Here is a 144,179-nt window from a genome sequence, read left to right as displayed (position 1 = left end):
AGGACATGAACAGACTCAGAAAGCCCAGCTGCTGGAGAGATCCTCATTGTACATATGTATTTAAATATATTTTCACCAGCCAATTTTTCACATTTAGATAGAGAAGAGAGAAGAGTAAAACCATTGTTTGTGATATTCATGCAAGCCTTGCTACTAGCTGAACCTGCAGGCATGGAGCAACAGCAGCCTCACTTCTCTCATGCCTTGGACTGACACATGATTTATCTTCCTTGAAGATGATGATTCTTCTCGCTTCCTCTCTTCCTCTTTGGTCAAACACAGTTTAAACTACTTGTGATGACATGTGATATTTGCATTAGCAGATATCTCCCATTTTTCATTCTTTATCCACAGTCATCTTGTATCAAAAATGCAAAGAAAATATAGGAACTAGATGTTAAAAATGCACAGCAGTTTTGTCTTTCTTTACATGATTCTCTTTTGTGTGAATGCATTTTTTTCTAGATTTTAGAGGGCCGTTTCCCAGAGAAGAAAAAGATAACCCTGGAAAAATTCCTTGGGAAACCCTGTTTTCAGTGCCATGAGCAAAAGGCTTATTCACATGCTCTCTATGCAAATTGTTACCAGAAGGTTCTTGGTTCTCTTTGTTATCATAGGTTGATTTTTGGTGCAAGAATTTTACTATTCTTAATCATTGTCCCCCATTGGACCCTTCCCTCAGACCCCACCTTAACTGCCCATCCACACCGGGGTGCATGAGTACCCCTGTCAGACCCTAGACCCTGACTTTGGCTTCGTGCCTTTTGCCCCTTGTTACTGCCTTGATCCGATTTGTTCCAATACAGTGGACATGTTATTGTTTGTTATTTTTAGTATTATTAAATTTATTAAATTAATTATTAAATTGTTTTCAGACAACTAGATCAAAGGCTGTCTCTCTCCATTAAGTTGCCATCAAGTTGATTCCTGAGGAAACTCAAAGAGGTCTGATCGTGGGCTCAGACTCCAGGGAGTTTCATAGATTTCTGATTGAGGCAGTGGTCTCATCTGTGTTTGTTTAAATAAAGTGTGTTTTGCTGAGTCTTAATTTACGCTTTTTCTTCTGTGGGTTCAATACAGAAGAAGTGATGCAATCATTTGCTATCCTATCTTCCCCAGGTACGGTTAGCTCTTTGTCTCAGATGAAATTATGACTCTTCTTTGGTAAAGTGTTCTTCACAGAAACAGTGGTGACCTTTTTACAGGAGTTCTGACTAGAGACTTCTTATCTACTCTTCTACAACTTACATGATGCCTGATAAGTAACAATATTGTCACCACTCCTCATTTTGAAGTTAAAAAATCTCCATTCATAAAAAAGTTCCATTCAAAAAGTAACCATTGCTTCAGAACCAACACTATCATTAATCACTTCCTACCCACAGCTTCCATATGATGATGACATACTTCTACATTCAGGCTTTCAAATCATGTGTGTGCTAAAAGGTAAGAAGATTCTGTGAGAATTTTAGTTTTTGTATTGAAACACCTGAGGATGTGACTTGTGCAGTGGCTCTTGTCAGCAGGGTTCTGCTGCTGCTATTCTTGGTGCTTTTCATGTTACAAAGAGAAAGAGGAGAAATGGAGAATAAGTCTTAATTGAAAGACAACATTCAGTGAGGTAAAGTTCATCTTTTTGATTGGGCTAAGTTGTGATTACAGAATCACAGAATTAACTAGATAAGAAAAGACCTTTGAGATCACCAAGTCCAACCTACAACCTAACACCACCTTGTCAACTAAACCATGGCACTGAGTGCCACATCCAGTCTTTTTTAACCTCCTCTGTGGGTGGGGACTCCACCACCTCCCTGGGCAGCCCATTCCAGTGTCCGATCACTCTTACTCTGAAGAATTTTTTCCTAATCTCCAAGCTAAACCTCTCTTGCTGCAGCTTAAGGCTTTGATCTCTGTGTCTGTGTCACTGGTTGCCTGGGAGAAGAGGCCAATCACGACCCAGGCTACAACTTCCTTTCAGATAGTTTTAGAGAATGATAAGGTCTGCCCTGAGCCTCTTCTTCTCCGGGCTAAACAACCCCAGCTCCTTCAGCTGTTTTTCACAGGGCTTGTGCTCCAAGCCCTTCAATCACCTTCTCTCAATATGTTCGAACATCTCAACATTTTTCCCAAATTGGGAAGCCCCGAACTGGACACCAAGTGATATTGATCTATTTGGTGTTTGTTTAATCTGCCTGTCAATAAAGAACTGTAGCATTGCAATATTTGTGCGAGTAATCCATCAGTTTGGTTGTGTGAACATCTTTACAGATCTTTCCAATCCTTTCTAAATTACACTACCTAGTGCTGAAAAATAAGGAACTGATTGTTCCACATGCCCCAAAGTGAAATGTTTAGGACTGAAAATCCAGGCAATTTTGTTTCTTTTGGGACCATGAAAAATTTGAAACAGCTGTCATGAAAAGAGGAAAATATACATTCTAAAAAGACTTACAAAATCTGAGCTTTCAAAATAAACTAGAAGATGATTATGTGTATTCTGAATGGTTGAAAAGAACTATGGACTTTCAGAAAATTTTAATCTTCTGCAGATGGATGGGATACAAGAGAGTTTATTGATCTCTCAAATTAAGTATACATGTTGGATTCTAAAAAAAATTCCCTTGCCTTTGATAACTGGAAAGACTTGTAAATAATGCAGTTCGTTATTTCCAATACAATGTCAGAAAACATGAAACAAATGAACTTGGTACAACTATCTTAAAAATACTCCAAAACTATAAGCTTTTTTGTGTTATCGTTTCAATCTCCTATAATTAGTAGTTTGGTAAACTACTTAGCTACAAATTATTAAGGTATACTACATAAAATATTAAAGAGATCGTGATAGTGATTAGCAATAATAGTGGGGCTCACAAAAAAAAAAAAAAGTCAAACAGCTGGGGTACTACCACTTTCTAGAAATGGATATAAATCTTTGGATCAATTTGTGGAAGGAAGAAGACAGGCCAGTCCCTGTGAATTGGTACTTGTCTAACTGTGCTTTTTAAGTTGAGATTATAGGTAATATAGACTTGCCAGTCATTTTTATTTGGATCAGGAACAGGAAACAGTGATCTTATCTCAGCAAAGACCATAATTAACAAAAAGATCTGTGTGCAGAAGTGGCTGGCAGGCCCTTCTGATCAGCAGAGATCAGAACACAAGGGAACACAAGTATGGCTGCCTTCTGTCGGCTGAATAACAGGGTTTAAGGCCCTTTTTTTTCCTATTGTTTCACTCCATTTTTTAAAATATCCTTCAACACAAGAGAGAAAAATCCCAGTTCAAAAATTGCAGCAATGCACAGTATAGTGTTGTCGCATTCCAGTGTTGGGAACTGTGAGAAGTTATTTTAATAATGGATGGTCAGGAATGAAATTAAGCCAAACGAAGCAAACATATCTGAGAATTGCTTATTGGTAACGAAAAGACAAAATGAAAAGAGTGACTATACTAAAGAGGGTGAGGGAAGGCAGAGCAAGAGGAAGAAAAATAGGAGGGAGAGAGGAGACAGAGGGAAAGAGAGGGCATTACCACCAGAGGTCAGGGAGTACCATCAATGTCCCCAAGGCGGGGCCTGTGCACGCTGCCTGCCTGGGGACAGCCTCCACGGTGACAGGTGGCTGGACATGAGGTGACACGAGGTGAGGGGTGCTCAGGCAGGAGGTCCAGAAGCCTGGACAGGGTCATGTGAGTGCTGGGCAGGCTTGGAGGCATGCTGGGTTGGATGCAGGTGACTCAGACAGGGACAGAGAGATGAAGCAGGTAGGACACTGGTCAGGGACACAGGGAGGCAAGACAGACTTGATGGCCAGCAAGAGCCAGTGAGGGCAGGAGAGCCAAAAGGCAAGACTCCAAAAGCAAGTTTGAAAAGCCCCCAGAGAGTAAAAAAGCAAGGGACAGAACACTCCCCGGAGCTTGGAGTGCAGTTACTTTTTATACCCACAGCTCCTCCCCAAGTCTGCCTGCTGACAGGAGACAGTTGGCCCAGCCCAATGTCCCAGTGCAGTCCATTGCTGGAGACCTTTCACCATCTGACTGGAGTGTCTTTGGGGAACAGTGTCTTCAGTGCTTCCCTGCTGACTTCCTGGCCCATGTCAGACATGAACTGTTGGCCAGGCAAAGTCCCCCCTGAGACAAGGCTTTCCTCCATGTTCTCCTATCTGCCTCCTGGATGAGGCACATGTGCAACTCCTCCCCTGTGTGCCTCTGACAACCATTGCTGAGGCACAACAAAACTGGAATTGTGACTTCACAAGTGTCCTTTGGAGTTGTCAGATTTGTGGTCATGTGACATTTAATTTGCAAGAAGGTGTCTAAGAAATAAACTTTCACAGCTACTTATCTTCTAGTAAATAAATAATAAAAAAAATTACTAAACTATTTTTGAAAAGACCTACTGTGGTCCCTTACAATCATTTCTTTTCTTAGAACAGTAGAAATTCTAAATCTTTTTCCAAATATTCTCAGGCATGTTCTGACCCCAGCAGAGTTGGTTCAATGTTCAGGATTAGTGTTTGATATTTTGTCTGAATTGAGAGATCCAGTCAGCCTCTTATAATGAAAGAATATAATCTTGCCAGAGGCTCAATCATTAATGTCCAGACAGATTTTGGGTGGTTTATATTACTGATTGGCAAACTTTTGATATTACAGTTAAAAAAGTAGGCGGAGAGTATATATCCTTTAGAAATATTTCATCTGTCAGTACAGATACTTTATAATTAATGCTGGATCACTTTCCAGGTGCCCAGCAAGCAACATGGAAAATTCGTATACTAGTATATGAATACCAGAGTAAATGTAATTGCAGAAATCAATGTATTTTGTATTTCTGTGAGTCTTTGTACATGTTTATGAATAAGGACATGAGATAAAAATGTTCCCCAAATATTGAAAAATCTTGCTCTAGATCAGATCAGTTCAGATAAACCATCTAATTTTGATTTCTAATGTAAGCTTTTTTTTAATTCATGTATTATTAGTCATAATCATAAATTCTGCTATGCCATATGAGATACTAAATCTCATATGGAAATCTCAGTTATATTAGTAATAAAAGGGGATAGTTACACTGTAGTCATTGGATTGCTTTGAACTCTGAGTGTCTAGACTACGGAAAATGAGGCAATAATTTTTTCAATTGTAGTGATTTCAAAAAAGTTGTTTAACCATCAAAAATATTTCAAAAAGTATCTTTTCATGAAATCTAGGAAAAATTGGAATAGAAGGAAACATATTGCATGAAGAAAATATATTCATATTGCTGAGAACACATTTGAAACCATGTTAAATTGAAGACATTAAAGTATGGACTAGATCTGGTGACTGTTATTTGGGTTAAATATCACTTAAATTCCACTGTATCCTGTGAAGAGAGAACTTTTACACAAAGCATATTGTCTTATTTTACTCTTTTTGGAACAAGAGGAAACCAGATCACTCCTTTACTGCTTTCAAGGGCAAACAGCCATGTTCCCTTCCTTGCTGAGTATAATTTGGGATTTACAAAATGTGAGGACTACTGCACTAAACCAGATCATCTCTCCATTATTCTACTCCCTACAGAGTATATTAGGGAGAGAAGCACTAGCCTTACTCATCCCCAGAAACTCTCAGAACAAAGTGTGCTTAACAAAAAAAGGTCTCTGAAAGAGATAGTGAAGAATAATCACAGATCCATACACCAGCTGGATAGTGTCTATGTAAAATGAATTGTAGAATACAGTGCTTGTTTAAGTCCAGTCTTATACCACTGCTACTATCATGAGGAATATTCCAACAAAAAAAAAAATAACACTGATGGCATTAACTTGAACAGAAGTAATTAAACGGTGTTAAAAGTTTGCTAACAATTAAAAGGATACATTTAGACATTGCTAGGTTCAACCATTTCAGAAGAAAGGATTTTTTTTCAGAAAAAAAATCAAATTACTTTTCTTTGCAAGATAAAGTTGATTTACACTTGATCTTTATTCTAAGGCATTTCAGGCACCATATTCTGATAACAACTACCGGTGGATAGTATTCAAAATTGTCAACATCCATTTTCAGGGTTCAGCATTGGGCATTTCAGGAAGAATTATATGAAGACAGAATTACATTCTCAGGAAATAATATACTTTCAGTCAAATTACAAGCAAGCCCCTTGACAGGTTCATTATAAGCCTTTTTGTACCTTAGATTTATTAAACTCTTTTAACTCATACTGTGAAAATTATATGAGAAAAAGGAAGAAAAAAAATAAGTCTCAGAGAATTCCATTACTGATCTGTCACAAAAAAGTGACTCAGGTTTTAGAAACAGATCTTGATCTGGGTGTCTTGGCCTCCAGTAAAGGAGTTTCTATCTATTTCTTCACAGCAGTTGAAGCTGATATTTTTTCTTCTGCTAAAGAGATGAAAGACAAAAATGTGTCATGATTTCTGTGTAATGAGAAGTGTCTTTAAAAAAATTGTATTGAAGTAACAGGGTATTGAGAATTCTGGACATGTTACTTGTCGGATCTCCAACATTGCAAAGACTTATGAAAACTGATGCCATTTTTTCTTTCATCTGTTACTTCTAGGTGGCTTATGGCATTCTTATGGTATTCTAGGTTTCTTTTGTAAAAGTCCTGGTTCACTGTTGTGAACAGTCCAAGTTTGACCCAGGGAAATACAAATTAGTATCTCCAGCTAAGGCCAAACTGAATTCAGAATCTGTATAAAACAGATCATCTGGACTATCATACATAGAGCTATTAATACTGTGTTGGAATTATAAGTGAGGATGTCTATAGCTCTAACATCTCCTTTCTTCCTCTTCTCTTTCCTTGTGCAATAGATCACTGGTGACTATTAATGAGGTTGTAGAAACCACTCTTGTCTCCCACTGCCACTGGCAGCATTTATTTCTTAGAGTCCATTTTGACCTAAAAATCCAAATAACAGCTACTGTTACAGAAAAGAGCAAAGCATATAGATCAATTCCTTGTGTAACATGGTGGTATCTTTATCTTCTGTAAGACTGCATAATTCTATCAGGTGTCTGAATGTTTAAAAATGTCATGGCCTAACTGAAGAAAATAACATCATAGTTATTTGAATTTCTTTTTTATGTTTAATATACTATTGGGTTGTTTTGGGGGTGGAGTTACATGCACAATCACATGCATATATATATATATATATATATATATATGCATATGAAGTGAGCAGTGGGTGGCTTCTTACTGGTACACCATAATTTTTACAGGCAGATATTATATGCTTAATCTAAACTATTGGAAGTGAACATTTGTAGTATAGCTGGAGGTAGGATTTACAATGACTTCTTCATAAATTAATCTTACAGAAAACAAAGATGATTACAAATCCACAGATTGATATCTGGGGTGATATTTATTTGTACACAGAGTTTTCAATATTGATTAAGGGGCTAAAAGCATAAATCTACTAGTAAAAATTATGCCTAAGATGCAGATCACAGATATGTGTACTGTAATGAAACTTAAAGCAAAGAAAAGAAATTAAAATCCTGGACTTCTTAGTCCAGGATTCTTTTTTCCTGAGAAAATGGTATTTATTACCTATTTTTTTATGATTAGCACAGAGCTAATATGTTAGCTAATATTATAAACACTAATATGTTTGGCTTTTTTCTCCCTTTTTTATGCAAGTAAGGAACTAAGTCCTTTTGTAGATGAAGGTAATATTTGAAATTTAAACTCTGGAGAATACAACAGCTGTATACCACTGCATCCCTTGTTTATATCATTAATTTTAATAAATTGATTTATGATCATTATCAGATCTGTGGTAATCCTAAAATATGCTTACCAGGATTTTAGGAATGAACTTTCCATTGTGCTAGGAAATGTGAATAAAAAAAATTCTGAGATGGACAACAAATTACTTAAGAGCAATACTCATTGTTAAATGAATACCACAGAATAACATAGAGAGTTTAATGCAGTAAATACATAAGTTAAGTGGGTGGGTTATTAGACAAATGCTTTTTAAATCAATGGAGCTACCATATTACTATCATATTTTGCAGGTGTGACGAGATGAGTTTTAAGGCAGAACTGAAACAAGGCAATGTTGTTGATTTTTAATGTTTATTTTATTCATGAAGATCAGTAGTACCAGTGAGAAACATTTGAAGACACTTGATACATTAGAAGCAAGGGCAAGTGCAATTTCACATACCCTTTTTTTTTTACAAAAAATCCTGCATATTCATTTCAAGAAAATTCCACAGGAAGTTTACATACAAGTAAATGCAAGAGTGCAATAATTGCAGGATTTTAGATTTTAATCCAGGTGTTAGTACAAGTCCAAAAAGAGACAATAATATGTATTCTCATTCAAATGTGACTTAAGTGTTAACTGTATTTACATAATCCATAGAAATAAATTATTAATTTTAGCATATAAGGTTTTTTTTTCTCTTACCCAAAGTCTGGTATATTCATCAAGTAGTCTTCAAGGTAAATATTTTACTTTTCATTACCAAAAAGCTGCATGTGTACTGGCTTAATATGTTATTACTTGTTGATAAGGTACTTGATTTTGTGAAGGTTGCTCGGTGTTTTTGTGAACTTTTGACTCTGTTGACATGATCCAAAAAGAACCAGACAATACTTCCCTCTGCATCCTCTCTTGCTGATTAAAAAGGATATAAAATGTGGTGAATTTCTATGGCAGTACTTTATCATGAGACTGTAATGTTATCACCTTCAGAAAGAAGTATGAATAGAAAGAAAATAGTAACACATCTTTTTTTAAAGCTTTAGTTCACAGGAGAATATCTCCAAAACAAATGCTGCAAGACTTCTAAGAGTTTGACTCTCATATATATGTGGTGCAGCCTAATTTATGTGCATCATCTCTTTACACTGAAGCTTAGAAATTAAAGAGAAATCATATGTATGATTCTTAATGGTTTTTTTACATAAACCTTAGCTCTTCCAAATAGTCTCAGCTTTCCCATAGAATAAATAAAGATTGAAGAAATAATTAGATAAACTGCAAAGAAAGTTTTTCTTTCTCCTTAACAATTTCTGCATTTTTATCGGATATCAGAGTATTTGCAGTATTCATGGGTTTGAATTGTTGTCAGGATATCTTAAATTCACTATTTGAATACCACAGAAAATAATTTATAAGGAATATATTTCTTGTTCCTTCAGGAAAAAAAAATCCAAAAAATCTGATAAGTTATTAGCTGAACTATACTTACTAAAATTCTTACTAGATGATTCATATTAAAAATAAAATGCATGCTTTCTGGCATACATCTTATATGTGATATTGTTCTCTTTTCTTTCTAAAGCAATGATAATCAAATTTTATTAACTATATATGGAACAAAACTCTAAATATCATTTGGCTTATGTGTTGGATTTCTTCATTTGACTGTATTAATTTAACTCTAAGCAGTTCTGTATTATTTATTCAGTATGTATATGGTTTCAAAAAAATAAAGATAAATTATGCTCATCAGTGACCTTCAAATGCAGTGTCCAAATCTATGTCTGACAGGAATACTCTTAGAAAAAGAGAAGAAAAGCTATAGTTAAATCAAATAAATTTATCTTGCCACAACACGGTGCAAGTTCATGAACCTAGAAGACTATGATCTGTAAGCAGTCAATTTCTCTTGACATTGAGAAGAACCACAAGAAGAAAAGTACAAAGAAACAAAAAAAAGCCACCATGCCTATAGCATTGTCTATCTTATTTTCAGGGTGATAGCAAGATCAAGATTTAAATCCCTACTGTGAACCTCTGGGTCACAAATCTTAAGGGAGGGCTCACAGTTGGAGACTGGGTCTCTCTTTTTCCCTTCAGCTGCCTGCAGAAGAAAATACAGAGTTGCAGCTTTGATTGCACACCTCAAAGAGGAAAGGGAAAAGCATGCAAGAGTGGAAAGAAGCTATGCTGACAAAGTAATGAAAAAGGTGCTGAGAAGAAACTCAAGACTCCAGAAAGAAGTCTTTTGTTAGTGATGATACTCAAACATAAATGATGACATATTTTACAAGCAGTAGAGGGGAAGGTGGGTCAGGCAGCTGAAAATATAATTGTTTCCCCTGAGAGGGCTCCCAAGTGCTGTGCTACCCCGGGATGCTCCCTTGTCCTGGCATCATCTCAGAACGACTTCAGAGCTGCCCTTCAGCCACATTTTGGTTATTCTCTGGAAGTGCAGCTGTCTGCACAGGTCAGTATACCCCCTGCCACAGTTACACTGGGGGATTACAAAGAGCTAGAGCAGAGTGTGGGGCTCTACACACGTTTAGTTCATGCACACAGCATATGTTCTCATGCATGAATTGTTTCTTTAACACACCAACTGCTTCAGTCAGTTTCAGTCAACAGGAAAGGAAAGCAACTAAGAAAGCAAGAGAACCATAAAATCTGAATGAGGCCCCAGGAAAGCAAAGCAATCCACAGTTGTAATTGTCAGCTGTTCTCTCATTCTGGAAGGGATCTTAATGTTTTCTTAACCTATTTTGAAAGATCAGGCTTTGCAACTCTAGAAACATGATAATTGCTATCCCAGAGCATCAAATTGAGTTGACTGTCCTCCATTAACTACATTTAAGTGATTTACTGTGGCTGTAGTTGGTTAATAATGTTTTTTATAAAACTGACCTGTTTCCACCCAAATCTGGAAAATCTTCATGTGTAAAACTTTATAAATCCCATTGTCTATGATTTTATTGGCTTTAATGTTGCTATTTTTGAAAGGAAATGCTGTGAGTGAGAGTACAGATAAAGTAAATTTCCAAAGTCAGACATCATAGCGTAGTTGATTCCCTTTCCAGTCCTATCTCCTTAGTGATGAGGTAGAGAGCTCAGAATCATTATTAAATAGAAGCATATATATAAATGAATTGTATGATGAACAGTAAAAACTTATGTTATATAACATAAAAAGATCATGTTTAAAGTTCAGACTGAAATTTATGTGAACATATTTAGACTTGCCTGTGGGCAAAATTTTCATACTATGACTTGAAAAAAGAATTAGGATTCAAGTACCGCATGTCTTCTAAAAACCCATTTATTGCAGAAATAGAATGTTCCTCAGAAGAGTCATACTTCTTACTTCTTATTAAATATACATATTAAGAAAGATGTTTTAATACAGTTATCTGTTAGTTTCAGAAAGCTGTTCTGAGTTAACTGGCAATATTCTTCACATTTAAGTTCTGTGAAGAGCAACATTTGACATAAAACACCATGCAGCATGTTTTTTTTTTCAAACTGAGCTTTCTCAGGCAATTAATTTCTGAAACTAACAGGTTGAACGTTGAGGATTGTTCCAATGATGCTCACTGCTGTCAAGAAGTACAATAATAAATTTCCAAATGTAGCATTGCAATTAGAAGTTACAGCCCAAAATCCCCATGATCCAGTCCAACATGCCTTTCTGCATGATTTTGCTTCATTCTTATTTTTGGGTTTCTCCAGTGAGGAGTTCTGCCATTCAAAACTGGCTAGAAGCAGTAGGTGAAATTCAAAACTCACTTTCAAATGAATAATATATTGCTGTACCTTAGTATTGCAAAAACTTTGCATAAACAGAACTGAAAAGTGGTGTAATATTTGAGAGACAACTTTTTTCCAAATATTTCCTTTTTTCCCCACTCAGGATAACTCTATTTCCGCCCAGATACATTATGGTCTTAAGTTTTTCAAATTTTATCTAAGAAAATTTTAGAATAAAGGTCATTCTGTCGTTCAGAATTCTTTGCAAATAAGCTATTTCTAGTATTAGACATTTCAGGCGATATAATTGATTTTTATACAAATCTTTCTTTTGAAAAAGGGTGATAACTTGACATATTCCATGGTATGCTTTAACAAAGGCTAATATTTAGATGAAAGATAGGCTTTGCCTGCTCCTTTTATGCATCTGCATTTAAAAGTTCTGGTATGATAATAATTATGATTAACAAAAATAATTTCTTTCTTTTTATGTCAGGAATCTCTTCTGCTCTTGTGCAATAGCTCAAAAGCTCCATTTTCATGTTCTGTCCAGTTCCCATAAGAAAATTGTTAAACCTCTAGTACCGAATCAGTGTTAATACCACAGATTTGAATACCAAATTTAACCCATTGGGTCTTTAGAAGGGAGGTAGTGTTGCTATCCTGCTGGCTATGAAACCAGGAATGTAAACAGAGAAAATGTCTGAATCCTGTGCCAAGGTTTAAAAAAAAAAAAACCCTTGAATAATATAGCTATAGCTGCATTTTAAAACAGAATAGACAAACAGATAGAGTTTATATACAATTTTTCTACAGACTTTTTTTTTTGTAGCTTTAACATTTTTCTTTATGTTAGAGATGTTTGAACTAGAAAACCTAGAAGCAAGCATTTTAGGAAAGCTGTCTAGAAGCATTGCAGAGATTACAGTCCAAAATGTACTGCATTTTTTATTTTTCATTTTTTCATGACTTAGATTTTGCTATTTTCACTGTTATCCATGTGTCAACAACAAGTACAGGAAGATCATTAGTTTTACAAAATTACAAAGATGCTGTTTTTATATGATATTGTGTTTGATTAAAGAATAGATTTACAAAATACATAGGAAGCTGACACAAGTCTGAAAGCTAAAATTACTTAAAGAAGCAAAATATTCCTTAACTTTCAAATTATTCACCCAAATACAGGCTTTCATTTCATATGTAAGATAGTTGCGTGCTTCCTTAAGGAGGGTGGGGGAAATGTTGGAGAACCCACCAAGAAATGTGTGAAACGAGTTGTCAGAACATTGCTTTGATATAAGAGAAAATGAAAAGTCCTTCTAATGTTGACTCAACACAGCTGAAAAAAAATAGAAAACAATAAAGTACCTTTTGTATACTTCTTAATTTTCAATGGTTGGTCTGATAAATCTTCTTCATATGTATTCAGGATTTTTTAGTTAAAAATTGTGTCTGACAATTTCATGGTGGCAATAACTAATGTTGGCTGTGGATATATAGCACAGTGCTGCAAAAATATAATCTTTTAAAGAGTACAATAACTACCCTTATGCATAATCCTTGATGCCTCTTTACCAGGAAGAGCCATAGTTAGATAAGAAAGACTATTAATTTTAAACAGTTGCAACAGATATCTTTGCCTTATCTTCAGCATTGTTGTGAAGCTATATCTACAATGAGCTACTGTGTAATTTTAGAGGAGATGTCAGATTAAAATAAAGATGATACTTTTAAGATAAGAATCTCTTTTTTATTAATGAAACATATTTTTGATGTAGCAGTGCACATTCCCTTCAGATTTTTTTAAGATAAAAATAATCATATACAGAGATAGCTCTTGTAATTAGAATTTGGTTCCCAGAGGTATAAAGTGCAGATTGTGTATTTCTTTTGTAACTCAAATTACTGATATTATCAGGACTGGGTGTTGTAGATTTAAAAGTTTTAGAAGAGTAAATACTGGTTTAAGAGTTACAGGAATGATCTTGAAATGGATCAGAGTATAGAAAAAAAAAGTTCTGTTTAAAGCATTAATTTCCATCAAAAAGATTTCTTCTCAGCAGAAAAGTGAATGCTGATATTAAAAAAAGCAAGGTTGCACTATATCCTTTTTTTTCAAAGCAGATATTAACGAATGCATTTGATGGTGTACTTGAGGTCTATAAAAAGCATGCAAATTCTTTAAGATATTGTGTGATTGTTAGGTACTCTTTGTACACAGATAGTGTATAAATGAGAAAAAGAAATTTCTTTTCTGTAGGATGTACTCTCAGGAAAACAAATTTTATATACTTGTATAAATGATGACAATTGCCTTAAAATTTGGAAAAGTAATTTTGCAGATCAATTGTCTGTATCAGTGTCATGTGATGTCGATTTTGGTGTGTCTGAGTATGTTTTAACTAACGAGAAGTAAGAAATCTAAGTTGCTCAAGTGAGTATATTTGAATTCTATAATCCTTATTCACTGTCTTGGTTTAGCTGTTGAATATTATAGACAAAGAGAGGATGCGGCAAACCCAGATAAAATCCTATTAAATGCAAATTACATGAATTTCTGGATAATGAAGTATGCATTAAGCTTGAAACACTAATGACCATAATAGTAAAAAGTAAATGGAATATTTTATGTACCTCTGCTTTGTGTTCAACTTAGGTGACTGCATTGACATAATTATTGAGATTTTATATGCTCCTTGTCACAAAAATAATTGAGAGTTTATACTCCCATTTTCTGATCTGCATACTTGTTTTATTTTTCTGCTTATACAAACAAAATATTTCTGACCAACATAATGATTCTCAGATATCAGCAGCCACTTTTGGAGATTTTTGGAAATCCTAAAAAATATAGTTTTTTGTTACAGACTCAAGTGCAAATAACTCCATTTGCACTATCCACATAGTTTGACTCTGTATTTGACTCACATTTCAAGTGATCACTGCTGTTACTTTTTTTTTTTTAAAGGAAGCCATTAAGACACTATAAAAACATCATTTCCTCTCTGTCAGCTTTTCTGAATTTGGTTTTGATCCCTACTTAATCTGAACTCTCCTACCTCTAACCACTTCCTCAATAATGAGCTTGTTCTTTAGAGACTTTTCCTTTCATTTCAGTCCATTAGTAAAGTGTCAGCCAATGCAAAATTTCTCTTTGTTAAGCTGGCAATTTTTTGAAATGGAAGTATAAAGCTACTCTCAGAAATTTGTATTTAGAAACCCGCAAAATTCTCTTCATACAGCATTTAGGATAAACTTCACATGAATCATACCCAAAAGTGAACCAAGTCATCATAAATTTAATAGATTTAACTGTGAAGTATTTACTAATAACAAAGTTAAAAACTAGCCACTGCCTGTAAGGCACCTTGTGAAATGCAAACTTGAAGGGCCAGTCATAGGGGTCTGTCACAGGCATGTGAGAGTAAAATCAGGGAAAAAACATTCTGATCATACCTGTTGTGGGATCATCTTGAGGCCAAGGAGGATCTGTCAAGCAGAACAAAGGTAGGAGAGCAGCATGAGAATTTAGTTTAACAAATGCCTTTTTAACAAGCAGCTTGGGAGCTAGCATTTGAAGTGCCAATTCTTTTTAATTTTGTTGAATTTCTGTTGACAGAGTCCTGTATATCTCTAAGCAGTCATATAGAAAAAAAAAAAAAAAAACCAAACACAATCAAAAAACTTTGAAGCTTTTAGATTGGTTATGTCAACTGATTTTCATAAGTCACTAAAACTACTTTGTAATATTTTGTGACTACTTTCCTCTTTTTTTGAAAATAATTTATTATTATAACAATTAGAGGAATAAGAACATACTTAACTATACCCTGCTTGGGATGATTTGTGGTGACAACAGATTGCTACCATCAATATATAAAGAATAGTGGAATGGTTTGTGTTAGGAAGGACCCTAAAGATCACCTATTTCCCACTTTCCTGCTGTGGGTACGGGCATCTTCTCCCAGGCCAAGTAGTTCAAAGACCCATCCGGCCTGGCCTTGAACACTTCCAGGGACAGGATAACAACAGAATCTCTGGGCAACCTGTTCCAGGGCCTCAGCACCCTCACAGTAAAGAATTTCTTCCTAATATTTAATCTAAATAGAAAACTGGAACTGGGGACACTAACTTGCTCAGCAGGTAGGAATTGTAGAGGTTTTTTTAGTAAATGGGAGAATTGCTTGGCCAAAACTGCCCTTTGAAATTAGTATCATGTCATTTAGTTAACTTGATGCTCAGAACACTAAGAGAGTAATTGTGAGGTAAAAATTCTAAATTATTAAAGAATTTTGAATATAATTTATGTGGCCAGTAAGCTCAACCTTAAAAATAATATTAAGACAACAAATGTGGATGTAAACACCTGCTAGCCAGTGCTATCTTTGCAGACAACTGAATCCATATCTCAAACAGTATTAATTTTTCTAGTAACCTGCTTCCTAATCTAAGTTATTCTTTGCTGTAGCTTAGAGCACTGTGATGCAGAATTGGTCTCCTTCATCTGCTAAGTTGATCTTTTTTTAACTGAATTAGTGGTTTTCTTTCTGTTAAATACTCTATCTCTTGTTAACTAAAAATTATTTTGCTTCTCTTATAATGAAATGCTTGACCTATTCAGGTTTTAAGTTCACAAGTTCTGTATGAAAGATATTAAGACTTAACAGCAGATCCAAATGATTGCATTTAAAATTCTATTGTTTTATGTAAACAATAGTTAAAGAGTAATAATTAAATAATTCTTGGCAAGTAGCAACTAACTCATTTTAAATTATTTACTTTGTTTTGTGTCAAACAAACAAAAAGAAAGTCAAATCAATGAATCAAATTTATTTTGCAATGTTGGGCAGCAGCCTTTGATTACATCTCCTTTGTTTCCATATACATTTCAGCACAGTTGTTTCACAAAAAAAAAAAAAATACTAACATAAAACTTTAAAAGCCTGGGAGTATAGGTTTTTGTGCTGTTCCAGCATTTTCCCTAAAACGCCATCCATTGATGCAGCATTATGTTTGTGACTTTACATTTGAAAGGCAAGATTCTCAAGGTGAAGCATGGAAATGACAAGGAAAGAATAAAACCTGTAAGAAAACTTGTTAATGGCTGTGCAAACAGAAAGTCAACTCTAGTATTACTATGTTCTATTGCAAAAGTCCAGGGAAGTCTGTAGAGAGGTTAGGTCTTTGGAACAAGATAATCATCCAGCACCTGCTGTGAGCATCTGGCATTTTCTAGATAGGGGGCATGACTGGAGTTCCTCAGAATTTTTTCTCAGCTACTTATAAATAGAAAAAGTTCCCATCCCATAATAGGCTACATTATTATGTGCTGTGAGTATGGTCTGAGCTACTGGGGAGACTGGTGGCGATTTGGAAGTTATTTGGTAGAAACCTGAAAAATAAATTGAGTTTAGGACAAAAATAGTGTTGAGAAATTCAGAGAAAAACTCTGAACTTTGTGTTACTGAGAAAACTGGGGCAGGGACTCTCAGAGAGTCACTTGCTCCATCTGTCAGGTTGCTCCTATCTACAACTTATGTGTCTAATTTAATAGCAACCTCTCATATTTAATTGTGTTGATTTGTTTCTGGAAACAGGAGAATCAGAAACCACTTAGCCGAGGAGTGGTGAGGGCAGATGTTTATGATGGCAACAAGGATAGGAAAATATTAATTAGAAAATACTGATCAAGACTAAATTCAGTAAGAGGTATTTAATCCTCTGACTACTGTTTTCACAGCTTTCTCTATTAATCTTTTCACCAGATGTACTAAAAGCCTAAATGTGAAAGGTGAAATACAGAATTGCAAGGAGAACCATGTGAAAAAGACAAGATTCACTTCATAACCCTTCAGGTCAGAAGTCCCCTGAACCACATAGCAAAAGGTGAACTGTCTGAATGTCTTCAAAATATTCTCAAGGTTTGGAGTGATGAGATTAAAGTTGGTAAAAATATTTCTTTTTTATTTTTCTGCTACTTCTTTTTAATGACTTTCTGTTATTTTTTATTTACAGAGCTGATGAGCTAGTTAAATAGTCTGTGAATCTTTTAATTAAACATTCCCTATGTGTTGCAAAATTCAAACAAAGCTTTCAATATTTTTTTGTCTATTATTAATTTAATTTTAAGTGACCCTTTTTAATTGTATGATCATTTATATAATTTCCATAGTAGCCAGGAAAATATGAAGTATTTCTGTGAATCCTAAACATCACTCTCCTGCTGTTCCTATTATCATATTCATATATTGAAAATATAAAGGGGACCAGAAGGCAGTTAAGGACTTCCTCAGAAGAAGAGCTGGTTGACAATTTCTGGTGGTAGCAAGTCAAGATGTTTTCACTAGAGTCCACATGGATTAAACAGAAAGCACTGGCTGAGCTTGTGGAAGCTGATGATTTTTTTTGCTTGTGTTTCATCTTGTCCTCTGAAATTTTCTCACGGGTATTGAACACTTCCTCCTTATGTTCAATGGAAAAAATCCATTCCAGGATAGATACTATAAAGGAACAGCAGTCTGTTGGGGAAGATGAGATGGATTTTCTTCAATATTAGAAAGAAAATGTGATTTTAATTTTTGAATTAATGGAGATATGTATGAATTCAATACACACACACATATGTATGGATGCCTCCAATTTTTTTCTGTAGAAATGTGGACTTGTAATCCTGTCTACTGCTACTTTTATCCTCTAAGAGTCACTGAAACCAGACATCCTCCTTCTTAACCAATAGAGTTATATAATAATGTTGTAAATGCATATTATATAGTTGGCTTTTCGCAAATATTAACATGAATACTATATGTATAATTGTACGGTATTATGTTTTATTAATAGAGTTTAGAAAGGTAAGGAATGAATATTTTTTGATTGCACCAGAGAGTTCACAGTAAAAACACTGGGGTTTTTTTTCTTCTTTGTAGCATCTAAACTGACCAAGCCAGAAGGTATGGGATAGGGGGGGAGGGAGGTCATCACCTTGTAACCCTGCATAAAGACTGCTAACTTTCTGGGTTTTTTATCCAAATGAAAATAACCAAAAAACCTCAAGAGAAAGATTTATGAGATCCATGTTACCAGACAGAGTGGAGCCACCCACAAGTAATTGTACCAGATAATATGATTGGGGATACCTGAAATAGATAAAAACTCGAAAAGAATGTTTGAATCATTTATTAAGATCAATTGAATATGCAGCACAGCGATCCTTAAAGATAGAAGTCTGAAAGGCTGGAGGGGTGCTGCTGGCAGGCCTTGTGCCTAGCACCCTCGGCCAAGATACTTTTGCATTTTTTGTCTTCCAATTTTCCATTTTTATTTTTTATTAAACTTAAAGTTCTTCTAAGAGAGTGGAACTCTTTTTTCACAATATATCCTTTCATTTCTTCTTACAGGGTTATGGCAATCTTTTGATTCAAATGCTTCAGCCTCTGATTTGTACAGAAGTCATAGGTCTTTAATTGGAACCTTGCAGCAATTGCACAGTTAATATGAACTTCATACTTCCAATGATCTGGTTTTCTTATGTGCGTATAATTTGTTAAGTGAATAAGTTACGTTGTCTGTGCATAAATGTACAGAAAATACAGTTTCTACTGCAAGATATATAAATTTTACCTTCACTGCTTTTGGTGTATTTTTGTCTTTTATAAGTCCAAGTGTATTCAATGGCTTCAGTTTTATGTGATATAACATTACTATCATTTGAATTTTTAAGATTCATAACAGAGAGAATGTTCACAGATATTTGAATCTCACAAGAAGTGTGAAGAAATGCAAAAGCTCCTGTCTAACCCAATGATCATCATTGTGCTTACTGAAAGAAAGTCATGGTATTTTTTCATGACATTAAGACTTTGTTAAATCTAACCCTATGCGTGAACAGTCAAGACTAGAAAATAATTTTGTACTTAATTTCTTCCTGTTCACTTGAATAAGTTGAGGTAAAATGCCTTTTTGAAAGATCTGTGGAGTCTTGATCAAATTATTTTGGTGGGATGAGTGAGTCAAAGCAAAAACTGAGATTGCTGATAAAATTCTCAATTGACAACTAGTGATCTCCATTGTCACTGAGGCGGTTTTTTGCTGTTTGTTTTCTCTTTCTGTTCTGTGAATTACCAGTATTTCCACTGATATGTAAAAAAGAGAGAAAAATGTACTTTGATGTAAAGGTGAGGAGTGCATAGTAATGTGAAATATGATATTTAAAACATCTCATATCTTTGAATATCAAATTCATTTATTCTGTTGTAAGTAAAGATGAACTGAAGCATTGACATTTCAATCTGTGTGATGTTTGGAGTTCTGATTTTAGCTCTGACACATAGCTGAAAGTACAAAAAGGATTTGCATTGAGAAATTTGAATTTAACCTCCACCTAAAGTTCTGAGTATCTAGGTTTACTGCCCTGGATTTGTGCTTTTTCTAGTTCTGAATGAGATAATATAACTATCATGCCAGTAAATCTGATGAGCAGGTGTCATCACATTTTAGTCACTCTGTAATGAAAAAGTTATAAAAAAGTTTATACACATATTATCTTAATCTAATTTGTGTAATTTACCTGGCTTTAGCTCTTGTTATAGTTTTCTTTCTTGTACATAGGGGTTTTATTTTGGAAAAAAAATCATTATAGTAAATAGACCCAGCTTTGATCTCATCTATGTTAATATTTGAAACAAAGCTGTAGCTTTTACTGGACACACGTGCATGGTACATGGTACTAGAACTGGATTTTCTACTTGAAAACAGAAATCAATCCTAATACTTTGTCTAATTTACAACCATATCTATTCCTATATGCAAGTCCCAGATATATAAGAATTTCTGCTAAATAGCAGTATTTCTGGCTGTTTGAAAAGCACAAAGGACTATGAAACTAGAAGCCATCAAAAGGATCTATTTGCATGTATTAGGGTTTTAAACCAGAACTGAAGCTAGAATGTGAAGTGTTTTACCTCAAAGAGAAAGCACTATTTCATCAGAGCATAATAAAACCATACACCTTTTAGTGTGTGAAGCTCTTAGACTAGGAAGTTCATACAGTGGGCAATTTAGTTCAGCATTGTGTGCCTTCGAAAATATTTGTAAAGATGGGCTGAAATCACACTGCATGCTTTGAGAGAGCTGTGAGTTCAAAACAATGCATAAAGTGACTGAAGTGCTTCTGCTAAAGTTGAAAGGATACAAACGTGTCCAAACTTCATTTTATGCATATGTGACCATGAATGAAAATATAAATTGGAGAGATGATTTTGTTTCAGATGGTGCCTTTTTGCCTGATTGTGAGATGTTTGATACTTCTTCTGGCTCCTGTTCATTCCAAACCAAATGAGTTTTGACTGTAAGATAGTGCTTGGAGGGTTCAATTTGCTGGTTTACTTGTTTTTTAGAGATAGTATAGTAAATATTGGTTTATTGGTTTTGTGGTGATTATGGGTTTTCTTTCCACTGTGGAGCAAGTATCCCGTACAATAACTAAAGTTTAGAGGATTTAAAAGGAAGACTGTAGTCAATGGGTTATAGCGTTCTCTTCTTTTTATGTAATAGGATTTTACTCCAAAAATTTTTAGCAAGTAACTTGCTTGAAATCCATGCTGCCTTTCTCCTTGCTTACCAATGTTGCCATTCCACATGATGTAGATGTTCTATGAACATTCTGTCTACCAACTGAATCATTACTGTACTCTCATAGAGTTATTCATACAGTCACTGCCATACATTGATGCAAGGGGTTTTTTTTAAAAAATGAAACAATTAGGAGGTGCTGGCTTACATTCACTCAGTTGTCAGGTATATCGCCATGGTTGTATCAGGTTCTGGTGCTACAATGAAAGTTTCTGTTGGAAACAGCAGGTGTATTTTTGTCTCTATAATATTTAACTTCATAGCTATAGGTACCTTGAACTAACCTAGCAAGAAAATGAGAACATTCACACTAAACAATCTGAACACCATGGATTAACTGATCCATCCCCAGCAGATAAGCAGCAGGATTTGTGATAAGTTTGCCAATGCTGAACAATTTCACAAGGAAGAAACAAATCATTCCACATTGCAAGGCTATTCAAATGCTCTTTTTTTCGGAACCCACGAAGGTTTGCAGTTATTTGTTTTCTCACGGCTAGACAGTACATCAGATTTCTCATTTTAAGTGATTTTTAGAGAAAAAAATCTTTACAAAGGTTTTTATGTAATGACTGCTGCAGCTGTCTCTAAAGAAGTCAGAGAAAAAAGAAAATTTTCCAGAATCCAAAGCTATTTCACTTGTTCACGTGTCACTTATGTACTTGTACAAGGAAAACAGATAATGAGTTTAATGTCCATTTAGTTAGGAAACAAATAGTTCCATGTTATTTAATGCATGTGTAGAAGTAGACAGGGATGGGAAGAGGTGGTCTTTTTAAGGAAGACACTATGATATCAGTTCTGTTCTGCTTTGGCCCTAGATGTTCTACATTATATCTGAGATACGGCTTTCAAAGCATTGTCTACCTGTGTCTGGGGTTTTGTGAGGATAAATGCATTGGTGTCTGAGTCATCAAGATTCTCTGATGGTAAGACACCAAAATAACTGTGAAGATAAAATTTATAGTCTTTTTCTTCATTCTTGTACACAAAGCTGGTCTTTGTTTCCTACTGAATTAATATGGTATTAATCAGTCCTATCTTTGCTTCTGTACATTGATCTGTGGTTTTCTTTTCCTCTGCATAATCTCCTTGAAGGACTCCACAACATCAGCATGTCAGGTAAAATATTCTTGTCTGTATTCTTATTGAATAATTTATACACTGTTGGTAATTCTAATATTGTGTCAGACTCTCCATCATGTAAATAATTACACATGCATAGTGTGCCTGCAACCAGCCAAAATAAGAAGTGAGATTTTTAGTGAGATGTAGGCACAATATAAGGGAAAATCACTGTGAAAGTCAGTGCTTAGGTATTTTAGGCTTTCTTCAATGATAACACTTCTCAAAATTAAGTCTGAGAAAATACCACCAACACCATTGTCTTTTCTCTATTGCAAGTTTTTCTTCTTAATGGTGTGTGAAAATGGTCCTGATTTAAGACTACTGCTTACAGGTGAGTGGGTTACTCTTCTTTATTTATGACAGTTGTAACAGGCTAACAGATCCTGATGACCCTGTTCCAAGGAGAAGTGCAGATCATCATCAAACAGAAGAATTCCAAAAGGAAAAAAGGAAACACCCCCCCCAAAAAAAAAACAAAAACAAAAACAAAAACAAAAACAAAAACAAAAACAAAAATGAAAAAACCCAAACAAACAAAAAAAACACACCTTTACAACAACACTTTTGTTGACCCATGTTTTTGCAACTATTCCATGAAATTGAAAGAAAAACACTTTGGAATATATCAGGGAAATGTCTGAGTTGCCAACAGCATGACTGAGAAAGGAAAAATGGTAGATATGAAAAACTGTAAAGTGTAATTTGAAAGGAGCTTGGACTTAATAGCAAAGATATATTTTTGTCTCTCTGGATTCTAGGATTTTGGATACTTCATTTGTAAAAAATAGGGTTTATGTAAGATAAACCACATAGTTTCATTTTCTCTTTAGGAAAAAAAAAAAACCAAATATGCAGGGCTCTGAATTTCGGGTAACTGCTTGCTTTAGAAGACAGTGATAATTACCTCTGAAGAACACTGATTTACTTCACCAACACTGACTTCAAATATTTAACTTTTTTTTAAGTTAAGGTTTTAACTTTTATCATGCTGCCCCTGTATGTTTCTCTTGGGTGATTAAAATGGTGTTAATTTCCTCAAAAAAATTTCAAAATAATTCCATTTCTAATGATAGGATAACATAATGCCCATTTAAGTGCTTTCCTCTGGCAGCTCTACACTCTGCAACACAACAAGTTCTGTGGATTAAAACGTATTTTCCTAACCCTGGCACCATGGTACCTGAGGGTTTTAAAGGGTCATGTGTTTTAGAAAAATCAGAATGAAATATTAACTACTTAATTCCTGTACAGACAAGTGCTGAGGAATACATATAGCACAGGTAGCTCGGGGTGCAGGTGCAGTGGAGCTGCAGGCTCAGGTCTGAGTGGGAACCCCAGACAAGGGGCCATGAACTGCCATTCCACAGACCTCAAAGGCAGGCAGGAGCCAATAACCCTCAGAATTTCCCAAGCTTAAACTGTAAGAGAATGAAATCCCAGGAAGTCTTTTATTCATGTTCCCTACTCAGAGTCATTCAGTTTGAGCTGTTATTTTGTTATTGGGCCAAGACGAAATTATCTAAAGGATCTGGATGTCTGAGACTCTTCTGCTGTAAACCTGGGGTCTAGCCATGACAGACACCTGGTGTGCCTCTGAGTGTGGGGTGTGTAGCTGCGAAGGGATTGCTCCCAGCTCAGGTGGTGTGAGTGTGTCTGCCAGAGTGGCTCCTGGATGGTCAGACAGGGAAGTTTCCCAAACACTAGAATTAAGAGAAACAACTGCTGTTTTCCTTAGCCAGGAAAATTCTGCCTGCCTTGTTGGTAGTGGTTCAATTCCTTCAGAGTACACACACACTTCTGTGGATCAAGCTTATGCTGACTTGGGGTTTTGAAAAACATGAGAAAAATAAGGTAATATTTTCAGAAATTTGAAGATCCACTCCTTAATGAAAATACAACAGAAAAGTCTATGTCAATGTTGATATCACTCTTAAACATTCTTCCAATTCTATTGCAAATTTACAAAGCATTTCCCATTTCCAAATACGCACACTACATATCCAGTTATGTCTAATGAAATAAATGGAGTATGGCCTTCTCACAGGAATTTTATGTAAGCAGTTACCCTGGGAGCTCTTAGTGTAAAACATAACCTAAATATTAATAAGGACAAATGTTCAGAACTCAGAACAGGTGTTAATGCATGCACCTTGCAGATAAAGCCAGTAGTAACTGCTAAGCTAAATCCTCTTAAACATCTCTGAAATGTTATCTCTTAGCTGTTATGTTTGACTGCTCAAGAAGATGCCAAGAATTTAGTGCCAAGTTTCTGTGATGCTGTTGACTTTCCTTGAAAAGAGCAAGAAAATTATGTTGGGCTACTGCTAAACTGTACCTGAAAAGAATGACAAATTTTATAACATTAACAGTGGAGGAAAAAAACCCAAACCCTTGAAGTTAATATTACCAGCAGTTAATATTTTAGTGTCAGGGTGATGCAAGGGCTGGGTGTTCCTTAGAGGCCGGTTTCCACAAAATGTCCCCTGGGCTGGCACTGCAGGGGCCTTATCAGACAGGGCCTGTATCATTGCCCCTGGTGAGTTCATTCATTCAGCCATAGAACTGATGGTATGAAATTGTTCAGTCTGCATAATTTTGAGATACTATTGTGCTAAACTTTGAACTAAAAAATCAGTCTCTTTGAAAGTTTTTGATATATTCACAATCTAGACCTAAGTACTCTGAGGGGATTTGCTAGTCACATAAACAATTAGATTCTTTGGGGTTGAAATAAAAGCACTGTGTGTATGGTCAAATTGTGTTAAATACTGGTAAAAAAACCCTCTGTTTTTCTTTTTCCCTTGTATACTCACAGGAAAATAGGGAAATCTTTCCTCTTTGGCAGATGTATTTACTCATGAACAGGTGTATTTATGAGATGATTACAACTGGGAGAACCAGCTATTGATGAATCCTGTCTATGTCAACAGGAGGCAAGTTTCCACTGCTCTCACTTTCAGGATCTTTAGAATCTGGAAAAGTACACTGCATAAGGAGTGAAGCAGACAAAGGACAGTAGGGAAGGGAAAGGGAGAAAGGAAGTGGAGGTTCTATTGTGGGGGTTTTTTGTGGTTTTGTTTGTTTGTTTGTTTAGTTTTTGTGGTTTTCTGTTTGTTTGTTTGTATTTTGTTTGTTTTTTAAATTTATTTTTTGTTTTGTTTTTTTTCCAAATTGTTATATAGTGGGGCTTGATGGTATTACACCATACTTTAGTATCAATCAAGTTCTAATTTTTATAAATTTCGTAACTGTAGAAAACTAAATAGAGCACTGACATGGCAATATGATGTTAAACTTGAATGCATTTTATGAATAATATTCTATAATATGAAATTTTAATTGTACATTTTCCTGGAGATGTTAGCAATAAAAGCACTTTTAAACTTGACTTTCTTATAATAAAAACAGACAGGAAAACCTTGCCCTGATGTCCCCAATTCAACCTGAGTTCTCTACTCAGTTCATGTACTCCTTTTCTGTTCTGCATCCCGTATTCCACTTGAAACCATGCACAAAAACACGGTAATATTGTACACTGGAGGAAAAAGATCTTTTGGTATTCTTAAGAATATTCTTAAGAAACTCAGAAATACTCACAGCGTAGACTGGCATTTATTTCTAAAAAACACCCTAAATGTTTGAGTCAATAAATCACCTGGAAGGTACAAGCAAAATTGCCAGTCAGTTTACTGGTGGCTAAGTAGGCTGACATTACAGCAAGGCACAAAACATTGTGTCTTACTAGACTATGAAGCCACTGAGAATTTTTATCGAACTAGCTTTTTGAAAGGTCTTCTAAAGATGCAAAAGTGGATAAAAAAATCCTCCTGTTTAAATAGCTGTTGCTCATATATACTTTCTTCTCTGCTTTGAGGCATTGACCAAAAGAAATCTTTAATAGTTCCTGGATGAACATAGTTTTCATCTCAGTGCACCACAAGTGATGGATCATTATTTAAACTTCATAATCTAGAAGAAAGCTGTGATGACTCAGGGGCTGCTTCATGATCAATTCAGACTTCCTTTTATGAACAGCCATAAGAGGTGAGAGGCAGTGGCCTGGGTGAGGCCAGGAAATACATTTTTCTGATAGCACTGTTGGTGAAGCAGAACTTGCAGTTGTGGATTTAGTACTCAGTCGGTCATTCCTTCACACACAGGTAAACACTACAGTCTGGAGAGTTAGACTTTCACAGACTTCTAGTAAGTTAATCTTTTTGACAGAAAGATGGAAGGGGATAGAGGTCCTTTGTAAACAACAATTATCCACACATTATTAATGGAGTGGAAATTAAGGCATTGTCTTCTTAACTTCACTGTGTGAACTGTCTCTTTTCAGTCAGAATGTTCGGAAGCCGTAGCCGGGTTATGTGCTCACTTTTTTCAGAGAAAAAGAGAAGTGAAAAGAACTTCTATTTCATGAAACAATTTTAGAAGTTTATCATGAAATTCAAATTATAAATCTGAGTGTTTTTCTACCAACATTAGAAGAATACATTTTGCTTTTCTAGCTTTCACCTTGCCAATGTTTCTAGATGTTTCTGACTAGAATTTCAATTGCTATAACAATGCTGTCAAGATTATGTAACTCTTTCAACAAAAATATAAGAAGTCATAGATGATGTATCATGTTGCAAGGTTCAGAAATTTCTTTATTTGAAATAATTCCAATATTGTACTGATGCACAATAATAGATCTTTATCTTAAAATTCTTCCAGATTTGACCTTCAAAATATATTCACTTTCTCCTTCTCTGCTTACCATCTTTCACAGAAGCTTCTTCCTTTCTCTAGTTGAGGTCTATAATAAAATCATCAGTAAGGATACAACATTCTGCCTTTAGTAGTTTCCTTGCAGTTGTGATTGTAGTTCATTGTAGCCAATTGTGTAAAACTAAATAATAATAAAATGTATTAACAATATGGTTAAAACTTTGAGGACTGTAGTTTTACTTACAGTGTTTCTTACTTTGTGCATCCTTTTTTGGTACTCTCTCTATAATACTAGTGGTCTTATTCAGCGAAACTTTCTTCTCTCAAAGCCAAGTTCTCTTCATTATAACCTTAGAATGAAAATTGAATGTGATGATTTGGAAGTCCTGCCTCGATATGATGAAGGAATTTTCAAGTAGATATGCACCCATTTTCCTTCCGTGGGTTGAGCTTTTGTTGAAATCAGACCAAAGCAGCAGCACCTCTTTCCTTCATAGAAGAGTTTGTTACGGCAGTCATGACACAATGTTCTTTTGTCTCTGATAGGATAAATTGCAAAAATAAAGTATCCAAGGAGTGTTTTCAACTGAAAAGACTCGACTTTGCTGTGAAAAAGCTAAAATTTTATCAGAAAGTAGATTTATTGGGAAAATCTTGTTTAGTTGAAAACTAAAGTTTCCAGTAAAAAAAAGCCTGGTATGCTTTTCCAATCTGTTTTATTCTCCATTGCTTTTCACTTTATTACTCCTCTTCTAAAACATATTTATTCTTATTAAGTTGCACTATTTGATGTCTATTTGATAGCATCCTGTCTTCATTTCTCTTTTCATGTTTTCTTGGTTGGTTGGGGGTTTTTTTGTTTGTTTGTTTGGGTTTTTGTTTGGTGTTTGTTTTTTTGGTGTTTTTTGGGTGTTTTGGTTTTTGTCTTTTTTCTGGCTTCTTACAGCAAGTGCTGTATTAAATAGGCATGATAGAGGGGATGAAACAATAGGCAATCTTACTCCCTTTTCCTTTAAAATAGTCTTGAAATCTCCACATAATTGATTGAATATCCAGTTAAGGTATCTGATGATATAATGTTGTTGCAACTTCTCTCAGTTCGGTCTGCTGAACTTTCACAAAGGCTCTCCAAGACCTCTACTGAAATCTTTTCATTAACCAGAGGCATAATACGCACAGTGTTTCTTTCTCACCATCATCTTCTACTTAAAAAGTAGCAATTAAGTATATTCTTCTCAGCTTCCCTTAAGAATATAACAACCTATGAGATATCTTTTCCAGTCTGTGCCTTTTATATCAGTAAAATGTTCATAACTAACATTCCTGTTTCTAAAAAGAAAAAAATAATGACAGGTTGTTTCTTTCTCCGTTTTCATTCCTGCAATTAGACAGTTTTATAAGGATCCCAGCTACTTTGTTCCTGTCTTGAAATATTCAGTTTATAGATACTGTGTATTGTTGCTCTTAATTAAAGTAACTGAAGTAGTATCTTGGTAAACCTGTGTGTTAATATGCATGGCGAACATATAAAGGACCAGTGGTTTGAATGTTTAGTATATAATGTGTTGTCATGGATATTTTGAAATGTGGAGATAATTTATTATAGATACTGTAAGCACCAAAGCAACTGTGATTACTTTCTTTTCACGCTAGCTTGTCTTTAAGGTCAAGAAGCAAAAGTGTGCTTTCAAAAGAAAGACTTCCATGACAACAAAAGGGAATGAGGGAAAGAAGTGATTGTTGTTTTACACATGTCTTTTTAGCCAAGAAAGGTCATGAGATGCTCTTACTCCATTTTTTAAGTGACAAGGAAGCAAACAAACAAAAATCAAGGGTAATTTTTAAACTATTGTGCATGATGGGACCTTGCTCTCCTGGAGATGGCTGAACATCTGGCTGCGCGTGGACAGGGGTGAATTAATTCCCCATTTTACTTTGCTTGCCTGCATGGCTTTTGTTTTCCCTGTGATTTTTTTTTTTTTTTTCATAAATCCATGAGTTTTCTGCCTTTTACCCTTCCAATCCTCTCCCATTGATGGGGAAGTGAGTGAGTGACTGTGTGGTGCTTGGCAACTGGCTGAGATTACACCATGACACCAAATCAGACTCCTGGTCAGATTAAACATGCCATAATTCCATCTGGGCAGTTGCAAAACCTGTTGGAACCTCCTGATCAAATCCTGGGACTGTGCAAAGTGCAGATGTTCCTGCTAGATTTCTGGTGTCTCTCTACTGGGTGGGAATACATGCAGAAATCACAGGATTGTATTGCATGAAGGCAATGAAAAGTAATAAAAGATAAATCATAGCATATAAATCATAACATTTGAACAGATATATCTGTTGAACATTCATCATACTACTAACAGGCACTGTAAGTAGCACTGGGGATTTGTGAAGCTTCTTCATGCTGTAGCTTCAGCCTTTTCTATCCTCACCATGGTAGATAAAATCTGCACCAAAAGCATGGTAACAGTTAGAGACAGCAAGTGTGGGCCTGGGTGGGTGGGACGAAAGAAAAGGGAAACCTCTACTTTCACACTGAAGGAATCCTATTCAGCAGAACAATCACAGTGCAGCTGACTAAGCTGCTACTGCAAACACTATATTTTGCCTAAAGAGCCTCAGGAAATAAGTCTTAACTATGGTATAAGATACCTAAAGATGTATGTATAATATAACCCTGTAAAAGTAAATGCAACAGATGTTTAAATGGATCCACATAATTCTATGATGACTGAAGAAAATCACAAGAAGGCTGGCAAAACTTTATTCAACAAAGAGTGTGCTTACTGCAAAGAGAGGAATATGAATGTAACACACTTGTGTATGTTTTTTCATAACTAGGACACAATATTCTTGAATTATGGTCCCACTGTTTTCTGTCAAGTATTTCAAACATTGAATTCACATGGAGATAGATATATAGATGCACAGACAAACATAGTGTGAAAGGACAAAGTTTCTTACTTCAACTAACAAGACTAGTGGAAACATGTAGAAATTTGGTGGTATCTGGAGACAAATATCAATAACATATTCAAAAAAAAATTGATCTATTTAGATATTCACCCTATGGATACTGGTCTTTAATATATTACATATTATCTCCAAACTTCAGTTACTGTACTTTACATTGCCTTGTGTACACTGTCTCAAAATCCAGACCATCATTTCCTCACCAAATCATTTTAATGCAGCACACTGCTTGTAACTGCAAGAGATAAGCTAAAGGAGGGAAATCTACCAAATCTATTTCAGTTTTCTTCACTCTTTAATATACTTCTGTGTATATGCTGAGTCAAGAACACAAATTTTCATCTCTTATCTCAGTGGAGATAAGCCATACATCAGTTAAGGAAGGAGAAAAAAAAAAAAAAAACAACCCTTGCTGAAGTGCTGAACTTGCTTTTAGCTTAAGTAGAGCTATTTACCTGGTGGCCATAAACATAAAAAATGTTTTTTAAACTAGGGCAGGCTTGTAATACAGCCACTAGTGTTCCTTCTTGCAGGTTTTCATCATCTCTGGCACTGTGATTTCTTGGTCATAAATATGTCTTGCTAACCAAGATGCTGCAGAAAATTTTGGAAAGATTGAAGATGCAGTTGGTTGCAACATGTAAATATATGCATTGAGTAATTATTCTCTACAGGAAAGTGACATTAAGAACAGAGAAAAAAAGTTTTTATAATCGCATGGTTTTCTTCATAGTGGAAAATAATGTAAAACAAAAGCCAACCAAGCTCCCTACTCCAAGAATATTTGGGCAACTTAAAACTAGTTTTTCTAGGAAATTATAATCATATAAATATATCTGATATAAAATTTTCTGATTTCTATAATTTTATAAGGTTCTTACCATATCTAGCAGTGTACAGATATAAAAGCAGAATTGAGAAGTCTCCAATTTGAAGACATGTCATTTAAAGAAGTACTTGCATAGGACCACTGAATCAAAATTCCTGATAAATCAGAATAGCCACAAGGGATGGTTATGTTTACTATGATTTTTTACCAAAATTACTTTTAAAATGTTAAATAAGCATCAGCAAATAGATTAATAAATGCCAGCTGGCATTGCTGCTCTGGGATGTGATTTGCCTAGCTGTAGGCTATTTGTTGAGTATTAATTAAATTAAGTAAAAACTTGCTGTAAGTTTAAGGCCCTAATAAGAACTGAATTAGTTTATTAACTGCCTGCAGGCAGACAATTATTTCCATGTCACCACAGTTTATTTTGTCTTATTCTTTTGTGCATTAAGGAACGCTCTGCTGAATATTAAATATATGAGGATACTTCCATCTATGTTATTTAGGAATTTGTGTCACTCATCTCTGTGGCTGTCAATACATGCCAACATGTCTGAGAAAGAATTCAAATTCTTTATTTTTTTTTCCATATTAAATGCAGTATGTGATTTATACCAGAAACCAGTGTTAAGAAAGGGAAAGGTCCGTCTGCCTGGAGCTACAGCTACAAGGAGAGTGTAGCTTCATTTCCCACTTCCCTGTAGAAGCAGTGCTTTTACTTGTCTCTGCCTCACCACTTGCACTTCTCTTCACCTCTCCAAGGCATGTGACACAGAGGAGCACAGGAGCTAAAATGCTGTTTTGAGGCAGAAAGGAGGAGATTTCAGTGAAAAGGGAGGTTACACTAAAACTCATCAGCCAAGATTTATGCATGTAAAAGAAGAAATAGAAATGCATAACAGATATTTATTTATATCACAGTCTACCACAGAGCAGACAGGAAATGGTTTAAAAAATGGCTTTCAAGACCCAGCTGCCAGCAGCAAGGCCAGGTTTTCCAACAAAGGAGCCTGAATTAAAGATGTAACTGCTATCTCTCTCATTCCTACTTACTGAACATTTATATCTCATCTGAGGTCTGTGATATTTTTTGCTTTAGAAGTGATTATTCATGGAAGTGGTGTGGAAATGCTAGCAGATTATGTGAAAAGGAAAACTGAGAGAACACCTGAAACACTGAGTCACTTTAGTAAGTAGTGCCTGCACCTACAGTTAGGACTGGGAGAAATCAATATTCTAGTTAGCCCTGTGAACCATACTTAGGACACAATAATGAAATAGACTTCAAGAACATGGATTTCTTTCCCATCTGGAAAATATAAACTGGCTGATGAATCACAGGAATGCACCTGGTTTTGTCCCCAGGAATTTTGTCCGCAGGGAATTTTGTCCCCAGACCTAGGCTGGTCTGAGGTAGGTTTGAATCATTTAAAGCATGGGAAATGTCAAGTCCTGAGTGCCAGTTGCTCAGGCAACAGATGTACATATATTCCTCCATATTACTTCATAATGCAGACATTGTTAGTAAACCATAGTAATTATATGGAAACTTGACATCTTACCCTCCTAGAAGGGACCATATCATGAACTAACTTTAACTATATTGAGTTCTTCTTAAGTCATATCTGGTTAAATTACAAAATGCCTCAAATTAATTGTCTGCTCAGCTCTGTTTTTTAAAAAAAAAAAAAAACAACCACTTCTCAGACTGTCCTTAGGTTAGGATTTAGTTCCTCTAATCTTTCAAGTTTTTGAAAATAAAATATGCCTCATCCAACCTAGACAATGTTGCACTATAGAAAAGTATTGGTTTTGTTCAAAGTAAATTATTCTTGCCTTCAGACAAGGGATTTTTCTTCAGGTAGAAGTTACTACATGATTAGATGAATTACGTTCAAACTAACGTTTTATGTTCAGCTATTAGTCTAGGTAGAAAAGCTCAAAATGGGGTTTTGTTTGAGTTCCAGATGACTTCCTGGTTTGATGAAGGTCTCTTCTGTCAAAAGTCCCAAAGAAAGGGAAGCAGTAGAGTGTCTTTGGCCTATGTAAGGAGGCAGTCCTCTCCTCAAAAGCATAACAAAAGCACCCAAAAAACTCACCCTGCCAGTCACTACCAAGTATTAGGTCCCTCCTTCAAGCAGGCTGTGATTTCAGTAGCGTCCATGACTCAGTCAGGCTGTCACTTCTAAAGAGAGGCTGCAGCAGCTGAGGAAGCCTGTTGTCTTCACATAATCCTGATGAGTCACACTGTGACACTCTGTGGACCTGATATGCAAAATCTTGCAGTCCTACATCATAAGACTCCATGCAAATCCTTTGTCAATTTTTATCTACAGGAATTTGTAGACTGAGTTCTGCTTTGACTGGAATATAATAATAGGCTTATAGGCAAAACAATCCCCTTAAAAACCGTGTTCTTTTTGTTCCGTGTTTAAGGCTTGCAAAGTTGAAATTTGCCAGTGGTTTTGATGATAATACATAGATAGGATTGATTCTGGCCTCCTTTAAAAGGTCACTGAGTCATGAACAATTTTGCATTAAACAGGAGTCATAACTGAGATTTTCAACAATCTGTTGGAGCCCTAGAAAAAGGGACTGAGGTTTTGTATTGAGGTTTTGTACTGAAGTTTTGTTAAAACTCATTTGAAGCTCAGAGAACAAACTATTTGATATTTACTGCTTTTTATGCAGATGTTGAAAACAATGTAACTTTAATCTGAGCGGGGATTGAGAGCCAAGTAAAAACATTTGTTTAGTGTCTGTTTTGAAACCAAAGCCTGAAGCTCACAGTATTGCTAGACTCATTAATAAGAACAGGTGGGAAGCAGTGAGAATGTGTTTAATATTTCACTGTAAAGGGAGAAAAAAATCTGAAAAAGAAGTTTCTTGTGACTGGGTGAACTTCTAACCTAGTTTCTAGAAAGCAAATATTTATATTTCTAAGCATGTGTAAAAACAGTGCTATGAAATAGGAGGGAGTTTGTTGGCCTTTAGTGTACTTAGCAATTGAGATCTCTCAGTAGTTGAGATACAGCATAAATCAGCAATGAAATATCTGATATGAAACCATTATGTATATTAAACAACATCTGATGGGCTTGTATTTCTAGACACACTCTTGCACAAAGTAGGATATGAGGTCAGATTTCTTGTGCATACACGAATTAAACCCTGACTTCTGCTCTAGTACCCCCGAAAGCATCTAAAGCTCCTGCAGGACAAGGTGTGAGATATTTCAGGCTGGAAAGCTGAAAAAGGATGTGGGTAGCTGCAACTTTTGAAGGGGATGGCATTTATTGACTACTTGTGAATTGACTACTACTACTACTACTACTATTGACTACTATGTGAATACTTGTGTTTCAGAGCTTAGTCAGGCAGATGATCTTAACCAACTCAAGGGCTCTACAGTGAGGCAATCTACTGGATAAGAGCTTGTGCTGTTTTCATTTGGGAGGTGGCAACAAGGATCGCTGTTTTATGACTAAGTCTGATGTGTGTCACCCCAAGGGGAGGAACATGCCACACTGGAACTTGGTTTTTCAGATCAGTAGCGACCCACAAGGTTAGGCAATGGAAAATGATCAGCCTAAGAACAGACGTGATAAAACCATATATACTTTCAGTCAGATGGCTTTATGAAAGGTCTTTTGGGAAATAATAGAAATGTCTGAAATAATCATAATTTAGATATGAATACAATGAAATCTAAAGGTTGTATAGGTATGTGGGATTTATTGTTAAGTTAACCACATGAAGGAATTTTAAAAACAGTTTTTAGCAGTAGGGGATTCCAAGTAATATGTAAAATCTGTCCAAAGTTCTGCATAAACTCTCAGGAGGCTATGCTATATTCTAATACTACTTTGTCTGACGTGTTAGGAAGACCCAAGATAGCTTTATTAAATTTAGCTGAGACAAATCTTTTTTTCTTGAAGCTGGCACAACCAGAATGTGCTTTATTTTTTTCTATTATATTCATCTTGCTATGTTTGCATGTTGTAAATTATGAGAATTTGGGTTTTCTAAATTTCCTTGGCTTACTGCAAGTAATTTAGTAAAGGCTTCCCCTTCTTTCTTTTAAAAAGTTGTCTTGGTTTGGGAAGACAGGTATCTGCCAGGTAATGAAAAAAAAAACAACTGCAGTTTCCTTTGGGATGGAGAGTGTAAACTTCCCCCCCCCCCTTTTCTTTTCTCTTTTTTCAATTATAAATTACAACCAGAGGCTCTTAGGCAAGATTTGGGAAATAGGAATAGCAGTTCTTTACTAGTATGTATTACAAAGCAAACAAACACACACACAAAAAAAACAACTCCTCACCAAACAACTACAGCATTAAAATAACAAACGAAAACAGTACCAAGAACCTTGAGGGCTTTGTTTCACAAAACCCAGGGCAGTTTGGTTTCGATGTCCCTGCAGGATCCTCAGAGCACTAAGCTGAAACAGTGGAAAAGCCCCGGGCTGGTAGCTGGGATGGCAGGGTGTCTCGGCAGGCAGGGACAGGATGTCCCGACAGCGCAGGGAGTGCAGGGTCACACTGTAACAAGAGGAGCAGCGCCGAAGAAGCCGAAGGCGAGGCAGGGGCCGGCCCAGCTCCCGCGGGTGGCAGAGAAAACTCAGGATTTAGGCTGAACCGGTGATAGTAGATTTTTCAAGACTGGATCTTTTTGGCTACAGTGAAAACTCTTCCAGCCAGCAACAGCTGTTCCCCCCTCCCCGAATGCCGGAAAAAGAAGAGCCCCCTGCTGCCTCAAGCTCTGTCTTTTACCTGCGTTATCTCCGCCTTCCAACTTTGTCCACCTCTTTGTTTTGGTTAAGTACTCTCAAGTATCAAACACTTGGTCTCCTTGGTAACTTTTGGGGAAAAAAATTCTTTAGAGAAAGAAGGAACAAACCTAACCCCCAACAAAGGTACATGTCCAATTGCATTTCTTCACTTGGATCAAAGGAACAGGAATAATTTAAAAAGCAAAGAACAGAGTAATATAGATGATATGACATGTCATGCTCAGGACAGAATTAATCTCCACTATAACATTGAAGTTGAAAGTTTTCTCTTTATCACAGAATTATTGCACTTAAATATATAGTGCTAATCAAAGTAAATATCATGTAAGATCAGGGACTATTTAATCTGTGTAAATTTTAAAGCAAATAATTATTATAGTCTATATTTCCATTGTCTTTTTCAGGCCAGTGATATTTGCCTTTTTTTGGCATATAAATGAACGTGTTTTAACTCCAGAATTTTAAGTTCTACAGTGGTATATTTTTCTCATTTAGATTTTGTAAGAATTGCCAGGACTTTCTGGGGATTTTGGTGACCAAACACACTGGTTTCTGGAATTGACAAAGATCTCACTCTACAGTAATGGCACCTGCTTTGCCTATCAACATTCCTTCTCCTTTTCCTCACTTTCCCTCAAAGAACATAAATAGATATCAAGCAAAGTGTAACCATGATTTGTGTTTAGGCCCACTTTCTTTCTTTGTCTTCTCCTTTGTGTTGTGAAAACACATAAAAAATGGAACTCTAAATAAAGCAGGCCAATGATGTCAGATTTGCTATTCATGGGGTTTTTTTTATAGGCTATAAGTCACTTCTTTGACACAGCAGTGTAGAATTTTTAAGGATGTAAAAAACTTCCAAGATCAAGCCCAGCCTTTGAATGAACACCATCACACCAACTAAATCATAATACTAAGTGACAAGTCCAGTTGTGTCTTGAACACTTCTAGGGATGGTGACTCTATCATCTCCCTGGGCAGGTCATTCCAATCCTTAACAACCCTTTCCTAAAAATAATTCTTCCTGATCTCCAACCTGAAACTCCCCTGATGTAGCCTGAGGATATATACTCTGTCCTGTTGCTAATTGCCTGGGAGATTGACCCCTACCCTGCTACAACCTCCTTTCAGGTAGTTTTAGAGAGTGACAAAGTCACCCTTGAGCCTCTTTTTTTCCAGGTGAAACAATCTCAGCTCCTTCAGCCATTTTTCATGCAACTCATCCTCTAGGTCCTTCACCAGCTTTGTTGCCCTTCTCCATGCATCCTGCAGCACTTTAACATTGTCCTTGAACTGAGAGTCCCAAAACTGAACACAGGATTTGAGATGCCATCTCACCAGTGCCAAATTCAGGGGGGAATCACTTTCCTGGTCCTGCTGGCCACACTGTTCCTGATACAAGCCAGAATGTCATTGTCCTTCTTGGTCACCTGGGCACAGCTGGGTTATGTTCATGAACTTATGTTTCTAACCTCCCTGCTTAACCAAGACTATTAGAAATGATGGAGCTTTCTGACAGCTTCCTCAGTACCCTCAAATGATTCCCATCCAGTCCCACAGACTGGTGAGTATCTAAGTGGCACAGCAGGTCACTAATAACTTCCTCCTGCATTGGTGCAGATGCACTTCAGGTGGGCTATTGATTTCACCACCAAAATGTTTGGATGAACTTCCAGGAAAATTGCAATTACTGTACCTTAAGTTTGTTTTCCAAATTGGTGGAAATCTGGCATCACAATGCTGTTGGCATAGTAGATGGGGTATAAAAGCTAAACAGTTATCTTATTTAAAGGCAGACAGGAAGTAAAATGATTTCTGCAAAAATTCTTGGGGTAGACCCTCACTCCAGCCGTGGAAGAGCTGAGATCTGATGATTGTCAAGGCTGAGCACAACTGTTTGACTACTAAATGTACTGTAAAGGGTGGTTACGGGTGAGAACTGTACATGGAACTTTGAGAGCTGATGACTATTTGTTTTCATTTCTCTTGTAAAAGATGTTAGGTATCTTTTTAGAACTTGTTTTTTTAATAAAGCATATTAATATATTGCTGAAATGTAACAGTTCTTCTTCTGATCATCAATTTTTCACATAACTCTGTATTTTATGATTTACCATTATGGTGGTTTATATTGGTGTTGAACTTACTGCTTGTAACTTTCTATATTTGCAAATGTTTTGAAGTCAGAATAATTTTTACCAGTTATTTTTAGCGTACCGCACAAATAAGCAATGTAATATTTGATTTGTGTCAAGTGGTGTTTTGAGTTGGTTTTATTGCTGATCCAGTTTAACTTGTTTAGTCTTTTATTAAAAAATTGTTTTGGTACACTTTGTTACCATTTAATCGTTTAATGCAATTTAAATATGAATCTTAATAATTTAGTAGACAGGTTGCATTAGTTGTTCATTTCCTTTAATTCTTTTAATTCATGTTTTCTTAGCAAATCAACAGCTGTGTTACCTCTTAATGAGGGTTACTATGTGATTGCAGGACAGAAAATTGCCTCCCTCACACTACTGGAAAAACAAGTGCATTCTCACACTGGCAGAAATCTTCAGCAGCCCCACATCTCTCCATCTCTCTCCAAAAAAACATCGAACAAGAAGAATTTTATTTATTTCATTGGTGTCATGGTTTAGGAATGGTGTTCCCCAAGTAAGTGTCCCCACTGAAACACTCCAAGCACTCCAAGCCATGATCTGTTTGCTCACTCTCCTCTTCTCCTCTTCCCTGTGGACAGACAGAGAGAAGTGGAGGCACAAAAGGAAACGATCACACACTCAGGTAAGAATTATTTACTGCATAAGTAATAATTAAGAGTAATACATAAGAGTAAGAGATAAGAAAATTAACATTACCAGCAACAATGTGAATGACAGAGGGTACAAGAAAGAGGCAAATGATTCACACAGAACCCCCCAGCAATCCCCAACCACTCCCCCCACAACACTCTGTGACCCAGAGGGGACTCCTTGCCCTAATCACCATCAAATGAGGTAAGGAAGTATAGAATACCATCAGGGTCCTGGCCATACTCCCTCCTGGTTACTGCAAAAATTAGCTCTCAACCTAGAACAAGGATAATTGTGCTATATTTATTTACCACAGGTAAGTTAAGGAATTAAAAATTAAAATCAGTATCTTTCTTTGTTTCCAGTCTATGAAAGGTTTCAGAGTACTACAGATAACTGAAATGATGTTTAAGTATTTATTGCAGTGTTGTAAGTTATATTGGTCAGATGTGATTGGCCTACTGAAATCACCACTGATTTGTAAACCATATGGAAAAGGTATTAGATTTTTTTAGTATGTTTAAAATTGAATGTTTACCAAAACTTTAAAATTAAGCTTTCACAAACATTCCAGATGTTTTGAGCTCAAAATTTGACCAAAAACCAGGCAAAATTAAATTGTCTACAGAATTCTTGTAAAATTTTTTAATTAGAAAATAATAATTTAAAGAATTTGTCAATCTCTAGCCAAAATTAGAAAGCCATACTAGTGTTTTAGATGATCTTGGAAGAAACCGGATGATGTTTGTACAGGTCAAGATGAACAAACAAAATATTCTGTAATGTCATTTTTATTTCAGTTTGAGGAAAAAAAATCTGAGCATTCTCCTTTCCCTGCTGAGAGATGTTCAATGGACTTGAGATCTATTCTTAAAGACAGCAATAACTGCTGCAGCTCAAATGTTTTCAGTCATCTTTAATATTCATTAAGCTGTGTTAGGTGTCCTCTAATAAATGTGACCTGCAAAAAGCTTTAATTAATGAAATATCAGGACTCTATCCAAAGGGTTCCTCTAGTGTTAGACTTTTACACAAAACTAAACACAGTAGTGCATTTGAAACCATGAATTCTGTATCAATGATAGAACTAGCACTAGTTTGTTTAAGTTTAAAAAGACAAATTCAGGCCATAGATTTCAATATGAAAGCTTTCTCACACTGGTACATTGTAATAATTTAGTGAGTACAAAACTGTTAATAATTCTCATTCTTTCCATACTTTAGTTAGAATACATGTGAGATGCCTTTGTAGAGAATCCTTTCATACTTATGAGAAAAATCCAGAGTATGCTTTCTTTGTTTAAAATGACAGTAGTTATAAATCCAATTTACTGGAAAAGAGTAGCTTTCTCATGTAAATTCAGCCATTCACTGTTTTACAGTAAACCAACAAACAAATCAGTGAACAAGGGGCTGCTGTGACAAAGTCATAACTGAAAGAAACAAGAAAACCTTTCCTCAAATTAGACTATTTTCCAGTGAAATGATACATTGCATAACAAAATGTCTGAAAGTCTTCTTTTAAATGGTCTGTATGTAACGTTTAAGTTTAAAAGAATGTTTATGCTTGAACCTCATGAAAATAACTGTTCATACGCGCAGGTTGTACGAGATTGAACAGGACCAACTTTCCCAGCCTGTCCTTCTAAAAGAGATGCTGCAGTCCTTTAATTGTCTTTGTCACCTGCTGCTGGACCCACTCTAGGAAATTCACGTCTCTCTTGTGCTGAGGAGCCCAAAGCTGCCCACAATACTCCAAACGAGGCCTCACCAGGGCTGAATAGGGGGACTGGTAAACCTTCTTCAGTCTGCTGGCAGTGCTCTTCCTAATGCACCCCAGGATACTGTTGGCCTCCTTGGCCACAGTTCTGGCTCATGGCACCCAGGTCCTTCTCTGCAGTGCTGCTTTCCCACAGGTCAGTCCTGGTACATGGCAATTTTCTTCACTAGGTGCAGGACCCTGCATTTGCCTTTGTTGGATTCCAGATAATTCTTCTCTGCCCACCTCTCTAAACTCTTGAAGTCCTGAATTTATGGAACTGTTTTCCACTTTGCTTAAATATGTTATCCCAGAGGCACTATCACTGTGACTGAAGGGCTTAGTCTTGAGCAGCAGTGGGTCCATCTTAGAGATGCCTGGCATTGGCTCTGTTGGACATGAAGAAAGCTTGTATCATCTTCTTACAGAAGTCACTCCCACAGCCCCTGGCCCAGATACCAAAACCTTGACACACAAATCCAATTATGAAAATATATGGAAGGAAATATTGCTTGAATTATTGCTTGAGTATTGAAAATGAAGATCAGGTTCAGAGACTGGAGTATTTTTTCTCATAAGCTGTAAAGTCTTTTTTTTCCAACATTAATTTTGTCTCTAGAACTAAAATCAATGCTTTTTTAGACCATGACACAATATGGGCTAGTACAATTTGACTTACTTTTGGGATTTCAAGGGACTGAACCATTTCTTTTGATTTCTGAGGCCTGGGTACTTGCTGAACTGTATATGAGTGACTAAGTGTATGAGTGACTGGGGCAGATGTTTTATTAATCTTTTAGGGCAATATGTCCTGTTCTAAGCAACAATTAAGGTATTAAAACCTTGTTGTGCGCCTGGGCTATGAAAATCTTAGACTGGAATGGATGTGTAGCTTGGCTGATTATTTTTAAACTTTTTAGTTCAAAATGTGCCTGAGCTATCAGAAATAATCCCATAGACAGATGAAGACAGAATACCTTTTTGTTAGCATTAACAAAGTATTTCTATTTGATTGGTTCTGCATAGCACAGCCATTTTTTCATGACATGACAGTGTCATAACCTTTAAAGACAGTTCCCAACAATAGTATAGGTATTTCAGGAGACTTTTTGATGGGTATTCCTGATATTTCTGGGCATATTTGGAAGAATAGTATGAATTGCACAGCAGCAAGCAAGGAAGACTGAAATGCTGCTATGCCAGATAATTGTTTCAGTTTTTCAGTTGTTTCTTTCTTCGATGAGGTTGAAGAGTGTTGCAGGAAGTGAACCTGTACTCGAAAGGTCAACTTCAGGCTTTTAACGTTTGCTCCTTATCTTTCCTGGGAGCATTTGTTTCTGCTGACAACTTAAAATCATAACCTTTATGTCCTGAATGATATTCTAATATGACTGCATAATGAATTTCTCCTCTCCACCAAAAATAGATTGGCCACCGTAGTCTTTGCCTTCTCTCTAAAATAAAAATATTAGTCATTTTCCTCCTCTCATGCTCCTCTATGACTGGAGTATTAGAAGGAGGCCTGTCAATTCTGAATGCAAACCTCCCTCATAACAGAGTTTTTAACCCATGTTACTATTCTTGTATAGTGAAAACTAAGTGAATTTGGTTGGGGTTTTTACAGCATATAGAGACCCTAATTTTTTGCTTTAAAGAACAATGATTTCTATTTCATTCACTGCTATATATTTGATTTGCAATGACTTAGAAGTGGGCATTTTCTTTCTCCTTTAAGGGTTAAAAAACAGATGGATTTTTAGAGGTGCTGCAGGAATGCAGCTCCTACTGAAACTGAAAGCTATTTTCATAATATCATGCTGGCACAGAAGCATATGTTATTAAGATCACAGAATGGATGTTGTTGTTCAGAAATAACTTCTGTTTCCAAAGAGGGAAGAATTTGGAAGACGGAAATGAAACTGTTATTACTTTGTGGATTACTGTGTGGTATCTCTTCCTAGCACAATAACAGTTCATAAAGAGATGAAAAATTGCAGAGAGATAGTTTGCTTTTCCAGCTTCCCTGAGCTTTATAATTGATGTAATTGTATTTTTCTTTTCTAGGTTAAATCATAAAAATTAAGTGAAATGTACTTCATGCAAACATTATTTTCCCATTCTGCCCAACAGGAGGAACCCTACCTCACTCCCAAAAGCTCCCAGTTCAAATGACCCTCAGCAACTTGCATCATCGGAAGTGCAGATATCCTCTGTGAATATTGTTTCAAGAGAACACTTTATGCAAATTTCTCTCTGACTTGAAAAAAAGGGTGTGCCCTTCATCTGTTTTCACTATCAATGCCAAAATCCAGGAATCTTCAAAACAGCATAAGATACCCATGTGGCCAGTAGGAGCTCATAGAAAGGGTGGACCATTACTGTATAACCTCCTGCCAACATCTTGTCTGTACCTGCCCTTCCTTCATCCACCCCACTCTCTTTGCTCTGTGTAGTCAATAACTGGTTAGCCCTCTGAAAATATATTTCCTTCCTGGTTATCCTGACCCTAAATGATGAGAACAACCACTCTCAATGGTAAAATTGCTTCAAATTTGTTATGTTATCACTAGCAGTTTTTTTGCAACATCTGTAAGGTGGTGAGATAGCCCTGTGAAGATATAAGTATGTATAATGCTGCAAGGCTCCCAGATTCTGTGGGAGATGTAACTTTACGAGTGATGTTGAATGAAACACCAAAGAGGTGAAGCTTCAGAACAGCACATACTAGGAACAGAAGCTACAAAAAAGGACACTGTTTCTGTGGTAGTTCTCCAGCCTCCCCTCTTATTTTGATAGACAAGGGGATTTGTCTAATTTTTGATCGTTAGAGACAGTACCATGATTATCCTTTACACAGAGATTGTGTCTTTCTTTTACACTTTTGTTTCTTCCCACCACATAACTTGCTAACTTTTTTTTTTTTTTTTTTTTTTGGTATTCATGTTTCCTTTCTTCTATTATCCCAGCTTCTATTTTTTTCAATCAATTTTGTTTTAGCTTCAGTGGAAATAAACACTGTAGGAAGTAAATTCTCTGAGACAGTCACCATCCTTTCTACTTGTGTAAAAAGCCTAGCACTTATTATGTGTTGTGCAACTTAGCAAGATTGATTTTCAAGATGCACAAGTGAAAGGTAGGGTGAATTATATTAAGGAAGCAATGGCAATCTTACTTCATGCACTATTACTGCATTGCATGACAAAAGTAAAAAAAAGCAGTTCCACAGCTCTTTTTTCTCATTTTCCCCAACTTCCCACATGACTGAAAATGGAACTGACATTTCAAATAGTATTGTGAATTATTATTATACCTACTTTCACCACTACGCATACCTTCAGATATGAAATATTAATGTCCATTTAAAAATACAAGAAATCCTCCATGTTTTTGTAAATACGACTCCCTCTTCTGTTCCAAATGCATTAATGGAATATTAAAAATACTCCATATCTAGACAACAATATTTGGCTAAGAATTGTGGACGAACAGAATCAAAAAGTCTTCTTAATATACCCGCTTGATAATCAATAGTCAAACTTACATCACAAGAAAAAAAACAGAATCTGAGTTCTGAAAATATTAATTCCAAATGTAATTAACAACACTGAAGTAGGCTCAGCTTTAAGAGATCATATAGATTGATGTTTTTCAAGGCTAATCCAAAATAAGCCTTTCTCTCTGAAATAAAATATATTAACACTAATGTTGGTGTCATTCAAAAAAAGTTCAACTTCTGGAGCTTCAAACAAGTATTTTGAAATATTCATACAAATGCTCTCAAAGTCAACAGACATTTTCTACTTGCTTCAATAATGTGAAACCTGGGCCCTAGTTTTCTTATAAGACATTTTCAGAAAAAGCCTGAGAATTTCATGGGCTTATAACTAAATTTATGGGACTAATATAATAAATTGAACAGATGTTTTAGTATAGTAGTGTAGGAGATGAGCTGTACTTGAATCATCCAGACTGAGCAATATGCTGAGACCTCTAGGCCATGCACTGAGGCCTGTAGAGCCATGTGGCGCAGTTAGAAATTAGTGCCAAGTGTGTGTCGCATCAGAAATTTTCACTTAAGGTGTTGCAAGGGTCAAAGGGTTTCATAGTAGTTAACAAGTATAGTAATTGGTGTGGACATAGCAGCTACCTTAAACAGTTTATTAAACAATGAGTGTTTGCATTCTTCCCTGTGCCATGTACCACTGAAATGTAGCTGTAAGTGTAAACTATATAGAGTGTATAAAACCTGCCATCTTACACAGAATAAAGGAGAAACATAGCAGTAATCATATTGATCGGACCTGCGTCTGCTCTGCTGACTTCCTTTCATTATTTCGGGGTTCCCCTGCGACTTCAGAGTAGAGTCTGCATTATCTTAATCTGTATTGCTTTCCTAATACTGAATATAATGTACATCTATATTTAAATGTTCTAAATAGCATTGTATAGTTTTAAGAATAATTTGAAAGTGTGAATTGTTTCTGGATACAAGCCTTCTCAGCAATAACACCCTGTCATTTTACTCTCACACACTGTTCTATTTCTGACTTATTTTTCATAATCATCTTTCACATCTGTAAAAATAGATGTGGGTGATATATTTCTGAGGGCTGCTGTTACATTTGGTTGCAACTAAAGCTGTATAAGCAGGGTTCTGTGTAACTGCCCTAACAGCGAGCAAAGTCTAACTTATATAGAGTTCACCAATATGAATCACACTGCATTATTTGGCCCTCCACTGTAATAGACCAAAAAAGCATCATCTCTTTTATGGTTGCTCTTGTCTTCCAGACAATATAATTTAGGCAGTTAGCAAGAAACTTTAGTGAAAAGAACTGATGCATACATTATCTCCTTAAAATTTCAAACAGTAAATAAAAATGTTTTTGTGAAACCTACCGTTTTCCACACTTTCAGGGAACTTACTAGAGACATGTAGAGGGAAGAGCTGCAATTAGCCACCTTGGCCCCCAGGAGGACAGGAAGAATTACCAGGCTGAATAAATACTTCTCATTACTGCTGTTCTTTGATGTCTTCTCAGTCTTGAGGGACTTTGCAGATGCAATACAACAGTTGTCTCATCCTATTCTATGTAGGTTGTTCATGAGAAAGTGAGGTTGTGTTTCTGTTTCTGGAAAGTTTGTCTGTGAAATATTTCCTTTCTTGAGAAAGGACATTGCCAAGGATCCTTTGGTACATGATTTTAATAAAAAGTTATTTCAGACTTGAATGATAGATATTTTTATTGGGTTTATGCAGAAAACTTTTAGTAGCAAGAGGCTGCAGAGGTGGATTCTGTGGCAGGAGACAGCTTCCCCTGTGTTGTACAGAGCCAGTTCCACCTAGCTCCAAAACAGACCTGCTGGTAGCCAAAGCTGAGACCATCAGCAAGCCTGGTGGCACCTTGATCATAACATATAAAAGATAAAGGTGAAAAACTCTGTGTAGCAGTTGTGTGAGAGAGGAGTTTTGACACTGTTTCAGAGTCCATAATTTACTCTTGCTCCAGGATGTGTGCAAATCTCTGTGTCCTTTATTTGCCTAAATAAATACATTTCTGATGTAGAAATTTTATTTAGAATTTTTAGCTTTCTTCAGATCAGATTTTACTTTCAGAAGTTGTGTCTTTTGGTAGGTAGCTATTTGGTATGGAGCTATTTCCAAGTGCATTCTAATTGCCTTACTATTTCTCCTGAGAATACCTTGAATTTCACTTATTTGACTCAAGTATTAGAAAGAAAATAATAGCTTGGGACTGAAAAATTAAGACTATGATGTTTTCACCTGACTTTCTTTTCTCCATCTAGCATGCCTGCTTCCTGGAAGATTTTCAGAAATTGCTGAGATTTCAAGAGTAAATTATAATTACCACAAACATTTTGATCAACACGAAAAATATCCCTGCATAGAATGTATGCAATGAACTATTATCATAACAGTCTAAACCAGGCCCATGAAAATCAAAATTCTTGGGTTTGGTGTTTTTTATGATACTTTGGAATGTCACTGTTTGAAAGTTTGCTCTTACTACCTGGGACGATCCTGGGACTGTATTTTCTTTGAGTGTTGTTTCCACAAAGATTTAAATTTTCCTTGTACTTCATCAATGTCACTAACATCAGTGAAAGGAGAACTGTGTACCAAGAAACTGGGAGAAAAACTTCCTTCCTTCCTTCCTTCCTTCCTTCCTTCCTTCCTTCCTTCCTTCCTTCCTTCCTTCCTTCCTTCCTTCCTTCCTTCCTTCCTTCCTTCCTTCCTTCCTTCCTTCCTTCCTTCCTTCCTTCCTTCCTTCCTTCCTTCCTTCCTTCCTTCCTTCCTTCCTTCCTTCCTCCCCACTTTTGTCTTTTCTTTCATTATAAAACCTTCTTTTTTGAAGATATGTAATGAAATGTTTTTGTTTTTCCACAATATCTATCATTTAGCATCATTAGCAAAGTTAAATATAAACCAAAAGAAACCCTGCTATAATGTTTAATAACTGTCAACAAAAAGTAAAATAGGATTAGATTTAGTTTTTGTTTTAGTGAGCATTTCAGCTTGAAGCCAGAAATCACTCTATCAGTACACACTGCAAAGACAAGTGTGTATGCCTTTATTTAGAATGGTCAGCTATTCTCAAACAGCAACATGAATTTGAGTGCAGAAATGGAACTGAAGGTAAATATAAACAGAGGATCCCAAATTGAGCAATGCTTCCAAAAGTCATAAAAGTGATTTTAAAATAAATTTGGTATTTGATCAAATTCCACTTTAGGTTTTAGAAGATGGAATTGAAATGCTGAGACCACTCGGTGAGATAAAGTCCTTGTAACAAAAGCTCCACAGTTTGAATGCTACACTGGTTTTTTTTCATCAGAACATAAAAAATAAGTCATATGGCTCTGACATGGAGGCTGTGCACCACAGTGCTTTGGATGAGCCTGCCAAACAATTTGTGATGATTGCCTTTAAAAATTTCTCTGGTGGATTTGTTTTTATTTGATTTATATTGTATTTCTTATTTGAAGTGCTTTCTTGCAGCTGTAGTTAAGTATGGGTTTCAGCCTGCTATGTAAAATGGGTGAACACGCACCATTATTGCCGTAGGAGCTTCCCTGGTAAGAGAAGTGTGACTGTGAATCCTAGATGTGGGTGCTGCTCCTGTTTTTGGCTGCCGAGAATTTTCACATCTTACACTTTTTTAAGTGGCACAGCTAATGAGATACAAAAAAATTTAGTCTTCATCCTTTATATAAGAGGAGGAGTCATGGTTGGTTAGTAGTGGTAGTCCGATTAATATTGACTGCAGGTGTAATTTCTCTGGGGCATTAAAGTCTTACTGTATGTTTCCCTGTCCAACTTCCAGTTTTCAAAGACCACCCTGGCCCCAGATACTATTTAGCACTGTGCAGTTCTGTTCAGGAGTAGAACCATAGTGAAGATGGTGAGCAAAATACAGAGCCACAGCAGAGCAGAATGTAACTTCCTCCAATAAGAGATAGGAAGAAATGTAGGGCCTGTTGAATCCAATTTCCTTCCCACTGCTGGACCCATAGAAGGTGAAGGTGAGATATGTACATTGTGAGGTGCATAAATTGTATTCCTTTCTCTCTCTAACAGAAGAATAAAACAATGATTTCATCTCTTCCTGCAGTAACTGCAGGTCTACTCTCTGACTAATGTTTATGAGCTCAGAATTCTATTTATGTTTGAAATGGCTTTTCCAGTTGCCAAGTGTGGTTGAACTCTGATCAATAAATTAAACAAAGAGTAGGCATCAGGGATAGGGTGATAGATAGATAGATAGATAGATAGATAGATAGATAGATAGATAGATAGACAGATAAATAGATAGATAGAATATGCAAATGTATAAGTTTAATTTCCTGAGAAAACCAAAGTGAAAGTATGTTTACAGATATTTGAGGAGCATACTAACCAATAGTTTTAGTAGTAGCATGAGCATTTGTTCATGTTAAGAGAGTATGTGTGTCTGTAGAGCAACCTACTTGACAAGGGCCATTAAATTTCTATGAAATATTATTCTGAACTAGTATCACCCAGAAGAGACTAAAAATGTATACCAAAAAAAAAAAAAAAAAAAAAAAAAAAAAAAAAAAAAAGAAAAGAAAAAGAAAAAGGAGAAAAAGCCCAGTACTTGGACAAATGACAAGGCATATGGGAAGAGCCTTAAGGCTCTTACCTGAACATAAATTGAATTTACTAATGACTGCTGTGGAGCAGTACAACAGCAGGATTAAATATTCAAAGCTTGAATTTTCAGAGAGAGAAATCACTAACTTCAGATGAAGTTGTTGTGTATCAGGAAAATCAGACTCTGTGAACATCCTTTACTTTTTTGTTTGCTAGAATGACATATTCTCTTGTGCAAAATAAATTACAGGCAAATAGATCCCAAGACCTCTTGCATGTTTTTACAGTTTTTCTACATATGCAACATATATAATAATTGTCACATATATAATATTTGTCACAGTCTGACATCTTTAAAGACGTGCATGGATGTTAAATGAAAACATTCATTGGGAATGGAAAATGATTTTATGTCATCTTAATAGGCTGAAGGATGTTAGGCAGGTTGATTAAAGCTCAGCTCTACCATTTACCTACTAGTATGTAAATGTGATTCCTCACTGGACAATCAAGTTGTAAAAGGAGGTAGATCTGCCTTTCTCTTTCAGTCAAGGAGGTTATACAATTAGGGTGAAGTGTCTTGTTTAAAAACCTAACTTCATACCTACCAGACTAAAGCTCCATTTGTTATGGCTTGTGTAGGGGCACAGACAAGGGTTGAGAAGTGCATTCTGTGATTAGCAGTCTCCTGCTGGATGGTTGCAAAATGAGAGTGAAGACCACAGAATGTCTGTCTGCTGATGGCTAAACTGTGACTCTTCCAGAGCAAGAAACAGAGAGCTGCATAACCAAATAAGGTCGAGCTATGATAGAAACTGTGCAAGTTGACCTCCGAGCAGGACACTAGGTTTCACATCTGTACAGTCAGAGTAACTATGTCATTAGACAGATAAGACAACAATTTCATGTCTTGTCTTGGATAGGGTTAAACACCTGTCATGGCTACTACTTCATTAGCAGCCCAGTGGGAATGCTGCTATCTGCTGAATTTCTACTTGGGTGTTTCCTAAATGGCTCTCATCCAAGCACTGAGTCAGCCTGTTGTCACATATCTTCTGAGATGTGAACTCACAGCTTGAGGTGACAGAGGTACGAGTTTAGCAGTTGTGGTTAAGATGTTATATCCAATTTAAGTGCCTAATTTCTGCTGTTTATGACTTTCCAAGCCATTTACTCTTAGAAGGAAATTTCTCACACTGGTGTCCAATCAAGAGGTGAAGTGCCTCTGGCGGTGGTTTGAAAAAAAATCCATTTGTTTGTTACTGAGGTATGTGAATATAATAAGGCTAGAAGGGAGTGTGGAAGCACTTCCTATTGCTTAGGCTATGTATGCCAGATACTTTCTTTGTTTCTGGAAATTATCAGGGTAATTAATTTCCATGCTGATATATTTCAAGCTGTCACAAAGCTGTCACTTCTCTATCCAGTAATATTCACCCCATACACATTTTGTTTTATCTTGAGGCACGTTTTGTGGTCTCATATTCCCCTTGTGTGTTGTTATAGGAGCTCATTGGAAAGAACAGATAATATCTACATTTATATAGTAGATGAATAGAAGTTTAGAAACTACAAAAGTATTCTGAAAAAGAAAAGACAACACTGGGAAGATATTAGTCCATCCCTTAGAGAAATAGTCAAATGTATTTGCATTAAGTTTTAGCATTTTTCTTGCACTTTTCCAGCTGCACGTGAACCCAACACATTCTGGAGTCCCAAACCAAATTTCAAAAAACCTCCAGGATTTTCTTTAAACTGTTCTGAAATAAAAACGAATGTGCAAAATCTTATTTTTACTTCCAAATTTTGAAAGCAAGTTATTTACCCAAAATTACACACAGCAGACCAAATCCAAGTTTGAAAAAATTAATCATTCCCCAGGTTTGAAGAGATGAACGGTTCTTATGCACTAGTTCTCTATCTGTATAGATGCTCCCATATAATTCACTGTATATTCAGCACTCCATCACGCCCCTGTTTTTCTATACCTGCTTGTTCTTCATGTGTCTCTCTTTCTCCTTTCATGTTTTTCTCTTCCTCACATTGCACTGTAAACTGACTACTTTTTTATTTGCCGGCATAGTGATGGTACCTTTAAAACATCCAGTATGTTTGGGTTTTTTTACCCAGAAAAATGTATATAGAGGAGTTACAGCTTCCTACTTCTTATGAAGGTACTTTCAAAGGTACAGGTAACATTTTAAAGTGTCATGGGGAGGAGAAGCTCACAATTTTATCACAAATGAATATGATGAAGTTTTGTTTTTGGGCTACAATGCTCCAGATTAGCTGGCAGACAGGAAAAAAGGATGAGAGGAGACAAAGACATAACTTCTGCTAATATCTGGAAGGTAGAAGAGTACATAAGCAAATTGGAGAGTCAGAGGAATATCAATTTTCTTCCTGAATTCTGTCTGTACACCCCATTCTTTCATTATGACTAGACTTGTTGATATGAAATGGAGATGAAGAACAAGTCATAAAGGATGATAAAAAATTTATGTAGAGGGAGTTTCCAGCAACTCCCAAGAGAAAACAGAGTGGGAGACTATAGCTAATGAAAAGAAATAATCTGCTAAAAGTCCTGGGTTTGGTGGTTTAGTGGTAGTGTGCATGGGAGGAACCCATGTTCATTAATTTCCCTGTAAGGCACAAATGAAAGATGTGATATCTTCCACTCAGGAATGCTGGAAAATTTTCACCTGAAATACAGCAAGATTTATGCATGGATGATTAAAAACCTAGAAAACAAAACCCACAGAGCCACAGGCTACAAAATCAGAAAATGTTTTCATGCTGATATCAAAACTACTTGTATAGGAATATTATGATTTAGTTTCTCATCCTGCTACATGAAGAAATGGGAAAACTATACTTGACTATGCCTGGACTCTCAATCTGCCTGTAGACTGAGCAGCAGACTGAATGAAAATGTCAAGAAATTTTTTTCTTGACTGCAGAATATTTTAGCATTCTAATGATAGAATCAGTCTTGAGATGCGACTTAATCTCATTGGTGTACAGACTGAGAAATATTGATTACACTTGCCATGTTATCCATTTTATTTTTTTAATGTAAATTTCTGTTGTTAGGTGAAAAAGTGTAACAGATCTGTCCTTCCCATTTTCACTTGAAGTTTAGCATGGTAATACCTTCTTGCCTCTTTGTACTACTTCTCATTGTCTACTGTAGCTTCCATACGCACAAGAATACATTTGCCATCTCTTGACAGGCAGCAGATTTAATGTTTTAACAATAAGGCTGGCCCATAAAGTTTGTTTAGTTAGACTTTAAGGACCTAAATTCAAATAGATTTATTCCCCTGTGACTTGATTTTGTTCTTTCGTTGGCACTGTCTGCCTCACCAACAAACCAAGATAAGAAGCTGTTAGTTTTCTTTCTCTTCAGGGACACATGCCAGAACTTAGCAAGTTGTTTGCTTTTTTTGTCAGCAAGCATGTTGCCCCTGTTCATTCTTATCATTATGAATAGTTCCTGTTTTCCTTTTTCTCAACTGTCCTCTCTGCAATGTCTAGGAAAAAAGAAGTATCTTCAAAGAATTTTCACTGAAAAATATTTATTCCTGTTTTTAAACTCTCATTTAGGACTTCTGTTCTTATTCATTGGCAACCTACATATATCATTAAATTAAGAGAAACAAAGTATACAGCTTTTTAAAGTTTTTAAAAAATTGAGGTTTACATTGAAGGCATTCTGAAGCCATGATTTATTCCATAAGGAAAATGGAAAAAAAAAAAAAAAACCACTTTGCTGTGCTTTTGAAAGCCTTTAATTTTCACCCATAAAAGAATGATTTAATATTATCCTATTAGTACTGATGCACATGATTTATCCCCATGTGTCTTTAGAACCCCATGGAAAAAGCAGACATACTAATTTATTGCTTTCTTAAGTCCTTCATTATTTTAGATGGAATTACTCCTATTAAAAAAAGAGACCAAAGCCCAAACAGATTTTGAATAAACCAGCTACTACATTTTTTTTCCTCTGATTGGAACTGAAAAAGGAACATAAACGTTTTCAATAAGATGTTACAACATATTTTAGTCCACTTATTTTTGTGAAGGGCTAAAAAGTTCTTTATACACAGGGAAGAATGAAAATGTTCAGAACACACGATGATTGGAAAATTACCGACTTTTCCTTTTTTATTATACCTTAAAATGTAGGATGAAGTCTAACAATATTACATTCAGAATAAACATGCTATGACATATGGGCTACAAGCTTCAGCCTCTCTCTGCTGAAGGCAGGATATTAACATAAAAATCATTATAGGGGCATTGATACAACACAGATACTGCCTTCTGAAGGAATGTAATTAAATTTTGGGTTCCCCTTAATTCCTCATGATCCTCCAGATGGGTTTGCAAGCTGAATAAACTATTTAGGTAGATAACAATCCCTGACCTCCTCCTCTCTTCCTGAAGTCTTGTGATTCCCACTCATCATGTGACAGAAAACAGTTTCCACATGAGTGAGTCCTGCTACCATACTATGTAGCAGGTCCACATATGTAATTTTTTCCCCCTCCATGTCTTGCCCTGTCACTTGTATTTATTTCCTTTCTTATCCTTTCTAATTTAGCTTCCCTGAACATACATAAAGGGTCACTCTTTTTATTATTAGACAGTGAAGTCAAGAGGGCTATAGTTACAGTGGTGCATAGCAGGGAGTAGGTAGACCAGCTCTGTGTTTTTGAGAATAATTATGATGGCCTATACCCATAGGATGTCCATGAACAGTTGTCCTAAATTATATTATCCTTATCTTATACAGTTGACTCTTAGAGGGTGACTATGGTGGTGGTAAGGACTAAGCAGAAAAATAATTTTACTTATATTTTCAATTCTTACATCAGTTGCTATTTCCACACATAATAGCACTGTTTGTTGGTGAAAGAGTTGAGAAGATAAACCCAGAATGAACATTTTGGAATATGGAAGACTTTCATGGTGAATAGCCGTAGTAAGAAAGTTCTCTGAGCTAACCACTGATTCTGAAATGTTCTTGACAGTTAAGCACCCTGTTCCTGAAAGATAGGGAACAAATCTACCGGGCTTTTTTTGCTCTAGGTAACATTTAAGAATGAGTTTCCTCCTTGGGATACATTCCTGGTGTTTGGGAAATTTTTTGCTGATGGAGATATGTTTATGTTTGAATTGTGGTACTTAAAATATAATAGAATTATTTAGTTATTTGAACATGACAGGACACAGTTGCACACCAAAAAGGTGTTAAAATATAACAGTATTGAAAATGGGAAAAGAGAAAAGAGGAAGATTATTTGAATCGTGTCAAACTTGTTTAAAAATAGCTTGCGCTTTTATCAAAGTCTCTGTTTCCCCTTGACACTTTTTGAGCTATCATTTCTGGCTGTTAATTGCCAGAGAAAACCATTCTGGCAGTGCCAAGCTGTGGAAATTGTGGAGCATCTCTCTTTCTGCATTAATTGCTGCTTCAGATACACATACCACATGTACTGTACAGAGTTTTTTCTCTGTGTGCCCCAGGGAAATGTCAATGTGATGTTAAAAATTGGCTTGTTTTTCTGTTTGTATTTTTGATCAAAATTACAAAGTTCTCTCTTGCTTTGCTTACAGAGGTGCAAGGAAGAGATCCCCAGTGTGTAGTTTGTGTGAGACCAAAACTCTTGCAAACTCATACCCTTGGGCCTCTGTAGTAATGATAATAGACATTAAAGTCTCTACTTATGTCTAAAGGGTATTTATATGTGCTGCATGAAGTAGTTAACTAAGTCTCTGTACAATTTGCTTTGCTTTGTACAAAAGGATTTTTTGAAAGATAACTACCCCAAGGTTACTTAGAAATTACTCTTACATGAGAAAATTTTATTTTCTCCCTTGGTCTTTCTATGTTGTTAATAAACAGCAGCACAAATGAAGTTAAAACTCTAATGGAAAACCTAAGAAATTACTGTGATAAGAGCATATTAATTAAAAGTAAAATAATGGTCCTCAGCTACTAGACCTATTCTAAATAATATCTCCAGTTTTGAGGCCAGAATCAAATACAGTTTTCAAGCTCATTGCTTTTCCAACTATTGCCTTCAGGAAATAAATTATTTTATCTTTTTCCATAGGTTTTCTGGAGCATTGGTATATGCATTATCACTTACTGAATTTGCTGTTAAGAATTTTGTATTGTTAGGAGAATGGCTAGAACCCATGATGTAATATTCTCTGGGAAGTTTTTGTTAGTTATTTGGTGGCTTACAAACATCACTGGCCACTTCCCTAGATTCCAGTTTCCTGGGCTGGGGTTTTTTTCATCCACTTAGAAACTACTCTTTTTTTGTGGAAAAGCTATGCAAATTAGGCTTCACATAATCCAAATTAATTTTGGAAGGGAGAGTAGTAGTTAGAACATGAGTAGGTTCTAATAAATTTGTTCTTAGGTGAGAGTGATCCTGACATATACTGCTACCAATTAACTGCATTAATTGATAGCTGAATTCCAAAAAATGGCAAAATATATAGAGCATCCCTCTAGCATTTATCTAAATGACCATCTTTTCTATAGAACTTGATTAGCCTGTGGCTGATTGAGCTTAAATGATATTGCTTGGAGCACACTGAAAAACTGTATGTTTAAATGTACTTTTTGGACATAAGAAAAAAAAAGTTTGGGAGTCAAATTTTAGCAAATTCTGTTACAATGAACCATATGTTTTGAAAATAAGATGAAAATTTGCTTTTCTATATTATCCTGCTACAGGTTACCATTTGTATCAGTCACAGCAAAGGTTTTCAGGAGACAGATTTATGGGAAATTGGCTGAGGACAGGTCCCTTCCCTCTATTCTTTTTCTCTTACACCCTACTCACATTCCAGTCCTGTGCTGGAAATCTAATTTATTCTATTCTACTGGATTATAATCTTCCCCATGTACCAAATGCATCATCAGTAGGAAAAACAAGTTCTCAAATTGAATAGGAGGTTCTCATTTGCCACATTAATAGATGCCTTTCTAAAGTAATTAAATAAACAAATACAAATAAGTAGTATACATGAATAATTAATTGGCAAAATGTAATGTTTCATTTCAACTTAAAGCTAATTAAATGTCTTGAAGTCAGTGTTCTTAGAATGGAATAACACTAGAGAAAAAATTATATTAATCATTCAGCACTTACTTCTATTATAAACTAATTAATTTGTTTTCTGTCTTTGTGCAATTGGTAAAACCATCTAGAAACTACAATCTTAACTAAAAAACATTCAGAGTCTAAATCTTGTAAGACAATTCACAGAAAAATATTTCGGCACTCTGTTTGATAAAAAGCCCTTTTATCTAGACAAAGGTAACTAATTTATTCACCCAAAATAAAATAACAATCAAAATCTTGGAATACCAGCTGAAAAATAAATCTGTGTAAGCTTGTTAGGCTGTGTTGAGCTACCCATAATGATTTTATATGTGGGTGGAACATGACTGATCAGTTTCTGGGATTTCAATTTTGGTTTAGGATTTAATTTGATTTTAGGATTTCAATAAGTATAGTGCCTAGGCAAGATCATGGGATTTAGCACCCAAGCCTATTGTTCCATGGAAAATCTCTCATTTGCTACACCAGTATATGCCTGTATCCATTAATATTTCTTATATATCATAAGAAGACCAGTTGATTTCACTGGCAGAGAAATACTGGAATCTGATCCTAGGTTCCTGGTTCCTAGACCCATGGTCTAGGTTCCTGATGCCTGAACAGAGTCCATTAATCAAATGAGAGTTAGAAAAAAATGATTATTCATATGAAATTGACAGAGACATTATATAGAGAGACAGTAAACAGAGTCCCCGTGCTTTCAACAAGGTGAGTTAAGTTTACATGGAAAAACTAAACAGTAGATAAAAATCCCTTCCTTAAAAATTTCTATTCAATTTTATTTGATTCATATTATTGTGATAAACACAGAATCATTTAAGAAGCAACTTGGAAACTTGTATATTATATATATGCTATTTTTAAAAACAAATATCAACCATTTTCTAAGAAATCATGAAAGAACCATTGTTAACATGGCATAGTCTCAAAGGAGAGTATGAAAGATGACTTTCAGCAGTTTATAGTGACAATGCTAGTCTTGGAAGCATAGAACCGTTTGGGCTGAAAGGGACTTCAGAGATCATCTCATTTCAATCCCTCCACCATGGACAGGGGCACCCTCCACAGGACGAGTTTGTTCAAACACCCGTCGAATCAGCCTTGAACACTTCCAGGCAGGGCTTTCTCTGGGCAACCTCTTCCAGTGTCTCACCACCCCAACAGTAAAAAATTTCTCCCTTATATCTATTTAAGCATGCCTTCTTTCAATTTGAAGCCACTGCCCCTAGTCCTATCACTACATGCCCTTGTAAAAAGTCTCCAGCTCCAGTCTCCTCTCCAGCTCTTTTGTAAGGTCCCCTCTAGATACTGAAAAGCTGCTATAATGTTCTTCAAGAAGCTCTCTTTTCTCCAGGCTGAACAGCCCCAACTCACTCAACCTGTCTTCCACAGAAGAGGTGTTCCATCTGTTTCACTAGCTTGGTGGTCCTGCTCTGGATCTACTCCAACAGGTCCATGTCCTTCCTGTGCTTGGCACTCAAGTGCTGGATGCAGTACTCCAGGTGGGGCCTCCTGAGAGTAGACTAGACTAGACTAGACTAGACTAAAGCAGGAGAATCACCTCCTCAGACCTGCTGGACACTCCTCTTTTGGTGCAGCCCAGGATATGTTTGGCTTTCTGGACTGCAAATATGCACTTCCAGATCATGCCAAGCTTCTCATCTACCTACACACCCAAGCTCTTCTCAAAGCTTATCTCTTCTATTCTCTTCCCAACATGTATTTGTACCCCATGTTTGGGGTTGCTCAGACCCACGTGCAGGATCCTATACTTGGATTTGTTGAACTTCATGAGGGCTGCATGGGCCTACCTCTCAAGCCTGTCAAGGTCCCTCTGGATGGCATTCCTTCCTTCCAGTACATCGACTGTACCATGCACCTTGATGATGCTGGAAACATTGCAGAGAGTGCACTTAATACCACTGCCTGTGTCACCAACAGAGATCTTAAAAAGTGGGAGTCCCAACATCGACCCCTGAGGAATTCCTCTTGTCACGGCTTTCCACTTTGACCACAATTCTTGGAGTGTGACCGTCCAGAAAACTCTTTATCCACCAAATTGCCCATCTGTCAAATTCACATCTCTCCAATTTAGAGATAAGGATGCTGTGTGGAACAGTATCAAATGCTTTGCACAAGTCCAGGTAAATGATGAAGTCAGTCACTTTTCTCTCATGCAACACTGCTGTTACCCCATCATAGAAGGCCAATAAGTTCTTCAGGAAAAATTTCCCCTTAGTGAAACCATTCTGGGTGTGACCAACCACCATCTTGTTTTCCATGTGCCTTCGCATACTTTTCAGAAGGATCTGCTGCATGATCTTGCCAGGCGCAGAGATGAGACTCACTGGCTAGTAGTTCCCCATGTCTTCCCTTATTCTCCTTTTTAAAAATAGGGGCTATGTTTCCTCCTTTCCAATCAGTGTGAACTTCACCAGAATGCCAAATGACTCAAATATGATGGATAGTGGTTCATCTATCTCTTTCAACAATTCACTCAGAATCTGTGGGTGTATATGACCAGGACCCACGGAATTGTGAACCTTCAGATTCCTTAAATGGTCTCAAACATGATCTTCCCCAGCAATGCACAGTTCGTCATTCTTCCAGTACCAGTCTTTTCCTTCTGCCACTTGAGTAGTGTGGTTGGAGCACTTGATAGTGAAGATTTAGGTAAAAAAAGTCATAGAGTACCTCAGCCTTCTCCATGTCACAGGTAAACAGGTCTCCTATTTCTTTCCCAAGTGATCTCACATTTTCCCTAGTCTTCCTTTTATCACCAAGTTACCTACTGAACTTTTTCTTGTTGACCTTAATATCCCTGGCCAAGTTTCATTCTGTCAGGGCTTACCTGACTGATCCTTGGCTGCTCAGACCATCTCTCTTCATTCGTCCCAGGTGCAGGAACTTAAAAGATCAAGAGTTTTCTGTCTTAAATCACAGTTGCCTGTCTCAAACATTGTTACCACTAAAGAACTCCCACTGTGGAAAAGTGTGTAAAGAAGCAACTGCTCATCTGTGACCAGTAAAGCCCTCACCCCCTGCGGAACATTCCTCTAAGGACACCTGAAACTTGGACTGTATATTAGGCTACTGTGATAAAATAAAGGTGGTACTATTGTCCAAGTGTTATCTCAAGCCTTTCGGGAGGTAAACAAAGCAGGGATAGAAGAATGTATCACTGATCATGGACATGAAAGAATCCACAAGGAAAATCAACTCAACAACTGTACTGAAATCATTTTAGGTAAAAGGTGAGTATGTCAGGGGGACATAATGGGGATAAGGGGGACACTGACTCAAGAAACTCCCTGACTAAAAAGGATTAATTAGCATTAGAAGTGACAGAATCATTTAACCAAGAGAATGAAAGAAGTGTGTAGCCAGCATTAATTCCTTTTTGTGCAAAAATATATAAATAGTGAAAAGTTTTGAATGACCTTGGGAGCCGCAGCACCCATAAGCCCAGGGTGAGAAAGGACCAACAGGGTGCCACTTGATCTATGGGTGGTGTCTGTCTTCTGCTTAATCTGTCTCTCTCTTAAGCCCCCTCTCTTTTCTGTTTCTTTCTATCTCTCTAGCTGACATTTTACTGTTAAATAAAATCCATACTATTGACTTTGGTATATGGTCTCATCTGCAAGTTAATTCGGGTAGAAGCATCCCTCAGTAGTCAGATTTTAACACCAGGATACCTGTCTCTGCTTCTATCCTGTATAGGCTTCCTCTCTGGGTTTTTCCAGGATTTCCTTTTCATATATGCAGGCCTCCTGGTGTTTTTGCCTGACTTCCCCTTTTCCAGTATGTATCATTTCTGAGGCTGGAGGGGGTTACTCTTGAATACCAACTGGATTTCAACTGGTTTTCTTGAGCCCTCTTCCCTCCAGGGCTCTACCAAGGAGACTCCTGAAAAGGCCCAAGTCTGCTTTTCTGAAGTCCAGGACAGGGAGTTTGCTGTGAGACCTTCCTTCTGCCTTAAGAATCATGGACACCACCATTTTGTTGTCACTTCAGCCAAGGCTGCCCTTAAACTTCACATTACCCATAAATCCCTCGTGTTTGCTGAGGATAAGCTCCAGCACCACTCCTCATGGGCTTCTCTATCACTTGGAAGGAAGTTGTCATCCATGCATTCCAGAAATGTGCTGTATCACTTGTGTCCTGCTGTGTTCTTCCTTCAGCAGATATTGGTGTGGTTGAAATTCCACATGAAGTCAGGGCTTATGAACGTAAGACTGCTATAGAGGGCCATATATACTCTGTGTTCCAGACTGGGCAGCCTATAGAAGACCCCCACTATAACGTCCTGTGTCCCTGCCCTCCCTTTAATGCTGACCCATTAGCTCTGGTTCAGCTCCACATGCATCCTCAGGCAGGGCTCCATGAACTCCATCTGGTCATAGACAATTCCTCCTAGGATCTGTATCCTTTTGTTTAAACACTCCAACCATAGGAGGTATACCACTATGTCTCAGTTGTGCCAGTAAGACTGTTGCCCTGCAGGTGTGCCCATATCTCTAACTCCACTTGTTTAGTTCCAGCTAGTCAATTTTGTTGGTTTTTTTTGGTTTATATATACTTTCTATAAACTCCTTTTATTGGATAAAGCAATTGCAACATACTTTTCAACAGTATTTGTTTTACTTGAAAGCACCCAGCATTAGGAGTGGGAGTAGTAACTCACCTAAGTCCCTAGGAAGGAGTCATGGTGCTCACAGTCTGGATTTTTTCCAGCCAGATAGCCATAAAACTAACTGATTTTGCACACTTGTATTTCGGTTTATTAACTGAGCCCTGTTCATAACAATATCAAACCAAAATTTCTCTTCAAACACCAGAAGTAACGAAGCTTTGTTTTCTACAGATGTTAAGTACCAAAGACACAGCGCGATGTCACTGATGTTAGATCAGTCTTTCCCTCCTTTGTGGAAAACATACCTTCTTGTGGTCCCTAAACAGGCTCTAGTAACCACTGGTCACTTCCACAAATCCAGGAATTTCAGTGCCACCCCCAGCTGTTCTCCTACTCTCTGTCTTTCTTTGTCTTGCCAATAAGTGCTATGTCCTTGAGGTAAAGCTGCTTTCCAATTACCTGGCCTGGTAAATATATCCTGGCTGCCTATGTATGAGCAGTCAAATGAATGAGGATTAAAAATGACCTCACAACTTAGCAGTTCCCACATAGAAGCATTACAGAGATGTCTCTTTTTCATGTCAGTTTTCATTCAGCTGGTAGAGAGGGATAATATTTTATAGATTTTTACCCTTTATTTTCTTCTACTGCGATTAGGTACTGGATTCAAACATAGTAGGATAAATCTAGTAGACAAACATATATTCTTTATGGATTTGGAAGGTACTTTTCCTTAACAACATGAATGGCAAATGCAAATTATTAACATTTTTAAATTTCTTGAACTTTATGTCCTCCACTTAAAATTTCTTGTACTGATCTGTCATTAAAAAGTGGTGGCATCTTTTTTGTAACATTTTTTATTTCTTTGACTCACAGTTAGAAATGCAGCATATTCAATTTCAAAGACAAAGCAACTTCATTTTATGGTTAAATAAAGACTAAGAGTTATTGATTCAAAGCTCTTCATTCTGTTAGGCATTTTTGGTTCTGGTTTTGCTTTGATTTTGTTAAGGTTTTGTTGTTGTTGTTGTTGTCGTTGTTTGGTTTTTGTTTGCTTTGTTTGTTTGTTTGTTTGTTTGTTTTTTGTTTTCTGGGTTTTTTTTAGTTCGGTAACACATTACTGATTTCCCTTGGCATTTCACACATAAAGTCTGTTCTATTATGGAGGGCCAGTATATAACTTATGTTCTGTTTTTAGTATGAAATCTAGGTCTATGTGACATTCTGTACTAGGAAGGTAATTTTTCATTTATTAAAAGGGACTGCTGTAGCAAATTCTATCAAAATCTAGAAAACAAACCCCCAGTATATATAATATGTGAACCATTGGTGCACATGAAAATTGCTGTTATGTCGAAAATTTGTTTCTGAAATAGGCATCAATACACCTCTAAATCTTGAAAAGCCTTCTAAATATACATAGTCACCCCCCCTCATTTTTAATTCTTATATGTAGCAGATTTACAGCATCACTCAAAGTAGTCAGATTTGAGCTATTCTGAATCAAAAAAGACATATGATGACTCAAGAAAGTCTAATGGCTGCTTATTACTGTTTGCTCAAAGTCATTTCTTCTGCTGTTCTGAACTGGGAAAAATGATGGTGAGTAGAAGATTGTTCCTCACATGATTATCTCATGAGCCCATGGAGTGACAGAGGTCAAAACAGTATCCTGGTCCATACATTGCTACAGAACAAAATGACCCATGTCTATGCTATTAAATTCTCTCCTTTTTTTAACAGAGTGCCTGCAAACATGTTGCTAATGAGTTTCTTTTTTTAGGTTTTTATTTCTAAGAGTAACACCTCTGAGATGGTGTAATACTGGGCATCATCTTTATATTGCACACCCCCCCCCCTTCTTTCTTAAATCATCATTTAACTCTCTTAAGAGGATAAAAAATATAGTTATAGCAAACATTCTTCACTCCAAAGATTTCCGCTAGAAGAGATTGGCAGAGGTGATATTGGCTCATCCAAAGGTCAGTAAAAATTTCCCAAAGCTATTGCCATTTTAACTTCATAGTATTGCCATTTTAATTTTACACAATTTTGTCAAACAGACACCCCATAATGATTTCTTCTTCCAACAAGTCTCCCAGTGTTGGGATCTTTCGGTCATCTTATATTTCAAGACTGTTCTATTTTGATCCACCGGGGCAGTGTTGTAATTCACAACCAGATATATAATGCATATGTAATGCACATCCAGTAACAATCAGTTTGCATTTTTTGAATTCTTTGAAAGAGCACTTAATTCTGTTTCAACAGTTACTTTTAAAGAGACATATACTCACAGAATAGTTTGGGTTGGAAGTGAGCTTTAAAAGTCATCTAGTCCAACTCCACTGTGGTGAGCAGGAACATCTTCAACCAGATGAGGTTGTTCAGAGCCCCACCCAAGCTGACCTCGAGTGTTTCCATAGATGGGGCATCTACCACCTCTCTGGGACACCTGTCCCAGTGTTCCAGTACCCTCCTCATTGCACAAAAAAATTCTTATTTATATCTCATCTAAATCTGCCCTTTTCTAGTTTAAAATCAAACCCCCTTGTTCTATTGCAGGAGGCCTTACTAAAAAATCCTGTTCTCAACTACTTCTGGCCTGTGCTGACTCCCCAGATACAATCAGGATTTTTTTGCAAGGAAGGAAATTACAAGTCACAGTAAAGCTATGGGATCATTTTGATAACTTCAAAACATAGGAAAAAAAAAAAAAACAAAACAGATTTTCTTTACTTGGGAACAGTGCCTGGGATTGTTTCATTTCCAAGGATAGATACACCAATGTCCAATCATAATTTTCAGCTGCTGATCCCACCAACTAACTGTACATAAATTTTCAAAAGAACATATTTTCCACCAGGTGCTCTACTTCCCTTCATACAGCTTAATATTTTCTTTAATCTGAAAAAAGCTTTGGTCAGTTACCCTTCATCAATACCTCAGTATAAATTAACCTAGGTAGAAGAGTATAAAACAGACTTTTTAAAAACCATGCAGAAGATATTTTGATCCTTTTATCCCTTTCTGGAGAGTTTTAGTGCTCTCAGAAATAAGTGCCCTAGACAGACTTCTGTCTGGGGATAGGAATGCATAGGTCAGTATGGGTATTTAAATTTTACATTTCATTATTGCTCTGATCTACTATATTCAGTAAGTTTTTCACCAGACAACCCCATGAACAGGGTTTGGAGAAAAGCTTTGTAAACCGTCTGCAGTATCAAACTGTTTCAATGCAGCGTTTTCAGCCTTGTTTCTTGAAGAAATGAGATGCATGCAGCCAAATTGTTTTTCTATCTGTATATTTGTAAATATCTCCTAATAACTTTAGAGTCTGTTGGTCATGTCAGTTAAATCTTCCTGTCAAGGGTATTCTATTAATATTTATCTAGTAAAAATTGCTGAGTGAGTAGAGACACATTGGTAAAGAAAAAACAAATGTAAATCTGGCCTGTACTTCCTCCAGAATGAAATAAACAGCTATCTTAATCAACAGACTTGAAGCTTTGAACCCAGCATTTTTTTCTGTTAAATGAAAAAGGGAAGGGGATCTTGTGCAAGGGAGAAACAAAAGGGCTTTAAGGACATGACAGGAAATAGGAAAAATGGAGAAATTATAGAAAATTCAGAATACAACCAAATAAAAATTTGAACTTAATTATCTCTGCTTTTTTTGCAACAACTCCCTTTACTTAGCCATGTCATTATATTAGCAACAGGGGATCAGAAAATGGTAAAAACAAGAGAAAGGTGCTAATACAAATTCATTAGGTGTTTTTAAATATAAGGGTGAAAAAATTATGAAGCAGCTGACATAGCAGGGGCTGCTGACAAGCAGTCTGGGTGCCAAAGACAGCACAGAGGGATTTGTCTGAGGCAGATTTTTAAATGAAAACAGGAGGTACAACACTAAAGCATAATATCTGGAGAGTGGCATCTATGAGAAATAGGTTTTTTTCCTGATTTCCAAGAGATCCAAACTCAGCAAAAAAAACCCTCTGGGATCTGCTTCTTTACCCAGAGACAAAATACAGAAATTAAGATATTTGGACTCCTTTTCCTCTGAGAGAAGGCATCCTCAAGATGCCACTGCATTCAATCTCCAATTTGAGGATAAATAAATGCAGCCTGACACAGCAAACTTGAAAGATTTCTGACCCTTTGTTGTAGCTTTTACTTTGGGTGCAATCTAAATTAAAAGTTGTTTTTTCTCTTTTCTGAGTGGTTCTAACTTTCAGAAAGAAACATGCATTTCTTAGTTTTCCATAAGAGAATAGAAAATTTGGAGGGAAAAAGATAAGCTTATGAAATAGGCTTTGTTGTTGTTGTTGGGTTTTACTTTGCACTTTTGGGGGGTCGGTTTCAGGTCACAATTATAATGAAAACCATTGAAATTGAATCTGAACCAGGCTTAGACTTTGATTCATCCTGAAACTACCATACTACTCAACACCATTCATTTTGCATAGTTATACTCAAGAAACTTAAATAACTGCCTGGCACCTTAGCTTTGAAACTTTGTGGTAAGTCAAGGGAATAATAATTTTAAATACACTACCCTTGAACATATGAGAGCTACAGCAGATACTTAAATGGATGGATAGATAGAGAAAGGGAGCATTAGCTATCATCAAAATAGCTGGTGAAGAAGGGAAGATGTGAAAGACTATGCCTCTTCTCAACAAATAAGCTTTATAGAAGAATACACATGGTTTCTACTTTTGCTGCCTTTAATACCTAAGAATAGAAACTGTTAGCAGAGATTATAGCACTGGACATGTGCCAAAGTAATTACACTTTTTATTTTTAGAGGTGTAGATAAAATATGCTCTATTTATGTGGAAAATTCTCTCTTTGCAAGGAGGCATGTAAGTAGCACATAAACATGCATCAACATTACATATATATATATATATATATATATATATAGTAAATGTAGGCAGAATTTCCTTCCTCTGATCTGCATTGCAGATATCTTATCCACATCAGGAAATTCTGCTGCATATTCTGTAGTCATTTTACATACAGAGTAGCCTGACATAATTTGCATTAGAGTTCCACAATTTATATGATGAGAGTATTTTTTCCTAGATATCTAGAGTGACAGGCTTTTTGCTTGTATAGGAACACTAGGGGTTTTATGCAGTTTATTTATTCATGCACTTATTCTTTCATTTCTTAATTGTAACATTTATAAGATATGATTAGTTAAAACTCTCAGGATCTGATCATCAAAATTCACCTTATTCATTCTGATTAATTAAAAAAAAAACTTAATTTTTACCATGTGCCTCAATGATCATTTAGTCTGTATCTGAAAGAGATTGCAGAATCATGACCTTAGATTCTAATTTGTTGTGGAAGATGAATCAGGGAAACCTTGTAAATATGATTGTTTAGCAAAAGATTCTGAAAATATGAAACTTATAATAGAAATGGAAGCTTACTTTGAGTTGTAGGATACCGAGTCTTAGTTACTATATAGTCTGAAAACAATAGCCTAGCCAGCTAAAGGAGAATCCCTTTTGATTGAATACCTTTCTGCTGGCTAAGGAACCAAAGGTCAGTGTAGCAAAACAGAAAAGTCTAAAGAGCAGTTTTTAGAGTTTAAAATATAACATAGTATGGTAATGTAGTAGTTCTTATAGGCTATATGTAGATTCTATAGGATTTTGTGTCTTATATTGACTGGTCACTGTAAATTAGAATATTCATCACAAAAGGAGATATAATGCATTGTAACAAGGACCTCGCTCTCTTTTTCCTAGCTCTATTCCTGGCTCTCTTACTTCTACCTCTCTTAACTTTTACCTCTTCCCCCTGCTCTCTGACCCCTGCCACCTGGCTCCCTTCTCTCTTAACTCATACCCCTTTGCTCTTCATCTCGCTCTCTGTCTGGGACTTCCCTTCAGCCAAGGCTGGTGGCTGAAGGCAAGGCCCTTTTTACCCATGGCCCATGCAATAAAACCACGTATTCTAGAATATCTCAGGTCAGCAGAATTCCTTCTCCCTGCCATCTGCAGATAATCCTACACTAATTCATCTTTTACCCTATTACCACTTTCTGAAGCTAAAAGAAAAGCTACAGAAGTGAGATTTTGTTTCCTTGTGATGTTGCTATTAGAGCATTATATTTTCATACAGAATTTAACTACATTACTGTGGATTAATAATCTTCTTTATCTACACAGCAACACTTAAAATGAATGATTACACATTAGTATGTACATTAACAAACAATGATATATTAATGTCAATTTATTTCAGAGAAAAGTTATTGATTATTTAAACCCAAAGTGTTTCAGTGAAATATTGGTGGTACCCTCTTGTATAGAAAAAACTAATGATGTCTTTGACTTTGCACCAATTATTAAAAATCTTAGTGCAGGCAGAAGATTTTAAACTTTTAATATTTTGGCACCTTCAAGAATCACCAGGCAAATAATCTTTTTTCCTTCAAGGCAAACTGCTACAAAATCCAGTGCAATAAAAAATTAAGGCCTCCATCTTAAGAGACCTTTACGATATTGGTTTGAATCTTTATTGTCTTAGAGTCACTTTGAAAAATCTAGAAAGCCACAACTCATAGTTCAGAATAAATGCAGAAGTCTGTATTCCACATCTCATAAGAAATTTATTCTTTATTTGTTTTGTTGTTTTTTAGTTCTTAAAAGAAAACATATTATGGGAATCTATCATAAGCGCTACTCTTCTGACATGGATATCAGTCATATACACGTGCATCAATAAACATATTGCAATTGCATCAACCATTTCCTGCCTGAAAATTGAAAAAAGATTTTTTGCCCTGCTGAAATATTTTGCATTATGTTACGGTTTGGTTTGTTGTTGACTTTTTCTTCAATATAAATTTCTTGACTGTGTACTGTGCCATTTCCTTGTATTTTGATTTAACATTATGAATCTGTCAGCTTCTTTTGCCCATACTTTGTAGGTTGTTTGCTACAAGAAGCTGCTCAACATAAAGTTATTGTAGAAATTAGTATTGAAGATTGACATAGCTCTCCTTCACGATTGTGTAAAAAAAAAAAAATGATGCCTTTAATATACAGTATCACAAGCAAATTTTTACTATGAAAAAGACAATAGGGAATATATTAGAGATAAAATGTTTTTCTCCATAAAATGGGGAATATTGTTCCAAAGTGGTAAAACATTACAAAAATTTCTTCCATAAACTGTTGCTTAAGTCATAGAACACATCTAAATGGGAGTATATATACATTTTAAAGAACAGAAATAAAATTCAGACTTTGCAGTGCTTCACTTGATTTATGTTGTTAATTGGAGTTTTCTTGATGAACTCTTTGCAAAGTTTCTCTGCCCTTAATGATTTTTTTCATTTTTCAGATTTGGCTACAAAGACAGAAAACATTAGAAGTCAGTATCATAATATTATAAATAACAATATAATGAGGAAAATTGTTTTCAAGATCTAATAACAGTAAACTTGAGAAGTTTGGTTTCTTCATTTGTTGAAGATTTGATGAAGATCATGAAGCATGGCCTTTAGGTCAAGGGAGGTGATTCTCCCTCTCTACTGAACTCTCCTGAAATGCCACTTGGAGTGCTGCATCCAGCTATGGGGACCTCAGCATAAAAAGGACATGCATCTGCTTGAGTAGGTCCAGAGGCAGGCCATGAACATCAGCTAAGGCTGGACTATGTCTCCTGTAAAGAAAGGCTAAGAGTGTTGGGGTAGTTCAGCCTGGTGAAGAGGAGGTTATGCAGGGCCCTTATTGCATCCTTTCAGTGCTTAAAAGGGAGCTTAAAAAAAGGGGGGGAGGGATCTTTTATCAGGGAATTTTGTGAAAAGATGAGGGGCAATAGTTTTCAACTGATGGATTTACTTTAAATATAACCCTTCTCTGTGAGGATACAGAAGCACTGGAACAGGTTGTTGGGAGAAGTTATGTATACCCCATTCCTGGAAACGTTCAAGGCCAGGTCAGATGGGACTTTGAATAACCTGCTCTAGTTGAATATATCCCATGACACAGAGGTTGGAAGCAAATGATATTTAAAGTCCCTTCCAACCCAAGTCACTCTATGACTGTATACATTGTTGCTGATAAATCTGTTTACAGAAAATAGTAGTAAGCATAGTTTTAATCCCTTTTTAATTGTGCTTTGCTTTTCAATGATTGTTCAAAGAATAAACCATCTTGCCCATTGCCACAAGTCAACATCCATTACTTCATTCCCAACATCAAAGAAGTACATCAACTTTTTTAGAGTAATAGTTTAAACTCCAGTTCTGACTTGTGACTTTTTCAGGCGTAAAGTCTCTGGGACCATCTGTAGTTGCCCTGGCCTGGCCTGCAGCAAATTTAAACTAATTGCAGGGTTTTCTCCAATAAGGTGGATGTCAATCAAATCTAACTAGGTTAAATACAAGACAGAGCACAAATTCAGGACAGCTGAGAAAAATATACTTTGTCTTCAGCTCAGGAGTGGAAGACAGCTGATACCACATTGTAATATAAGGTCATTTGACTTGAAAAAGAATGGGAACTGCAGCCTTTTGTACCTGCTCCCCCTAAATGTTCAAAATGTCATAATCTACATTGTCTGCTGAATGGTATTTCTTTCGTCAGATGTATTCTGACACCTCAGGTGTTAGGGAACGCTCCTAACCAGCAAAGGACAATAATCTTACATAAGGGAAAAGCACATTACAGTACAAAAGTATCTTGAAGAGAAATGTAAAATAAAAAACCAGCAGTGGCTAGTAGCGGACTGTAGTGGGCTTGGTAGTCTCATGGTGTTATCCTTGATACAAGCCCCATGTAAGCAGAAAAACTCTCCAAAAATTGCATCAGGTCAGCAAATGGGTGCCTTTGTACTTCTCAGAAGAGAGTTGCCTGCTACTATTAACTGTCACCTTTTCTTAGTTGCATTGGTTGTTACAGAAGGAGAAGATTGAGCTGCCTTATTCAGCTCCAGTGGCTCTCCTGATGTGAGAAGTCTTTCATTTTCAGTCTGCAGAATGGGGAAAAGGTTCTGCCCTCCAGCAGTTCCTTGCCAATATAAGCTACAATTCTTCTATATTACTAGCCCCCTCTCATCTGTGTACTTCAATGGAAGAGGTTTTGTCTGTTTGCCCATGGGCTGTGGGTCCACTGCAGACTGCACTTTGAACCAGCTATCCAACTCCTTCTCAGCCTCCTTGGTCCTGCAGAGTCTCCTCACTGCCTCCGGCTGCTCAGCCACTTGGGACAGAAGGTACCTCACTTGGGCACAGCTTTTGGAGGCAGATCTGCTGCCTATACCTGTCCCGAGAGAAATGCCTTGGCAGCTCAGCTCCAGTAGTCTGAGATCTGCACTGCAGCCTCTCCAATCAGAAGCTCCCTCTGGGTGGAGTCTTCAGCCACCAGGGTAGATGGTACAGAGCTCCCAGGAGGAGTGGAAGCCTTGACTCTCAGACAAGTGTGAAATTCTGAGTGAAAATTCACCTCTGTTGATAGACTGTCTCCCAAGTTTCTCTTGGCTGAGACTATTCAATCCCTACCAAAGAAGTTTACATGATTGTCTTACATTAGGCTCTAGATTTCATATCCTATACATAGTACCTATCAACATCTCAACCAAATTGATTTAGTGCTGAAGACACAATTCAAAATTTAAAAAACCCAAAAATATTTCCAAAACAACTAGGTCCATGAACACTGGAATAAACAGAACTTGGTTTTCTCTTGACTCAAAAAATTATAGAACTTTCTAAGGAATTTTTTGAAACCTTTAGAGCTTAATGTCTAGCAAATGTAGTGGAAACTGACTGACTAGAAGCTTAACAGTGGCAGCAGGGGTGATGCTGTTTTGATTTTTGTCTTTTTCTCTTTTATGTATTCTCAGTATTTTTTACACATATATTTGGAGCCCTGTAGCCTACTGTATTCCAGCTGGTTTTCCCATTATTTTTCCGTGTTCTTTCCCTAGGCAGAAAGACAAAACTTATTTCAAGGATCTCTATCCTATTTTGGGTCTCCTTGGCCTACAGGGTTGCAAAACAGCTCTTCAGACACATTTTCATCAACAAAGTACAGTCCCATCCAAGGGGGAGCAGACTTTAGAAGGTGCTTGACCTGGGGAGGAGGGAATTACATCACCACTTGTGCTCCTTTCTAATTGGTGTTTTTTTGTCATTTATGCTAATTTACCAAACTTATGAAAGTCTATGCACCTCGATGGGTGGTGGGCATTTGTGGATATCTTTCTATGACTGCCCCTGGAGGCCTTCAATAAAAATCCACTTTTATATTACCTCCTATATTAAAATTAATATTATCCCAGAAGTGTGTGTTCTTTCATTTCCAAGTTGAAAAAGACATCAGGGGAATAATATGTACACACACACACTGCACATATACACCAGGGGAACTCTTTCTTCCTCATGAATTCAGCTTGACAATCCTTGATTTCATTGTTAAAATAATGAAAATTATTAAATTCCTGACTACCTTATCAGTAACTTAATGTACAGAGAACACATAGATTCTAAGACATCAGCTTTTCCTTCATCAACATTTTTCCTTGTCAGAATTTGACTGTTTTTATCTTTCACTGCCATATCAAATAATTTTTAAAATGTCACTTTTTTTCTCATAATCCCAGTTTTGACAGAGCAAATTTTCTGTCATGTTGGAGACAAGCACATAAAATTGCCTTTGAAGTAATTTCTTTGCATCTTTTAAATTAAATTCCACTGTTTCTTTTATTCATTTATGCTTTCAAATTTGATTATGAAAATGCAAATATTATGAACTCGATTGCACAGGAAAATCATCCAAAGTATCTCAGGTTCTCCTAAGAAAACACGGGTGATTACAGACTTTAGATCATCACATATCATAATTCCTTATCTTATTGTTTTTCCTTCCCTTGGCTGTAGCCATTTCCCCAACTTTTCTGACACTGGCCTTTCCTGTAATGCTATTTACTATAGGCAACTCAAGCTGCTATAAATGTACAAAGAATGGTGATGCCCATATAATTTTTTTTAGTAAATTCGCTGTTACAAGTGCATTTAAGATGCATTCATTCAATGAATGCACTGCAACAAACATCTAACTCTAGTGTATTGAAGAGCAACATGCTAGGGATTAACTAGCTACCATCAATATGTAAGGACTGCAATCTATAAAGTCTTTTACACATAAAATATTGCACAGCTGAGTAGCAGATATGGACTATAATTGAATCATCCAGACTGGGCCTCATCCTGAGGCCTGTGTAAGGTTGTGGCGCAGATAGAAATTAGTGCCAAGTGTGTGTCGCAGTTAGTAAGTTCATTTAAGGTGTTAGTAAGGGCAAAAGGGTTTCATAGTAGTTAACAAGTATAGTAATTGGTGTGAACATAGTAGCTACCTTAAACAGTTTATAAAACAATAGGTGTTTGCATTCTTTCCTGTGCCATGTACCAATGAGAATGTATGTAAAAGTGTAAACAATATAGAGTGTATAAAACCTGCCATCTTACACAGAATAAAGGAGAAACGTAGAAGTAATCATATTGATTTGACCTGCGTTTGCTCTGCCAACTCCTTTTATTATTTTGGGGTTCCCCTGCAACTTTGCAGCTGTGAATATAATTCCTGTTTTTTCTGACAGCAGTATTCTTTATTTAGAGATTGCAAATAATGTTTTGAAGAGAGGTACCATGCAGAACTTCATGAATTTCACACATCATGTTCACTATGCAGACCTAATGACATTAGAACAGTTTTTAATTTAGTTCAGTACAAGATTTATGCTTGGTTTGATTGTACAAGCTTACAGTCATGTAGATCTAAATGGTTACACGTTTCCTTCTTTCCTTTGGTTTATTACTGTTTGTGCGCTTGAAAGAATCTCGACAAAAGTCTGTTAGGCTTTGTTTTTTTAAATGTCTTCCTCACAGACTCTGAAGTTGTTCTAAGGAGACTACGCTGCTAGCAAAATCTATAAAACCTACTTGATAACGGGGCAAGTGTAAAAATTCTGCTAAGGGGATGATATATGTTACTTTGATAAAACAACTCAATTTGATGAAAGCAAGACAGTGCACTTCCAATTGCTCTGTGAGTCAGAGATATTACCTCTATTCTTGGTTTCATTTTTATTAAAATAATAGTTTTGTTTTGTTAAAAACAAGAGTATCTACAGATACACAAAAAAAAGTATTTAAAAACTTATTTTTTTATAAACACCTTTGTGTTATGTAAAGCTTTCCGGACTGTAGGACAATTGGTGAGTGCAATAAAATGTTCTCTATTGATCTGTGTCACAGTTCATTGCTTGTTGCCTTGAGTATAGTGTATAAGCCAGCCAGAACACAATCTTTTTTTCCCTGAGAAAGATAACAGCAGTGATCCAGACTTTCTATTGCAGCTGTCAAGTTCAAATAAAATATGGATAGTAGATATCACCCTATGTTTTGGGAGAAGGTAGAAACTGCGTTTTAGCCATTTATGCTTTCTGTGCTGGTTTTTCAAGATTTTAAAACTATTTAAGGACAAGCGTATGAGTCAGGGGGTTTTTTTACATTCAACATTGTACATTCTTATTGCTGTTGTCATATATCTATGACCTATGTGCATAATTTTATGACAATATATTTGCATCTGTAATCATTATATTCTATTTGTAATTTAAATACCTTTTTCTCCCATACTTCTGTGTGTTGGCAAATACAAAAAATCTTAAAAATTTTATTTAACAGTGTCCAGAAATGCAATATTTCCAGGTTTTTCATGCTTCACCATACATTTACTTAAACTAAAACTTTTTATAACTTAGGACTCACATATAGTTCATCCACTGCAACAGAATAATAGAGTTTCTGAATTAAATAACTACTTTTGTTAATAACAGTAAATGAAATGGCTGAATTATTTTCATTTATGCCTCTCATTAAAAGAATGCATAAAACATTTCATTTGTCAGTTGATAGAATTTGATTTAGTGGGCTAAGACACACAAGTGGAATTTTACTGAGGTGAACTCTTGAGTGTCTCCATAAAAAGCCCAATTCCTGTTTATGAAAGAGACACACAGAAAATAAAAGTCAAACGATGTACAGCTAAAGCAGTAGTTTTGATCACAGTTCAGAAAAATAAGTATATTCTAGTAAAATTAGGGTGTTTACAGAATACCTTAGTGGAAGAAAAATAGAATAACAAAATTCAAAGGCTGTAAAATAACAATTTCAAATCACAATATTTAACATGACACACATTATTTGGATTATGTAACATAGGAGACAAAATAGGTAAAAAGAGAACAGAGGCTTTGCTATTTGGTAAATTTTACCAAAGTACTCTTTGTTATCTAGCTGCAGTATGCAATCTTCAAAGAGACCTGAAAGGATATTTATTCATAAGACAATTTTAGACAGAAGTACACTGTACTTCAACAATTACACAGATCAGAAGACTTGCTCGTTGTCATTCACACTATCTGCACACAAAAAGTAGCTCAGCAATCATATATTAGCCGTCCCAAATTGCCCTAAAATGCTAATGATAGATGACTTCTTCAGGCTGGTGAGTTCAGTAAGATTTTTGAATGCTGTGAGCGACTTCTTTGGAGTTTGCTTAGCTAGTCACCTAGAAAAGTGTCTGAGGATGACAACAATTTCATCAATGTCAGCTGAACACTTTTGAATTTGCCTAACTGGAGCCCTAAAAGGCTTCATCCCAGCACTGCACTGTAAAGGTCTTGCAGGTAATGCTTTTAATCAGAAACTTTTTGCACTCTTTCTAAGGAATTCCTTGTCATTTACCTTTCTGTTTACTTTTCATCTAGGGCTTGACACTTAGAACACACCATGCATAAATGCTACAGAGGCTTGGTTAAATACAATTCTACCCTTTGCTCTGTGACAGAAATACCAAGCAGATTGACTATACTTTTCAATTAACTTGAAAGCCATTCTGTTGACACTATTCTGAGAGGCTTTTGTACTCCTCAGGCAAGAAAGTAAAAGCAAAGAATAACAACATTTTTCCCAGTAGCTGCTGCTGAACTGCACATCAAGAGCTTCCACAGACACAGAAAAACTTTTTGCAAAGGCCAAAGCCTATCCTTCATTTGCAGGCTGTCCTGACACGATTTAGAATGAAAAATAAACCAAAGAATACAGTAATATTCAATGCATACTTACCATCTATCCAGAGGCCAACTATGTTTTATATACAACATAAATACATACATACATGCATACATACATACATACATACATATATATATATATATACACACACACACACACACACACACATATATATATATATATATATACATATATACATATAATTATATGCATGTACTTTGGGAAGCTGCATTCAACTGAAGCATGAAAATACATGACTTTTTAAAATAAAAAAATTTATGCATTGTTTTCAGTTATTAACCTTTGAAACATGATAGTTTTTGCAGAATCAAAGCATGAGAGATGCATGAATTCATATCAGAAGGTGTTTTTCCAGAAATATGGAATCAGTGGCATTTGTTACATATTTACCAGGTTTAACAAACAGCATAGGACTTGGGTGTACATCACTCTTTGCTGGTTGGTAATATCTCTGATGGACTTCTCAAGGATGATTTCAGTTAAATGTTCATGGCTAATGGATATAGGTTTGCATTCTTGTTTATTAGGAATTATGTTCTTATCACATAGGACTTACATTCCCATCACAATTCAAGGATGCCAAGAAGAAAACAACCATTTCCTGACAGTTTCTGCTTATTGCATGGTCATTCATAGCCCCATTTAAAAAGGATTCAATAGACAAAACTCTGTAACACCCCTGGTCCAAAGTCAGACATATCATGATGGAAGGTGAGTGTGACATTGGTTCCAGTATCTTTCCACCAGCAATGGGGAATTTGTGAATGCATGAGGCTGAAGACCTCTCACTGGCAGCTCTGCATGCTGAATATGAGCTGGTTTAAGTTTATTTTTTTTAATTGAATTTTACATCACCATAATTTTACAAGGGAATTGTCCTGGGTTGAAGTATATATTATCACCATCTTCATGAACTGTTGAAACCAGGTGAGGCAGTGCTCCCTGCCTCCCCCACTCTGGATTATCTTCTGTTAATGGGCCCATCAGGCCTTATCACATGACTCACCATCCCATTGTGAGATGCTCCGCCCAGAGGGAGGAACCAAGCATTCCAGCCTGGATATAAGCTGAAACTCTGAACACCAGAGCAGCGCTTACCTACTGGACTCCCAGAGGACAAGAGCTACTGCTGGATCTTCAGACCCATTATTTCTACAGGATCACTGCTTCAACAGAACCACTCTGCTTGGACTGCTACCACCATAGGGTGTCAGGTTGCTTTCTGTCTTTGTCAGTGTTCTTGTACTACAGCATTTATTTATTTATTTTAATTTTTTTCCCTATAAAATTATAATTCTGACTTACGATCTCCCACTGGTTTGATTTCAAACTAGTACAGGAATCTCCCAAATATCTTGTTAAGGTTAATATTTTTTGCCTCTACACTACAGATATTTTCTATGCTATTTTCTGACAAATTGTGAGTTTTTCTCTTGTTGCACTCTTTGAAGTGTCAGATTGAAGTGGAATAAATAGCTATTAAAAAATTAAAGTCATTAAATACATAGGCTTTGTTATTTTCATACTTTGTGTCCTATAGGGACAGGAGCAAGAATGAAAGAGATATATTTAGTTTTTGACACTTATTTTACTTTAAACTTACTTCATAACTAACATAACATAATTATCTTTGAATATTTATTGATTACTCCTAATTTCAGTCAGTGGGATTACAATATATTTTACAATTAAATAAACATCTCAGTTACATTAACTTCAAATTTCTGCTCTGAATGGAGAGGCAACTACATACAGAGACCTGCTGTTTGCTCAGCCAAGGTATCACCAGTATCCTGCTCGTGTTGACTTCCCTGGGCTGTTTTTTTCCCTAGATAAATGGGCTGCTTTGAGGATGATAATGCTTTCTTGGGTGCACTTCTAATGTGATAATGCAAATGTCAACCTGTTCTCGCAAGAAAGGCTTTTAGTCACAACTCAGACAATATCACAAGGGCTTAAGCAGTATATTTCCCTATTTGCCCGCCCTCTCCCACAGACTACTGCCCATGTTAGCCAAGGAGTTAAAACATCCACCTGCAGCAGACACAAATGACAATCCAGAATATCAGCTTGCACCAGCACTCATATTACCTTAAGATGTGCAACTGTGAGCTGTGGCAGCTGTCAGAGTCTGTCCAAGGATGTGATATGCCTCATGACTGTCTCCAATGATTGAGGACTGAGACTTCAGACTCTGAAAGGAGTCCCTGGCCTGGCTGAGGTGGAACACTTGCCAAGCCTTGGAGGTCTGGTATGCATCTCCATGAGAACAGAGTGCAAGAATAATGGCACAGTGGACCGAGCCAAGGCTGCCTGTCCAAACTGGTCTGTCCATACTGGAGGTACAGTTTGCAGCTTGTTTCTGAGCACTCACCCTTTACACAGGTGGTTCCCACTTTGGCTCTGTGCCCCTCGCTTTGGTTCCCGCCTTGACCAACCTATAAAAACTCTGGAGACCCCCGCTTACTTTTGTGATCACCCCGCTGGAGAAGATAGCGTCTATAGGCATTGTTAGGCCTCGAGGACTCATCCCTCCACGTTGGTAGCTATAATCCCCTTCCCCTCTTTCTCTCTCTTTCTTACTATTCTTTATTTCTCACTCCACTATCACATTTGTTGGAACTAAATAAAGGTGCATTTTTGATTGAATAAACTGAGTTGTCCCCTGCTGTGTCTTTTGCACTCTGAGATCCTTAAAACGAACCGTCAGGTTTCCCGCATATATTTGCGGACCCCAACAGCAGCTGAGAAAACAGCCATGCCCCCCATCCTGCAGCTTTTGGTGCAATTGTGTAGGTGAGAGCTGGGATTACCTAGCAACATGTGGCATGAATATCCAGGAGTGTAAATCAGAACACTTAAATTAATGATACCTACGATTTGTTCATCTGAACTGATTGTGGCTTACGATCAGCTCATATTTTTCTGAAACAGTCCATTGAGCTCTAATTTTCTGATTTCAACCTCTGTCCTAAAATTACATTCTTGCATCATTAAAGCCCAAGAAGGTCAAAAAACTCTCAAAATAACAAGCTTAAGTTCCCTTAGTAGAATCCAGAACTACCTTTTTTCAATGATTAATTTGTTGCAGTACTAACAACAATTACAGCAGGAACAAAATAGTCAAGAAAATGGCTTTGTGAAAGCAAGCCTCCATGGTCACCAGCTACCTTTTTCTCTTTACCTTTTTCAAAGTAGTTTGAATTTTTCTAAAATCAGAGTGCACAGAGCAGCATGACTTCAATTTTCACAAAAATAATAATTCAGCCTTAAGAGCACTGGAAAGCTTCCTTTCTTTAATCCATCTCCTTACTTATTGCAAGGTTTCTAATCCAACTAGTTGAGAACAAAATTAGGCCCTGAAAGGTGAAAAGCATATAACTTGTATGTGGAACTTTTCACTGTGTACTCTAAAACATCAGATTACTTCTTATGAATACCAAGTAAATAAAGTTTTATCAGGAATAATAGGCCAAGGTCTTCTGGTGTATAACATAGATATTTATAACTTTTGAAGAAATTTCTAACTTTTACTAACATACTAACCATTTTACAAGAAATGACAGGTTCCTGTCATTTTTGAGAATTTTCACACCTGCCAACAAATGGGGAAAAACAATCACAGATTCACTAGGAGACAATAAACACTTGTCAACACACGACACAATGCAGAATACATTAGGAACTTGCTACTGCTAGCTTATAGTTTGAGAAGACACCATAATAATTTGATATTCCAGTACATAACTGGGAAAGCTGTAGAAAAAATATATCAGGTGGGGGTTTTTTTGGTTTTTTGGGGTTTGGTTGTTTTTTTTTTTTTTGGGGGGGGGGTGGTTTGGGTTTTTTTTGTTTGGTTTGTTTGGGTTTTTTTGCAAACAAAAAGACATTATTATCCAGAAACCTTACAGAAAAAAACAATATTATATCCCTATGAGTATTACACAGACATAGCTCCTTGTCTACCTGCTTAAGCAAAAAACATCACAAGTATCAAAAAAAAAAAAAAAAAAAAAAAAAAAAGAAAAAGAAAAAAACACATTGAAGAAGGTATTCTTACTACCGTCTTGGAAACAGAACACGAATTCAGAAATCAATTAGTCAGGAAGGTATAATATACTGTGGTGGTGTCTGGAGTCATTTACCAGTTTGTTCACTCACCAGACTGCATGCAATTTTGTATCCTTAGGTTTGGTGGGTCTGAACCTCAGACTGAAGCGTAGAGAGGGTGTCGAAGAAGAAAGAGTGACTCTCACGTGGGTTGAAGCTAGATGTTTATTGCTCCCACAGGGCCACATCCAGAGAGTGACTCCTGGGGTTCTGGTTACAGCTTTTGTATGGGGGGTATGGGGAGGGGCAAGGGTGAACCATAACCAATTCCAGGTAAGGAGGGAGTGACCAAGACAGAAAGACAATACACAGGACATCTGATACATGATACAGAGTGGAGAAGTCATAGGCTCTGCCAATCACCCCAGCCTCTCACCAGAGTCTGGGCTGGGTTGCAGGGAGATGGACAGGACCCACAACTAGGGAAAAACCAAAGGGGTTAAAACACGGGGTAGTCTGGAACAAACCATTCTACATAAAATTAGAAACTAATAATTCCACACTGCTACAATATACCTTTCATATTGCTCTTGAATAATCAGGCAAGATACAGCTGTGGTGAAAATATTTTCAAGGAGCTAATTGACAAAGTGGAGTTCTCTCAGCTTGTTCTGTTTTTAAGTTAAAGTATCAAGGTTGGTATATGAGATTTTTTCATTTATTCTGTATAGACAACAATGGTCTAAATACAAAATTTATTGAGAATAGCTTACAAACGTGTGTGTGGGAAATGTGGAAAGAACCCTTTTATATTTTTTTTTCAGAAAAAATGTTGTAGAAATTGATAATAGATTTTCAACTCAAAGTGAAAGGTTTGTTTCAGATGATGCATTTTATTATCTTTTCTGGATACTTCAGGGAGCTGGGGAAGTATGATTTTAGTGAAAAATGTATAGGAAAACTGTAGAACAACATTTCGATAAAAGACCAAAAGAGAAAAAAAAAAAACCCAATCGTGGGCTGCTCTATAAAATTATTGGTTTTGTGTATATTTTACTGTCATGTCTGTTTGGTTCCCAGGTATTACCAGAAATTATTTTTACCTTTAAAAGTAAAATCAATAATAAACTCTTAACGATAAAGCAGAGATAATTTGCAAATACATTTTGCATTTCAATTTTTTCTTCTAGTGTCACCTTTTTTCCTTTTTTTTTTTCATCCCATAGGAAACAAGAACAGAGAAATATATAGGCTGCACATTTGAAACATCTACAATGCAGGTCTTCTAGAAGAATCAGGGTTTACAACATTCTGGACAATATCTTGTCCTGGTTCCAACCAGGACAGGGTGAATATTTGAAGTAGCTGGAAGAGGCTATTCTATACAACCTCACATCACTGATGGGGTAAGGGGGGACAGGGTCTTCCGGCATAGAGTGGCAGCAGTTTGCGCATTACCAGTTTCTGCATGGGGAGCCTTTCTGGCAAACACTTTTATCAACACTGTTGCTGTTACCCTCAGTGTCCTCTCTCATTGTTGTTTCCAGTAAATTGTTCTCATCTCACCCTGTAACCTACACCTTTTGTCCCTCTAGTTCTTTTCTCCATCCTGCCACAGGGAAGAGAAAGGGTGGGGTGAGTGAGCTAACAGAGCGTGGTTTGAAGTGTTTCAATAAGAACTCTAAATTGGGGGACACCATCCCACGGACCTGGTGGAAACCACAACACACTGTAAGTTCTGACGCACCGATTTTGGTACACAAAATAAAACATGTGAAAACTTTTTTTTTCTTTTTTTCTTTTTTATAAATATGGTATGGATCTTTTTTACCTTTGTTTCCATGTTGCAGAAAAAAAAAACACATGGCTTTTTAACTATATGTCCTGAATAGCTTCAGCATCTTTTTAAAAATGGTTTCACTGTGCCTATATTCATCTACAGGGAATACTGCTCCAGTGCTCAAAATCAATTTTCCAAAAGCCAATAGACAAAAATGGTATTCAAGATTCAAATCTTGGAATAAAATACATAGTATTCATTTTAACACTTTTTACAGTTCAATATTCAAATGATGAGCAAATGAAGAAACACCCTCTGGTGACAATTTCTGGATGTTCGAGTCAGTTCAGGACACAGCAGTTACTGTGCTGGTTTTCACTTGCAGTAAGTTAAAATAGGGACAGAAAACACCTCCACTGCAGTAGTCTTTCCTCCCTCCTGAGCAAAGGTGTAGGCAGTGAAGGAAGATGCTTTTCTTGGCAGTTTCACTCCTGTTTGAAGAAACTGTACTGACTCTAAGTCTTATTTTCTTAAGCTTTTTATTTAGCAACAGTCTGTTTTTCTGACCACTCTTCTACTTTAAAGGGACTGCCCAGTAGATTTATGAACAGTTTATTATGAGGACAAAAGGGAAAGAAATATGTATTACATAGCTCCTGTTAATGCTCCCTGGGCTGCATTCCAAACAGTAATAAGAAAAGTTTGGAAGCAGTTTGTGGTACTTGATCTCAGATCTAGAACACAGTACCCTTGCATGTACATTCATGCAGTCATAGCCTGGGGTGTGTGATTTTCTCAACCTCTGAGCTCCTTCCAGAAACGTTTTTAATTGATGAAAGTTCTTTTGGGGAAAATAGAGGGTATCAAACAAAGTTATAGTGTTTGGTTTTTTTTCTGAAAACAAGAATTAGGCAGATAAGAAAGACTTCATGAGTCTAGTTGATTGTGGAACTGCTGCATGAGCCCATTATTAGCCACAGAAACTCCTACAGATAGTACGGATGAGTACTCCAACACAGAGGAACATTTTATATATAAAGCAGACTTCAATTTCTGATTAGTTTCCCTCATAAGGTTACATTGCTTTGAGGAAAACATTTTCATTTAGTTTTGGGAATACGAAATCCTAGTGTGTATCAACATAGATGAATATTTTAACTGTTCTTTATCTATGGAGCACACCTGTGAGATACAGGTGAGGATGGAGGTTATATGTTACCCATGATAAGAAAAGCATATCTCCTTTATGCATAGATCTTTAAAACAGAGAGATTTAGTCATGCTTGAGTACCAGAAACAGTCCAGTTGTAACAGCACAGAACTTCATGAAGATACTCATTTCTTTCTAGTAGCCTCATGCTGCATCACCTCAAAAAACTTCTGATTTCATTTAGGCATGATGTGATGAAAAGTAAATGCATTTTGCTATATCTCCTTGCTCATTTTTCTCAGTGAAACTATGAGGACATTCAGGGATGGTTTTGTTTTGCTTAATATTCTTCAAAAGTTGAAAGTTGATGTGAGTCATCTGCACAGCTACATAAAAATAACTGATTGATAAAATATACAGAAATCACATAGGAGGTGGCAAGTATGGAAAAGGCTTTGAGCTGCATAAATCTCTGTTTTTAAGTTTACTTCTACTTCCACAATAAAGTTTAAAATTAAATCATGCAGCTGTACTAACTGAAGAAGCAATACTTTGTCTTACAAAATAATCACCAATTTAATTAAGATAAATTATTTGGTTTTTAGTCATTGAAAACATAAACTCATTGCCATTCAGATAGAGATTATATTTTTTTGACAGAAAATGTAATCTATAATATAGCTCTACTAGCCTTATAAAATATTTTGTTTCAAATTGTTTTGTAATTCCAGTTGAAGGATGGTAACAACAATCTGCTTTCCTTATTTTTAATAAGATTGTAAGATTTTAAGAGCTGTAGTTTTTTGTTCAAAAATAACCCAGGAATCAATCTTGATCATTGGTCACATTTCTTATCTTCAGTTATTTCATTAATTCCTTGGAATAGGTGACTATTTTTTTTGTAAATATTCTTTTACTGTTTTTGCTCTTTGTGGACTTTCATTGAGATTTTTGAGGGTGGAGTTAATAACACATATTTTTCTACTGCCTGACAGAATATTGGCAATATTTTATTTTAGAATTTTAATTATATATTATGCCAACATGTAGTAGGCTGGGGGTGCACAAGATGTTAGAAAGGGACACAGCTAAGACAAGTATAAACCAACTGACCAAAGGTATATTCCATACTCAGTGTTCAACAATATAAAGTTAGGAAAATAAGAATAGGGGGACATTACTAGAGATAATAATTTCCTTCCCAAGTAAATGTAATATGCCCTTGTTTCCTGGGGATGGCTGCACACGTGCCTGTCCATGAAAAGTAGTTAATGAATTCCATATTTTGATTTGTGTGTGTGTGCATGTTTGGGTTTTTTTCTCCATAAACTGTCTTTTCCTCAACTTATGGGTTTTTCCTTTTCTACTTTTGATTCTCTCCCCCATCTTAAAGGGGCAAGGATGAGTAAGAGGCTGGACCGACAGGCTTAGACTAGGACAATGTACTTGACCTATTTCAAGAGTGTATATTTGTCAGTTAAATGAGACTGACTCTCAGTTCTTGCTGCTCAGTCCAGCATCTAAACGTATAAGAGGACAAGTAAAATTCAGTACCTTTTCTCAGACAAACCAAAATAGCAGTAAAAATTAGGGATGTCAGCTGGCCTAGTGACATCATTGTGTCCACGCTTAGATTTTGCTTTGGACAGAAGAGGCCATACAGACCCCAAAAAATGATTTGAATGTGGTTCATTTAGAAGCTTCTGAGAAGAAGACATTAATCCACAAAAAACATGTAATCAAAAAATCCATATAGATGTTGTAACATATGACACCACTATGGATAGTCACAAAAAGAAGAGATGACAAATCTGAAATACAAAACAGATATATATGGGATATATAAAAATAAAAAAGATATACATCTTTTCAAAACCAGAGAAATAAATGAGTACTTTCTGCTCCATTGAGCATATGTCAAGTGTGCATTGATGGAGAAGAATAACTGGGAAAATATTGATGTAATCTCCTGCATATGACAGGTCAGTAAGCTATCTTGTCTCTTCTCCCAACGCTATGCGTTGCATATTTTAGTCTTTTGAGATTTGCACTGAAATGTAGTTTTTAAAACAGATTGTGAAGAAAATTCTGAGTGTTTAGGGCAACTTGGCAGTTAAATAGTGTTTTTGTTGTTGTTGTTGTTTTTTTTTAATTTAATAATCATTGATTATATCTACTCTATTGGGAAAGAAAAGTCCTTATTCACATCATGTTCTAATTTTAACTTGAAGAGCTAAGAGTTTACAAGTTTCCTCTCAGTAACATTTTATGATGCTTTTCTAAGTGTATGAGCAAGTATGTCTTTTGAAATTGATGTAAAAAAAAATTTTGTATTTATAATCTTTTGATTAAAATATTTATCCAAAGAAAATGAGCTATTTACAGTAAAACCCACTAATGATGTGACACTAAACAGAAATATATGAAACAAAATAATGTGAGGCTCAAAAATTCCTTCATCCATGGAAAAATCAGCCTTTAGAAGAGCTCTTCATTTGGAACAGTAAGTTTAAATCATCTGACTAGGTTAGAAGTAAAGGTAACAAAGTTAGTAAACAAAAGTACATTGGCTAAACTAGGAAGGAACAGCTCCTGGGATTGTCCACCTTTGATCATATCACATTCAGTAATGCCACACAGTATAGAGACATCAAATATTTCAAGTTCACAAAACTGCCATCAAATCTAAAGTGTTTTCAGTATGACTCTACCTGGAGTACTCATGTTTCTGTGGTAAAGGACAGGTTGCCTCAGAAATAATACTGTATCAGAAAAAGAGGTTAAAACCCAAAGAAACGGCCACAGGTTTTCAAGAGAGTAACCTGTCACTGAGTAAATGGATCTGTGATGAATTTCAGACTTCCTTGACTGATGAGGTAAGAGGAGCACAAACCACCCTTGTTGCCTGAGCACCAGTGTGCATTAGCTGAGAATAACTTTAGTCTGTTCTTGGACCTCTCTTTGTGGTGTCTGTGGACTCCCACTCTTAAGAGGTGGGAAAAAAATCCCAACATTGAAGTGACTGACACTTTAAAGAGAAATGACACATTATTGACCAATTACTTAATGTATTATTTCATAGTCAACAAACAGAATTTTCATTCAAATTATCCCATCATCAACTAAAAATAAGCAAGGCAGCATTTAAAGTAGTTTTTTTGCAGTGCAGGTTCTTGCCATTCTTTGTTGCTAGGTCAAAAGCTCAGTTTTGTTTACCACAATATTCTCCTGCCCTCACCAGTCACTTCCTTGTTCCCAGATGAAATCTAGGACTAATCTGTTCCAGTCAAACAGAAGAATTCTCTTGTATGTCATGGGCAGCCAGGTCTGTCTTCACATTTTCTCCTGCTTGTGCAGTTTTCAATGGGTTTGATCTAGTTTATACTGTTGCTGAGTTAGGTTAAATTCAACTGCTGCATCCTCATTTACAAAGTTGCCATCTTTCTCGTGGCTAGTTTTCCAAAGCCTAAGACTCAAGCTGAACAGCAGTGCTACCTGTTGGCTCTGCAAAACATGTTTCAATTCAGAGTGCACTGGAAAACTCCACCAAAATCTGGGGTTTCTCAGGCAGCTATCGGAAGCTGAAAACAATTAGAAGGCTGGATCTTCAATACTGACAAATAGTCATTACAAGAATAATTGCAGCAAAACTTTGCTCATTGCATTGGCATAAATCGTACAGATTATCCAGTCTTAAAAAAAAAAAAAAACAAAAACAAACCAGTATGACATCTACACTTTCACTTGGGAACCAGACCAAACTTTTTTTTTTCCTTTTTTCTAATTTTATATTCCATTTTTGTAAACCTTCAGTTTCTATTGCCCCTGTTCCTGCTTGTGTCATCACATTAAGAACAAGTCTGGATTTCACGTTTATTTAGTAGCCTTGACTCAGTTGGACCTAAGATTACTGCACAGGAAGAAGCTGTAAAATGCTTGTGTGACATTTCAAGTAAAGCAAAAAAATAAATAGTTGAAACATCTCTGTATTATAGAAAACCTTGTCAAATTAAAGTGTTAATATTGGTTAGAGAGATTTGAAGCAAACAAAGAGTTTGATGCCTTCAGACAAGATAAATCTAAGCATCTTTGAACTGCAGAACATCACAGCAAGATTCAGACCCCATAATGATGCCAGATATTCTACTCAGAAGCTTAGAAATTCGAGGTTTCACTTCTGATATTTCTGTCTGCTTTTTATATTATTTTTGGCCATTTAAATGATTTGCATAATTGCAATTATTGTGAAATAGGCTAGTGCTGTGATTTGGTAGTTGTAAAATGTCATGAAGTTGGATTGATGATATATTAGAAAAGTCACATTTAGTATATTTTTCAAAGGCTGGATACATCTCAGTATTTCTCAGTGTCTTTGCTCTTTGCTTTGGAGAATCAAATGAGTTTTTTATATAGCAATCAGATCTCTTGAGAACCAATTCTTAGAGATGTTTTAAGCCAATTTAAAAAAACTCTACTTCACATCAAATAAAAATTGGATTCAATTTCACTTTTCATTTGATTGACACTAGCACAAATGGAAAATAATTCATTTAATGATTGAATTAAATATCTGGCAAAATCAGATAAGGTTAATGATCTGGTTTAGCCTCATATTTAATGTGCCTACTGAGACTATTTTTCACAGAAATTTATTGTGTGTTTACTGTGTATACAGTAAGACGTAAAACAAATTCACTAAAACATGTAAGAAAAACAAGTTTTCTTTTGAGTGTTAAATATATAGCTACATAGAGACACAGCAAATGCAAAAAGTCTTTGAATGAAAGTGAAATCTCAAATTTGTTTAAATAATACATAATTACTTATTTACATAGATCATAGTTATGGGTTCCTTTTTGCATTTTAACAAACATGGTTGCCAACAGAGCAATAAATATGGACAAGTTTATTCACAAAGTGCAACTAAATTATATATATTATGGATTTTTTAGTTTCTCCTTAGAAATAAGGTTTATAAAACTGAAATATATATATTTTCAACAGGCAGACTCCTTTTATTGCTGTTTAGATCACATGGTACATCTTTCTATATTTTAATGGATTTCATAAACATTTTATTGATTTTTTTTTGAAATAAATGTATTAAAATAATGCACAGCTGCTAACATAATTCATACTAAGTTTATCACTTGTCTTTTCTTAGTTGTTACTGATGACATATTTATACTGTGATCTTTTAGCTATAATTAAAATAGCCTAAATAAATTTTGTATTCCAGTAAAAAGATCCATTTACCAATAAAAAAGATGCATTTACCAATGAATTTTTCTTACGTCTTTTTTTTTTTTTTTTTTTTTTTTTTTTTTTTTTTGGGGGGGGGGGGGGGGGTGCCTGTGCATTAGTTTGTCCAGGTACACAGTTGCTGCTAACATGAATCCAGAATTGTAAAGAGTCTTCATCTATTTAAAACTTCTTTACCTGACTCTAATACCATCAAATACACTTAAACTGACTTGACACCCTAAGAAATGGATTCTCATAAAATCTGTATGGGTTCCCAGGAATTTATACAAAAAACTTTCTCCTTCAAAATCTAATTCCAGTATCTCAGTCTTCATTTTACCCCTTTACATCAGGCTCACACTGCTGTTGACCTTTTGGGTCACAAATATATTTTTAAATATGTGATGTATGCATGCATCCTGTATGTACACTTATACATACATATATATATGTATGTATATATATATATGTGTGTGTGTGTGTGTGTGTATATATATGTATATATATATATGTATATATACATACATATATATATGTATGTATATATATATGTGTGTGTGTGTGTGTATATATATGTATATATATATATGTATATATATATGTATATGTATATGTATACGTTTATGTATATGTATGTACACATATAGGTACAATATTATACACATATATATACTGATATATATGTGTGTGTATATATATGTGTGTGTTTGTGTTTCTGTGTATTATATATGTTGATCAAAGATAACTGAGGAAAGTTACATTATAAAGGAGAGCAAATTCCTGAGTATTTGTGATTGGTACTTCCCCAGTCACATTTGTGATTGAACTTTCAAGGATCACAAACTGAATCATGGGAGACCTCTGCTGAACAACAGGGAACACTTTTTTTTTTTTTTACTGCGAGGGTGACTGAGCGGGGGAACTGGTTTCCTGAAGAGGTTGTGGAGGTACCATCCTTGCATATATTAAAAAACCCATCTGGATGTGGCAAATGACTCTAGTTGTAAGGGGGTTAGGTCAGATGAATTACAGAGCTCCCTTGCAATCTCAAAAGTTCTGTGGTTATGTGATAAAACTCCATTTGATAGCCAGTCTTAAAACTGTCTTCCTAACCTCTTGATTTCACATCTCTCTAACTTGATGAGTTGTGCTGTAATTATCATTCACAGAGCCTTCAGGTTAAAAGGAACAGTGGAGACTTCCTAGTGCCAGTCTTCTCCTGTGGTTCTTCCAGCAGACAGGCCATTTGTTCTATGAGGAATCAGTACACCTAAAAAGATGAAAAAACATTACAGCTGGGCTGGTTAAAAACATTAATTTCGAAGCTATTGAGAAACACCTTTTGTCCTTTGGCTTGTTTTCTTTTACCTCACTTTGACTCTCCTAATCCAGTTTACTAAAAAAGAGTTAATTTAGGTAATTATTTAAGAGCATGCATTTACCGTACCTTATATTCGGAACAAAACATGGCCCCAAAAATGCACATATGTACCTCCCCTGACATATAAAGAGAAAACTATTGTAGACAACACCTATTAACTCTGCAGAAATGTGTGTCAAGCAGTCCAGCAAGACGAAGAAGGTTGCAACTCCAGGAAGGTTCGATTTATTGCCAAAGTAAGACAAGAAGGATAAATGATGAAATGATACATTCTGCAGTGCTTCAGTTGCCTAGAAATCATGTTTATTGCCTGGTCTTATTAAATTAATTTATTTTAGGATAGTGCTTATGAATGATTAAACAAATTAAAGAAAATGGCCATAAAAGAGCTAATGTTTGTAACTTCATTAGTCTTCTCAGGCTGGTTGCATTTTCTATCAATTTGTATTTTTCACACTGCTCAGATATTGCAAGCTCCATGTTGTGGAAGGAGCCAAAGCTGGTCTGTCATTTCTTTTTAGTGCAGCTAACAAGCAACTTGCAAGTTCCCATATGAAGATATTTTGAGAATGAGAAGTTCCTTTAACACAACAATCTATTCTGAGGGTAAAAAACAAATGCACCTGTAATAACAAAGGATTTGTCCCATGAGAATTGGTAAAGGAAATATGTACAAAATTCAAAAATAGATAGATTTGATGGACAAGTAGAATACCTTTTACTAACCAAAAGAATAATTAACAAGAAAACTATTCACCAATTAAAGTTGCCCATGAGGTTTGTAAAAACTGCATAAAAGACATCATGCGGCCTTAATAAAGAGAGCTTTCTGAAGAATTTAGCGTGTCACTTTATATGTCATGTTTGCCTCAACAACACATTCATGGGAGTGTTTAAATAAACATGACCCAAATAGAAAATATTTGGGTTTTTAAAAATTAAACTCAATACCTATCAGCAAATGAAACATAAGAGATCTCTACCTCTCCACAGAATTCTCTTTACAATTGTCTCAGCAACTATTGATCAGTTTAAAATACATCAACACATAGAGATGGTTTTCTTACTACTATTTTTCTTAATGTACCCATGAAACATTATTCTTAAGCATTAGTTCTTCTGAAGAGTGTATTCACAGACGTGAAGCATATTATCTGATGCTTATAAACCTGTGGTTCTTAATGGCACAGTATTTCTTTGTGTTTATGGAAAACATCTAGCTTTGACTTGCGAATTTTGCAGCATTTGAACCAAGCTTTTGTATCAGTTATAGGATGCTGTGTAGACTTTACATAAGTTAAAAGCAAAATGACTTTAAACTTGTTGGAGTGTAATCCTTCCTCCCTAGCCTCATGCCCATTACCAGTTTTGTTACATTTTTCCTTGACATGATATATTAAATTAGTATTTTCAACTTTTCAACATAAATACAGCCTGTCAATTTGAAGGGAACACTATGCACCTATAAAGAATGCTCATTTTGGTGTTTCTAAAGATAACCAGGTACCACTTCAATCATCGAGAATTTTTCTGTATTGTCTTTGATTCCAAGGGAGTTCACATGTGAGCTCTAGGAGCTTTTCTGAATGCTCATGTAAGGTTGCCTGGAAAACCATGTTATCTTAGTGCACAGAACACCTAATATGAAACCTATTATAGTTGTTCAGGTATGCCATGCCTTTTTTGGTAAATAAATAGAGTATATCACATGAAAGTCATGAAGGAAAGTGGAAACAAATTCCTTTGTTAGGAAATTCAAAATAATCTGCACCAAATTCAGGATCACATCTGCAGATTTCTTTAGAGTCATGCATGTCTCAGAATACTGGAGTCAGTAATATCTGACACTTCATAATCATTGTTTTATGAGCAATCCAGTTAGGCAGAGGTATCATATGAAATACAAAATAAATTTGAGGAGGATTTTAAAAATCTCATAGCTTGCTGTAAGATAACTATTCCATCCTGTTAGGTGTATTAGAGAATATCAAGGACATAATAAAAATTAAACTAAAATAGCTATTTTTCCAAATATTTTTTTTAGAAATATTATTCAATGGATACATGTTATCACAGTATACCTTACAAAATAGATGCCTTATCATCCCTCTCTACATCTTCATCATTCAACATTTACAGTAAAAATATATGAGAAGATCCTTTGGAAGTCTTCCCCTGAAAATAAAAGGGTTTAAATATTCACAAAGGAGACCTTGAGAAGTGTTAATTGGAGGTCATCAAGTCATACATTTTTAGTCTTGTTTCAATTTAAGAATCATTTCTAAATCTAGCTCCTACAATCCATAAAGTTCAAATTAATTTTTTAAATTAATTTTTTAACACATCCCTAAAAAAAATATTTTTCTTTCATTCTTTTCCAAAATTTATTGATAAAAATTGTTTAGAAAGGAATGTAAAACTACAGATTTTTTTTAAAAAATAACACTAACAAAGAAATGTGAAAATAAATGTGAAAATAAATGTGAAAATAAATATGAAAATAAATATTTTGTGTGAATTTTTTCTCAGGAGAAAAAAAAAAAGTGTATTTCATAATGCCAATGTAGTGACTACCAAAGAAAACATTAAAGTCAACATAAACCGGCTCAATTGGTGATCAAATATTTCAGAATCAGGGCAAAACTCTCCTCTTCACTAAATATTGGCAAACATATAGCCTGACTATGCTGCTCATGGCACCTGCTAAGTACATATTGCTCTGTGATACACGTCTCATGATAAGTCTGCTTTTTTCCAAATGCCTTATCTTATAAATTGTACAAGATCATAATTTTTTTGTTATGGCAAAGTGCAAAATAAAAGAGAGTGATTCTAAAGAGACTGTATTAACTGGAATCCTCTAACTGAACTAAATAATGGCTTATACAAGTGGAACAGTATGATGAAGAACTCCCATACAGGGTCACACACATTCAGTCTGTGCTGCAAGGGACAAATCTAAGTTATTTGGAAAGGGAAGCTTGTTTCACAAATTTTTGTGTGGTGAGATTACCTTTAGAAAGACAGGATCTATGAAGAGTGAATAGCTGTTTGAATAAAGTCCTGATAGATTTCAGTTCTGATATTTTTTTCTCCCAGTTCTTTAAAAGACCTGTCAATTCCTGGCTTTTGGCAGGTGGATGCTCATACACATCAGCTAGCCTATGGCATCCCAGTCCTCTGTGCCCCTGTCAATAATCACTCCCAAGCTTGGCAGATACTGCTGATTTCTCCTTTACTCCTTTACTGGTAATTTACTTGCTTTAAAATAGCTGTTCTCATTTCTGTGTCACCAAATTTTCTTCAGTGCTCTTCTCTTGTAGCACAGGGATCCACTCCCCTCACATTGTTCACTGCTAATATCCCTTCTCTACTGTCTTGCTCTTATGAGCTATTTGGTTTTGTGAGGTGTAATGGCTGTTGCTATCAGGCTTTCAGTGCTTACTCATTTGTCACTGCCAAAGATTCATGTGAACTTAAGAACTAACTTTGAAATATCTATGTTTGGCTAATTGCAGATGTGGACATGTACTGTCTGCCAAAATTGCGCATTGTTTGCTGTAAAAATTTAGTATTAGACACTTTATTCTATAAGCTAAAGATAGTAATGATCTTTAGAACAGAGGTTTACAAATTTCAGAAAGGTTTGCACCTCTGAAGATACATAACCAAAAGAGATTTTATTAGGGATCCCTCTAATTTAATAGTTTTTAAATTATTGTTTACAGCCTGTTCTGAAGTTGGATTTCTAACATATCAAATGCTGTATTTATTAATTGAATTGGGGACTGATGTGATGCTTAAAAAAAACAGATTGGGGAGTGTAACTTCAGTGTGCAAAGTTGATGATTTTCACATTGAGAAAGAGATTGGACTTGGGTCTACAATCACAGTGATTGTTCTGGGCCTTCTTACTAGTTTTTCTTTTACAGATAATTTAGAAACATACATTTTCCGTGAGTTATAATAACTAGCAAAAAGCAGTACTTCCTTGTCATCGAGTCAGAGAACTAACTATTTTGTAAATTATCTTTCAACTTCAACGAGGCACAGTAGGTCAGAGTTCTCCACACGCAAGCTGTTGCTAGAAATTAGAAACATGCAGCTGCTGCAGCATTTATTCCATGAAAAAACAGTCAGGCAAGAGGGCTGTAAATAGTGAAATATCAAGAAAAGAATTCAGTAGACATTGGGTGTTTCCCAGTTAATCTGTGTTACTGAATTTATTTTTGTAATGAAATGCTCTTCTTGAAATGAAATAATTTGTATTTTAAGAGGAGAAATTAAGTCACTGACTACGCAAAGGTTTAAAACAATTTTCTCCATTTTCTTTGTTGTATATGAGGCCAGTGTATTATTGTGGTTCCACTAAAATGAAATCTGGTCTACCTGTCATCAGATAAATTGCTAAGTTAAACACCTTACTAATGGCTGTGACTCAACCACTTCCCTGGGCAACCCGTTTCAATACCTGACCATTATTTCAGTGAAGAAATTTTTCCTAATATCCAAGCTAAATCTCCCCTGGTGAAATTTGAAGATATTTTCTCTTGGTCTTTTGCCTGTTACTTGGGAGAAGAGACTGACCTGCTACTTCACTATATCCTCCTTTCAGGCAGAGTGATAAGGTCTCCCCTGAGCCTCCTTTTCTCCTGGCTAAACACCCCCAGTTCCCTCAGCTGTGCCTCATCAGACTTGTGCTTCAGACCCTTCTCCAGCTCTGCTGCCCTTCCCTGAACTCATTTGCGTACCTCAAGGTCCTTCTCATAAGTGAGGGATCCAAAACTCAACACAGGATTTGAGGTGTGACCTCACCAGTGCTCCATACAGGGGGTCAATCACTGCCTTGGTCCTGCTGCCACACTATTGCTGATGTAGGTCAAGGTGCCACTGGCTTTCTCAGATATCTGGGCACATGCTGTTCAGCCACTGTCAACCTGCACCTCCAAGTCCTTTTCCGTCTCAACCCATTGATCCAAGTCTGTCCAGGTCCCTCTGAAGGGCCTTCCTACCCTCAAGCAGATTAATAAGCCCAAATAACACGATCTCATCTGCAAACTTAAAAGGGTGCACTCAGTCCTCTCGTCCACATCATTAATTATGACTGCATTCAGCAAAAGATGTAACCAAACACTTCAGTTCAACCAATGAACATGTTCTTTTGAATTAAACAAAACTAAGATAACAAAAGGATATCCAATAGCCTTATGCTCAGATTGCATTTAGAAGACCTGTTAAAGACAGTTTGCAGGATTGTATTTATCTTCAGTGTAAATCTGCAGCCTTTTTTTTTTCATCCAAGATAAAAATTAGTTAGCTTTTAAGGCATGCCAGACCAGTGCCGTTATTGGAGTATTGGAAACTATGATAACACAAAAAACAAGACTTCAGGGTGAAAGGAAAACTGATATGCCCTCACTATTCTGTAAAACACCAGAGCCTTTTCACCACTGAGTCTGTATTTAGAAAGGAAAGACATATTTCAGTCATTAAAAAAAGACTTAATAAGGGCAACCTGCTCCAGAAATTGTAATTTTCAGGGTTTTGGTCATGTCCCAGTGAGAAAATGCAGAGAGACCTATTTATTAACTGGGGAAAATTATTTCTGGACTAGTTTGACCTCTAGGTTACCTGAATGTCTCTTTCTATAAACTGCCAGAGAAGAACGCTGGTAAGCTGAGAACTTAAAAAATTATTTAAAAATTTACAGTATCAGGTCATAGCTACTTAATGACCATAGAGATAATTTTGAGAATAAAAGATAAAATCGTATTTTACTTTGAGAGTCAGAAGACAGAGAGGGTGATAAATGGAAAGAATTTATTTTAAAAACCTATATCCCTGAGCTCATAAGAACTACGAAATCAGTTTCAGGTTAAATTGCTCTTAATTGTTTAAAATAATATCTTCAAGATATCTTGATACATTTTTTATACATTTTTTATGCATCTTTAACTTTCAGGTCTGTTTTAATTCCAAATACATAGCATAAAAATTACCTTGCTGTGTGTTTCTCAGTATTGTTATTTCTGTAGGAAAAGTACAGCCTCCACAGTAGCATGAGCAGTAACAGGAGCGTGTGTACTCTACTATGACTGCCTCCATGGGGGCTGGAAGCCAGTCTTCATAATTCATGTAAAAGATGTCTTACATAGAGCATAGATCTGGGAAGTATTGACTCATCTATGCAGACTGGTTAGGGGCAGGTGTGAGCTTCTGCTTGCTTGAATGTGAATCAGTTATAGCCAAGAAGTCATTAAATCTGTCTGGTATACTGCCTAAACTAACATTGTTTTCCTCTAAAAAGAAAAATGAAAAACATAAATAAATCATGCAGTCAGAACAAGATTCCAATTTTAACTGAAAATACTAGTTCAGAAAAAATTAAATACATAATTTCCTAAATTGGTTCAAAAAGAAACAGTAATTTGATTAATGCAGAGTAAATATATTTTAAAATATTACTTTAATCAAACTATTCAAGTTCCATGGAAAACAGCTTTAGCTATCTCTATGTTCATTCATTAGAAACTAACAAAATGAATGATGCTCACAGGAATCATTTTCTAAAAATCATTATCCTCTCTGCATTCTTCCCACAGCCCAGAGTTTTTATCATGTGTTGAATGTCTGCTGGCATTTAATACTCATTATCTGAAAGCAAATATCTTGAAGGATTTCAGAAGTTATCCTAATGACATCCTTAGACTTTAATGGAAGACAGTGAATGAATGTTCTAGCAACTTTATTGTGAAGGACAATCATATGAGAAATATGTAGAATTTCTAAAATGCATTGACAGATTGATTGATGAGATATAGTGAAATTGCTCAGGAGAACTGCAGAGAATACGGTGTCATTACCTTCTAATAAATCGACTGGAAATATCAAAGGAACTGCAGGCCAAGCCTGCAATAATAGTCTAGTCAATGCCCAGATTTCTACTTTTATTGATTTTTAGAAATGATCATCTGTTCCAGCTTGGGCATGACTGTCAGCATGGGACTGAAACTGTTATCTGTGATAACATTTTGCTGAGGAAAACAATGAACTGAAAAATGTCTCAGTCACCTTTAATCACCATTTACTCTTCAGTTCCTACACAGAAATGCATTAAGCCACAAGAGGTAGTTCAAGAGCAGGTTTGGCCTTCAAAGCAGACTGCTTTTGAAGTTGAATTCCAAAACATTTTATTTCTCAGTCATGAGATGCCATGATTCTCTTTTTTTTTAATGATTTGATTAATCTAAACTGTAATTCAATCAATGTAATAGGAAACAGTTCTGTATGTTTTCTTTAGGCAGTCAGTCAAACAAGTTAGTTCACCACCTCAGATTTGTGTTGCAATGTTTTAACAATTCATCAAATGTCATAGAAGTTTTGATTTTGCAATTTTGTGTTAATATGGGAGTGTATTTCAAAACACAATCTCTGTGTTTTTATTGACATTTGCTATTATTTTTATGACTTATTATTGTCATGGTTTCACCCCAGGCAGCAGCCAAGCACCACACCTTCACTCACTCACCATGCCAGTAAGATCAGGGAGAGAGTTTGAAGGGTAAAAGTTATAAAATTTATGGGTTGAGATAAAGGCAGTTTAATAGGGAAAGCAAATGCCAAACAAGAAGTTAATTCACTGCTTCCCATGGGCAGGCAGGTGTTCAGCCATCTCTGGGAAACCAGGACCCCATCACGAATAGCAGTTATTTGGGAAGACAAATACCATTACTCCAAACATTTCCCTTTCCTCCTTCTTCCTGCCACTTTATATACAGAATATGATGACATATGGTCTGGAATAGCCCTTTGATCAGTTTGGGTCATCTGTCCTAATTGTGTCTTCTCCTGAACTCCTAACACCCCCAAAGTCCTTGACATGTATGTGTATGGCATGTATGGGAAGCAAAAAAGGCCTTGGCTCTGTGTAAGCCCTGCTCAGAAACAACACAAACATCTCTGTATTACCAACCCTGTCTTCATCACAAATCCAAAACTCAGGCCCATAGCAGCCACTGTGAAGAAAATTAACTCTACCCGAGCCCAAACCAGCACATTTGTTTATATTTATCCTACTGATTCTGCTGTGACTTACTTCACTGTAATCAGACTTAATCTTTGCCAAGGTTCAGGGAGCAGGAGATCCATTCTGAAAACAGAATTTTAACAGCCTCTTGACAGTATTTTTCCCCCTGCACTGCTGTTTTATCAGAAGTTCAGTGAAGCAGAGTCTGACCTGATATCTGAAAAGAAAAGATTGGGTTTAGATCAGTTAGAGTCAAGCAACACTTGTGTGTCACTCTGACTAGATTTTTTTTTTTTTTTTTTTGAAGTTGCTCTGAGTCCCATCTGGATACCTTTCACTTACTAAAAGGTCCCTTTCAAACTGTTTTCTTTGGTTCTGACAGGTTCACATACCAAAACCTTACTTAGTAATTTTCAACAAGCAAATGGAACCTATATTTGGAGAAATACCTAACCTATGTCCTAGAAAAAAAAGAGAGAAAAACATCTCTCTGGGAGTGTTTAGGGGCCAGGAATAGACACCCAAGAGCTAAAGTAATTGCAGTGGTGCAGGTCTGGAAGCCTGTTTCCAAGACTTCCCTATAACATTAATTTCACATTTTCATCTTACTGCGGATTTAGACACAAAATCATTTCCAACACAGTGCAGACTGTGATTTTCAGCACATGCCATAATCCACATAAAATAGCCTCTCTTAAAACTCACGAAATGCAAGTAGAGCCTGGATAAGCTGTCTTCCCCAATATATCCTCTTCATCAACCCAAGAAGGATACTGCTCTTCAAATGTAACATGGGCTGGAATTTGGACACATTTATGAGAAATGCATAATTTTTATTTAATTTTTAAATTAATCATGACTTTAAATATTGACCTTGCTAATGCAGCACAGAGTAGAACTGTATATGTATTCCTGTAATGCAACTTTGTTTTAAGGTTTTCCATCTCAAGCATTGAAATGCAATTTAGATGCAACTTGACATATGTGAATTTCATTTTGAGAATAATGTGTTACATTTGTTGCAACTAGTGTAATTTGTATGTTATTCTAATTATTTATAGGTTGATTAACTGTTTATTTTTAATTTGCAACAACAGACATGCACAAGAAGTTGCCACATGATATTTCATAAGAAATATAATCTTTTCAGTACAGAATCATACTTTGTATTCATTATAGAAAGAAATAAAATCCCTGATTTAATATATATTCTAGTTGGTTTTCCTTAGAAAAAGGATTATTACTTTGTTAGAAATCATCAGATATAATTGGCATATTCATTTTAAAACAAAAAAATAATCAATTTCTATGTCATTTTGACAAATGAAAATGTTGTCAAAATAGTCTTTTCCATACAGTTGTGTTAGTTTGACCTTGACTGGACAACAGGGGCTCACCAAGCTGCTCTATTACTTCCCTTACCAGCTGGACAGGGGAGAGATGGAAAATGACTCATAGGTTGAGATAAAGAAGTTTATGAAAGAGAAAACAAAATTTGCATTAGCACAAACAAAGAGAAAAAAATGGTTTATTCTCTACCCAACATACAGATTTATACATACTTATTAACTACTATCATCCATCCTTATACAGACAGATATTATTTTCCCATTACATGGGTTGCCTCCACATCACCAGATACTCAAAAACAGGCCATGACTTGCATTCCATCAGGATAGGTGGTCAAGACAGGAAAAACACCACACTTGAGCCTTGGGCACTGCCACTGGCCCAGCTGGGGTCATCATCATGCTCTCTTTGCTCCTTACACAATTAGTTCTTTGTGGGCTCATGTCATTCCTGCTGCTTTACTTCACGCCATGCGGAGATGGGCTTGTGATCAAGAGGTGAGCCTGGCCATCGAGGCCATCACACAGGTTATCAATGAATGTGAAACATGCTGCAATCAAGAGAGCCATGCAAGTGAAATCTCCTTGAAACAGATGGGGGTGGGTGGGTTAGATAGAGCTTGCATAGAGCAGCTTGATGGGCAGCTGGCATCCAGCTAAAGTCCAACCGCCACAACAATCAAGTCCCGTTTTTCCATTTTGATATAGACAGGAGACACTGCCATGCACTGCAGTATTTGTTTGAATCAGTGAACAGCAAATTACAAACAATTAATAAATGTTATCCCATAATTTTTCATATGGATCATCATTAAATTCACAAGTTGTGAAACCAACCAGTCGTCAATCACAGTGTAATTATTTTTGACCCCTACTTAAAAAAGAAAATTTACTGAACAAAGAAAAAAAAAGGAGATTGTGTATGAAAAAAGAATAAGAAAATCATTACTCTAACAGCAGAATTTGCCTCACTGAATGTGATCTTGTGTAAAAGTTTAAGGCAGATTTTTGGGAGGAAACCTCCTAAGGGGGCCCTCCCTCCCCTCCCCCAACCGGTCCAGGGAAGAAAAAACCTCCTCCGAGAGAAGTGGAAAGAACCCTGTTTATTAAACAGACAAAGCACTCCCCAGCACAATAAATTCGACAATACCAGATGACAAGAACTTCATGCTGCTCTGGAGAGATGACAGGATTAGAAAAGAAGTCCTTCCTGCAGGTGGTCACTCTATCTCAGTCCCTCTGGCTCTGGGATGCGCTGCGCAGGATGGATCTTGGTGGGTTCCAGGTGCGAGCCCCCACAGCGCTCCCCCGAGTCCACCGTCCAGAGAGATTTCAACAGTTCCAGGGGAAGCCGGAAAAAAAAAAAAAAAAAAAGAGGGTAAAAAACCAGGAAAGAAAAAATTAAAAAGAAAAAAAAAAAAAACAGGAGAGGAAAAAAAGTGAAGCTTCTCCTCCTCTGCTAGCTACTGCCTAACTAGCTAACTAACTACTGAAGCAAAAAAAAAAAAATCTCTCCGTCCCTCGCCGTGTGTTGATGAATCTGACTCTCAAGGCCAGCCGGCAGAGGAAAGTTTGTGAAAACAAACCGCGCTCCTCTCCCTTCCCCCTGCTCCCAGACCCAACACCAAAGGCACAAAGGGCAATATCCAACAGAAACCCAACAGACAATTGGGGATACAAACCTCACAATGTCACCCCAGGACATCTTGGAACACCAAAATTGATCTTGGAAGTCAAAAAGACACATAATTTTTTTTTTCATCTTCCTTCCTATTTATTTTTCCAACTGAAAAATTTGAAAGGTAGATTTTGTTGGGGAAAATAAAAAACAGAAGCACAAAACCCTCCAAAATAAAATGAAACCAAATTTACCAAAACCCAGCACTCACATCTTATTTTTATTTTTGATAATTGCAGTTGGGCTTCTTTTTGGTCATCATTTTCATGACCCAACTTGCAACATGACTGCCACTGATGGCAGGTGGTGTTTGTTTATGAGCACTAAGCATTCTGCAGAGTCCATAATTTTTCCATGTAAAATGGAATACACTGACAAAAAAAGAATCCTCAAAGTTAGACACCTAGAAATTAAGTTTTGGAATTCTTAAAATGCAAAAATATGTCCTACCTGTTAGACATGATCAAACTTTGCATTTCTTTTAAAGCAAAAAGCATCTCTCATGCCTGAATATAGTACACTCAGATAAGAATTTTGTGACTGTATTGGGTTCAGCTGCAATAGAATTTATTTTGTTCATAGTGGCTTGTGTGGGGCTCTGTTTTGGATTCATACTAAAAACAGTGATGATAACACAAAGATGTTTCAGGTATTGCTGTTCAGGGCTTATACAGAGTCAAGTCCTTTTCTGCCCCTCTCACCACCCACCAGTGAGGGATTCAGGAATGCACAAGACAGTGGGAAGGGGCACTGCCAGGGCAGCTGGCCCCAAATGCCCCAAGAGACATTCACAGAATCACAGAATCAATGAAGTTGGAAAAGATCTCTGAAATCACTGAGTCCAACCTATGACCTAATACCACCTTTTCAACTAGACCACAGCACATTCCAGACTATAGGGCATCATGCTCAGCGTATAAAGCTGGTGGAAGAAGGAAGGGGGAGATGTCCAGAGTGATGGCATTTGTCTTCCCAAGTCATTGGAATGATTGATGGGGTCCTGGTTTCCTAGGTATGGCTGAGCACCTGCCTGCCCATGAGAAGTGATGGATGAATTCCTTTGTTTGCTTTGTCTGCATGTGCAGCTTTTTTCCTATTAAACAGCTTTTATTTCAACACATGAGTTTTCTCTGTTTTACCCTTGTCTTTCTCTCCCCCATCCCACTGTGGGGAGAGTAAGCAAGTAAATAATGGGACTGAGCTGTCAGTCAGGGTAAAAGCATGAGAGTGGTTCACTGCCATTTCTATAGCTTTAAACAGATTTTTGATATAAACATTTTCTCTGGCAAATTTTAGTGTTGCACACGATTTTCTAAGGAGTGAAGGAGTTACCAAAATAATTTTTTGTGCATGTTTGGATAAATTAGACATACTAAACATAAACTTGGCTAATTAAATGGTCTTTTGTTCATTTATATCTATATATCTATATCTATCTATATATCTATAGCTATATCTATATCTTATATATATATATAAGTTTTTTAGTTTTGTTGTTTTGTTTGTATTTTTTTTTTACATTCAGCCATTGAAATACAATTCTGAGAGTAAACATCTGGAAAGCACAAAATGGCAAAGAGTGTGTAGACATTATTGATACACCCATATGGTTTTGGAAATAGCCAACATTATGTTGAGATGGATAGATAGATAGATAGATAGATAGATAGATAGATAGATAGGCAGATAATGGCAAAGTGCAAGTGCAAATATTTATACATTCTTGAACACAGATGAGGATAGGATATAAATAAATGCACTATGTGTGTTTGAAATGTTTAATATGTCTATCACATATCATTTTAAACCTGATAGTGAAAGTTGCATTATCAGACTACAACTGACAAATGTTTATCCTTCCTTAATGCTTTGCATTTCTTCTATCAAAGAACTCTTGCTAGCAAGCAGGATACATTACGTCCATATACAAAACCCATCAAAATAGTAAAACAAGAATTTGGCTGCCAAAATAAAGCAGAACTGTTCTTGAACAGAAGCAGGGTTCAGAAACAGTCGGTGTTTGTGTAGCAGCTTGTGCTTTTCAAGCACTCTTGCAATTCTCTCAGGAAAAAAAGAACCCCGAGCATCATAAACAGTTATAGTTACAAACAAGCACTTGAAAAGAGTGTAGAGATACAGCAATCTGCAATTCACCTCAACAGCAGTAGAAAAGTTTGTTTCACAGAAGCTATAGGTTAATTCATCTATTCAATAGTGGCAATTTGAATGCTTGTAAAAACAATTAAAAGAGAGAACTGACACATACCTGACACATACCAGTGCAGCACTGTTTTGGTTCTCTAAGTGGACCAGGGCAATGCTCATTGTGATCCTTTCTATGAAAAGAAGCCCTGTGGTCTCACTCAAGCTCCACAGTCACCTACCAGCAGTAAACCCTGAAGAGCTACGTGGGACTGTGCCTTGAATATGATGGCTTTGCACAGTCTACAGTGGTCAGATCCTGATTCTGCCTGTCATGTCACTGACTACTTTCATTCTGGTCAAAACTGAATGAACTTCTCATCCTATGATCTTAAATTTCAGGATGGAAAGATCAGTTTCAAATACTTTCCTAGTTATTCTAAAATGCTTTATTCATTAAGAAACTATATAATGTCAGAGAAAACATAAGTTCAGTCTGCTAATTGTTGCTCACCTTTTGTAATGAACAGAAAGGGCTCCCACTTACCTATTGCAAGAATACAGACCTTTCGGCAACTAAGTGGCCTTCTCAGATCAATTTAAGCAACAAACCTTGCATAAAAATTTAATAAATGTTAAAAGATGATAAAAAAATTGTGCCACCGTCTGGCTAGATAAATTTGATAGGAACTTCTATAAAAATTGTCTGATAGAAGTTTGCATTGTGCTCAAGAAGCACTCAAATTACATTACAACTACAGGAAAAGGTGTCTTTCCCATGAATACTTGTTAAATATGTTATTTTTAAATTTGATGAGTGAGTTTCTTCAAACATTTTTTTGACATGTTCAGCTGTGGCCTGTGGTGGGGCCCCTGGAGCCATTGGAACCAATTCTGCAGGGCATGGGGAAGCTCCAGCTGACCCTGCACCCCTTAGTGCTGCTGCCACCTTGGATACCTGCAAGTGGGACAAAACTGATCTCCCAAATTTGGTAATTTGTCAGTATTTGAGATGCTGGAATTCATGCACTGCCAGAACTCCTGTAACAGATTTTTTTTTGACTGAAACATGAAAGCACACCCAGAAAGTGGGAACCATAATACTGACTTGTACTTAGTTTTTCATCCAGCTGTATCTCTTTCTGACCACGAGAATAAGTGGATGAACTGAAATGTGAGAAAATATTTCTTTACTGTTGCTCTTGACCAATCTAGAAGGGTTGCCTATAATTTTTGTGTCTCTCCAACTCTTCTTTTGTCCTTTTCTGAAGACAAATCTGAATTTGGGGAGATTTCTAAATCAAATTTCTTGTCTCAGGGGTCTAATAAGGAGGATTAATATCTGAAGATGAATGTGACAATCCAGTCCCTTATTTAATTAAATCATGGTTATTTAATTATTACAAACTATTTCATATTTCTACTTACTTTTTAAATGATTGTCTATAAATCATAACTCAAAGTATCTTGGTCTTGTGTAATTTGTCATGCTTTGTATTTTTACTGAAGTGGAAAGATACTTACTCAACAGATGAACTGGCCTTTACTGATAATGACAGCCACAGAAGAAAAATATTACTAGTAAACATGGAACAAGAAGTCTAATTAGTGTTATATTCATTATAATTATACATTTCAATGTAGTTTTAAAAAACATGCAGATTTATGTTACAGCAAGATTTCTTATGTTACAGTTCATTGTCTTTTGATGGGCTATAAATCATTATGAACAGGTTGGTAAAACTGCCCCAAGAAAAACAAAGAAATAAAAATAGAAAAATCACCCAAAACACAAGTATCACAAGTTCTTATTCACATCTTTATATACATTTCTAACTTCAAACATGAAAAAAATTCTGCAAATTTAAAAAAATCTTTTAGAAATAAATCAAACAAGTCTGGTAATAAAAATGTTTATTGAACCTTGTAGTAGACAATCTTTATTTTTTCTCCACAAAAAGCATGTGGCTCATTGCATTTTATCTGGGCTGAAATCCAATGGGCATCACTATTTACTCAAAGCAACTATGAGCTACTACCTGAATGAAAAACAAGTTAGATTACAGGACCATCACTGACTTCTTGTTACTCACAAGGGCACCCAAGCAATCTGATGCATGAAGATGATGATAATGTAATAGGATAACCTGAAATGTGATGGCCTGTGGTTATCTTGTGATCAGACATGAAAAGCTGAAGTTAATTTTCTTCCTCTTTTTGGCAATTTCCTTGATTAAAATGACTGGAATTTTCTCTCCTGTTCACTTTCAAGATGAATAGCCTTTGCTAACTGAAGTGATCAATGATCATTAATCAGATAAGAGGAAAATGCTGTGAAGTTCAATCCATAGAATTGTATCTATATAATTACCAAGTCAGCAACTAATGTCAATGAAGGCTTTATTACAAAAAAGCACAATCACAGTGGATAACATGTTAATACTTAAAAAAGAGTTCTCAGGATGTCTTTGATTATTCTTTCTAAGGGAGGTTAAACTTCACATACAGTTACTGGTATCTTTATATTTTTTTATGGAGAGGCTGGAGCAAAGGACTAACTGGAAAGTGGAGTTGAACAGTTGTTGTACATAATGAGACTTTCAAATACTAGCTCTAGGATGGATGGATAAAAAAGCCTTTTCTCATGCTGAAATATAATAGGAGCTCCAGATTTAGTGGTCAGTTACTTCAACTACTGTTGAAGAAGTAGGCAGGCAAGGAACTTCACAATTCTTATTTAAACTGCAGCTATGGGGTAAATTTTCAATCCTCTGCTGGATTATGTAAATAATGTCAGAAACAAATCTTTCTAAGTATTGGAGATAGGAGGATTTTAACCACTAACCACTCCACTATTACTGTTTTAGTGTTAGAATAAAATTAAAATTGGAGGCTATCCTTACTCTTAGCAAAAAGACAACTCAATCTAGAATGGTTCCCAAAATTATTCGTGTTGCTTCTCTCAGCACAGAATTGCATCCCTTCTATGTCCACACCCCATAGCCCATATCTCTACCCTCACCTTTCTGCTCCAGCTCTCAGGTGGGAAGCTGTTATCAGAGCCATTCTTTCATTCACAGAGCTGGTTCCTGTCCAGTAGCAAGGAATTTGACTTGTATACAGAAAATAATTCAGGAGCCATATAGCAGTCTTGCAGGAAGGCCTCTTCAGCACAGATTGTCCTTGACACCAAATAACAGAGACAGCCCAACACCCAGAGTTATTCTATAAAATATTCAGCCATTTGTGGTTTGCATGCTGGCCAGTTCTGAGACCCAGATTGTCACAGATACCATGGTGATACTATTTTCTTGTTCACCTTTTCATGTTTGAAGCATCAGCTTGCCATGATTCCATCAGACCCAGTAGTAGTGAGCTAACAAACATTTTTTACTTACAAACATCTCAGTATACTGGTACCTGATTCTGTGCCACTAGAACATCTTCCTTTTCTTTTAAGGAATCTTTTTAGGCTATGAGGACTGTTATGAAATGGATGGAAGTCTCTGTTCAGGAAGGCAGGGAAAGGACACCTGCCTGAGGATGGTTCCCACAAGCAGGATGATCCTGCATACAACACAGTGTTGTCTCCTATGGAAATGAATCACCTGGATGGGTTGGGCCCTGCAGTGTGAGATTCAGACATGCAGAACACCAAAGGCTGCACCCCAAAATTACTGTGAACATTCCCATACTTTTTCCTATGGCAAACAAGAGTATCTGTGTTTCATCATGTTACACTAAGAAGCAATGGAAACTGTATGGGAGATTCTAAAATTTATTTCACCTACTAACTACGATGCTTGTCTATTTTATTGTTCTGTTATGATTATGAGACAATTGAAGCAAATGAACACAAGAAAAATAAACTCTTCTTGCGCACACATACTTTGCAATGACCAGAAAAAATGAAACATACAAAAAATGTCATACTGAATGAACAGCCATTTCAAAATATAATGATCTCCAAAGGAAAAGAAAAATTAATAAGATGCCAGCATTCTTTATGGAAGCAACTATTCATTTTTGATGCTGTTAGGTCTTATCCATCTCTTGATATGAAAATCTTAATGATGCAGAGAAGTTTACAAAAGCTTTTTCCAATAGTCTGTATTGGATCAGTAGCATAAATGTTGACGTATATATGGAAACACATGGGTGAGGAAACAAATTACTTCAGGTTAGAGTTGTCACAACAGAAATCTAAGTATTCATCCAATCCTTAACAAATGTAATGGAAAACATTTGACTTTTTCTTTGTGCTTTACAATGTGTACTAACTTCTGTTCTGTTATGAATATTGCTTCTTTGTGTTGTTTTCATGGTTTATGAATGGTACTCCTCAATCTAGTTTTCCCAAGGCTCTCCTAATCCATGCAGCTACCCAGCCCCACCCCCACTTTTCTTCTTTCCCACTCTCACTCCTTCAACAGGTGGCTGGAGAGGAGAATTGGAGACACAAAACGCAAAGATCACAGGTTGAGGTAAACACAATTTACTGGAAACAGCAATGACGTAAGAAAATGAACAATAGTAACAACAATACTGTTAACAAAATGTAAAATAAAAGAAAAATATTCACATGCAAAACCCATGACAATAAAACAATACTGGATGGATCTCTCACCACATTTTCCTTACCAGCCGCTACAAAATTAACCCTATCCAGGCCAGAGCCAGGTTAGCTGTCCTGGTAGCTGTACAGAGAGGGAGGTGTAAGCATATGAAAGAACAAGAAATTTCATCTGAGAAAAAATGACTATTGTTTGTGCAGAGAAGCTTCTAGAGCATGGGGGTAGGATATTCAAGAAGAGATGATATTGAGTGAGAAACACAGCCAGCACTGACTTAACAGCACAGTAGAGAAAAAGAAAGTCTCAGTAGATCAAGGTGCTGTAGCAGGGCATCACAATGAAAAATACCGCCAGGGGATGAGGAAAGATGTATGTAATGTCTTCTCTAAACCGAAAAGTCTCCAAAAGGATGCTGGCATACATGGGAACCTGTAAAAAGAAAGTAATAGTGATGATGGAAACAGAGAGAGAAGAATGACCCTCCTTCACTGGATCACTTTTTCCAGCTGTCTTGTATTCTGTGAAAGAGATTCTGTCAGCAGGAAGGAAACAATTTAAACCAGAGAATAATTATATATTCACTAGTATATGCAGTAGGTGAGTAAGATGACCATGTCACTCTGTCAAGCATTAACATAGTTGCTCTGAACATCTCCCTACTACACCTTGCATTCTGCTTTTCTGGCTGGACCCTCAAGTAGTTTAATTTCACTGTCAATTTTCAGTGTGAAATTGACACAGTACTAAATCATACTCGTGGTCTCAGATTTTCCCTTACTAAATACCCACCAGATCTCCTAACTGCCCATTAAGGCTGTCTGTTTTAGATGTCTTTTCCAATTTATCTCCTTAGATACGTTCTGATTCTTCCCCTATTCCACACTTGACACTTTCTTGCTCCCACTAGCTAAAGATTATTTCCCTAAACCTTTTGGTGGCTACTGGGGCAGACTTCTGTGAGGAAAGGAAAAGACGATGCAGACAGAAAAGAAAGTGGTGGTTTTGTAAGAAACCATCTGGTAATGCCTACTCCTGACCATTTCTTCTGTAGCAGGGGCTGTAGAGCTCTCCTGCCTTAGTCAGGCACTGGAACATAGTCCCTGAGCTAAAACGTGAGAGATTATGAGAATATATAGCATATCTAAGGCTGTGTGATGAAGGTTGCATTTGCTATAAATACGGCTGCTGTTTACATTATTTCTTCTGAAGAATTCAAATCCAGTCAATGTGATTAGATGCTATCATCTGTTGTAAAAGCATATTTGTCACTTGCTTCATGACAGAGGGCAGCAGTTCTCTTGCCCAAACACAGATAACCAGTGCCACTTAAGATGCACTGGGTTGTCTGAAAAATCCTCACAGGGCTGCCAGACATACCCAGGAGAAGACCCACATCCTTTTGGAGAACCAGCTGGTTGTACAATAAGGGTGCAGAGATTCATAGTGGCACTATGTTTAGGCGCCTGAGCGGGCTGAATGCTTTCTAATGATTCCTGATCTGTGAACTATTGTTTGCATTGTTGAGAAAACTCTGCTGTAATCACTGAGGAATAAATTGTATTTTATGTATTTTTGCTTTTATTGCATCTGTTATCTGTTTAGTTGTTTGCCTCTTGCAATAAATGTTGTCCAAAATCTTTGTGCTCTGTAGTGATTCAGGCTTTTCTATGCAATTTAAGTTTCCAAGTGACTTTTTTTTTTAATATTGAAAAAATATTTAAATAAATAAAAATATCTATTCATTTATTTGCAAATCCTAGACAGGATTTTATTTTTCTCTTAAAGAAACACGTATCTCAAGAGATGAAACAAAGAACTTTTTGCAAACAGACCAGTTACAATCCAAAGTGAATATGTTAAAATGTAGAGCAACAAAATGCGACAGGAATAAGAATAGGGGAAATGCAATATGATGCAAAAGGAATAGAATAACCCAACAAGACTTCAGAAAATCTTATATCCATGTTCACTAATTTCATAAATTTTCTGTAGTGACCCTGTTATTGAACATACAGGTATAGGTGTGTTGACTACAAAAATTGTGCTAGGGCTACAAATAGGAAGGAATTAGAGTCTTAAATATGTGCTTCCATGTAAGTCTCTACTTTAGTGTTAGTTTAAACAACTGTCCTCATCAAGTACTTGTCAACTGCTGTCAGTACAAGTAGTAATATGATGAAACAGTCTGAAGATTCCACACAGAATCACACACAGAATTACACAGAATCATAAGGATGGAAGAGACATTTAAGATCATGAAGCCCAACCCATGTCCTAACACCTCAACTAAACCATAGCACTGAGTTCCACATCCAGTCTTTTTTTTAACACATCCAGGGATGATGACTGTTGCCAATAAGGACACGAAAGAACCACACTCACTCAGGTTCAGAGGTGAGCAGAGAAAGAGAAAAATTTATTATCATTTGGGATTTAAATAGGATTTGGAATTTGATCAAAGATTAGTAGATGAGAGGAACATCTTCCTAACCCTAGTGGTCAGTTCACCAGTCCATCACAGACAGGAATAAAAACAATCTACTTCTTTATGTTACGTTCATGAGAGACTCCACTAGAAATATGTAAACAGTCATCAGAAGGCTAAAGAATCAGGGTGACAGATGACTCCACCACCCCCCCAAAAATTCCAGTACTCTATCACTCTTTCCATAAAACTTTTTCCTCATATCCAACCTAAATTTTCCTTGACGCAGCTTAAGACTCTGTCCCCTCGTTCTGTCAGTTGCTGCCTGGAGAAAGAGACCAACCCCCACCTAACTACAGCCACGTTTCAGGGAGTTGTAGAGAGTGATAAGGTCACCTCTGAGTCTCCTTTTCTCCAGGCTATAAACAACCCTATCTCCCTCAGTCGTTCCTCACAGGGTTTGTGTTCCAAGCCACTCACCAGCCTCATTGCCTCCTCTGGATGCACTCAAGCATCTCAGTGTCCTTCCTAAACTGAGGAGCCCAGAACTGGAAACTCATAGAGTTAAAAAATATTGTTGCAAATAGAGGTGTTATTTCCAGCTAGTCTAGTTACTCCTTTGTGGTGGTCACTGTGTCTCAGGACCCTTGTCCTGCTTCACCTAGGCAGCCCTGGCACCAGCCACAGTGTAGGTACAGTTCAGTATCCTGGGATACTTCCCCAATCCTGTGGATCTTTGTCCCACAGAAGTGTGAGCAGTGATGAGGAAGAGAAGGAAGGACTCTGATGGGTGAACAGCAGCTGGAGTTTATTGATGTCCATGAGGGACCACCTCATCACCAGAGAGTCTGCCCAACAGAGCTCAGATCATCTCTGTGTAGCATCTTAAATGCAGGGGAGGAGCAAGGGGAAAGGTACAGTGTGGGACCAATCCGGGGGATGAAGGGAGTGACTCTGTACATAAAGAACAAACAGTAGGACAAATCAAGGAGGCAAGGGAGGGAATAACAGGGATCCTGCCCAATCACTCAACGCCCTCACTGGAACTTTCTAGACACAGGGTGAGGCCTCGAAGTGATGGACTGGACCCAGGAGATACATAACTGATGATTGACTGATAACAATAACCAGGGTAAACCACAAAGGGGTAAACATGGGCATACAAGGCACAAACCACTACAACTTATATAAAACAGCATAAAAGCAAGGAACAAATGCATACATAGAACTGACAAAACCAAAAACACACCACTACACTCCTTGTCCAGTAGCACTCAGAGCATCACTGCATAAACAAATGTTCCCACTTTTTTTTTTTTTCTTTTCTTCATGGACAAAACCTACAAACAAAAACAACAACAACAAAAAAATTAAACAGGAAAAAACCCCAAACCAACAAAAACCAGCCCCAAACCCTAAAACAACAACCACAAAAAAGCACCTTTTGGTGTACTGGAGGCTACAATGAGTCTGATTTGCTAAAAATCTGTAAAGTTTAATACCAATTATTTAGGTATTTCATCCTTTTGACCCTATTGAATATGGGAATAAAATTTTATGTATATTGATGATTGATCAATGAAATAATCCAGTCTGATACTGTGAAATACAAGTAAACAAGTAGGCATACCAGGAAGACTTGGTCCCAATAAACATATTTGAAGAGGGGTTGCTCAACTTTTCCTTTTTTTCCCCATTTGATTATGTATCTGCATTTCTTTTTACTGCACATCTTTTATGCTTGCTGGAATTTTTTTGTATTGCTCTTCTGCCATTGTATCTTTGCAACTCAGCCACCTGAATCTCTCTTCCCTACCCCTCACTGCTATCTTTCCACATGTTAAGCCTTTTGTGAATGACTTAGATTTTCTAATACAAAAATTCCTGTCAAGATTATGAAAGAAAGAGGTCCAGTTTTAAGGAAAAAGGCAAGCAATATACCTCAGTTTAGGGCAGAGATTTCATTTATTATCATCTTTGTATGACTGTTTTTCATACGTGAGATCTGATTAGCAGAACATAGAGCTGGAAATGTAGGCAGAGGAAAGATACTCCTTGTGATAACTTTGCTTTAAAAAATATCACATTTTTGAGAAGCTCTTTAAGCTGTTAAGCTGGAAAATGAAGTCCTGGCCCTGTGATACCTCCTGTTAACTTCTCATTATTGAGGGCAAATAAAGGATATATTGCTGGATCTTTACCTAGCACTCTGGCCTCATGAACGAGTTTCTTAAGAGAATTTTATTGGCTTTCACAATCGGAAACCTTTGGTCCAACAAGCGAGTAGCTTTAGGGAGACATGGTAATGACATAAATTACTGAACTATGTTAAAATAGTGCTCCTCAGAATACTCTTCCCAGGCAACAATTATGTACAGAGCTAGCCATTGTACCAAATTGCAAGGACAGTCTAAACTGTTAGCATATTTTCAGATTCATATTTCATCCTGTGTGACTAAGGAAACTATTAATGCTGTTGCACTGCAAAAAATGGAATCTGCAGGTAGAACAGGGCAACACTGTAGGGGAGACGACTGCACTCATACCTGATAAGAATAGAGTCCTCTTGATTCCTGTGAGCATTACAGTGTAGTTTAAGTAGCTAGGTGGTTAATTAAGTTTTTTTAAAGTTCTGCTAGTAGCAAGTTGCTTCAGTTAAAAAACTGTATTTTAAAGAGAAAAATGTATTAGGCAGTGTGCTAGTTTCAAAAGAAAACAGTGAGAGACTCCAAGTCAGAACTACAAGTTAATAGGAAAATTAAAATAAATGCAATAGCACAAGAAACACTGACAGGGTCAGAATACAACCTGACACCCTGTTGGTCTGGGTGTTGGTAGCAGTCTGATTAAATCGTGGCTGCGGTCCTCCTGGAGTAACAGATGTTGTTCCATTGTAGCAGTGATCCAATAGAAGGGTGCAGTCTTTCTCTTAAGGTCCAGTGGTGATGTAGAAGGGTCTGGCCTTCCTCTGGGAATCCACTGGAAAACTTACTTTTGTGTATTGTTCCTGGATTATATTCAGGTAGGAATGTTTGGTTCCTCCCCCTGGATGGAACATTTCACAATGGGGTGCTGTAATTTTAAGATTCATGCAGTCAGACTCAATGGCCCATTAACAGAAGATATCCCCTGGAGTTATCAGGGATAAGTCATAAAGGAGATAAAGAATACTGCCCCACCTGATTTTAAACAGTTTATGAAGATGGTGATAGAATACATGCCTTCGGGTACATTTTACACTGTAACCTAAGGCAAGCAGTGTCTTTCAGAGCATGTAACACTCTGGGAGGAAATTTTTCTGGGTTGTCTTTCCTAATTCTTTCTTATTTCATTAATCTGATTCAAGAAGTTTTCTAGATATTATGATTCCCATGAATACTGATTTAAGTTTGGAAAATAAAAAAAAAAAAAAAAAAAAAAAGATATTTTTGATTGGTCTTGAATATAATCTATTTGTTGCCAAGTATGCCTACCTTCAAATAAAATTGGGGTTTCATTTTCCTCTATTATGATATGCAAGATATTTAAGGCATTTTTTCTCTTTTAAGTTGTAAGGGGAAGAAAAAGTCTCAATTAGAGATTGTGGCTTCAAAGCTAAATGGTAGTCCTTACACTGAAGCTCCACCTGAAAACCAGGAACCCACCTTTAAAAAAATGAGTCTAAGACTTGTAACATATACCAGTGAGAGCAAGTGTGATTATACATCTCTAATACCATTAATTACTTTGTCACTGAGTTCATTCATTAAACAATAATCTCAGTTTGCAATCCAAACTGCCATTTGTGACCTGTATCTCTCTTTTCTTAGTTCTCTCATGCTGTAGTAGGTTAGAGGTCTAGTCTGTTATTCTTTTTGTCTCACAAAGAATGAGCACCTTTTGGGAGAAAGAGGAACCCGGGAAACATCAAGTGACATTTCTCCCGTGTACTTTGCTGGTCTTTAGTGATTTATGGCTGCAACTGCCTGAATCCTATCCACATTTTAGTGATCTAATAATTCTTTCTTTCCACACTCCCCACTGTGTTTTTGCTGTTGCTGATAGTTACTTGTGTTATGTTTGTGTATGATTTGTTTCTATTTAATTTGTTTATCTTTTTTGGTGACTTAGTTGTTTGGGTTTGGTTCACCTTTTGAACCTTCATGCAATTTTAGCACTTTAAACATTTTTTTCCGGACTATGGCTACTTATTAGGTCAAGGGTATCTTGTTTGTTAGAAGTCCTCACTCCCACACATCTTTGTTGTATCAGTCCATTGCAAGGATAATGAACACATGCTTTAAAAACTATGTCATTTTTCAGGACTCAGCATGAAAAATATACTGTGAAAAGATCTGTGTGCTCTCTGAGTGGATAATTGAATGACTGCTCAGGTTCAGGTTGGTTTTCTGACTTTTCTTTATCCAGTTCCTCACAATTGCCATAGGCTTGGGCACAGACACTAAGATGTCATGGCGTGAGTCTGTGCAGCACCTGTCTGGGACACAGGGGATTATCTGCAGTCTGGCATGCACAGAGACTTTCAACCTATATTAAAGCATTTACCTGCTCTGGGGACTAACATAATACAAGAAGAATAGGAGCAGCCTTTGGGCAAAATAAAGGGCTATTTTAACTCTACATAGCAGCCTGTATTTCCATTTCCTCCAGAAAGAAAAACTTTTTCACCAGGAGATATTCTGTCTTTTCTTTTCTCTACCAGCACTCCAGCTAAGAAGATGAAATGCATGACTGCCTGTGGAGAATTATTTAATAAGTATCAAATGAAATAAGTTTTTTAACAGAATGTATATATGACTATATGTTCACAGGTAGCTCTCCTGTCTGTTGTTGGGGTTTGTTTGTATGTTTGTTTTTTGCCTTTAATGTTCTAATCTGGAAAGCTTATAAAGACCTGAGATTTCAAAGGACTCTGACTTATATTTCCAGTCTGTATTTAGAGGTAGTATAAATGTGGTTTAAGTCCTCTGGGATTCTGTGGAAAGACAGAAGACCATTTTCCCAGAGGTATTCAAAGGCAGCATAAATGACAGGTAATTTGCGGAATACTGGATTTAGAAATTCAAAGGAACTATCTATCCCCAGATCTAGCTTCAAATGGGGGTAAATGTGATATAGGGAAAAATCCAAGGGTGTATAGAAAAGTTTTTCTATTTATCTATTAAAAAAGGTGAGATCTCTGGTGAAAAGTGTATTCATGAAGTTATATGAAAAGGGTTTTTTAAAGTACAGAGTTCCCAGGGGATGAATGCTAGGAGTATGTGAGGACAGAAAGTCCTAGAAATAGGTTGGTTCATCCAAGCAAATCACGAATGGATTATTACCAACAAGCTAAATGTATCACATCCTGTGTTTACTGCAAATGCATTTAGTGGGGAAAAAAAAAGAAACAAAAAAAGAAGAAGAAAAGAAAAGAAAAGAAAAGAAAAGAAAAGAAAAGAAAAGAAAAGAAAAGAAAAGAAAAGAAAAGAAAAGAAAAGAAAAGAAAAGAAAAGAAAAGAAAAGAAAAGAAAAGAAAAGAAAAGAAAAGAAAAGAAAAGAAAAGAAAAGAAAAGAAAAGAAAAGAAAAGAAAAGAAAAGAAAAGAAAAGAAAAGAAAAGAAAATTAACAATCAGCCTCTGCAACCTCACTATTAGGTAGCTTCATTTTTGGTGGTGTTGCTGATGATAAAATTTTTAAGGAAAAAACCCACCACCATTATTTAAAGAAATAATCAATTTGCTGTAGTCAGGAGGAAAAAAAGCTGCTTTTATTATGGAGAATTTTACTCCTGCCTGTCAAAGAATTATCAGAATGGGCTGAATGTGTCTGCTGGCATGTCAGTGACAGTGAAGTGACAGTACAGACACCTGAGGCCTATCTGTATGAGCAAGAAAAGGCTACTGCAACAAAATCTCCTGAGGAATTCCTGAAAGCAAGCTCTGTTCTAGAGAGAGCCAGGAACAAATCCAGGTTAAAGAAATACAGAACAAAAAGAAAAGGATTGCTTGGCATACTACAGTAGATAATAATCCCTCAATAATACAGCAAATCTGGAAAAAAATACAAAAGCAAAATGCAAGCTTCCAAGTTTAGATTTCTAAACAACGTCACAAACAACCAGCACAGAAAGAGGACAAGATTACATCTTTCTGCCAGCTGATATATTTTTAGGTATGCTAACGGTGTGCTGCGGATGTTGCCCTAGTGCACTGCACCCTGAGCAATACACATTATGCAACTGAGCAAGAGAAGTGTTGAATGTGACTCCTCACATTGTTAGCAGACAGCAGCCCTAAATACAGGCCAGAAATACATTAAATAACATAGACCCTCTGCAAATGTTATAAAACAATAAATAGAAGACTGCTTTGCAATGTCTTGACTGGAATGTTTTCTGGCCCTAGTGCCAGAACTTGAAGAGCTCATGTGGGATTAAGCTATTTTTTTTCTGTAGTTTTCTTGTGAGTATTGGACCAATCTATGTCAAAATTGAATTTGTCTAAATCCTATGCTCATTGTGAACCATTTAGACTTAATTACAGATGTTTGTTGATCCTGTGGCATGCTATCTTTTTTTTTTTTTTTTTTTTTTTCCTGATAGCAAGAGTTGGAGTTAAGAAACAAACCTTTAAATAAAGGCCATATATGCTGGAGTGAGTTCCATTTTGCTACTTTTGCCATCTTCTAAGCTGGGGCTTCAAAATTTCTCATGCAGCAGCTGCTGAAAGGGCATTTTCTCTGTCTAAATAACCATGAGGTTTCAGCTACGAAATTCAATCTAAAGTGCTTGTCCTTTTGGAGTAATAAAGGGTGTGTATGAAGTCTGTTTAGATCAGCAAACACTAACTGTGTCCTTAGGCTTCTAATGCAAGCACCGGATTACAAGCAATGGGTAGAAACTCACAACCTTGTCATGGGTCAGGTGTCAGCTTGGCTGCTTGCTGGTATATGTACAGAGAGAGCTGCCTGTGCTTATACAGGGGAGCTATCACACTTGCCTTCTGCCTTGAGTACATCTCACCTGTCCAGAGGGAATGCTTCCCACACTGCAGCCTGGAAATCCAAAGCAGGAGAGATGAGTTCAGTGTAGTTCAAGGCGTGGAATGGAAGTGGTATCAGATCGGTTCATTTTAGTTATGCTGGGAGTTGCTTCTGTTGGGGGATTGAAGCAAACTACTGGTGAGCTGCCAGGTGTGGCTGTGCAAAGCATTCCTGTGGTTGTGATTTTCACTGCCTTGACAGAGAAATGAAGGATAGACACAAGAGCTGTGTGTGTAATGAAGTGTCTATGAGATCAGGCTCGGAAAGTAGGAATTGCACTGGTAATCAATTCCAGCTGATCAAAAATCGGCTTTAAAAAATATTTTTTTATGTGAAAATAATTCCTGTGATCACACACAGCACTATGGGAGGGCAGAAAGGGTAATTTTCAGAGAAGTTGACCAAGTAGACAATTTATTGTAATTTAGTGTGTTTCAAAATAATTATACAGAAATAGATTGTGCTGAATTGAAACTGATTGAAATCTGATTGCAATGGTAATCATTTTTGGTTTGCTTGTCCCCCTCATAGTTATATATGCAAGACTGCTCATGAGCAGTTGTTTACAGTAAATGTTTCAGAGGTCACAATTCTGTAAAATTTTTATTTGTATGTACTCCTCCCCCTTCTGTTCTCTCCTGCACTATAAATCATCATCATTCTGACCACAATGCTCACAAGCTGCAACCATATTTTTTTTTATCAGTAGCCATTTTCTTCCTATAGGTCCATAATTTTGTAGACTATTATTTAATTTTTGTTCACGCAATCCATGATAATAAATGAAGACTGGATTTGGGAGGAATGTTGGTCTTTCTTAACTTCTGAGAAATCCAGAATATTTTGCTGAACATCAGAGGCTGGTATTTTTCAGTGACATCCATCAGGTGACTTGAAGGTTGTAGCCCATCCACAGGATATAAGCATTCACCTGGCTGATGGTTTCTGCAAAAATCTGGAACAGGTGTTTGGAAAGCAGATTTCACACTAAAAGCCAAATCTCTTTCCTCATGAATGGCTTGGCAATGAGCAAGTTGCAGATGTAAGAGGAGTGGGCATCACAGGGCTGCAGACACAGCTCCTCCCGAGCCTGCACAGCCCAGCACAGAGTCAAATACTGCCTCTCCTCTCAGGCAGGGGAGGGGAGTCCAAAATTGAGATTCATCTCTCCCTGCTGTTGAGCTTGGACCAGTTTGTAAAAACAGTGGTGAGATTCTTCACTGCAGTTAGCCAGGCTAACTGTGCTGAACAAAATCACATCTCCTGATAATACTACAGCTCAGATGACTCAGAGACACTGTGAATGCTGAAAATGTAGGACTTTAATACAGCAAATAATTCAGGTAAGCACACAGTACATGTTATTCCAATAAATGTTACCAAGTACACAGTATCTCTGTATATATATGAATTGAGAAAGCTCAGGAAACACAAGCTTTTTTGCTGCAAACATGGGATCATTGAATAATCACCTCTTCCAGATAAGCCTGTCACTGACTTAAGAAGTAATGAGCTGGTTTTGGATGTCTTTCCCACTAAATGTACAAGGCAAACAGTTCATACACTCGTATTTGCAGAATGAATTACATGTGTGCATATATGTGTGTGTGTGTGTGTGTGTGTGTATTTATTACCCACAAGCCCGTTATGCAGTCAAAACCGTACACACTTAAAAAAAGATTTTTGAAACTAAAGATGTCAATGTTTTCCTTGAACATAAATATTTTTGTCAGATGAAATAGGATGAGGCCATATTTGACGGAAATTAAGGTAGGGCCTTACAGAGGAGTTTCTAAGACCTCAGGGAGGCACTTTAGGAGCAGATCTCAAATGCGCATTTATCAAACTCTTTGGTAATTGACAAAGTGGGTATGATGTGAAATGCAACTAAGAGGTGCATTCTCAACAGCTTGGCATGTCTAAAGAGGAAGAAGACCTTTCTGATTTTGACCCAGAAAATGAAAATGAACATTTCTTAATTACCTTCTCCTTTGCAGTTAATAATTTCAAGCTCTCTAAAGACCCTCTGACTTCCTCCTAGATCTTCATGTTGCATCCAGTCAAGGAATAAAGCTACATATGAATGAACAGACATCATTAGCCAACCCTGTTCCCACATTATCTTTCCTAAATATTTAAAATGTTTAATGGTCTCACTGTTTATACTCAACGCACATGTTAACAACTTCATAAATATGCCCATATCAAGTAATTTTAAAAAACTGAGATCCATTTGCAAAAGAAGAGTACATCCATATACTGGTGGAACAATTGCTTGATTATGAAAACTGCATTCACCACTTTTGTTAAACGAGTTATCCCTTTATGTAGATCTTAGTCATCTGGGTTTATTTTGTTTGTTTGGGGTTTTTCTTATGTAGAAGCAAAATATATTACAGTTTGCTTTCAAGAGAAGCTGAACCTTGCAGACTTAAAACAGTGGATCCTGGTGGTTTTGTATTGTAATTGTAATATCTTGTGTGAAACTTGAGAATTGGATCCCACTATTGATGTAAATTAAAAACGACTCACTACAACTCATCTGAAACAAGCTTGCTACACTTTTCCCAAGTGTTGCTGTAAGTAATTTTTTTAACACAATATACCTTGTACTAGTATGATTGCTGTATTTCTGCTTTCCAGCCTTGCCTAGCCTCTCCTTTGGAAGGGCAATATAAGTATTTGTTTTCCTCTTTTCTTTCAGATTAGTGATATGAATATGATTTTTTTTCTTGCCAGATTAAGAAAACAATCAGAACTCATTGTAGCTAGGAGTGATAAGCCAAGAAGAAAAAAATAGATAGATGTTGTTTGGGTTTTTTTAAACTGCAGTTATTAATCTTGGACTGATAGTAGGCTTTTTGACATTTCCTTCACTGTCAACATACTATAATTATCTTTCCCTCCTACAGCATTTTTCCCCTGCCTTTTTCTCTTCTTTCTCCTCCCATCACCATCTTCACTCCCATAATACAGAAAATATCTTCTACACTTAGCTGTTAAGGTTTTTCATTTGTCATTTTGTAAAATAAGATTAGATTTCATAGTCTACACAAGGTAAGCCTACAGGTATATACTGAAAAAGAATGGTTCAACTATGGAATGTGTATTTGCTCTCTTCTTTCATCTCTGATTGCAACAAGCAAACTAAGCATATAATTCAGCCCTGTAAGAAAAATAATATTTACTTATTTTGGGAAACATTAATGTACTGTAATATGTATATATGTATGTATGTATTTAGAATATATATATATATTTTAGATTATATAAATATCGATTTTTAAGAATTCCTACATATTTAAGCTGTTTCAAAAAATCCCTAATAATTAAAAAGTTGCCCTATGGTTCTTTAAGGATTTGGTCCTTATGGATGTCTCCTGCCCAGAGGTCCTAAGAAATAAATAATACGGCTAATTCAAATCCTTTTTGGTCATATAGTCCCAGTGAAGGCAAAAAAAGCCACAATAGTTAAAGAGAAACAGAACTTTTCAAAATAGAGTGTGACTGAAATTTTTCAATATGGTGACAAATGGATACTAAGAATGGCTAAGAAAATTTCCTTTTTGTCTGTCAGAGTAGATTCTTGAAAGTGATACTTCCTGTTGCAGTCATCAAGACCTCACTGGTTCATTTTACATGCCTTCAGCCTGCATGGGTTAATTTTTCAGTTTGCATATAATAAACCAAATTTACTTCTTTTTTTTTTTTCCTATAAAAGCAAAGGTAAATAACTATTTTTTGTGTGTCTCTGATTGTCCATCTTCTTCAAATACTCTTTGAGTCTTTTATCTAAATGGACATATATGGAGGAACATTGGCTCAAGCATGTTAATTTCATTAATTTAATACAAAAAAATCTTGAATAGACTTTCACAGAAAAACCTGAACCAGTGTCCTAATGAAAACAAGAACATGCAACTTCCACTCACTTCAGAACACTGGTATCACATTTCTTTCTGATTATGCAACACATCCTTTAATATGTTAACTACCAAACAAGCCTCACACTGTCTGCTATGTACAGTAAAATTCTTTAAGGTCTTTGAAACAACAGTTACTGAGACCATTTCAAAGCAGGAAAACCTGATATTGCATTCAGGTTTACAATCTTAGATTACCTTAATAAATTATTTTTAGTGTTATAAATCTACTGAAAATGCCAGATCACATGTACCTGAGATGAAAATTTAGTATTGATCTGCATAATTACTAACTATAACCTTGTATGACTTTTACACGTTCATCATGCAATTTTAAAGTAAATGAGCTGATGCAGATGAATACTCTTGTCAAAGATACCAGAACATAAGTGACTATGGACAACTTAATCATATTCCTTAATATTATTTATAATATAATATAATATAATATAATATAATATAATATAATATAATATAATATAATATAATATAATATTTCAGTTAGAATGGAAAAATCATCATCTAGTCCAACTGTCTTACATCTTCATCATTATCCAAAAGTTAAAGCATTTATTTTAATCATTAACCAAATGCTTTTTCAACACTGGCAATCTTGGGGCATTCACCTCTTTAAGAAACCTTGCTTCATGGGTTGACAACCCTCTCAGTAAACAAATGCCTCCTTGTGACCAGTCTAAGCTTCCACTGGCACACTCTGAACCATATCCACACATCCTGTCACTGGATACTAGGGAGAAGATCTCAGCATCTCCCTCTCCCCTCCACCTCCTCAAGAAGCTGCAGAGAGCAGTGAGGTCATCCCTTAGCCTCCTTTCTTCCAAACTAGACAAGTCCAGAGTCTTTATCTGCTCTATGTAGGACATCGTTTTCAATTTTTTTTTACCAGCATTGTTGCTTTCCTCTGGACACATTCAAGGACTTCCACATCTTTCTTAAACTGAGGGGCTCAGACTTGCACACATTACTCAAAATGAGGATGCACCAACGCTGAATAGAGATGGATAATCAACTTCGTTGACTAGCTGGTTATACTGTGTTTGATGCACCCCAGGATGCAGATTTCCATCTCTTTTAGAACCACTGGCAGATACCTTTCAACTGGGAAAGAGATTATGTACTGTAGAAAGAAGTGCATATAAAGGTTTAAGGCTTTGTGCTGTTGCTGTTATAATCAGTACATTCAAATTTCTTATGAGTGGCAGATCAGCATTGAAAAGAGTCTAGGCAGAATTGCGCCTTGTGGAGTTATAATTCATAACTGGGATCTTGTCTTTCGAGAACAAATGAATCCACTTCTTATTACGGAAATTTAAATTTTATTTCACAAGTGCAAACACATCACAGAGCATTCCCATTGGCATTCAGTGACAGTAGACATACTTTAACCACTGAAGGCTCCGCTGCTGGTTCAAGCAGATGTAAGGAAATATTTTACATAATTTGCATTTTTTATCAATTTTTTACTTCACCAGCATTCAGCAATGTTCACACGAAAAAGTTGAGATCAGCCAGTTTGCACATCTTTTGCCCAAATAGTTCCCAAACATAATCTTGTTTACAAATATCTTTTCAGAAGTGCTAAAAATAGTGACACATTTATCACTTTGGGGTACCTAACACCTAGAGCAATGATATGATTTTAACAGCATTCTTAAAGGGGCTAGCTGGTACACACTGAAATTTTTGATGCATGGCTAGAAACGATGCAAAATCTATAGATCCATAAAAAAGATTAAATTGGCACTAACAAAAGAAACTAATTTATTTCTGTTCTGCTGCCTGTGTCATTGAAATATGTGTGTTAAATATTGATAATATCCTTTGTGCTTCACTTCTTCCCTGGTTGATATATAGGCTTTTTAATCTGGCTATTTTTTTTTTTTCCCAGACAGCTTGAATATTTCATTTGCAGATTACTTGATTTGCTTTCAGTGCTGTTCCTATGCCACTTGAAACACAGCTTTTGTAAACAGAACACTTGAGTTTGGCTATGCTGTCCTGTGTCCTGAGAGTGGATTTAAGAGCAGAGTAGTATATTTGCCCTTCATGTCCTCCACACAGCACATGGGGAAGGGCACTCCAAGTGCAACTGAGCTACCCTCTGCTCCAAAGGGAATACCAGCTGTCTGAGCATACCCACCAACTCAGCCAGGCACTTAGGAAGCTGCCACACACCTTGAGACAGACTGCTTATAAACATCCTGGAAGATTTTTTGAAGACTTACCTGTAGACCTTTCAGTAAGTCCTAGGATTTCTAGTCTTGCATTTAGACTCCATCGTGCTAGCAAACAATGTGGTTAGAAAATAAATTATGGGGTCTAGTCTGAGGTTAGCTCCTCTAATAATAAACTGAAGCTAATTTTGAGATTTCCACTGGGATATGTAAGAATGTTTTCATGTCATCACAACTCAACATTAAAACTTGACTGAGATTAATCTGTTCCAGGCTGGCCCTGTCAAAGTTTAAAATTCATTAAGAATTTAATTGCGACTAATTCAATACAAGAAAAAAAAGAAAAAAGAAAAGAAAAAAAAAAAGCAGACAATCTGTATTTATTTCTTTCTTTAACTATTCTGTGTAACTATATATTATTTTTATTCCTTTGTTATGTCCTGTAAGAGCAAAGTACTCTTTTTGAATGAAACATTTTGCATTTCTGGGAGTGATATTTTTCTCATTTGATTTCCATCTCATTCCTGTGATCAATAGTGTTCAAGATATCACGGAATTCCACAGTGGAGATTGAGTACTTGAATACACCATACTATTAGCCACTGACAATGTGCCAAGAGTGCCTACAGGCTTCTAGAGCAAATCCCCTGCAAATGGAAAGTTTTAACTTGGGTAGAGAGGAGTCCAACAAGGTTCACAGGCCCCTCTTCCAAATTGTTTTCTGTCAGTCTGGCAAGAAATGCAGGGTTTTCTATACCAGAAACACTTTCCTTTCACTTTTACAAAAAGACATTTCTAGCCTTCAAAATTATAAAAAAAGGCTTAAAAATACGGATTCAAAAAGAATGAACTTTTGAGAACACATGATGAAAAAGCTAACCATTATTTTGAAAAGATTCTTGTATAATTTGATGTGGTCACGCTTCTTTTGTAACTAACGAATACATGTAATTAATTCATTGAATCATAGAATATCTCATTGGAACAAACCCGTAAAGGATCAAATTCCATCAGTTTCAAGACCAAAAGTAAGGTAAGGTCGTGTCCTGCTCTAGACCAACCAAAAAGCCCACTGAATTTAGTGTGGTCCTTTCCTGGCAACAAAAAAATAATTGCATAAACTTCAGCATATATTATATTGGTTTTGGCTACAGGCTTCTTTCATGTTTACCTTTGTACACAGGCATTGACATACTATATATGTTTAATGTTTATTTAAGATATCGATAAATCCAAGCAATACCAACTAACAATGACTATAAAAGATCCTATGATTTAACAACAAAATTAATGCTGTTATAAAAATATCAAATTAGAAAAAAAATATTAAAATAAAATCATAGTAGCAGAGTAGTAGCAAATGTACTACAAGTATGATATTAAAATGCCTCAAGATTTTTTAAATTCTTTTATTTTTTATTATTTTTTCTCTCCATTTTGATAAATGGAAAGAAACCTCAGCTGTAAACATCCTTTTCCTTCTGGCTGTTTTTTTGTGTTTTTTTTTTTTTTTTCCTGGTTTTGGGGTTTATTTTTCAGCTTTTGTGATTTGCTTGAGTTTCAGAGTGGTTTGAATTTTGAGAAAAGATTTTGGGGAAGAAAATATGTTCTGTACTTTTATGTATTCCTAACAGCTAGGCTAATTGTGGTAGCTACTAGACTCAAACCAAGCGTATACATGGGAAAGATCACAGTCAACAGAGTAAAAGAAGTTGTTAAGGTATGTGTCATCTGACCTATTTTAGACATTTCCTTTAGTGTGAGATGAACTTGCCCTATAAATATCTCTCTCTTTATATTTGCAATAACAAAGCTTGAGATCATGAGCATGAATAAAAACTTTCAGACTGAGAAAATTGCCATGTTTAAATAAGGACATATTTCATCCCGCTGTTGTAATCTATTCTTGAGATTCTTGGCCTTACTCCCTGTGCACCTCAACAGTGATATTAGTGTAAGTGCTATAAAGAAAGATGGGAGTCTTCTTTAAGAGGGATATATATAAAGGAAAATGAAATTCAAAATATACTGATTTTAAAATAGATTTTTATTAATGTATTATTTTAAAATTGTATATACCTTTGATATTTTTGAACATTAACTGAAATGTTTAATTATAAATATTTTTAGATATATTCTTGTCTATGTACACATGTAGTAGATAAATTATTAACTATACATTTTCAGTTTAATAACAGAAATCAGTTAAGTGCTTCGTCTTCTTGAAGACATTGAGAGATATTTCAGTCTTTTCTTACACTTGTCAGGTGATTCACAAGATCTCTTTTGTTATGATAATTGGATTGATGCCTAATTGTGATATGTATAATTTATATTACTTTGGTTTTGCTAATCAGTTCCTAATCCTTTCTCATTCTATTTTTTGCAATTTAAATAGCTACTGAGTTATGTAACAGTTACCTAAATCAGTGCTTGCAGATTACTCTGAGAACTGGTCTCATTGTTTCACAATTGATTAAATGTTTTTATCAGTTTCTAAATCTTAGCCTCACCTTCTCCTCCAGCTGTGACTTTCTATTCCTTCTTCTATATGTTCTCCTCAGGGGAGGATTTTGTTTATGACATTTAGTAATTTTTTGTTTAGTTATAAATATTCAGCCCCCACAAAATCACAATCAGCAGTTTCTCTCACTTTTTTGTTGTTTGCCTCCATATATAGGTTTAGTTAATGAATTTCTGCTTTTTGTCGCCTCACACTGAGAGGTAAAAACATTTCAAGGTTGAAAGTACATGTGAAAACCCAAAGGTATATTCATATTAGACAAATAACATCTGCTTATCTCCTTTTTAAATTGTTGAATATTTGAATTTCAATGGAAATTACAGTGCTAACTATGCAGCATGAGGTAATTCACCATTCATTTTTGATTATATCGAATGTTATTAACTAAAGAGTTTACAGAAATTTTTCCTGCTTCTTAGACAAGCATTCAGTTTTTCAGGACACTGTAGCAGGTATTTCCAAATGTAGGGCACTGGCTAGGCAGAGGATGACTTAGCTGGCGCCATTCCCCTACATTCATTCCCTGGAATTAAGTGGATTAAAGCTGTTGGAAATACATCTTTGTGTGCAGCAGTTGTATGGGACACTTGTGAAAACAGTGTAACAAAGTTGTTGGATACCCACAATATCTTCTTACAATAAGTGCATTGAAGTCAAGAAATCAACCAGGTCAGTAAAGTTAATAAGATGTTCAAATATCTGCAAGAAAAAGAAAAAGCCTGGTTACCTGTGTTGATATGGACTACATCTAAATTCAGGATTTTTTTCTATGATTATAGAGTTAAAGTAACTATGGAGTTGCAACTGCTTTAAAAGATAACACTGACAAATTTCTGCTACTACAACTGTATGTGAAACTCACAGCTCTGGTCTTTAGATAAACCACTGACATCTTTTAACCACTGGCATCTTTGAACTTGAGAAAACACATTGGTACGTTATTGACCTAGCCATGCTTGCAGCAGAGATGAGATTTTGGCGGCCAAAAACCCGGGGCACTGTTGGGACTACATTGAATTTTCATTATACTAGCAGCATGGAATGCACTTCATAAGCCCACTTGAGCTACATGTCAGCAGGCATGTACAACACTGCACATTTATTTGTTGGATCAGAAACCTGGATCCTAGCATTCCATAAATATAACCACACAGCAAGTCTTTTCTTAGAATCCAATAATCTCAGAAATAGGAACATGTACATAAACAAGCAACAAAAAAGCTTCTATATCTGTTAGCAACAGACCTCTGAAAACCTAGGAATATGATAATTTTCAGATTTCTTATTGCTGACATGGATAAAATCCCATGGGTTTCATAGCTTGGCCAAAAGGTGTTTATAAAGTTAGGATAACCTTTGGATATCTGTAGAATACAAAATATTAATTCCACAGATCTTTATTTAGTTTCTTCTTTGTTCTGTTTTGTTTTTACATGGTGTAATAATGCCTTCTTGGATATTTGATGAAATTTTTAATATGAAATAATATTTCAACTAACCAACAGATTAATCTCTCCAAACCAATTAAGACATTTCAAAAAAAAAGCAAATAATTGGGTTGAAATCACACAGTTTATTTTTGAAATTAAAATCAGACAAATGAGGAAGTGTTATTAAAAACTTTCAGCTGTGAGCTAATCAGTGTTTAACTGGCTGTAGAGCAGCAGTGCAATCCACACTGCAATCTGTCACTGAACATGGTGCTATTAAAAAAAAGTCAGTTAAACATGAAATGTTAGAGACCTGCAAATATGAAATTTAAATCAGAGTGATGCTATTCCAAAATGTAATGTTTTAAATGGATATAATTTTAAAGGACTGTGCATTACACAACAAATATCTATAATCAGGTAGAAATTTCTGAAGCAAACTTTTCTGCAGCATGTGACTTTCCATTTCCCCTTGCCTGTTCACACAAACCTAATAGAAAATTAATGCTTCTTCTCCTCTTTCTAGGGTTTGCTTGCAATCAGCCAACATACCTAAAAAGTAGTAGAGAGCTAGCAGATAGTAAAACAGACAGCATAAATGAATGTAACATATGACCCCTTAAACTTTATTCTCATTTAGTCTTTGGATCTAACTACACATATAAAACATGGGTTATTTAATTTCAAATATATTAAATGACCTTTTTTTTTGTTTTTGAAGAAAACCCAATAAACTCAATCCATTAGAGTTTGCTTTATTCTCTAATTTATGATGGATGTTTTGTCAAATTATTACTTAATTTTATACTTCAGCAGACTGAGGGAGCACAGTGATTTGAAATATTTTCTTCAGAGGGAATATAGAAATGGCATATTGACAACATATTAGTTTTGCTTTTTAGTGGTGCTAGTTATTTGCTGGTGCTAAGAGAACAGAGACATGGAACAAAGTGAATTTTATCTTCCTAGAAAAAGTTATGCATATTTCTTTTGTTCTGAATGAGCAGACTGATCATTTCAATGTATAATGGAAAATGCATAGACATACTTAAGCTAGTTTTCCACTACCCGGCCCAGTGACCCAGAGCAGTATAGACATGACAGCACACAACTTGATGGGGACAAGGCACTCAACCACTGCTCAGGATCCTAACGATGTTTTTTCAGCTCATATTGAGTTCTCTGGTCTTTCAGCTAGTTTACTACTGCCACCCATGCTAGATTATTGACAGACAATTTGCAATTTGACAACAAAAGTTAAAATCATGTTATGGCAGGGAGGTAGATTTACCCTCCACCATTCAGTCCAGTGTATTGTCTATAGCTGCAATGACCAAGCTGTACACATGCAGTGGACAATATTTGGACCATGCAGTGGACAATATTTGGACCTTGATGAAATAAAGTGGATTGTTTTTACAGTTTAGGCTTCCTCTTTTTTTTTTTTTTTTTTTTTTTTTTTTTTTTTTTTTTTTTTTTTTTTTTTTCTCCTTTAAATTGACTGTCATCACATGATGGGAACTTCTGTGGTTTGGTTACAGGGCAGACCTGCAGTGAAAGTACTTTAGGAGAGAGGTACTGTAATCCAAGAAAGTCCAGCTCAACTTCTGATGAATAGCATTACAGTGCTTATGTGTGGCATAACATCAGCATGCTCGGCTAAGGTTGACCACAAATTCTGTTCATGTCCTGGGTTAGCATTATAAAAGAGCAGATTAGAAAGCTTGAAACACAGTGGGACCCTCTTAGTGTTACAAAGCCTGTCTTCTCACAAATGTCTTTCTTTCTGTGTCGTTTTACTGTAAGTAACAGAAGGGCTTTTTTTTTTTTCTAAAATAATTTCTGTGCTCACCAATTGTCTTCTCTCTTCACACTGGATTCCCCCAACCATTTCCCTTAATATTACTGCCAGATGAAGAAGGACAGGAGAAGGCAAGGTTTACCAGGAAAGTATGCATCCTTTCTTACAGCATGAAACAATTCTGCACGAAATCATCAAATTCTTCTGAAATATTAGATGCTTCCTATCTGATGCTGAATTATCCTCACAATATAATAGCTTCATTCTTTGAGACACTTAAATATGAAAGGATTGGAGTGTAACATCCAGATGATTATTTTAATCCCCTGGGTCACAGGAAGACCAACTGCTTTGCTTCAGATATTAACAGGATCAAGAAAGAAACTGAAAGCTCAATTCCCAAACCCCAGACTAATCCTCAAACACTGAAATGTTCCATCTTCATGTGTAAGACCCTAGCAAAAGTAGATTGCATCAATGGACAAAAAAGGACTGAAATACTCTTTGAGGATTCTGTAAGCTAAAACCTGTGAGTGAATTGGCATGTAGGCTCCTAGATGCCTAGGAGCCTTCTCATGGGTATCCAGCTCATGAACTCAGCAGGAATAAGGTGCAATATAGAAGCAGTACAAAAGCAAATAAAAATGAAACAAACTTACTAACAATCAAATAAAATAAAACACAATTTGAAAACTCAAGAAAAGGAGATACAAAACCAAAATGGAGCTTTGTACTGAATTAGACACTGTCTGTTTCTCTGCTATCTGCACATATTAGAAATTTCTGCTATTCATATAACTTATATCTAAGTTAGTTTTGTAGGTACATTGTTGTAGGAACCTAAGTCCGTCAGATGTAAGCTGCTATACAAATAAAAAGCAATGATTCTATTTTTTTTGGTTTTTAACAGTTTTAAAATTATCTCAGAAAAATAAATTAGTTTTCTGGGATATATCACCTTTATTATGCACAAACCTTTCTGAATCTTTAAACTGTACTCATCTCTGTCAGTCTTTAGATAACATTTTTAACTTACTGCTCTTGGATAGCTGTTTTTTTAATAAATATTTCTTACTTCATTCTTTTAAATTTTCAACAACTGACTTTGAAAGCAATTCCCATGCCATTCTTGTCATTCTATTCCTTATATTCTAATTAACCCTCAGACGTATATAGATTGGCATTTGGATTCACATGGTGGCTGAATTTGTTTGTTGATTAAATTTCAGCTGCTCACTGACTCAGAATTGCTTTCGGTTTTTCAGTCACGTTTGGAGCCAAACCATTGTGAAGAGGCTGTTTGTTTATTACAGCATTCCAGACTAGCAGAAGACTTTTATTGTTTTGGAAACTCTCTTAAAACAATAAAAGCACAATCTGGACATCATTCTGCTATTTGGTTCTTGAGAATACCTGTTGTTTCAATCAAAATCAGTGAGTGAAATACAGGCATATCACTTAAGCTTCCTTCTCTGAATATACAAAATTGGCTTGTTACTATGGCACAAATAAGTGAACAATCTCAGAAACTGTTGTTACTTGAGGCAGATGGTAGTAGTATCGAAGCCCAGAAGACTTCCAACTGTTGTCACGACTATAATCACCTCTCAGTCAAACAAATATTTGGGAAGAGTTTGAAAGATGTGTATGTTTAGTACAGTGTGATGAAGAGAGTGAGAAAGTAGCTTATAGGAAACTCAAACTTACTGAATCCTTGGGCAGTAGGTTAAGAGAGCTTTGATTGACAGTGTTAACTGTTCCCAATGAGGTATGCAGGACACTAATCCAAAGAGATAAGATAGAGGAGCAAATTTTTATTCCCTTCCAGATGGGAAAAGACCAAACATTGGTTTTGTTACTCTGAAAATGACTTTGCAGCAGATGAACATTTCAATTCTAAAGTGTCAAAGATGCTACTGAGTGAAATTATGTTATTCATAGCAAGATCTTAGCTTTGCTTGCTACCGTTTTTTCATGTTTACATCAATTTTTATTAGGTTTTTCTCAATTTTGCTCTGCACTTAATGAAGTGGAGGAGGGGATGTGGTGAGAGAGTGGTGGTGGCATTAAAACGCCAAACACTGGAATGCTTAAAAGTTTTTACTCTCATATTCAGTGAAATAAACCTTTCTAGGGAGAGATTCACAGTACATGATTTACACAGCAGTTGTGATATACAAAAGAATCCCAGATTCACCTCTGTGTATTATCCTAATCTTCTAAAGAAAAGTGTTTTATTGTTATTAAAGGAAAAAGTTGGAAGTATGCAGAAAACCCTCCCCTTGACCCTTTATACCTCACACAATTGCTTGAATTGTATGGGGATAATAATTCTTAGTCCTTTTCCAGGACAGCAGTTGAGTCTCATTTTTTCAGATAACAGAAACAGTGTTTGAGCAGAATTAAGTAATAGATTAGTGATAGAAATTTACAACTGTGATGGGGCAGAAGATACATGGAGGATACTAATGGAGGTTGAAATTTAAAACTTAAATATTAAAATTTTTAAAAAAATAAATTAAAAAAAATAGAACTTATATATTACTTTCAGACATAGTCCTGAACAAATCCAGATACACCTTTAAAAATAATGTGAATAATTGTGTAGCTAAGGTCAAACCATAATGGCTTAGTGTCATTTTGGATTTCTTATTCCTTCTTCATGGCAGTTGATCTGAATAGTCCTTCCATAAGCTAATTTTCCAGACCTTTATTCCCTAATTCATTATTTTAACCTTTAACACTCCAGATATTATGTTCCTGGATATCTTTGATAAACAAACTTCTGTCCAGATTCCTTCACATTCCTCTACTTTGTAAATAATAATAATTGATAACAATGAAAAAGATAAAAGGGAAAACTGACAACTTCTACACATTCTGTAACCATCTGACCCCCATTTATTCTTCTGCTCATTACATATAATATTCCATGACCACTCCAACTTATTTTTAGTGTCATTGGGAAAATAACTGTTCACACCAATGTTCCTAGAGAACGAGAGGTTTTGGAGAGAGGAAGATATTTGTACTCAAATATTTGACAGAGGATTTTATATCAAAACTTTCCTAGAAAATAGGAAGGGGTGGACCGTCACACTTCTTCCAGGGTTGAAACTCATGACACATTCTCTTTCCCTCTACTTACAAAGGCATTTCTCTTACCTTCTGTGAGTTAGCACAATAGCTGGTAACTAAACTTAGCACTTTATGCATTGTTCCACCTAGAAATGTTTTATCCAGCACATTTCACCGTTTCCCAGCATGCATGTTGCGTGTTTCTTTCAATTAAAAATGTTCTTTTGTTAACGTTTTTGGAGTGATGGCATAAGGTGGACTGTAAGGGTATTTGCTAGGCTATAAAAGGAGAAAGTATTGACAGGCCTTAAGCAGGACAGTGGTCATGTTGAGACACTCCTGCAGAAAACAGAGTCCAGATCTCAGAAGTGTAACAAACCTTTCAGAACAACCATTTGCAGACTACAGCTGCATTGCTTTTGATAGTTTTTCATAAAACAGAGGAACATTGCAATGTGAGATGGTTCTTGAACAGCTTTAAGAATCCAACTGTGAAGGTAAAATGCTGGTGCATCCCTAGTGCTGAATGATACAATCATTCCCTGCATTTCCCAAGGACTAAGCATCACAAATCCTAACTGTGACAGGAAATGTAGCAAGCTGTTTCAAAACCAAAGACCTCAAGCACAACCCAAATGGCATAGATTTGATAGCACTGGATTGCCCATTATAGGCCATGGCTGAAATCTGTTCTTTCTCTGTTTCTGTTTTACACAAAGTATGAGTCCATTCCCAGCAGTCATTACTCTGTTCACACATTCAGATCACATTCTATATCTTTAACTCATCCATCATCATCATCATCTGCTAAGAGTTCAGAGGTTTTATCAGTCACTAACCCTATCTTAGGCATTCTCAGGATGTCTTCTCTTATGCAGAACTTGAGGGTATGAAGCTCTGTGTTTCATATAGGGTGAGGAAATTTCAAAAGTTGTATTACCATGGTCTTTTGGGAAATGACAGTGCCAACAGTTTGTGGTCTGGGCTGAATCCAGGTGCCCATAGAACATGTACTTTTAGCAGTGGTGGTATTAGAGTGCAGGGGAATGACCTGGTGGGTCTGCTTTCCAAAGCAGGTTTACCCTCAGAAGAGAAGGCACTTTTCAGGGACATCTCAGTGCAGTAGGACTGGCTTTCTACAAAGCAATGGGAAAGGACCAATAAAGAACAGGAAGAGATGAGATCTAGACTCCACGCTGGGCCATGGGAGCACTCAATCAGATCCTCAGGTTCAACAAATATTGTGTAAATATATTTACATATCATTGATTGATTGATTCAGATGACTTCTCTTTGGTTATGTACCAATGCATATGTCCTTTGTGAATCCAGGAAAAGGGAAAGGAGCAAAAAACCCCCCTTTCTTTTCCTTTCCCTTTTATTTATTTTATTCTCCAAGAGCACTTTATATTTTATAACCTTTCTGTAGTCAAGGCTAAGAAAGTATTCCTAGCTTTCTGAGCTTTCTGTAAAAGTAGATTTAGAAAACTTGCAGAGTGCTCATGTATTCCTTTGTTGTGTGTGTGTGTGTGTTTTTAAAGCATTGTGATTTCATATAAAGTTTATGGTAGATAGTAAAGACGATTGTATACCACACAGATGAATATTTTTATGCTATATAAAATTCATATTTCATACAGTGAACACAGGGACTATAAATTCGTAATGATTACTGGTACTTCTGAATGCTATAGTAGTTGCAGAAAGCACTTTATTATCAGCTACTTTAATGTTTGGAGACCTTCACCATTTCAGTAAAGTGAAACTAAAGTAATACAAATCCTTCTCTTTAAACTGAAGTGCTTTCTGTTGAAAAGTTCATAAATAGCAGAACTAAAAAAAAGATCACCACCAGAAAACATCATTTATTCAAGCCTTAATATTTCCTGATTCTTACATCTTTCTACTGTTGGAACAATGATTACTCAAATCCATCTTAATTTGGTTAAAGCATTTCTATTTTCAGGAATTTTTTAACTAGGAATTTTTCACTGGATTCAAAGTGCTTCATTATTAAATTTTCTCTGATTCTTCAAAAACATTTTCAGCGATAGTTACATGAATTTGAGATACTGAGAATGAATAAATTAATATTTTTGTTCAATGGCTGTTTTGTTTAATGATTATGTTGCTTTTTCTTTAAATAACAGTATTTTCCTTAATAGAGAATATTTTGATAAATTACTTACCCTTGCCTTTTCTTTAATTAATGCAATTTGTAAAGACTGGATTGAGTTTTCTATAAAATTTTCCATGCTTTCTCCTTTTGACCAAAGGATATCAAATGCCCAAATATGTCAATATTCAATAATAGTGTAGAGATGGTATCTTTAGTTATGTTATCTGTTGCTAACTTGGTGAAAGTTTGGAGATGCATAAAAACAGTTATGCTGCAAGGATACCTTTAATTATTCTTCTCTCAACTTTATTTCACATTTCTAATCCGCCCACATTTCTGAAGTTCTTTAAATTCAGTGAAAATATCCTAATAATATTTATGCCCTAAACGTTATATACCTGAGGCATAATTTCTAAGGATATATCCCAAATTTTTTTTCCTGGATAGGAAACTTTTTGCTGATAGCACAACCTCCTTACTTTCCTTCCATCTTCTTGCTGAGCCATGTTTCTCCTAGCATCACCTCTTCTATATGGATGCAATCACTTTTTTCTCTCTTAAACAGGAATCCAATCCTATATTATAGATGACATGAAGTATTACGTCTTCTGTATTGAAATGTGAGAGCTAGATATATGTACAACTCCATCTCCTCTGCATGTATTTAAATATTTAAATACAGCACATTTACAAAACTAGGACAGAAATCTCTGTTTTAGTTACATCTTCAAGTAAGTTGGCAGTTTACCCTTATATGTCTTCATATTCCCAAGCTAGTAGGTAAAATATTGAATCCTATGTGGAAACAGTGTTTAATATTTATTTTTACATGATAGTATCTGGCAGAAATAGTGACTTTTCAACAGGAGGGAAAGGGCACATAAGAAATCAAAATGAGGATCATTACTTCTAATTCAAATAATTGACATATGTAAAAGAATATTTCTACAACAGTTGAACTCTACAGTTTAAATTTTCTTAGCACTCTTAACTTTTATTTCTTGTATGTTGTCTGTGTGTAGTCTTATCCTGGGTTGAAGTATATTCTATCACCATCTTCATGAACTGTTGAAACCAGGTGAGGCAGTGCTCCCTGCCTCCCCCACTCTGGATTATCTCCTGTTAATGGACCCATCAGCACCTTTGCCACATGACTCACCATCCCATTGTGACATGCTCCGCCCAGAGGGAGGAACCAAGCATTCCAGCCTGGATATAAGCTGAGACTCTGAACACCAGAGCAGCGCTTACCTACTGGACTCCCAGAGGACAAGAGCTACTGCTGGATCTTCAGACCCATTATTTCTACAGGATCACTGCTTCAACAGAACCACTCTGCTTGGACTGCTACCACCATAGGGTGTCAGGTTGCTTTCTGTCTTTGTCAGTGTTCTTGTACCACAGCATTTATTTATTTCTTTTAATTTTTTCCCTTTAAAATTATAATTCTGACTTATGATCTCCCACTGGTTTGATTTCAAACTAGTACAAGTCTATAGAGTTCAAGTGAGTGGCAAACACTCAGGCCCTCTCTTAAAGTAGCCAGTATTGATTTGCTATGAGATTAAAGAAAATTAAGATTAAAAAAACAAGGCAAAGATAACAAAAAAAAGGCTATATGTTCGGATGGTCTCGAATTGTCTCATAGCCTTAGAAAGGTTTGATTTGCCTTTTTTGTTTGGTTTTGTTTTGGTTTTTCTTCCGAACAGGATAAAAAGGTTTTGGAGCTCAAAAGCTTAACACTCAGACCTCAGTCAAAATAACAGGCATCAAGAATTTTGCCTAAATATATTTTTTCACTAAAAGCTGAAAATATCAGATTAAGTTCTTAACTGGGATTTATAAAGTGCCTACTATCTTCAGGGATACTTGGTAAAATCAACCTGAATTAAATTGAAGGATGAATTCAAAATTCATTGGTTAACTGCGCTAATTTTTTGTGTGGACACAGATTTGATTTATCTTTATTAACACCCTAAGTATAGAAATAAGGGATTGACACTGTTAGACTAACCAGGTCTGCCATCCTAATTGACTTTTCTAAGTTCTCAAGAAAGAGAAGTGCTCACTTAGAGAGGAGAAGAGGGTCCTTTAAAGTATTTAAATTCATCTTTGTCTGGAAAGTAAAAGATATTAAATATATGCAAGCATTTGTTTCTTTTAAATGACTGCATTTTAGTTCAATTAAGAATGGCCACAGATGAGGGAGATCTTGTTCTGTCCACAGCAATTTAACCATGAATTATTTTGATTCTTATCTATCTCTTAATAAGTATATACTCATTGCTATGGACTCTAGCAGTAATGAATTGAATTCTATAGACTTAGGAAGACCAATAGGAGCAGAATAATTCTCGCTTTTCAGGTAGAGACATTTAAGAGTGAATTATTCAGTCAACAAATATCTGAGAAGTGAAAATCATATACTGGCATCATTCTCAACAAATCCTGATTGGGAAGTGTTAAAGTCATTCTACATCTTGAACCTCATTGGCAGTATACTTTGTTCTTTTTTTATGGGTTAATGAAAATGTTGTTAAAAACCTTTTACCTTTGATTCTAAAGGGAGAAAGCTATGAAATTGTGGTTTTAATGGTATTTACTTCCAATACATAAACAAAATCTGAACCTTCTTGGGTTTTTAAAAATTTAAATGTGGGAAGCTTCCAAACTTTGACTGAGGTATATCTCATTTTTGCAGACCTTTGTAAAGCAAATCACTTATTTTGCATGCTGTGTTGTCAGCTGCTAAACTGCCACCTAACATATTCTGTGATACATAATGAAATTTATATTTAATTTTTTTTTTGCTGTGGTTCCGTTCCCTTTTTTTTTTTTTTTTTTTTTTTTTTCCCATATACCATGTTCAGGCAAAGATAAGGTTCTGCTGTTTTGGTTTATCAAGACTATTGGGGATTATCTCCTTAGTAACATGATATTTTGTACCACAGAATTATAGAGAAAACTGCCATGCAGACAAAAAAAAAATTTGAAGGCATCAAAAATCCCTTAGAGTTCACTGTTTTTTGATCAGGACTAAATTTTAAATGTATTTCACTTGCAAAGGGAAATAACATGTTATGTTGTACTAAGAGACTGAAATCAAATGATGTGAAAATGGTTCACTCCTGCCAGGCACTATCTACAGACAGCTAGTCAGTCAGCCTAAGCAAATAAGACAGGTACTTCTGAACTGGCACATGATTGCTGCAAACTGACAAAACTACTAAAGTAAAATAAAAACTAGTCTAAAATAGTTCCATTAATTTAAACTTTAAAAATTTTTGTAACATTTTTAGTCTGTGGTTTTTTGCCAAATACTTACCTTCTCCTCCCCACTGCATATATACTGGAAAGTTCATGGGGTTTTTTTTATTAAAAACTTCATATTTTACATTAATTATCTGAGAAATAAGGCTTATTACATAGTATTCATTTTGCTGCTAGTGCATGAGGTCTAAGGGATTTTGTAGATAATTTCTGTCATCATTAGACTTCCCACAGGAATCAACACTAGTTATCGGAATTACTGGGGAGACAGGGAGGAGGTGAACAAGAATAATTTGACACAGCAAGTCCAAAACATATCTGAGAAACTTTTTGGCTTTACCGATTTTTTTTGTCTCTTACTTTTTTCTTTTTCTTACCTATCACCTAAGTTTTGTGAGACTGAAGACAAATGCTAATGAACTTATAATTGGTCTATGCCCCAGAAGATTACTTTGGGTAATTTGTATTTCAAACGCATGTGTTTTATTATTTTTGCAGATAAATAGCAGATCAGTTAAACCAAATTATTTCCTGCTTCTGCTAAGCATATGCAGTCAAATGCAAATGTATTTTACTCCTCCATACACCTACTTCAAAATTATTTGTAAAAAGGTTAAGATTTAAAAACACAGTGTGTGTGGAGGAGGAAGTTTACTTATGTTCAGTAATGATTTTTTAAAACTAATTAGCTTTATAAATCTTTTGGGGGTTTGATTTGTTATATGTGTATATATTTTTCTTCAGTAAAGTTTTTGCACATCTCGTCTTTCATTCCTCCAACTCACGCTGGCAGTGCAGAAAGGATAGAAGTATACCTAGTTGTTATAATGCAAAAATAACTTTGCATGCTTTTCATAAAGTTGATTTTACATAATACCACCTGTCCTCCAATCTAAATTTGAGGTGCTTTAGAAAGGAAAGTTACTTTCACAAAATTCTCTCCAGGATTCAATATCTTTAAGGATCTAAAAAGTGTGGGAATGGACAGAAATTATTAAATCCTAATTTAAACAACTCTTCTTCAATCACAGCTCACTACAAAATGGGGAATAAGAGTTGTCTTAAAAAAAAAAAAAAAAGCACTTGTCTATCATAATTATTTACTACAGACACAAAGTCACTTGAAACAATCCCAAACTCAGACATTTCTCTTTCCCTCTTTCTAGACCATGATGTAGCTTTTGTCAAATATGTCCAGGTTGGAGCCCTGTTTCTCAAGTGTGGCTACACACACTATGAAGGTGGAAGCTTCCTATGAGTGAGTTTGTACTTGACACTTCCAGTCACAAGCCATGAGTCCTTTAAAAGCTGTGGAATGGTCTTGGCATGATGAAAGAACTGGAAATACAGCAGGAGAGGTTTTGGTAACTTCAGGGCTTCTAGGATGGAGGTCAAAGGAAAGTCAACATGTCCAGCACCATCAGAGCCACGACTCTTCCTGCTGTGGAAGTGAAAATATGTATAGTAAGCTTCCTGTGTTTTGGATTCCTATAGCTCTCCTTTTCTATCAGCTGCTGCAAAGTGACATTTCTCAGCTAGAAAAGCTGGCATAAGGAAGAAGAATGTGCTATTTCTGCAAGCACATGAATGATCAGACCCAATTTCTGTGTGAAGAAAGAGATCCACCTAATCAAAAGACCTACACAGATCTTCCAATGCCAAAATTGTTAGGGAAACTAGCAATAAAGGAATGGGCAGCCATCACAGGCTGTAGAGCCAAAAGCCCAGGTTTCTTCTAAGATATAGCTAATCAGTTCACTAGAAGACAAATATTGGGATGATGCTGTTGGAGAATTATGCAGTCACACTGAGTCACATCTGCTGAGATTTGAGCATTTAAAATCTAACATAAGTCTGAATGAGAAGGTGATTCCTGGTTTTGATCTCAGTTTTAGAACCTCAGATGGTGTACCTGCAGTCTGGACTCCTAAGCAAAGAGGAAACATGCTACCTTCCAGGCACAACCTTCTTTGTTTCAACAGGGCCTGGCTAACTACAAGAGAAGGTTCACAGCAATCAGGGAAGAAAGGGTTAACTCTCCAGCTGTGTATCTTTGAATGCCCTGTAGTGGTTTCAATTTTTTTTTTTTTTTTTTTTGTATGGAATTTTTTAATATTTTGTCCTAATGTATCATTAATGCACAGACTGTGTGTGCTATTTTATCTTTGCATTTCTTTAGTAAGACCTATAGTTTGCCAGTTTATAGTTTATAGTTTATCAGAATTGGACAGTAAACATATACTTCTAACAGCTCAGTTATTAATGGATACATTTATAAATTAAGAGAAAAATTCCTAACAAATGAAAACAAATTACAGAAAAAATAAAACTGAAAAAAGTAATACTTAAAAAAATTGTTATAGGCTTGTTCCTCAAAAGCAAAAAAAAAAAAAAAAAAAAAAAAAAAGGACATCTGCTAAACAACTAATTATATGTAAGGGAACCAAAATAAAGCAGCTTTGTGGAAAAAAAAAAAAAAAAACAATATTCCAGGTTTCTACTGCTTCTATAATGGATGAAATGTGCAGACTTGGAGATACAAGTGGGGTATGTTGTGAACAGCATTTTAAGGGCATTTCTTAAGACCTAGGGAACTAATGCCTGCTGAGCGATGTCCTATCCATTTCTTTCGTTTTCTGTCTCCTTCCTGTGGGTTTTTGTGCTGTGACATGAGGTCAAGATGGGAAGCTATTCCTCATATATTTGAGTAAACACGCAGTAAGATAATAGTGTAGGAAACCCCTCTTTTCTTAATTCTACCATTCCTCATATGCATTCTGCTGAAGATGTACTTTTGTAAATTTATTCATCAGTCAGTCATCAAAAATACCTGATCCTGAAAATATTGATGGTATGCTGCTGGTTACAGAAGCTAGCATGCTTTAGCCATGTGGATCTGGTGAGCTGCCAATTGGATGTCTGAGGGTTCTGAGCACATCACTAAGCTGGATCCATAGACTGCAGATGAAAACCCAGTTTATTTTATTGGAAAGGAATATGCACATAATTTTATTTTCACATGATTTGGTACTTAACAAAGCTTCAATCTGAACCTGAATTTCTGCCATGTCCGCAGCATTTTTATTTGTTATCTTTAAATACTGAACTGCTAAGCATTCTGTACAGCTCTACAGAAGCCCTTTCTGTGGCCACTTCTGCAGTCAAACGGCAACAGATCAAATCCTCTTGTACATCAAACACACGAGAGAGAACTCTGTGGGGATGAGGCACTATTCTTACCCTTCTACTCCCTATTTCAAGGCAGAAAACACACTATAGCATCTCTGCAACTTTTAACACACTTGTATTTTTAGAATATTAGAAACCAGGGATGGATTCCTAAATGCCTGTTCCCCCTTCTGGTTAAAATACATATATTTTAAAAAGCCATAGATAAGTATGTCAGCTTTGGAGAAATGAAGCAAAGGCTGGAGGCATGGGAAGCAGTTGAGCAAAGACAAGTCAGGCACAAATAAATAATGAAACCTCACAGTTAACTTGATGTGCAAGCTCATCTCTAGAGTATGCCCAATTTACTCAGATATTTCCCAGCCTGGGGCATATGCACACTGGCAATCTTGCAGTTGTAGTTTGAAGGGATCTAGCACCTGGAGATTATGTGGTGTCAGGAGAGAAATTGTGATGAGTATCTTTCCTGCCTCAATGAATTTTATAAATTAAAAATGTGTGCCTTGGGCTTACTCTTTTCAGAGTAAAAGAAAAAAAAACCAACAAAACAACAACAACAACAACAAACCAACAAACAAACAAACCAAAAAAACCCAAAAAACTTTCCAAGTTTTTAATTTCAGGTAATTCTTTTATATTCCTTTGGATGCATGTCTTCATTCTATCCCCTTTATTTCATCAAAAATACTTGATACAGCCATATTTTACCTAGTGATTATAATAATGACAGAGTACCAATTCCACTCAAGGTGCAATAGTAGCAATACAAAAATGAAAGACATGGAAAAAGGAATAGCTTTAAGGAATGTTAGTCTTTCTGGTATGCAAATGAACTTCACAACCAATTGCCTGTTGCAAAATGTATGAATTACTAACAGAAGAACATTGTTGAAATTGATCCCCAATGGTAGAATCTTTTCTAAAATAGTTTTGGTTATGCTATGCAGTTCTGTTACATACTTTAAAATAACACAAGCCAAGTGTAGTTGTTTTGAAGGAGGCAAGAGGAAAGGAAGACTTTGCCCTTGGGACTTTCACTGAGCAAAGTCTTAGGAAAAAAAGTTTTGAAAATTAATTCTAAGATCAAAAACTTTCAATGTCAATACATGATAAAGCATATACATTATTATACATCAACACATTATACCTTGATTCAGCACTTCTATATGCTTGCGCATGCACTAGATAGATACAGAGACTTGCAATTCCTAGCATTTCCTCTGCAGTAAGGGATCTTCACTCTTTTTGCTCATCTGTAACACAGAAAAAGAGTTTTCACTCTCACTAGCTATAATAGCAGGGTGAAGGAGGGGAGTTTGAGGAGTGGGTAGGTTGGTTGGTTGGTTGGTTGGTTGGTGCTGCTTTTTTCTTGTGACATTCAGATGTTTTTTCTTTCATTCCTGTGACATATGTAGGAACAAGAGACCAAGTGCATTAAAACCATCTGCAATCGCTTTAAGGAAAAAATAGATGCAACAGAGATAAAACATATACCACATTTTTTTTATGCAGCACTTAAATTCTAAATTAGGTATGAAGTACATAACTGCACTGATGTGAATGATTCTGTTTGAGCACAGCAGCCTTATAGTTTGGGAAGAAAAGAACTAAGCAGCCTATAGAAAAATTGATTTTCCACAGGAAAGACAAAAATCAATTGATGACTGGTTATCTATCACAGGCTCCTGGACATCAGCAACCCTCCGGTGATTATAACTACTGGATCACAGCAAGCATTTCTTCACAAATAAGATGTAAACGAAACAGAAAAGACCTGACTTCACTTCACTAAACCTCATTAGGAAGTAAACAGAAATTTATAGAGAAAACTTCCATGTTTTTAATTCTAATGCTAATCTTTGAAGAAATTTTTCAAATTAACGGGGAACAAATAAGTACTCCATAGTCAGTTTCAAGGTATATTTTTCAGATTGTCTGATTTAGATTGGACATATGTTTATTCAAGTTGTGATAATCCACCATACAGGTGCTTGATTTTATTTATTAAAATTAGACATGAAGTTTCAATATTCTGCTCAGTGATTGTACCAAATCTTATGTGAGGAACTATTATTTTAATAACTAATAAACAAGAACAATAGGTTAAATATTTATTAATGTAACACACACTCTAGTAAATTTGACAATACCACCAAGAGAATAGTTAATGCTGCAAGTCTATAAAAGACAGACCACAGAATAACAGTGAGAAAATATTTACAAGATCTTCATCTGAAATATTCAGTATTCATTTGAACAATTCAGTTTCCTCTAAGATTGGGTAAACAAAAAAAGAAAAAACATTGTCTGAATGCAGCAATAATCCATTTGTATTCATTTTCTCTTTCTGAAAGAATTCAGTAGGATTTCCCAATTCATAGAGTTGAATTCATATGATCATTAAACAGACTAAAATGAGAATACAAGGATCAAGAAAAAATAGACATGTATGCAAAATTCATATTCATTCCACATGTTTATATGGTGCAAAGTAGGCAGTAATTTCCAATCTTGGAAAATTATTCTACTACTTAATTTTGCAGTATACATAATCATGCAAAAACTTAGAGATCATGTGATTAACATCGTAAGTTAAATCAGATGGTCTGTCACAATGGAAAGAGCCAAGAGACTGCATTCACTGCTAGCTCATAAAGGTAGTGGTAAAGGTGGGACACCAACTGAGCACCTGAAAGTGTGATTCATTAGAAGTAATTTGAGTTGTAATGAAGTCTACTAAACAGTATTTATGTTCAAAAAAATCTTCACTTGGAAAAAGGAATCTTGTTGAGAAGTTAGATTTTTTCTATATTAAATATAGCCCATAATTTCACACTATGTCTAAGCACTTCATCCAGCCACTATTTCAAGTTCAAATTGGTAAAGCAGGTATTTTTACTTATGCTCTACAATACAATGTGTGTTAAATCTAGGTTATTTTACTATTCTTTCTGTACTTCTGTTATAATTTGATAATGTTAGAGTTCATCTCGGCAAAGTCAACAACCTGAAAACTGGCACTGAAAATGAGAGAATTTTTCTATTATTTGATGATCTCAAGGCCATGCAACTCTAATTTATTTTACCATATGAAGATCTCTCAATGGCACTCTCATCAAAGTGAGCTTAAAGCTATGTGCAAATATTAGAGTGAAAACAAATTTCTCAGTAGGTAGTTTCCTTCAATAAACAATGCTTATGTCGACATTATTAAAGTGATCTACTTCTTTCCACTATGCAGTAGAAGGGCTTTTTGTAATTTAAGTAACTGTGTTACTGTTCAGCATACAAATATTTCTCCAAAGAACTTTTTTAATATTCCAATTTCTCTATGTTTTATGAGTCAAGCACCATAATTATTGAAAACTGCTAAAACTGCCTGTAATGCAGATGAAAATAAAGGGAAAAAAATTCATAATTCTAACTACTAGTACGTGTTCTTTTCTCTAAATTCAGAAATGTCACCTATTTCACAGATTTAGCTCTCACAAAAGTACACATTCATTTGCTTCCACAAAATGCTGATGTCAAACATATCAGGAAATGTTCATGTTTTTTTCAATAGTTCAGGATTTTTATATATCCTAGGGATTTTTCCTCAATATTTTTCAATATTGATAAAACTATCTTCTTGTATTTCAAGTCCAAGATCCCCCTAATTAGGTTTTTTTTTCCTTTCAAAGTCCTGTGCCAGGGTTTAAAAGATGAGCAGAACTTGCAGCTTGTGTCTTAAAATGTGTTTATTCATTTTCTTATCTCAAAGTCTGTGCTCCGCCCTACACCAGGCTCAACACATTGAAAGACACTGCTGCCAAGAACACGAGACCTGGTCTTCAAGGTCTTTTAAAGGTTTCTAATCCAATTAACACTTAAAACGTACTATATTTACAGTTTTGTACCAATAATCAATACCAATTCTAGACACGCAATTTTTTACATCACCTACATTCTACCAATATCTTTGTGCCACCATCACAGCAGAAGATAAAGCAGAAGAACTTAAGACACTGCCCAAAATTCTCCATCTTGCTCCTATCTACTTCCATTCTAAAAACCCAAAACTACAAATTTTCACCCTGTGACAAACTAAACTACTATCTAATTTAAATTTTTGTTGTTTTCATTTCATCCATAAGTGTTGGAAGTTTTTCCTGTGGACTAAGGTCAAAGGCAATGCTTTCTTGGGGTTCCAGCAAGGGTCTCAGAGCCCCCAGGGCAATTTGAGGGGTTTTCCCCGTGCCCTGGACTACAACACTATTTTAGCATCATAAAATTTATGAAGCTGTAATTCTTTCGCTTATTAATACTTCAGGTTTGAGATGAAAAGAATAAAGTTGTCACTTTATTCATTAACATAAATGAGAGAAAATGTAGTCTGAAAATAATTTTTAAACATGGATTTGTCCGATTTTTCAACTATTTTATTAAATAAAAGTTACACAACTTCATAATAAACCTGAGTAATAAGGTGTTGATACTAGAAGACTGTCTAATGAATTTCATGTTATAGATAGGTTACAAATTCTCTAACTCTATCAGATCAATTGAGAAAATCCACACTAAAATTCTTCCTACTAGGGCTACACTGGCACTGCCTCATTATTCTCTCTACATATGACAGTTACCCACAGATCTATTTTTTTGTTATTGCGGAGCAGGGCTCACACAAAGCCAAGGCCTTTTTTGCTTTTCATGCTGCCATATTTGCAAGGGAGTTGTGGATGCTTGGGAGTCTGAGAGGAGACACAGCCTGGACAGGTGACCCAAACTGACGAAAGCGATATTCCAAACCATATGACCTCATGCTCAATATATAAATTGGAGGGAAGGAGGAAGGGGGGAACATTAAGACCGATGGCATTTTTTTTCCCAAGTCACTATTACACCTGGTGGGGCCCTGTTCTACCGGAGATGGCTGAACACCTGCCTGACCATGGGAAGCAGTGAATTAATTCCTTGTTTTACTTTGCTTGTGTGTGCAGTGTTTGCTTTCCCCATACAATTTGTTTTGATCTCAATCCACAAGTTTTCTACCTTTTACCCTTCCAGCTCTCTCCCTGATCCTACTGGTGGGGCAGTGAGCAAGCAACTGTGTGGAGCTCGGCAGATGGTAAACCACAAGGAAGGGTCAGACTCTTGGTCAGATTAAACATGCAGTAAGTCCAACTGAGCTGTTGGTGGTTCAGATGGCGAGAAAAAAATAAAATCAAGAAAAGCATAAAAAGTGTATAGGCTTTGTGTTACTGACATTTCTGGACAAGAAAAATAGGAGAAGTCCAGGCAAATTTTAACTTGCCTGATAACTGAACCTTGGTCTATTTCATCTGCTTCTCTAGGTGTGCCCAAAAACAGTGCTTCCAAATAAATGAAAAAAAAAAAGGGGGGGGGAAAAAAAACGGTTAGGAGCCATAGAATATTTTTCAGGGAGAGAATCAAAACACACCTACTCATTTGTGCACTGTGAAAAAATAGTACTCCTTCAGTAACTATTAAAACCTCAAAGTCCAACATTTTTTTGTAATGGAAAATAAAATTAAACATTTAACATGACACAACAGTGAACTGGAAAAAGCCCTTGGAAATCTTGTTAATTCCTTCTATTTCTGATCATTTTACATCAAGAACTCATGATTTCTTTCCAGTTTTATAAGGATTACTT

The sequence above is a fragment of the Chamaea fasciata genome, unplaced genomic scaffold, assembly GCF_029207755.1.
Source record: "Chamaea fasciata isolate MVZ Bird 193981 ecotype frontalis unplaced genomic scaffold, bChaFas1.0.hap1 SCAF_1, whole genome shotgun sequence".
Classification (NCBI taxonomy): Eukaryota; Metazoa; Chordata; class Aves; order Passeriformes; family Sylviidae; genus Chamaea; species Chamaea fasciata.
This window is presented reverse-complemented; position numbering follows the sequence as displayed.